The sequence below is a fragment of the Citrus sinensis genome, chromosome 8, assembly GCF_022201045.2.
Source record: "Citrus sinensis cultivar Valencia sweet orange chromosome 8, DVS_A1.0, whole genome shotgun sequence".
Taxonomy (NCBI): domain Eukaryota; kingdom Viridiplantae; phylum Streptophyta; class Magnoliopsida; order Sapindales; family Rutaceae; genus Citrus; species Citrus sinensis.
The window spans coordinates 18,974,338-19,118,516 of record NC_068563.1 but is presented as its reverse complement, the minus strand read 5'-3'; the positions used below and the strand labels follow the sequence as shown (position 1 = coordinate 19,118,516).

The following is a 144,179-nucleotide window of genomic DNA, read 5'->3' as shown; positions in this document are numbered from 1 at the left end:
TGCTTTATAAAATGGAATACCATATAAATGGTCATCCTACAAAAAACAAGAAGAGAGCGAGAGAGAAAAACTTGTCGAATATTTAAGTTTTTATGACAAGAACCTGCAAATTAAGTTATAATAGAAAAGATAAGTATATTTTAATGCAAATGTGAATTAGTGTTGGTTAACCATTTAACAATCATGTCACTAACCGGATAAATGAGTCAAGATATTAAACTCTAACCTAACATGAAGAAACCATATTGACCGTGACACGACCCATTTAATAATTGTATCAATTTTCATGACCCAAACCTATTTATTTATGTTGTGTAAGTCTTGGGTAAACATGTCATGTCAAATCTAGCCCGCTCTATCCGCAAAATGCAAAACCTAATATTAGAAACTAAATTTTTAATTCACTATAAAGAAGGAAATGATACTTTAGTTCCTTTCAAAAATTGTTTTTACACTTGAGACCTGATAAATTTTTAGTGTCCTATTTCATCTATGATATTAAAACAATGTCAAAATTTACCAGTGTAAAATATGATATTTTCACTAAGAAATTAATTATTTTTAATTTTAAAAGGTTTTAGATAATCAATCTCTTTTATAGTGTATTTTTTTGTTACTGTTTTAATACTGAGAATAAAATGAACAAAAATAAAATGGATATAATTTTTCAAACAAAAATAAGGTTTTGATTAAGGTGTCAATTCATGTTAAAGTGTCATGCCAAATTTAAGCAACATGGATACGATTCTTTAATAATCATATCAAAATCTTTGAATATGAATACGCCATCTAATAAATAGGTTAATATGACATGATAAATTAATATGTTAATTTTGGGTTTGACATGATTACATTACGATTACCCGATTGACATGGAAATATGAGTAACAAAATGGCAGGATAAATTGATAAATAGTCATGAACATGTAAACACATTGATATGACATGATTACACGAATATATATACGTAATTTATGTGAACTCAAACACAAAAAATCCGTCTCATATCCATGTTTTATAATCATGTTGTGATTCATATTTATAGAAGCTTATTGTTCTAACTTATTTCATGCAGTCATATTGTGACTTATATTTACAAAAACTAGTGGGTCTAACTCAGTACTCAAAAATTGAGGAATGCCTTAAAATTATATTTTTAGTATACTAAATATTCTTAGTAGATGTGATATAATATCTCAAACACTCTTATCATGTGCAACTCAATCTTTTTGCCTGATTTTTGTCATGTGGTAAGGTAATGTGTGTCTATTTATTGGTAAGTTTGGTTTTTGATAGCATATAAAAGTCCGCAAGCCTAACTCATACTCAAAAACTAGTTTAAGAGTTAAGAATTACCTTAAACTTATATTGCTAGCCTAATATCTATTCTCAGCCGTAATGTCCTAAATAATATTGCCACCTCTAGTTTTGATCATTTTTTCAATTAATTGACAACAACTATTTTGCTCAAAACTTTTATCAAGAAACATGCGATTGACCAGGGTGCTATCGAATCAGAGGGCTTTGCTAAAACACTCTCAAACTAATGCTATGTCATCAAAAGTGGAACCAATTAAAAAATTAAAAAATTAAAAAATTAAAAAAGAAAAAAAAGAAATCAACTCTACATCTTATTGTAGCGTTTAATTAAAGTGTGGTGTAATTGAAAGTTTGTAACCAAATTTAGTCAAGTTTTTAAGCAGTATAACCTGACTGTTCAAATATGGAACAATGGTTAATAAAGTTCTAAATTTTAACATGCAAAGTCGTGGTATATATAAATAATAGAGTTCATTTGTCCCAATAGAAATAATATAAGACTATTGATTAACCCTAGCAATTTTTTCATATAAAATCACAAACTCTTGTGAACTCAAAGCAGCAAAGAAATTTGATATTGGCTTTCTAGTCACTACTTTCATCATTACGCTGGATGATATTGGTTTTGATAATTTTGACGGTACAACAAGCTCGAATCCGCTATTTTGAGAGATAAATAAGCTCCTAAAGGTACGAATAATTTTTATTTGTGTTTTTCATTATCAATTTTCTTGATCTCTCTATGGTCTAGGTTATCCTTACATTGAATTTTGAATCTTATACGTTGAACTAGGTTTGATATTAGTAGTGTAAATCAGGTCTGTATATGGATTTGTTTCTCATAGATATTGGGGATATTTTATATATTTTATAAGAATCTAGACATATCATTCTTAGGCTTTTGTTTGAAAAAAAAAATTTATATTGACCTAAATAATTTATTTAATTATCATTATTTATTCATTTCTATAATTATTATTTTTGTTCACCCTTATAATTATTTTTATTTTTTAGAAGCGTTTTTTATTTAAATTATTGAAAAATAAAAAACCGACCGTCAGCCGCCACGATTTGTAACCGACCACCAGGATCTGTCAATCAACTATCATCGATAAGTCTCTATTGAGTTCACAAAAGGTAAACTTGACCTAGTTTATGTAATTATTACTATTGTCTCCTCTATCTGATATTGCGTTCACAAGAAAATGACGGCTAAAATTTCAGATGAAAGATAGCATCACCATCAAACAGCGGCGTTGAGTGGTGCACCAAAACCACCACTAAGTTGAGCTACCATCGATTACAAAATTATGGTGATGATACAAAATTATTAGACATGTGTTAATAGTATTTTAGAAACTCTTTCGTATTATAAAACACAATGTTTGCTCATCACCATTAAGTTTAGGAATTTATCAAATTCTTAATATTTAAGTGTATCGAGAAAATACACCTAATTAAGTTTAGCAAGTAACAAACGTCTAGTTGTTTGGACAACCTAATTTTTGTTTTAATAGAGTTTGGACAACCTAATTAGTTTATCATCTTATAGTGAAAATAAGAGATTAAGTGTCCAAGTTTTCCTTACCCTAGTATCTCACAAGTACTTATTTAAGTGTTTTGGAGAAAAATGAAAAGCATTCAAGGAATTTAATAGCACTAGCAGTGTTTATAAGGGTTGCATGAAGCATATATACTTAACCTAAGATTTATTTCTATATCGATCTAGGGATATTCTTAGCCACATGCTCTTTGTTTTAGGCTAGTCTAAGACACGAAAATTGCCTAGATTTCATAGTCTTCATGCTTTAGACTACTCCTAGGTCATCTTTTACATGAATAAATACTCTGTGTGTGTGTGTGTGTGTGTAAACACAAATCAAAGTATACAGTTCAATTCATTTCCTTATCTAATTCTCCAATCCAACATATAATGTTGTGATCAATAGGAGATAATGAATTTAAAGAGACAATGACTTTCTTATGACTATATCGTTGCCATTTTTCCATAATGAACACGGAAATCTAGACATTTATGACCATGAAAACACCAAAATTTATTGAATTTGAATTTGTGTAGTCATATAGTCGCCAATATTTTGCTTATGTTTTATCCGTTTATTAAATTATGTTTCCTTATATTCTAAGCTAGTACATACAATATATGTCATGATGACGACAATATTATATATATTGTCGCTTTCGAGCTTTAAATTGGCAGTGTTGTTTCCTCCTAGCTCTTTTGGTGAGCTTACAGAACTTTAAGGAAATAGCCCTTTTTAATCTTGTCGTTTATATTCCAAAGGCTTTTTCCCCAGTTGATTTTATGAACCGTATGGTACTAGATTTTGGAATAACATGAGCCTTCCAAGAAGTTTCCATTGCTTGGGCAATAACTTGACTCAATATTACCAGTATTTTATACATATATATACACCCGCACACATATGTATAGTCATTCTGTAGTGGGAACATCCTTACTTTGTCAGTAAAAAAAAAAACCATAAATTTTAATACATTAGAGACAACATTTTCTTGTCTGTTACTATATGTCTATATATAAAATAAAAGGGTGATGGGTTAAATCTGAATTAATCTACTTAAAAATCAATCGACCAGACTCGTTGGGATAATGTAATTAGTAAAAGTTCTGAAAACAGAGAATACCAAAAAAAAATAAAAAAATTGGAGGGGTGTTAGGTTTCTGAAAGAAAGATGGCCGTTGTTGAAATCTAACGTGTCGTCTTGTAGCTGAGCCATTCACCTTATTTTGCAAACAAATTGTTGTGTTGTCACTTAGTTGTTCGTTGTTTTGAATATGAGTTTTGACATTTAATTCTTTGTAACTGAAAGTTTTACTTTCTTCTTAATATTTAATGGCTATTTATTGTTATCATCATCATCATCATCATCAGTATATATAGTTTTCGGTTGACATTAGAAAATATGTAATGCTCATGTATTCAAGTATCCACATATATTATGCATATATAAGATGCCTTCATCAACTGCAGTTTTTAGTAGTTCTTTTTTTTCCCAGCAAATTGTTTCTCTATATTTGTTGTTTTCCAGAAAGGGTTGGATAAGATGTTGTGGATTTTAGTTTTAATTTCATCTTACTTAAGAAGTGTGATTTACTATTTCTTTTTCCTTCTTGGAAATTTTGTTTATAAAGCTTTACAAGTAATGGAGGAGGCCAATGAGGACAGGATTTTAGTATGACAGTCACAATTTTTTTTTTAATCCAAATGATACAATATACATTCTCAATATCGTTGTCTAGCAATTGTAGCTTAAAAAAAGAAGGTTATCAAGTATTTTTTGAACAATACTTGGAACTATAGGTTTGGTGACTTTACAGCCTAGGTTAGAGGTATTGTTTAACAATTTTATTCTTAGGATAAAGAATCCTAAATTAAGAGAAATTCTACTCTCATAATTATATAAAGAAACTTGAACTTTTCACCTTAAGGATATGATAAATAAGTATCAACCAGTCAAACACTGTGTGAAAAGGTAATTTATCAATTGATATTAAAATTAGTTGTGGTTTAACGTTAAAATTGTTACGAATATTGCATAGCTGTTAGTTTTATTGTTATGACCATAGCACTTCAAGAAAGTCATATCTCATAGTCTGAACGGATAACGATTCAATATTGAGTTGAGTTTTTACTGAATATTAAATTAAAGGTTGTTAGATAAGATAAATAAAAAATAAAATAATTAAAATAATTATAACAATTGATTAAGTGCTCAAGAAAAATTTAACTCAATAGTGAATTCTAATACAATATGAACAACATCAAATAATTAGATTATATAAATTTTATTAATTTTCTGATAATCTAACGGTACCTAAACTATAAGGTGTAATAACTTTTAAGAAACCATTGTTGTACCCAAAGTTTAGGGTTGAAGCATGAAATTTAGGAAAAGGGTTTAGTACAAAAAGTCAAAAAGATGTCAAAAACAATTCAACCTAGACATTGAAATCTAAACAATGCTTATCCAATATTCCAAATAGGAACTCCCAAAACTAAAAATCAAAATTTTTGACCCGTTCGAGGCCTTATGGTTTTGGTCTTTTAGATAATCGAGGAAGTCAGTTCAGCTGATCAGCTTCTAATATCATTCAAATGTCATCCACTCAAAATAATTACAGCATCATCAAAACTGTATAATTATAAAAATTTTACATGACAGTGAGATGCACGGTAACTGTTGAGCTGTCATTGTTTTGAGGAATGACAACTATGCATAGATGCTAGCAACCTTCTCCTTTCAGCAAATTTTAAAGTGTAGGCAAGGAATAAAAACTGTCAAATTAATCAAAATATATTAAATTTCTTTTTAGAAAAATTAAAAAATTGTCCCTATCAGAACATTTGAAATTTCACAAGCAAAATACATAAGATTTAACTTTATTGATATAATCTCCTTGACTACGTTCATACTCTATTAATTTATTATATCAACTTACTTTTATAACAATTTCTCATAGACTATATAGGATAAAAGATATTTGTATGTGTAATTAGTTTTATAAATACAATCAAGGGTCAAAATTAGGCAGTCGTGTAGTGATTTAGACAGGCCGGGGATGATAACAATTACACAAATTAGTGGACTCAAAAATTCAGTATGATATAATTTAATTATACCCAGTTGTTGGATTAGGTCTAGATTGTGATTTAATCGATAAAAACTTTTGGGCGAAATGACAAAAGAAGCCTTGATGCTGTGATGCCTTGATGCCTTGATGTGACTGCCATAGCCAAATTAGCCATTAGCCAGCATCCTTAATCTTCCCCTCCACTCAAACACAACCCCATGTAATAAACTAAATCCAATCTGATAGGTACAAAAAAACAAGTAGACTTGAACCTTTTTTTGCCCTTTGCATGTCAGTCCCCAAATGGCCTCTCTCTCAGACAACAGCAACAGTACTCTTATCTTTTAAGCAGAATTTTAGCCAACAGCTTCAACAAAGGCCATAGCCAATCAACTGTCAGGTGTTTGCCTTTTTCGACCGTATATATTTATACATAAACATGCATAACCAAATTTCACCGTAATTTCATTTCTTTTTAAATTTAATTATGTAATCATCTAAATTTTAATCTAATAAAAAATTTGACACTGTCACATAATACTATACTATTAATTTTGAAAATTTGATCCGCTAAAATATACGTATATATTTATTTAATTAATTGAGGTGTTTTCAGGGATAGATCTATGTTATGGCTTGGGGTCTTTAAGATTGTTATATATTTTTAGAAAAAAAATGGCTTTAATTAAAATTTGATTAATTTCTCTCCTTTAGCTTATATTTTTTTCTTGTTCTCATCTTCTTACGTAAATTTGTAGTTTCTTCATTCTAGCTGTAATTTAACTAACAATTCTATGTTCTGACATTGTGATATATATATATATAGATTTTGGTGTGACGTCTTCATGATTTTAATTAAAATATGCTCACCTATGATTGTTATATATTTTCAGGAAAAATAATGGTCTTATTAAAAAAATTTCCATTTCTCTCTTCAACTTATAGATTTTTCGTTCTAGTCTTCTTAAGTAAATTTATAGTTTATCCATTCTAGTTTCGATTGAACTAAAAATGTTATGTTATGATATTGAGTGTAAATGTCTACACTTTATAAAGTACAGATTCACCACCATTTACAGTGCTATAAAAATACTTCACACAATTTTAGAGTTTTTTACAATACTATATATATAGAAGCGAAATTACATTTTATAAAATGCAGACATCGGCACCTATTATTTTTATTTTATTTTTGAGAATCACATTCGCACCTTTGTTTGATTGTGAAAGAAAGTAGTCGTAGTAAAAATGATGGTTTAAAAAATAGTGAAGGGTTAGTTTGTTTACCGAGTGGCCCAGTGAGAGGGAGAGGGTGATGAAGGTGAGTTTGTCTGCAAGTGAGAAAGAAGATACGAAAACGAGAGAGAGAGAGAGAAAAGAGTGTATGTGTGTATATGTGTAGCTGTTCTGTTCATGCTGCCCTCACGCACCATCCTATGTCGTTATGTGGCTGCGGATTGGGTCCACCGACCTGTATCCCCCCTTACCTTCTCTCTCTCTCTCTCTCTCTCTCCCCTTTCATTTAATTTATTTTTTGCAATTTGTAGCTGAAATAATTGAGCAAAATCGGGGGAAAAAAAGGAATAATAATTCAATTTGTAAATCGAATAAATAAGAAGATAAGAAGAGTTTTTATTTTTATTTTTTGTATATGTATATGTGTTAGTGTATCTGCATGACACCAAATCAGTACAGCATCAGTTATTACAAAATCCTGGCATTCAAAAGAAGAGAAAATAATGGGTTAATAAGTTGATTGATTCCCTTTTCCTTTTCTCTCTACATCTGCTACTACTCTAAATTTTTTATTTTTTTTCTAATTTTATTTTTCCTCCCTTCTCATTATTCAATACTCATCATCAAAAGCCTCATCATCATCATCAGAAGCTTCAGATAAGATTTTCAAATAAACTCTGTTCTTTAATTTTAATGTGGGCTTGCTGGGTTTCAGTTTCAGATATTGGTTTGTAAAGAACTTAACACAAACTGACGAGCAGGGACTCCTGAAAGCAGCAGCAAAAGCTAGAGTTCTCATTTCATATGAATATGTCAGCTTCTTCATCAGCTCCTTTCTTTGAAATTAGAGAAGATCAGAATCAGATGAAGCAACAACATTCTTCAACACCAACTTCATCTTCAGCTCCACCTCCAGTTCCACCACCTCAGAAGAAAAAAAGAAACCAGCCCGGAACTCCAAGCAAGTATCATTCAATTTTGTTTCAGTTATTAATTTATTCATTATTAAGATCTACAACAGCTAATTAATTGATCAATTAATTCTCTCTTCATAATTTTCTTTCCTTCAATTTTTTTTCTCTCCGGCTGCTAGTAGCCAGCCAGCTAGCTAACCCTAATTTTTGAATTTAAAAAAAAAAAAAAAAAACAGATCCGGATGCGGAGGTGATAGCACTATCACCAAAGACTCTAATGGCAACAAACAGGTTCATATGTGAAGTATGTAATAAAGGGTTCCAAAGAGAGCAAAACCTACAGCTACACAGAAGAGGACACAATTTGCCTTGGAAGCTTAAGCAGAAGACTACAAAAGAAGTGAAGAGGAAGGTCTATCTTTGCCCTGAGCCCACATGCGTCCACCATGACCCTTCTAGAGCTCTTGGTGACCTTACTGGCATCAAAAAACACTACTCAAGAAAACATGGTGAGAAAAAATGGAAGTGTGAGAAGTGCTCCAAACGTTATGCTGTTCAATCTGATTGGAAAGCTCATTCTAAAACTTGTGGCACTAGAGAATATCGATGTGATTGTGGCACCCTTTTCTCCAGGTAATTTATTTGTTTTTTCATTCACTCCATACAAATTCTTCTTCCACTCTCTTTATCATCAATCAATCTTCCTTAATCGGCTGCTTTGGTATAGGGCTTATAGTAATTTTCAAATGACGAAGATAAAGTTTGATACCTTTTCCTCTTCTTCTCCTCCTCAATTCATAACTCTGCCCACGTGAATAACCTGTGAAAAACTGCCATACTCGTAGAAGGATTTTTTTTTTAATTTTAAATAAAAAAATAAAATTTTAAGGAAGGAAAAAAATACTATCTTTCTTTTCTTTTTCATTTTCTTGGGTCCTTGGAAACACCGCCCTTTTTTAGCGTTTGTTTACTTTTTCTTATTCACATTTTGTGAGATGAGAGAGTTGTTGTTGCTGCTGCTGCTGCTGCTGCTGTGTTGTTACCTTGTTTGTTCTCTTATGAGTTGGCTAGATGTGATCAGTTCTGTGCTCTCTCTGAAGCCCTTTTCATGATAACGTTAGCCCTCAGCCTTCTCTTCTCTCTCTCTTTCTTGGTTTCTTGTTTTGACGTTGCAAATTTTACAGTCTACAATTTTGCAGATTTATCCTTCAGTCTGTTATAGGCAGATTTTCCCTTTTTACTTTCATTTTTTTGGGTTTCTTTTTTAATTATTATCCTTTGCTCAGGCAAACACAATTCTCTCTACATCATCACATGAGTTTTGATCATACATATTAATTAAAACAAGTCCTGAAATGGGTTCTTGATACATTCTCTTATTGCATTTATTGAACACCCGCAGTTCTTGAAATGGGTATTTCACGTTCTATTGCTTAATCATTTCTAAGTTTTAGTGAATTCCTTTCACCTACCTTAATTAATAATTTTTTTTTCTTGTGGAATTTCAGTTACTTTACTTAATCATATACTAAGAAAATTAATAATTATAATAATAATAATAATCTTTAATTTGAGTACAATTTTAGGGTTTCAGAAGACTTAGGGCAACAATGGAGGTATTATTGAAGGTCATGTACGATGAGTCACATGGGTTTTAACATTCTGTCATCATCATGATTTCATTTGGACTTTCATTTCTATTTTGTTTTTCAAATTCTTTGCAGTGGGCCTTATTTAGTTACTATTTTTATGATACCTGGAAATGTGCCATTGTTTTTTATGTCATATGCATTTTCACAGTGATTCAGTTTTTCTATCCACATGTAATCATCAAAAAAATCTATAATTTGATGTGGTAGCAGTATAGCCAAAGGACATTTTGTATACAGCTAGCTTGTGGTTCAAATTTGTTTTCACTTCTCTTTTTTTATGTATTGTGTCCTTTTTATTATATCTATCAGAGGAGATCTAATGGTTTCTTCTTTTGCTAATAATTGCTGCAGGCGCGACAGTTTTATCACTCACAGGGCTTTCTGTGATGCACTCGCTCAAGAAAGTGCAAGACACCAACCAAGTTTGAGTGCCATTGGCAGCCATTTATATGCAAGTACCAACAACATGGCCTTAGGCTTATCTCAAGTGGGTCCCCAACTTTCCTCAATCAAAGACCACCACCAACCCAATCAATCCGGTGACATTTTATGCCTCGGCGGCAGTGGTTCCCGGTCGACGCCATTTGATCATCTGCTTTCACCTTCAATGGGGTCTTCATCGTCGTCGTTCCGACCACCGCAGAGTTTGGCGTCAACCCCATTTTTCATGCAAGAATCAAACCAGAACTACCATGAAGAGCAACAACAGCATCAACAAGGGTTGTTGCCAAATAAGCCGCCGCCGTTCCATGGACTAATGCAATTTGCTGATCTTCAAAACAACCCAAACAACAGTAACCCAGTTACAAACTCAGCAGCAGCAGCTAATAATCTCTTCAACCTTAGCTTCCTTTCAAATAGTAGCTCAACCAACAGCTTAAGTAACAGCAACAGCAACAACAACAATAACAATGCCAGCAACTTAATGTTATCTGCAGCAGGTGGTCATCATCATCACTTCAACAACAATGAACAAAATGGGACTGCTAGTACTGGCACCGGTGGAGTTGATCATCATCAAGGAACGAACAATAATCTCTTCACGAACAACTTAATCAGCGATCATCAAATCAGCTCCGGCGCTGTCCCCTCACTCTTCAGTACCTCATCAGTGCATCAAAATGAGACCATGGTCCCCCACATGTCAGCCACAGCACTTCTTCAAAAGGCTGCTCAAATGGGCTCAACTTCAAGCAACAACAACACTGCTTCGTTGCTAAGGAGTTTCGGCGGAAGCTCGTCCTCAAGTGGCTCAAAACCTAATAACAACAACAACAACTTTGGTGGTGTTGGTAACGTATTTGGTGGGCCCGGATCATCAGAAAATGATAACAGCAGCAGCATCCATGACCTAATGAACCCATTTGCAGCCACCAATTCATCGATTTTCGGAACTGGGTCAAATGATCAAGTCAATGCATTTAGCGGGCAAGATCAAAACCACCACCGCCGCCACCACCATCATCACCCTAATTATGAAGCAAAGCTGCACCATAATATGAACGCAGGCATGGGTGGATCAGATAGAATGACCAGAGACTTTCTTGGCGTTGGACAAATTGTGAGAAGCGTAAGTGGTGGGTTTCAGCAAAGAGAAAAACAACAGCAGCAACATGGCGGCGTCATCGATGTAAGCTCATTGGATTCAGAGAGAAACATCACTGCACCAACAAGCCAATCATTTGGAGGAGGAGGAGGAGGAGGAGGAGGAGGAGGGAGCTTTCACTGAAGAACAATAAGCAAGTACAGGTACGTTGATTATTTTAGCGACGTTAGTTTCAATAGTTATCTATGATTTTGGATTTTGTTGGTAAATGTGTCCTAAAGACTAAGTTTTTTTTTTTTTAAAAAAAAAATTACCGTTCTTTTTTTTTTTTTAAAAAAAAAAGGTTAAATTTCGCTGACACAATGTTTCGTTGCATGGGGCAGTCATGAGTTGGGAGTACATATGGGTTTTGTTTCTTTTCTTGTCCTTTTGTTTTTATTTTCTTTTTTCTTGTATTTTTCTTTCTTAATTTCTTTTTATTTCACATTGTGTGCTGGCAGAGAGTCACGAGTATGATGTACAGGATATGCTCAAACAAATGTCTTCTCTATTTATATAATTCATTTGCTAAATCATAATTATATTCCAATTCATGATTTATATTAGAATTTATAGTAGTATATTGTTAAGATTCGATTATTTATTATTTATTATTTATTTGATAACTACTAATTATAATATTATAAAAAGTGTAATTTAACACTGAATCTAAGTGCTTATATTGCTATATATATATATATATTATTACTTTTTTATCCGTGCAAATCAAAATTTCCCTCTTGCCTCTCTTATTTTCCACCTGTTTTTCTTTTGGTTTTTGACAAAAGAAAATTAGAAATCAAACTGATCAATAGAAGCTTTTTTTGTGCTTGATTTGACTGCTGTATTTACCATTCATGCAAGATTCGAAAGGTCATGTGCTTTCCCTACACACCACACAAATTAAATTGGGAAAAATGATGATATTATTATTTTTATTAATTTATCTGTTTATCATTTTTCTTCAAATAGTAGAACATGATGCTATCAATTTGAAAAGGCAGAGGCAATACTAAAAAACGACACTTTTTACTGCATTCATGTTGCATCTTTCGGCAAAAATGTTTACACATAAAATGACGTCCCAATATATTCTTCACTTCATGGATCTAGTCGTGGCTGCTTTGATAATATAACATCTATATTTCAAATGTGTTACAAAAGAAGCATATGCATTATAGTATGTACCAACTCTCTCTCTTCTCTCTCCCCCCCCCCCCCCCCCCTCTTTTCCACTCTTAAATTTCTTTTTTGCATTAGAGAGGTGACACAACGCTGACAGAAACACAGACAAACGATATCGTTTTGCAACTAAAAGGAAGAAAAAAGTCAGAAATTGCATCATTTTTTCTTTGTTTCTTCAGCACTCTGTCAACCCTATTTAGCATTATATATATATCAATTACTTCAATGGCGGTTTCTCTTTTGTTTGTGCTGCAACAAATAAATGTATTTGAATTTGAGGAAACTTGAATTTTTCTTTTCAAACAGAATCTCTCTCAATAATTAACTTTATTGTGTAGTTTGAAGGTGCATGCAACTTGCTTCATCAAAGGCTTTCTCCTCTTTCAGCTGGAGTCTGTGGGCATTCTCAGCATGCAGCATAAGTTTCCTCAAGTGTAACCAGGAGTTTGAAGAACCACTTCTCGTATTTTGGAGGGTGGCTGTGAGAGATATAGTAGAAATTAAGTTCATTCTGTTTGCTTCTTGTTAGTGTTATTTCATGCACTAAATAGGTACTAGTTTTCTAGACCATAAGGTGGGAGAGCTTTAAGCCTTTAACCTTACTCTTAAATCCATACAATGTGTCACATAATATGTTTAGAATTATTTATTATGGTATTTTGATGGGAAAAAAAATTAACATGCAAAACCACCTTGGAAAACAAGTCTCTTTGCTACCATATATATTTATTGGAAACAAAAGAAAGTCTTTAGTACTCCGAGTGTAACGACCATTTCTAATAAATTGCTGTCATGTGTGAATAGAGATATTCAAAATAATCTATCAAGACAAAGTAGATACACATGGTAACAATTTATCAAAAGAGTGCATTATACGCGAAATACTCAGGACTTTCTCTATCTTTTTTTTCTCTCTTTTTTTTTTAAATGAAGATCTCTTTTAATTTAAGAGCATTTTGAAATATTATGTCTATTTTTTTCCTTAATTTACTTTTTAAAAGATAGAAAAGTGAGTAAAACTAAAATTTACCTCCTTTAGGATTTGAACTCAAGTGACTAATTAAATAAATCTGCTCGAAAACTGCTCAACGAACCTCTGAGGGCATATTATGTCTAGTTCTACGCCCTAGAAATTAAAATGTCCTAAGTAAATGTTGCTATTTTTTAATTAATTTCTTCTTGTTTCATCAAGTTTACCAACAAATATATTATAATTTGTGATAATTTATTTTGATTAATCCAATAGATCCCATCAATAATCCTAATATTTGAGTCCTAAACAGATGTGACAGCTTACCTTATCTAAAAGGTGGCATATCAACTTAATTGTTATCTTAATATTTATCAAGGAGAGGTGAAATTGTAAATTAATAAGGGTGTAAGAATGAAATTTGTTAAACAAATAGTTGATTGAGGGTTAATAAATTACTTTTGAGGATATAACTCACCAAAGACAAATGTTGAACCTATATATATCATCACAAGACACACATCCCATGATTACCAAGTCATAAGCTAGAATTTTCAAAAAAAGCTTAACTGAGCATTCTATAAACAAACAAGCACTCTACACACAAAACTCGACACATGTAGCACTTTTGAATCCAAAATGGAAATGTATTGTGTGGTATGTGTGTGCTCTTGCTTTTATCTAATAGCGTACACTTGTTACCACTCCCCAGCCCACGTGCCAGTCTTGCTTTGCTTTCATGCTCGCCTTTAAGCATGTTTATATTGCTGCCAATGGCTTGGCACAAGGATATAAGTCAAGCCTTGGCATGCCTGTCATAGGCAAAGGTGGTGGCAAACCTTCCCCATTAGAATAGCCCAATGTCTTCTTCAGGTTGGAGACTATATATATCTTAACCTCCTTTTCAAATTGCTATATTGAAACTTCCTTCTCCTAGCTAGCAACCTATCACAGGATGAGTTTTGTTGCACAACATCCCATGCGACACTTAGACCACTTTTAACACAAAAGTTGCTAAGTAAGCCTAGAAAACTTCTTAAACTAGTCAAGCAAGAATGCTTGCGATAATGTTAGGGAGAAGAGAGAGTAATATGACCAAATATAATTTCATTACTCACAAAAAGAAAATACAAGAGAGCATTTTATAAGAGCTTGAGTGGCTGGTGTGTGTTGTGTGTGTGCTGGTGTGGTTGTGTTGTGCAAAATGGCAAGTGTCATGGGGTATTTATAGAGTTACTAGCCTAGTTCTAGAGCTCACCATGCAAGTTGGCAACTTGCCTAAAAATCTAACTAGGGACTAAAGTGCAAAAGACCATAAATTTCATGGTAATTTCCTAATTGTAGAGAATTCTAGAATTCGCTTTATCTCTTGCTGAGTGCACCGTGACTGGCTAGTTGTGTGAGGCGCCCCAGTGCTGAGTGCACCATGCTGCTAAGTGCACTCCGTTTCTGGACGAACTTTTATTGAGAGCACCTCTGCACACCAATTTACCCTCTGCTTTCGGTAAATTTGGGCAGCCCATAACAAACTGATTTACTGCCATTCTTCACTACGCTAGATTTTCTATTTTTTTAATCCTTTTTACTTTGCGTCATTGTTATGTGATCAAGGATTTTTTCCACTTTCTTATCATATTTTTTTCAGATCATCGGTAAAGCATGCTTGGTTTGTTGGCGCCCCTGATTATCTAAGTTTTCACTAAAAAGCTTAAGAAAGTTTACATGAAATGTAAGATGGATATTTGGTCGAGGAGGACTTGATTTATGCACATGGTGGGCGATTGTATATTCCTACAGAAGGGTACCTATATAATTTTTTGTTACAGAATATGCATGATCAATGGGCCAGACATCCGAGGGTAAAAAAGATGGCACTGCCGGAATGTTCATATTACTGGCCTAAAATGAAAGATGACGCACAATTATATGTTAAAACTTGCCTAAATGTGTCAGACTAGACAAGATAGAGAAGAGGAAACTGGCAAGACTTCTACAACCATTACCAAATCCTGAGAGTCCTTGTTATGGTTGATTAATTTTTGAAATACGTGATATTTATGCTCATGCTTAAACCCATGCTTGCCCAGCAAACATGGCTGCAGAGCTATACATTAAGCTTGTGGTTAAACACTTTTGTGTGTTAGAGGAATATTTACGACAATATGTGATAGTTGTTAATATATATATTTCCATAATATTGATTTTGATGATAACAAACAAGATTAAGAATTATTAATCTTTTAAGCTCAAATTATTTAATATTCTTTTTAAATAAATCATTATTTTTACATTATAAAGGTTTTATATTTAATGGAAAAATGATTTTATGAAATTGATTGTTTTTATTCTTTTTAAATAAGTCATTATTTTCACATTATAAATGTTTCATATTTAATGGAAAAATGATTTTATGAAATTGGTTCTTTTTCAAAGTTTATGGTTTAATTGAAAGAATTTTGAAAACTTTGAAATAAACAAGTATTGCTTGAAATTTTGGAGAAGGACTTATTTGAAAAGTGTCATAGCATTTTGCGCTATATTATAATTTTAGAAAGTTTTGGGATTAACAAAGCATTACTTAGAAATTCTAAAATTAGACTCATTTGCAAAGTTTCATAACATTTTGGGCCGTAATACAGTTTTGTAAAGTTTTGGGATCAAACTATAATTTTGAAAAATAGTGCACTGTGCAGGTTACTGTAGCATCCGGCTTATCGGATATAAAAACCAGAAAACCGGATACGGGGCAGTAAGCATCCGGAACGTAAATGGCTTACCGGATTTCGTAACCGGCAAGCCGAATAGGCAAAATTCAAATTTTTGCCTTAACGGTGACATCAATCCGGCTTACCGGATTCCATAAATGGCAAACCGGATACGCCCAGAATGTGCATAACGGCTAGTTTTTTAGTTCAAACTATATAAACTCAAAACCAATTCATTTTTGGGAAATCCAAGCAAGCAAGAACAAGTGCACACAACATATATTGAGCTTCAATTTCGTAACTCATCATTTATTAAATCATCTTTGTTCTTCAATTTGTATATCCACTCTTAAAGAGAGATTCATTGTTGTATTTTTCATTTCTCATCAAATTGTGAGTGTACAAGTGTGAGAAACACTTGGAGTGAAGAGATTGGAGAGATAATCTCTTATCGTAAAGGTTCATTGACACCTTGAAATTAATTGTAAACGTTTGAAGCCTTGGAAAGGCTTAGATAGTGAAATCCTCAAGCCCGGTGTGCTTGGAGGCGTGGACGTAGGCGGGGATTACCGAACCACGTAAAAATCCTTGAGTTTGCTTTCTCTTCCCTTGCTAATTTATTATTGTGCTTTCATTGAATTTATTGTTTTCGAATTTATTAAAGCATTATATTGGATTTGTGTGTGGTTTGCTTAACTTAATTTTAAAAATCTCAATTCATCCCCCCTCTTGGATTGCCTAGTTAGTATTTCAATAGTAAGCCAAAAAAATTAGGCGAACTTGCTGGATGCGGCTTGATTTTGTTATAACATTCATCGGTCTAATGCTAGTTATTATCAAGTTTTCTTCGAAGATATGGCAACCCGTATGATAGCACTCAGTCTTACTTAACTAGCCACTCAACAATGCCAAAGAAATGCCTTATGAGGCCCACAATAGAGGTTATTGTAAGAGTCTAACTCAACTAACAATTATAAATGAGAATATGGTAACAAAAACACACAATATTTTATGAAGGCTCCGTCCCAACTATTCTAGTATTCAACAATAGAGGAAAAAAAAACAACTTAACCCAAAGGTTTGTGTTCTCTTTGAGGCTACATTTAATACAAAGAATGAAAGAGCCAAAGGCTTAATACAAATACATTTAATACAATATGGGGAAAAAAACAAACAACTTAACCCAAATGTTTGTGTTCTCTTTAAGACTACACTTAATACACATACATTTAGTTTGCCAAAACTAAATGTTCTCTAAGCTTTTTGGTACCCTTATAACTTTTAGGTAGCTTTGGAGCTTTTGAGAGCACACAATATTTTACGGATGCTCCAACCCCTAACTTTTCTATTATTCAACAATAAAAAAGAAACAACCTAATTCAAAGATTTGTATGTTCTTTGAAACTACATTCTATACAAAGAATGAAAGAACTCTAGTTTGCTAAAGTTAAATGTTCTCTGAACTTTCAAGAAACCAAGGTCCTAAAAGTTCAAAAGCTACCTAAAAGCTAAAAGGCTACCAAAAAGCTTAGAGGACATTTAGTTTTGTCAAACTAGGGTTCTTCGATTCTCTGTATAGAGTGTAGTCTAAAAGAGAACAGAAGCCTTTAGGTTAGGCTGTTTCTTTTTTATTGTTGGAAAATAAAAAGTTAGGGTTCGAAATCTTTGTAAATTATTGTGTGTTCTTATTGTTGGATTCTCCTTCATTGTTGTTGATTTAGTCAGTCTCTTGCAGTAACCTTTATTATAATCCCTTGTGTGGCATTCCATTGGCATTGTTGAGTTAGGATATTAATTTAAAAATAAATAAAATATACAATTACCTTCTCTCATGAATTCAGTACATATCTTACCCAATAGAAAAAAGATTGGCCTAAAATGAACTATTATTAAATAAGTAGAAATTAATTTTGAAGTACATAACTGATGTAAGACTTTTTATTTGTATTTAGACAATTATATTTATAAAAATTATAAAATATGTTTATGTATATATATTTTATATATTACGAGTCGAGTTGGGTTAAAATTACAACCTAACCCAACAATCACATAGTACAATTTCAGACATTTCAACCTAATTGGATTGAATATAATTTACCAATCTGCACCAAATAGTGCAATCTGTACAGGTTGCTTAAGTTGGTTAGGTTTCTATGCACCCCTAGCTAATAGAAAGTAAATATGTGCACAAAATAATAAAATATTAGACTATAGATAAGTTTAATGCAAGATCATTGGCAATAGGCTTTCTTCAAATACTAGAATTTGACTTCACTAAAACTTACAGTTTAGTGGTTAAACCTTGCATAATCAAAATCATATTGAGCTTGGCAACCATTCTTGATTGACCGTTAAGATAAGTTGATGATGTCTTCTAAATGGTAATTTGATAGAAATGATCTCTATGGCCTAACTTTTACGGTTTTGAGGACCAAATTGACTAAATGATGTCTAAAACTAAAAAAGACTTGATATAAATTTAGACATGCGGCTATAGCATGGTTTGACTAACTCATTTAATCTTTAGTGTTTTAGGTTTTCACTTATTTAAAATCAAGCATCTCACTATTCATTAAAAGCGGGAGAACAAACATATTACTAATATTTGTTTATGTTGATGATATAGTAACAAAAAATATAGCGACTAGATTGAAGAAGATATACTAAGTTTAAGAGTACATTTGCCTTAAAAAATAAGGAAAACTTACACTACTTCCTTGGCATTAAAGTAAGTAGAGAGAATAATGTCCTCTATTTATCTCAAGTAAATATCTTAATGATTCACTTTATAGAGTTGATTTCAGAAGTTATAACGGCACATTAACACTACTCAACAAAAAAATTGTCTAAATTTAAAGGATGCACATTCTCAAACCCAATTTTATACTAAAGCATTATTAAAGCACTATAATATGTTACTCTAATATACTACTCTGACCATACCATAGATACAACTTTTGGTGTAAACAAGCTAAGCTAGTACATGTTAAATCTCATTTAGACACCTCACTGGCTTACTTGTAAGAGAGTGCTAAGGTATATCAAAGAAACTATCAATTGAAACTTAATTTCAACAAGTCAGATCACTTACACGTTATTATGTATACTAATTCTGATTGAGGAAGTGATTGAGATGATAGAATATCAATATATTATGTAGGTGGAAGCAATCTAATCTCATAAAGTTCAAAAAATAAAAAAGTTTTTGTAAGGACGAGTGTAGAGTCAAAATATAAAGCAATAATGCATGCTTACTAAAGTAAGTAAACTCAGTGCCCATAAGCTATTAATCATCTGGAGTGATAGCATTATTGTAGCAACAAATGTAGCCAATTATATGTATCACTTAAAGACAAAGCACATTAAAATCAACCTTCATTTGTCATGACAAAGCAGCCAATAGTGAGATTGACATCAGATTCATTCTAAGTAATGATTAAATGTCGGATGTCTTTGTAAAGCCATTATCATATAGCAATTTCAACTACCTTCATAGCAAACTCAATTGTGAAGGCACCTTAAGCTTAAAGAGGCTTGTAGAAAATAGTCTTCTTGACTGCATTTCATAGTAACCCATAATCCAATATAAGGGCCAAATTATAGAGGCCTTATACTACTATATTCCCACCCTTATTAAGGAAACTTTTAAGACTAGTTGCTTGTTGATGAAGAAAATACAAATAGCTCAATTTTTTAATAGAGGCTTTTGTTTGTATTTACAATACATAATACAATCAAACCATTTAGATGGCTAGATTTAGGGCATTATGAATCTTATCGTTTTCATTTTAGAAAAATCTCGGAAAAGTAAAGCGATTTATTAAAAATGAAAAGACAAGTACACGAAACCAAGCAAGTAGAACTCTCAAAGACCAAACAAGACAAGAGCCAACAAAATAGAGGATAACAAAAGAATTAACAGTAAAACAAAAATAATAACTAACCCAATAATAAAGGAATTGAATAGCATCCTTATGCAACAAAGAGCCAAAGGTCAAAGACAATGAGGCCACCAATCTAGCAAGGTGGATATCAACTGAAAATCTTAATCATGGATTAAGCATAGGCTTTCTAAAACTAGACTTAGCATATCCTCAAGTGAGATTAGAGTCCCTCTGTATCTTTCTCTTCTTACCTTTTGTTTTTTAAAACTTTATTTGTTAAGCTTAGTAATATCATGCTAAAAATTAGAATCTCTATTAGTATCATCATCATAACAACTTGCAAGATCCAAGTTTATATTATAAAAGTTTGAAAAGATTGCAAACATCTAACATTCTACGAAAATCCTCACAAGAAATGTAGTTACAAATACGGTTGTACATTTGCTCATACAATCCCAAACCACATTGAAATATCCCAATAACTAAAGGACAGTCAATATTATGCATGATGTTCTTAATATTTGTTAGGTCCATCTCATTTGGGTGGCCCAATCCCAAAGTTTAATAAGTTTGGACAATTGAGTAATTAAAGAAACAATTAGGTGTTAAGTGAAAATTTCTATGAAATTTGCCTTATAAAAGCAAGTGAAAGTTGCTGCCCTAGATAGTGTGTGCTTGCAGGAGAAGCGGCAAGAGAGAGATAAAAGCCGGTAGAGGTTTTTAATTTGGTGGCAAAATTTTTAATCTTTAATTGGGCGATCGGAAGGTGATTTTAACTTTGTTTTCTCCCAAATTTTAAAAGTAAGTTTTTGGCATCGCCCTTACAATTCTGCTGATCTTGATTTTTATTTTATCTTCTCGTTGGCTATTATTTGAGAACTCCCTTGTTAGAGAGCCAATTATTAGGCTGTTACTGTAAGCCAAGAATATTAAAATTCTTGATACTGGTAGCCTTTATTATTATCTATAGAAGAATTTGTTCTGTAATCCCATTAATATAGTGGAAGATTATATCGGACTACGGTCCCATGATTTTTCCTACTTGGGTTTCTACGTAAAAATTTGTGTCTTTTGTGGTTGATTTTTACTTTGAATTTTATTAGTTTATTTTTTTGCCTATTTATTTGTGGTACACATTCTATTTTAATCACACAAAGAGGAAAATTTTTTTGTTTCTGCTTAATTTACAGCTGCTTGTGATAGTCCATTTCCCAACCGAGTGATATCAGAGCTTCAAGTTTTGTTTTTTATCACTTGTATGGTTGAGATGGAGAAGTCCTCGGTGTGCATGATTAAATTAAAATCATAGAATTATGGAATTTGGAAGTCTATGATGGAAGATTTACTGTACATAAAAGATTTACATGAACCTATTGAAAGTGAAGAAGCTAGACCCGCCGATTTAGATGATAAGAAATGGAATGTTATAGGTACTATTAGATTATGGATTGATCAGAGTGTATCATCATTTCGCAAAAGAATCTAGGGTTGGTGTTCTTTAGAGAAAATTAGAGACGATTTATGAGTAGCTAACAGCACAGAATAAAGTTAATATGATGAAAAGGCTTGTTAACTTAAAATACAAGGAGAGACGCAATATAACTGAACACACTAGAGTTTCAGGGCTTGGTTGAGTAGTTGACTACTATGAAAATTATTTTAGATGGTAAGTTACAAGCATTGTTGTTGCTTAATTCTTTGCCTGACAGTTGAAAGACATTAGTGGTGTCGGTGAATAATTAAGTTAATTAAGTGTTGAACGAGAAATTAACATTAGATATGGTCATAGATAGGCTGCGGAATGAAGAATCTAGAAGAAAAAGTGTTGAAGCAGTTTCCTCTGAGGCAGATGCACTTGTTTTAGAAAAGTAAGAAAGGCGGATGAGAAACCAAAGCAGAAATTCCCGCCAACAAAACAATGATAACCCTAGAGGAAAATCTAAGTCCTAGAGGAGAAATATGAAGTGCTTTCATTGTCAGAAAATGGGTCACATTAAAAGGGAGTATAGATTGTGGAAAAGAGAACATGCAAAAGAAAAATGTGATGCTTAGAAAATTGACAAAGAGAACACTACAACCATAGTTGATGGTAATTTGAGTATTGTTTATGATGAGAGCTCAGTAAATCTCACTTGCCATATGAGTGATTGGGTGATTGATTTGGGTGCTTCATTTCATATTACTGCACATCATGATTACTTCACATCCTATGTTAATGGTGATTATGGCCATGTTCGGATGAGAAATGAGGGGGCATCTAAGATTGTGGGCATATGAGATATTTGCTTGGAAACCAGTATTGGTTGTAAGTTGTTGCTTAAAGATGTCACATATGTACTAGATATTCGCCTTAATTTGGTCTCTACAGGCAAGCTTGATGATGATGGTTATACTAACCAATTTGGTGATGAAAAATAGAAGCTCACCAAAGGCTCCCTAGTGTTAACTAAGGGGAGGAAAGTAAACATCTTCTATGTGTTAGAAACCAAGATCAAGAAAGAATATGTAAATGTGGCCATAAAAGATTCTGATATTGAGACATGGCATAAAAGGATAGGTCACATTGATGAGAAAGGGTTGGAAACTCTTGCTAGAAAATGATTTCTACTCAGCTTCGCATGTATGTTCCTTAAGACTTGTGTTCATTGCTTAGTTGGAAAGACACATAAAATAGTTTTTAAAAGTTTTTCTCCATCTAGAAAGTCACAAACACTTGATTTGATTCACACTGATGTTTGCATGATGGTATATCAATATGAGGTGTACTTTATTTTGTGACTTTTATTGATGATTGTTCTAGAAAAGTGTGGGCTTTTGCTTTGAAATCTAAAGACACGGTGCTTGATATATTTAAGTTATTCTATGCTTATATTGAGAGAGGGACAAGAAGAAAATTAAAATGTGTTAATAGAGATAATGGTGGTGAGTACAGAGGACCATTTGAGCAGTATTTGCAGATATCATTGAATAAGACTTGAGAAGATTGTACCAAAAACCCTGCGGCAACATGGTGTTGCAAAAAGGATGAACAGAACAATTGAAGAGAGGATTAGGAGTATACTTTCTAATGCTAAGCTTCCTAAATCTTTCTAGGTTGAGGCTATGCATATTGTAGTTGACTTGATTAACATTTCTCCTTCAACTCCATTAGATGGAAATGTACCTAAGAGAGTTTGGTCTGGGAAATATGTTTCTTATAAACACTTGAAAGTGGTTGGGTGCAGTGCATATGTTCACATCCCAAAAGATGAGACATTAAAGCTTGATGATAAAACTAAGGAATGCATTTTCTTAGGCTATGGGCATGAATAATTTAGGTACATATTTTGGGATTCAGTGGCAAGAAAATTGATCAGAAGTAGAAATGTTGTATTTTTTGAAAATCAGATAGTTGGTGATGTAAAGAAAAGTGAAGAGCCTTAGTCATCTCCAAGGATTCCTATTATTTCAAATTTAGTTTCTCCACCTGTAGTTCATAATGATCATGGGGGAGTTGGAGAGGATAATAATGATGGTCCAGCATAACTAATTGACCAGGCACTCCAAAACCAGTTGCACCACCAGTTGAGCTAGAATTAAATAGATTCACTATAGAACGGTGACCTTCCACTAGATATCCTCCACATGAGTATGTGATGCTTACAGATGAATGAGAGCCAGAATGTTTTAAAGAAGTAATGTCTCACTAATATAAAAGTGAATGGGTTAAAGTCATGCAAGAGGAGATGAAATCCTTGAATGAGAACCACACTTATGACTTAGTAAAGCATCCTAAAGGAAAAAGGGCATTGAAGAACAAATGGGTTTACAGGTTGAAGACTGAAAATAACTCACAACAACGATACAAAGCTAGATTGGTTGTGAAAGGTTTCGTTAGAAGAAAAGTGTTGATTTTGAAGAAATATTTTCTCTTGTAGTGAATATGTCTTATATCCGAATTGTTTTGGGATTAGTAGCTAGTTTGAATTGGGAGATTGAACAGTTTCATGTAAAGACATCTTTCTTGCACGGTGATTTAAAGGAAGAAATATACATGGAGCAACCTGAATGATTGAATGTCAAAGGTAAAGAAGAACTTGTGTGCAAGTTGAAAAAAAGTTTGTATAGGCTGAAACAAGCACCAAGGCAGTGGTACAAGAAGTTTGATTCTTTTATGGAGAATCATTGTTTCAACAAGATTATGTGCGATCATTGTGTTTTTGTGAAGAAATTTGGTGATAATGATTTCATCATTCTTTTGCTTTATGTGGATGACATATTGATTGTTGGCCAGGATGCTAGTAAAATTGATAATTTGAAGAGGGAGGAGCTTAGTAAGTCCTTTGTAATGAAAGACTTGAGACTAGTAAAACAAATTCTTGGCATGAAAATTTCCCGCGATAGAAAAGCTGGGAAGTTATGGTTATCTGAAGAAGTATATGTTGAAAGGGTTCTTAAAAGATTTAACATGAGTAAGGCAAAATATGTTTGTTCTCCACTTGCAAGTCATTTCAAGCTTACTTCTGAGCATTGTCCTATAAGTGAGAAAAAGAAGCAAAAGATGAGAGGAGTTCCTTATGCTTCAACAATTTGTAGTTTGATGTATGTCATGGTTTGTACAAGACCAGATATTGCTCATGCAGTTGGTGTAGTCAGTCGGTTTATCTCCAATCCGGGCAAAGAACATTGGACAATAGTGAAGTAGATTCTCATATATCTCAGAGGCACTTCCAATGCATGTTTCTATTTTGGTGGTGATGAACTTCTGGTACAAGTGTGCACGGATGCAAATATGGCAAGAGAATTAAATCCAAAAAACCCCTATCAGGATATTTGCTCACCTTTACAGGGGGAGCAGTCTCATAGCAGTCTAGACTTCAGCAATGTGTTGTTTTGTCTACCACTGAAGCAGAGTATATTGCAATCACTGAAGGTTGCAAAGAAATCTTGTGGATGAAGAATTTCTTACAAGAGTTGGGTGTGAAGCAAGACAACTTTATTGTGTACTGCAACAGTCAGAGTGCCATTCACTTGTCAAAGAATTCGACATATCATTCGAAATCCAAGCATATTGATGTGAGGTATCATTGGATACGAGATGTGCTTGAGAAGAAACAGTTACAGCTTGAGAAGATACACATAGCGGAGAATGATTCAGATATGATGACAAAGCCATTGCCTAAGAAGAAATTGAAAAGCTATACGCAGAAAGCAGGCTTGGCGGTGTCCCCATATGATCTAGAGGGGGAGATTTATTGGGTCCATCTCATTTGGGTGGCCCAATCCCAAAGTGTAATAAGTTTGGACAATTGAGTAATTAAAGAAACATTGAGGGGTTAAGTGAAAATTGCCATGAAATTTGCCTCATAAAAGCAAGTGAAAGTGGCTGCCCTAGATAGCATGTGCGTGCAGGAAAAGCGGCGAGAGATAGAGAAAAGCCAGTAGAGGTTTTTTAATTTGGGGGGCAAGATTTTTAATCTTTAATTAGGTGATCGGAAGACGAAATTAACTTCGTTTTCTCCCAAATTTTGAGAGTAAGTTCTTGGCATCGCCCCTGCAATCCTCTAGTCTTGATTTTTATTTTGTCCTCTCGTTGGCTATTATTTGAAATACTCACTTGTTAGATGGACAGTTATTAGGTTGTTACTGTAAGACAAGAATATTGAAATATTATCTATAGAAGAATTTGTGCTGTAATCCCATTAATATAGTGGAAGATTATATCGAACTACGATCCCGTGGTTTTTCCTGCTTTGGGTTTTCTACATAAAAATTTGTGTCTCTTGTGGTTGGCTTTTACTTTGGATTTTATTGGTTTATTTTTCTGCCTATTTATTTGTGGTACACATCCTATTTTAATCACACAAAGAGGAAAAAAGTTTTGTTTCTGCTTAATTTGTAGCCGCTTGTGGTAGTCCCCTTCCCAACAATCTTACTCTACAAAAAGTAACAGAAAAGGGTAAATTGCGGTTATAATATTCTTACTACCTTGGCAAACAAAAGATAAGGTCGCTTGTGAAGTAGAGCATGAGAATCCAATAGGTTGTAATATTTTATTATTTACTTAATGTTTTGCATGGTCCTATCGTTATAACCTATAAGATTGTGATCTGAACTATGTAAAAATTCTATGTGTACTTTACCTTCTGCGAATTACTTTTATCATATTACTTGTACTACAATTAATTAATCTAATTATTTAAGAGTAATTTTTAAATAATCTCCTTGATAAGATTTAAAAATCTTACTGAACAATTGGCCTTTACTAAGAGCAAAGAACAAAATAGTTCAAGTTGAAAAGAAGGGTTTACAATTTATTCCAACAAAAATAAATCATGCAAATGATCTCCTTGCGTTCTAAGGCTTTACGAGCTAATCCTATCGTTATTGCGCTCATCTAACTCGAATTTCGTAGCAATCTCGACATCAACTGAGGAAAGGGTTGGGTGGGGTAGGAAAGATGCCCAAAGCAAGAATGAAGAGTCGTCTAAAACCATATATGATGAGTTTAAATTTGCAACAGTTGACTTGCCATAATTTCCAAGTGCAATTCAACTCCAATGAAGCTGCGCGGTCATTAGCAATTTGATCGCCTCTATCACTCCTAATGTCTCACATCAGCTGAGAATAACTCTTAGATTAAAAATATAAAGTTTGAGCAACCCTCAATTTTGAGCTAGTTTTTTAGTATAAACTAGACACATATGCTTCTATTTGGTGTTAGAGCCAAACTCATATACAAATGAGCCTACAAAAAACAATATATACATGACTGGGGTTTTAGATACAATTTATCATGTCGGTTGATAATAAATCTTGAATTAATTACGTTGGGTTAAGTATAAAAGTGTTGAACAGTTTTAACTCTTAAACTAATTTTTATGTATGAATTAGCACCATGGAGTTCTATAGCCAATACTATTGAAATGTTACTGTAATTGCTTAACATTTCGTGCATACGTTGCAAGAGTGTAAAAAAGACCCTTTCCTTTGGATATCTACCGGAGAAGTACTCAAAATTTAGAAAGTAAATAGAAACTATCCTTTCTAGTCACGGACTCTTATTCCATACAGCAAAAGAAAAGACAACGATCACGACATTCTATAAAATCCTGCAGCACCACACGAGTTTCATTTTAATTGCTTTTTAACCAACAATATGCTGCCTGCCTTCTGTCTGCTGCCTCTGCAATTTGTTCTTTAAACACTCACAGTGCCCACCCACCATTTTGAGGCAATATTACAAATATATTATGTTTACATTTGTGCATTTATTTGGTATCCGATCTTTTTCAAATTAATTATTTTAATCTTTTGTGCAGAATAATATAGTGGTTTTAACATATACGGAGGGTAAAACTACGTTGCAACAACATGGGTTTGGTAACCTTTCTTTTGTCTTTTTTTAAGGTCAATTACAATGGGTTTGGTAACGTTTCTTTTGTCTTTTTTTAAGGTCAATTACAATGGAGTCTTATTATTTGTTATAAAAATAAAAAAAATTTTAAATTTTAAATTTTCACTCATTAGTCCTACACGTAAAATTTTTCAATTGCATTAATGCTTCTGGAAGCCACGATTTGTTTAGAATTCAAGCACCTATAAATTCAATCACTTACTCTCTTTATACACACAAACACCAGTCAATTATACCAATTGACTTATATTTTAATTATCCAATAAAAGCAATAGCTTTTATGCTTTCTTTTATACTTTGTAAAACATCCATATGTGCTGAATTGCCATCTCTATTGTTGTGCATGTGCGATATTAGCAAGAGAGAATAAAGAATAGAAAATACTTATTTTTTAGTTTATTTTTACTAAAGAAATGTTTAAATTATTTTCAAATAGAGTAATTGTTTAGATTTTTTTTTTTACCCTTCTCTTAGTTAAGTTAATGAAAGATCTCAACCGTATTGATGTGTGCTAATGACTATTTAAACTATTGGGGTGGAGTAACAAATATCAATTTATTTAAGTGTAAAATTAAATTTATTCTTTTTATTTAAGGACAAAAGCTCAACCAAAAATACAACTCATTGTTCAAACAAACAAAAATTATTTCACAAATTCAAAAACTAACACTTTATTATTATTAGTAAATTAACATACGTTTACTACATAATTAAATAATTGATAGTATGTTAAATAAATCTTATGTTACAAAAAAAAAAACATTAACTACATAGAAATATCAAATTAAATTTATTTTCATATTTTGTACATTACATTTACTTGAGATAGTAAAATCTCTTGTGTTGGAATAAAAAAGGTTATGGGGTTTGAACTTTGGTCACATGGGTGAGAGGAAATTGGTTGCCGACTTGCCGTTATGTTAAATTAAAAAAAAACCATATTTATATTTATCATTAATTATGGTTCGTAAATAATATATATAGTTTAAATATATAATAAATTAGTTAATTTGCTAATTAATAAGTAAATTTATTAATTTAAATAGATATTAATAGATGTAAGAATAAGATATTTAATTGGAAATCTAGTTCGATAAAAAAAAAAAAAAGAATATGATGGACTTACATGTCATAATTTTAAAACTTTTGATTCTTCTTATTTTGTATGAACGAGAGGAACTTTTAATGTTAATAACCTAAAATCACATCTCAGCCATTGTACTCCTCCCTTAAATCCAAAGGTGAATTTGAAAAAGACAAAAAATGGAACACCAAACCCTAGGGGTAACATAAATTAAGCCATTTTATTAATTAAATAAGTTTTCAAAAAGTTTTAATTGCAATGAACGTATGAGATAATTCTATGACTTTAACGTAAAAATTCCCCATATTGAATACGCATGCATGTTATCAAAAAATGATCCACAGAGGACAGATAAAATAAAATTTGACAGTAATATCAAAAAGAAGATCTGAGCATGGGATTTGTCAGCAGAATGTTAACAAACAAGAGTTCTGAATTGTAGCAATTTAATTAATTACATATATTTTGGCTTTTTAACTAATGCTAGCTACGATTAGGGTTAGGTATTATGTTAGGTGGACAAACGAATTCTTCCATAATTTTTTTTTTAAAAAAAATAGAGCATTATTCAAATCATATATAAAAAGCTGGAGAGCATTACTTTTTAAATTCAATATGGAATGTAGCAAATAGACAAAGGAGAAATAAAATTCTCTCTTTGTCGAATCTGTTGGAATTTAGTCAGCATGTGGAGATTCTAAGGAGCGGGTCAGTCTCTTTGTTTAATTTATCACATTTTCTGTCGGCGTGGTCTTTCAAAAAAGTCTCTTTGTTTAATTTATTACACTTTCTGTCGGCATGGTCTTTCAAAAAATGAAAAAAGAAAAAAAAAAAAAGAAATCAACATGGCTTACATCATGTTCTTCTTAGTATAACAAACCTGAAAGGCTCGAAAAATTGTAAAATATTATCACACGTTTTGAGGATTCTTTTTTTTCCCTTTTTTTTCTTTGTCCTTGTCATCAATTGTATATCTGTGTTGGATGGTCTTGGGCTTATCTTAACTCTTAAGGGTTAAATGGTCTTAAGCTTATGTTAACTCTAAGGGGTGAGACTTATAAAGTCACAGCCAGCATGCCTTCGCCTTCTCTCAATCCCAAGGGGTGAGGCATATCTTAACCCAAAGGGTGAGGCTTATAAAGTGACAACCAATCTGTCTTATGCTTCTCTCAACCCCAAAGGGTGAGGCATATAAAGTTACAACCAGCCCCTTCCACTCCAGCAATCTCTTCCACAACTGATGTCAGATAACCTCAACAATCTCTCTCCCACGCAATAGGTCTTGAGTTAGAAGCATAGACACTAAAAGCTAACTCAAATAGTGAGGCTTCTTCCCTCACTTATAAACCCCTTCCAAACCCGATGTGGAATAACCCCAACGATTTAGCATTAATATAGGGAAATGTCTTGTATTTAAATAAATAAATTTATCAAGACGGGTCAAGAGTTAACATCACACTAGAAGACAATTAAAAAATCTTGAATGGGATGATATTATTGTGTTTATTTCATAAAAGTATATATTTTAATTGATAATATCAATTTTATGCACAATTTCTTTGACCAATTTGGAGGCTCTAAAAAAAAAACCATTCTTTTTAATATTTTCATTTCTATCTCCTCTTGTTTTCTCTATTTTTCATCTCTTCAAGATCACTTTTTTCTCTCCCATTGCCTTTTCAACTCTCCTCTTGCTTAAAAAGTCCTTTTTTTTCTTTTTCCCAAAAGCTTTTCACCTCAATAATTATTCTATTACAACTACTAAAACTTTTCACCTACTATTTTAGCATGCGTTGAAATAATGTCATATCAACCCAACGGTGGGCTACCTTATTACATATCCCGTTGGTATGAGGGTGTACAAAGTCTAGTTAAGCCTTTAGTCATATACCTCTAGCGAAACCAATGTAGGACCAGCTGAGGTACTGACCAAATTGGCTTTGAAAAAATTTGAAGAGTAATTTTAAATCAATCTGTAATTATATTGAATTTGTGATAGTTTCTCAGCTTAGTATTAAAATTATCAATTGCCTAGACACTTTTTTAAAGAGTTTCAAACTTAACTCTCTTAAAAAATTTTTTTTGAAACTTATTAGTTATTTTGATTATATAAACATGAATTAGCCAAACCTAAATGAAAATACAAGAAATTTAACAAAATAAGAGAATAAGTAAAAAATGTAAAACTAATAGTTTCTCTATTTTTCCTCTTGTTTTCTTCTTCTTCTTTTTCCTCCTCTTCTTCTTCTTAGTTGTATGCATGCAAATGCTGTACACCATTGTATTGACAATGAAACCATCGTATATTGTTTCCAAAGCACAAAACCTTGCTAGGACAACAATAATTAGTAAAAATCTATCAATAAATAATAATATAGTACAATTGTAGTGTCATATATTCTTATCTAAATATTTTGAAATTTTTAATTTAAAAAAAAAAAGATAATAATTCTGGATAGGGATGTGAAATCTCGTCCACTAAATACCTTCACAATCAGTTAAGCTGCATTCATGATCTATATTAAAAGTTGAATGTAACCCAGCTGAAACAAGTTTATGGCTATGTCCTTGCCCCTCCCAAGTTCGAATTTAAATGGAGAGTTAAAAAAAGCTACTTTAAAACCCCTCGGCCAACTCCTCGGCCCATGCAATACAAGATCTTAAAATGTCACAAACATTGTAATTTTAAATTATTATTGCGGTCTTAGAGAAAAAAGAAAATTAAGATACTTTCAGATTTTGTATATCAGTTCGGTTTCGGGGCCAATACGAACCATGGACCTAACCTAATTAGATCTTTGAACTTCTAGGCCCCAAACTCAACCTGATTAGGCTGGGTTCCAATGGACTCCCGAACCCGTAGGTTTGTGCTATACCATATGTGTGATGGTACCACGAAGGGCTTTTGACTTCACTTCCGAAGGATTCAAGAGTGACAATGGACCCCACTTTTATCTCATAAGAGAGGCATTTTTCTAAAAGTACATACCATTCTAAGCATTAAAATTAACTAATTTTTTTTTTATATATATACTAGTAAATTCTAAATTTAATCTCTTTTCTGGTCATTTTCCATGGAACATAATATAAAGTAATAACAATGGGGTCTCATGAGATAAGAAGTGGGGTTCAAATAACTCCGATGCTCATGATTAAATTGTTCAACTCAACGGTTGGCATCCCTCCAAAATCCTCTTAAACTCTTTTTTCAATAATATTCTATTTAATGTCAAAAGTATCTTCTTCTTTTTTCTTCTTTTTTTAAATAAACCTCCTTTCAAACCATCTCTAGAAAAAATAAAAAATGATAACTTCTACAAAATAAAAATAAAAATATGAAAAAAGAAAGAAAAATAAATAAATATTAATATTTTAAGTTTGTGCAAATTAATTTTATAGATGAGACTAAAAAAAAAAAAAGGAAAAATAAAAGAAATAGAGAGAAGCAAATGTGATTCAATTGGTTTTGGGTTGTAAGGAAAGTTGAACGAAGCATTATTAGTTTATTCTCAAACCACAGGAAATGATTCAAACTTGGCATAGATTTCAAGTTTGTTTTAATCACTTGGTTGAAGACGTTTCAAGTATTAAAAGATGTTGTCTTTGAGTTTTGATAACACATGTAAATTTTATTTAATAAATACATACATACATGTGTGTGTATCACTTCCTTAATTGCAATGGCTGTTTCACTCTTCCAATAATTTAATTGCTTTGAAACTGAAAATAACATTTTTTTTTATCAACTTCTAAATCCTTCTTTTGTCAAAATTGTAGAATTTTAGGAAGAATTAACTCTGCTTGTGATGGATAAAATCAATGGCCATTTCATTTTTATTTGATATGCTTTGTACGGTAAATCAATTGAGGATCCATAATAACTTTTTTCTCCTTAGAATTGGAGCATTTAAAAAAAATTAACATGTCTATTTTCTACCAAAAATGGTTGTCCAATCACATAAAATTGGAAATTTTCAATTCTTAATCAATATGATCATACTGAAATATATAGGTTAAGGAGAGAAAAAAATTATGTGGAGTTAATTTTATTTGTATTTATCTTAAATATAATTATAATTGAATTGGAGTTTTAAAATGATTTTAGAGGGGTGCCAATATTCACACTCTAAATTGTTTGATCCTCATTATACTTGAACAAGAGCATGAGTAAATTGATTGTCTTTATTAAATATAAAGTGTAGTGGTGATATTTTAAACGCCCCCCCCTCCCCGGCATTTTATCTTATTAGCCTCCATTTTTGAATTAATATTACTTATTCTATCATTACTGAAAAAATAAATATTTTTTTCCTCTCTTATGCTCTCAATTGATCGAATTTATTATTTTTTTGTAATTGATCCACAATTTGGATTGAATATTAACTTCTAACCGAATCCAAATTAAAATTAAATAGAATCTTATATTATCACATAAAATCAAAACTAATATCATCAATAATAACAAAACCCACCACTTATTTATAAAATTTAACAACACATAATATTAAAACTCATCATATGTCAGTGGAGGTGATGGTTGATGGTAAAGAAAATCAATGATTGTGGTGGTAGTGATGAACCTGTTGTTGATGGAGATAGGTGGTAGGGGCAATAGTTATGCTAGGGAGAAAAACGGGATTCGAGAATAAAATAAAATATATAATAATAATTTTTTAATAAAATAAAATATATAATAATAATTTTTTAATAAAAATAATTCTAAAAAAAAAGAGATAAATTTCATAGTGAGGTCAAATATCAATATTCTATAAACTATGATGAGTGAGTGCAGTCCATCAAAGAAAGCCCAATATGGATTGAATCCAACAAGAACCCACCACACAAAAATATCACTCGCTTCATCGCCTTCCTTGCTCTGTTTCTTTCTCGATGATCTATCATCAGTCTTCAATTCAAAGAATTGACAAAACAACAAAAAGATGTCCATTTCACTTGAACTCCCCCTTTTCAAAACTTCCCACTCGGTGTCTCTGCTTCCTTATAATGCCACGTCGTCCTTTTCTTCTGGAAAAAAAATAAAATGTAAACGTAAATGGAAGCCGCCTTATTATTGTAGTAGTAATAGTAGTAGTAGTAGGATTAGAGTTACGATGAGTGAAAATGATGAAAGTTGCCCACCAAGTGTTTGTGAAAATGAAAATGATTCTAATAATAAATGTGTGCAAGTGATTGCCATTGGCAGTAGAAAGGATGCGCTTCTCGATTTTTGCTTGGATTCACCTCTTAATTCCTCCTCCTCGCTCCAATTTTGGTATTGCAAATTGCATTTCATTTACACTAATTGTTAATTTTTTTTCTTTTTTGCTAATTATTATTATTGCTATTGTTATTTTGTGCAGGAATATTGTCACTGATGGGTCACCGAATGTGCAATTACAACAGAGGTTTCTTGGAAAAAGTATTTTATCCGGTCTAGAGTCTTGAACAAAGGCTCTTTGTTTTTTTTTTTTTTTTTGGTAATATATGTAGAGCTAGTGTGTGATTATATGATGCTATTTCCATTTAATTTTTGCAGATTTAACTCCAAGAATTGTGGAAGCTCCATCGTTCATACAGACATGTTCGAAGGCTATTATCCTTGTTTGTACATTCCTTAACTGATCCACTTGTTGCATTTTGATTATGTACTTTTGTTATAAATAGTTCTGCTTGTTTGATTACGTAAATTGCCTTGCCACCATAAAACATGCAAACTTCATAGGAAACTTGAACCTTTTTGCAAAGGGCAAAGAAATTACAATCTTTCGTTGTCCAATCAAGTCACAGTCTTTAGTTCATTGTCAAATCACAATCTTTGGCTCTGGGGACTCTCAACCTTGCATGTGCTTATGTACTTATTAGAAAGAAGTTATTTTTACGAAATTAAGGCTCAATTAGCCTACTACATCTTCATTTCTTTTGCTAAACTCTTTATGCTTAGAACTGAGTTTTCTATCCACTTTTTTGTCCTTTAGCCTCTTGTATCCTGAAAGAAATAATCTGTGGTCTTAGTAAATGTAATTTTCAAAAAAATCTATTTATAACGACTAGAAGAAAGCCTGATCGGGCATATATTTTTTCAAACTTCAATTACATGTCGCTTTATTTTCTTACGGCTGTTTGCTGTCTGCTTGAAATTTAATGGCAACAATATCTACTCTGCTCTTTTTTTTCCCCCTGTAGTTGGCTAGTGCGGGTTATGGTTCGGATGACGCTGGGGCTATTGATATTCTCAAGACAGCAAAGTCTTTGGATTGTTTTGCCATTGCTATTATTATAAAGCCTTTTAGCTTTGAAGGACAAAGACGCCTTGATGAGGTATTGTTTTCTAGTGAATCATGACGAATACATGCTTTCTTGCCACAAGTAGAGAGAGTAAAAACTCTTATTAGAAAAGATCATCATTTAAATAACCTTTTTTTTAATAGTTTTACTTTGTGTGAAATTTCTAATAGATTAGTTTTAAACTTTTAGTCCTTGATCATTCATCTCCAAGGGGGCAACCCAATTGATTTCGCTTTTGCAGTGGAAGCAAGAGGTCAAGATTTTGAACCCTTTCACACCAACCTTCATGGGAAATTGATTCAGTTGGGGTGGGATGCATTATAAATTAATTTAAAACTAATCAAATACTTAGTTCGTAATTCAAATTTAATTATTTAGTATTTAAATAATATTTTATCTTTCCAGATATTTTGAAGTTATTATCTCTACCTTCATAATTTTCTTGTTACCTGAGTTGCAGGTAAAGGATTTGGCAGCAAAACTTCAAGATCATATAAACTTTTACATTGGTAGGTGTTTTGCTATATTTTCATTTTGAATAGGATAATTTTAAGAGTAGGTAAGATGGCAAGAGACCATATCAAAATGCACATTTCACTGGGTGTAGGGTCTTTTCATGGTCTTTGAATCAGCTGTCCAAAAGAAGATACAACTGAATTTTGATTAGTATCTAAATATCTCCAAAAAAGGAGCATGAAGGAGCTAAAGAATTGGAAGTTGAACCACAGAATAGTGTCATCAATTTTGGCTTTAATTCAGTCTGTACAATGATCCAACCTTGAAGATCTAGTACTTACATTTGTTTAACATGGACTCTAGAAGGCAAGGAATAAGAATTCTTCATATGGGTTGACCTTTCCCTTGGTGCCCTTACACCCCTTCAACTACCAACATGTGCAACACTATCTTGACCTCCAATAAATTCTGGAAAGAGGAAGCATATAAGCTTGGACCTCATTAGATAATTGAGTGCATTGGAAGATCACTTGTAATCTTCCCATCTTGTTACACATTCAGTTCTAAATGCGGGATCTTCTGGCTCAATTTATACATTCCCATTGGTTTGAACATTTACTGTTACATGTTTGGGGCAGTAACTGCCAAACAGAGATTTTGAAATAGAACTTTAGCGCACACGTGCATAATCAAAGAAGTCTTCGCCCAAATGCACTGGTCTTAGAGAAACTCTTATTAAATGATAAAGTCTTAATATAAATCAACTTTCCTAGAGAAAACTTTCATTATGAAAATTTCCTTACATCTCTTTCACTATCATCATCCCAGGTCAAAATTCTACCTCTTTTGGCATCTGAAGTTAAGTTTTTATTAGAGGGAGGTGGCTCTTTGGTACCGAATTTCTTACTTTGTATCTTAGTTCCTTCTAGTGTTAATTCGTAATATTGCTAATCCCTATTTTTTGGTGGGATAGGTTTTGTTTGAATCTTTTATGCTATCGGTTATTGCCGGAGGATTCTCTAGTACAGTAAATAGAGTTCATGGGTTATAGAATGTTAGCTATATCTAAGCTGAGCTTCAAATCGCTTTAGGCATGACAGACTTTTCATACAAAGTGATTAATCATCTCTCAGCAACGTTATAAATCATCATTTTCCTCTTTTTTTTCCTTGTGTACCCTCAAGATTAAATGTATATGACCCTTTTTTGTTTCTTTTAACTTTTGGTACTAATGGACTTAATAAGGCTGAACCAGAGTATTATGGTTTCTCTTTGTCATATACAGATATTGATACCGACAGACTACTTGAAAAGGACTCAGTTACACTAGACGAGGCTTTAAAAACTGCAAATAATGCTGTTTTCTTGGCTGTAAATGCCATCTCTACTCTATTATCTGTGAGTAAACCTTCTCCGTGATTTAATTGGCTTAAACATGTCATGCAATCCGCGCTATCAATTGTTAATATTTGGGTATTTACAGGACATGCATAGAAAACTTATTGACATAGTACATAGCAATGTGAAAGAACTCAAAGTTTCAGAAATTTTTAAAGTAAGTTTCCATTAACTCTCATTTTAGTGTAGATTAATATTGATTATCAATGCCTCTAAGGCTGCACTTTCATATTCACTTTTCTTCCAGTCCGTTCTTCATAATTTCCCTTATCAATTATTTTATTTGTTTCCTGTTGCATTCTGTTAGAAAAATACTCTGATTCAATTGATAGCACAAGACAAAAGTTGAATATTTCTATTTTCCCATTTATATGCTTGTTCTTTAAAGGCTAATGCAACAGTGTACAGATTTTGGGAAACTACAAAGAAGCAAAAATTGGATTTGGAGCTGGTTCCAACATTAAAACTTCAATTTTGCAAGCTATATACGACTGTCCTTTCATTGGTGCTGGTGTAAAGGTATTGATCAAAGTGAACATGGTTACAGTTCTTATATTGGTCTCATTTAGGCTGATTAAAAATTCCGTTGTTTTCTTTAGTAAGGGTTTAAAGATATGATGAACTTGAATCAGACTGCACAATTTACAAAGTTTTTGGGTGTCCCTTTTGTGTATATTTGTATGTGTTTGTCATTAGGTATCGCTTCTGTCCTGGAAGCGTTTTGAATTCTTTATATTGTTTTCACTTCTGTTACAAACCTTATCATGGTACAACTGTCCTCACTTTCTGTTGATCCAAATAAACTCTCCCTGTTTTGCAGTGTGCTTTTACAACTGTTCTAATGATTACTAGTTATTCTGTTTTTCTTTTTTACACAGGAACTGAATGGCATGGTCATATGTGTTGTTGCTACGTCAAATATTATTGGCAATAATGATTTGCAAAGCTTTTTGCATACTTTCCGTCAAATTACAGAATACACCGGGGAAACTATCGTATCTTTTGTTCATGAACCTAATTTGGAGCCTGACCTGCTTGTGACGACAGTTGTTACTTTAGGGTAAGTATCCATTCATTAATAATAGTAATGACAACTATGAGTTCTTGAATGTAAATTGGTTACTCATCTGTGAAGTTGGTATTTATCAACTGAAGGAGCTGGTTCCTTCCAAGTTTAATTTTGAGTGTTGTTCTTGTGCCAAATAATTTGAACCTTGAATTTAGTTTCATTATAAACATTAGAGAATCATGACTTACAAATAACAGACATTCCTTTGAAGCCATGCTCGGCAATAGTGATTTTTATGTAAATTATCAATATTGTTTTATGTCTTCAGTGATTAGTTGTTCTGTAGTCGTTTGCATTGTTGTTTTTTGCTATTCTTGTTGTGTCATGTTTCACTTTCTTCAAAATGCATGTGAATATATAGCTTTCCATTTTCAATTCCTGCATAAAAATAGCAGGAGTTTTGATATTTCTATATTTACAAGCATGTGCTCTTGATAGCCGTAATGTGAGGAGTTATATCTGCTTTCAAGCTACCTGCTGAACTTTAATTTTTATGATGTCACTTGCTGCAACAACTTTTTCCTTGTGCTAAATAACTATTGTAGCGCCTAGTTAGCGTCAGTAGTTTCAACTTGGGTCCATGCCCTATAGTAAGCAATTGCCCGAGCTGCAATCCTACTGCCTCTTTGAGGTCTTCGTGGATGCTTATCCTTATCCAGGTAATTTACCAGTGTTTATGGGATGGAAAGATTTTTACCTACTCAGGACAGTTGAGTAGGTAAAATCATGAATACTTAGGTAGCCAGAAATAATAAAATGAGGAAGAAAGAAATAATGAATAAAACAAAAAGTAGTCGGAGCTAGTTCTTCAGTGCTGGTTCATAAATTATTAGTTTTTTAGTTTTTTTTTTCCCCTCTTAAAGTCTAATTTAAATTTCATCCAATTACCAGATTGGTTGAACAGGCCTCTCGGAAAAGCAGCATTTTCTCTAGATTGGCTCATCATTTTCCCTTTGTTTTTAATCTACTGAGAAGAAATCATCAACAGTCAAATGATACTCAAGGAAACAGTGAATTTGATAATGCATGCGTTTCTGAAGTTATTGGTCCACCAGGCACCAGTGAAATAGAAAATAAAATCTCTGATGAGAGTGTTTCCGAAGGATTTTACAATTACTCTAATGATGCTCCGACACTATTGACCAATTACAACAACGATGCTTCGAGGTTATTTTGTTTTCTTAAATTATCTCATTTTTAATTAATTCACCTCAAAGTAGTTAATGTATATGTTATGTGACCTTTTAAGCTTCCTATCATGGTCATAGTGGGTCAGGACAAAGTGAGGCTGAATTTTATGAATCGAGGACTGAACCACCCAACTTATACGATCAAATTGCAGAAGGTAGTGCTATAAAACTGCTTACCATCATTAGATTTGATTTACTAATTTTCAGCTTGATGAGTCATATTATGTTAACTTTGGGATCCTGGACATTGATAAAACTTACTGATTTTTTTTTCCCCAATTTTGACACACCACAATTACAATTCCTTATTAGGAACTCCTTTCCAAAGGGAGCTACTCAATAGTTGGAACTTGGGACCTGGGTATCAGATTGCACAACAGTGGGCCAAAGAAAGATCAGCTGACTCTCGGGCTAGTACAATGATTGACAACCTCGGCATCTTCTGCCTTCCTATTGGTGTCAGAGCATCAGAGGAGTTGGATATTTTTTGTTCACAACAACAAGAGCCCAAGACTGAGAATGATGTCAAAGAACCACCTACTGGTGCAAGTTTTGATGTAATGAGGGATTTTTATAGCACTGCGGCTACTCTATTGAAGGGAAAAACTGCTGATGTTCGTAAGAAGCAAGGAGTGCTATCCACACGTGCAGCATCTATGCTGGTAATTTGCATTTAACAAAATGTACAATAGGGATGTTTTGATACAAATATTTTTGGATGCACAATAGAAAAGTTTTGACACAAAAATATTTTCTGATGCACAATAGGAAAGTTTGGATGCATGCTAATATTCTTACAGATCTATTGTTTCCTTAATTCAAGTTTTGTAGTTTGTTCTATCATCTATGAATCATTCTTCTGGGAGAAAAATTTAATTGGTCCTACTTAATTATATAATAATGAATTTATTTGCTTTAAACCAAGAGGTTGGATTAAGAGGTTAAAGTTTGGATTCAACAGAAGGAAAGGGTATCAGAACCCCTTAGAGCAACCTACCCAGGTTGTTTATATTCCACAAGTTTCCTAGTTGCCAAGATTGAGGGTCCTGCAGTAGTACCTAGTTTAGACTTTTACTCTTGTGTTTTTGGAATCATACATATGTTTAAAGGCACATTTTGAAGTTCCTCGCTAGCCCATTCCTAAATTTTTCTCTCTGCTGCACTTAGTGCATTGATATAGGTAATGCAAAAATATTGTATTTTTAACAACTGAAGATTTTCTTGAGCATTGTTATTTTAATCTTAATGGTGTACTATGCATGTGCCATGAGGTGAATAGAGGATTTGAATTTTATGTTCTTTGTTCACTGTTTTATGAACTCGAATGATAGCTCACGCATGGCCTAGATTAATAGTTGGTTCCAACCTCCTGATTTAACAGTTCAACTTTTGAAACTAAAACTTTATATTCTGTTATGTAGTTTTAGTACTTGGATTTTTGCTTGGGATGAAGAATTTTTCCATTTCATAGCATCTTAAGACAGGAGTTATAGTATTTTTCATGTACCTTTCTAATATTAAGTATCATTATATAGTGGTATGTGCTGTCTTTTGTTTGCTATCTTGGAGCTTTCAGGTTTTTTTTTTGTGTTTAGTTCATGTGTACTTTATTCTGATTGTGCAGTTCCCATGCAGGAAGCTGAACGAGATTCACCGAAAAAATGGACTCCTGTGGTGGAGATACAATACAGAGGAGGAATCTATAGGGGACGATGTCAAGGGGGTCTTCCTGAAGGAAAGGTATTTGAACTCCTTTTCTGAAGCAAACTTGTTTTGTCTTTAATACTTTAGGGGAAAAAGTTTTTTTAAAAAAAGGAATTTAATGTCATTTTTTGCACAATTTACACAGGGTCGTTTGATCCTTGAGGATGGAAGTATATATGAAGGAATGTGGCGTTATGGCAAGAGATCAGGTCTGGGTATATTTTACTTCAGTAATGGAGATGTGTTCCAGGGATCATGGAGAGATGATATGATGCATGGCAAGGTCTGATTATTTATTTATTTTTTTGATGAGAAACTATGAGTATTTGTATTAATAAGTAATGGACAAAGTACACTTTAGTAGTGGACCAGGTATCCACTTAAAATCAATCAAAGCTTATGAAAATGGGGATCAATCCCCAAAAGTCTGATTTAACTCAAAAGAGACTGCTTATCCCCATAAAAAAATGAGCGGAATACACTCTAAATCCTTAAACTCCCTCCAATTCCAATGAATGAAGAAAAGATGAAGTGTCCTGGAAATCCTTTAGTCACCGACACCCAAAGAGTATCCAAAAGGTGAACTCTTTACCACAAGCTATCATAACTGCCCCCTCATGACTCTCAAAAAATTCTACTGTTTCTTTCATTCCAAATCACCCAAAAGATAGCTGAAACTGCACTTCTCTAAAGAGTCTTAAATTTCCTCCTTTCCCAAGAGCATCAATGCTCTCCATTAACAAAGCTTCACAAGAGCACGGAACAGCCCAAGATAAATTTGCTTCTTTGCATAGTTTTCCCCACAATCTAAAAGCAATCTCACAATGAAGAAACAAATGATTAGTATTCTCTTCTTCTACACATCACAGGCCATGAAGGCGAGAGGCATATAGATGGATACTTTTTTTTAATCACTTCACTAGTGTTAATTTTTCTTTGAGCTAAAGCCCAAACAAAGAACTGAATTTTGGGTGGGGATTCTAGTTTTTTATATCAATCTGAATGCTTAAATGTTTTAATTTGAGAAAGAAAAGCAAGTAGATACTGCTCACTTGAGGGGATCTGATGGGTAAGTTCATTTTTGTCACCCTCGGCTTATTGACAATACTTTACATATACATGCCAGCAGGGTTTTAATTACTGATTTGCAGTTTCAGTTGTCTTTTCTCTCTGCCTATTGGCTTTTATCTTTTGAACTTTTGGGAACTCTCTACTTTGAACGTATTCTTTTCGAGGAAGCAAATGATACGTGAAGTTAAATTGATTAGTTGCTTCTCAATTATGATGAAAGGAATCAATTCACACATTATGTTTAAGGCAGAAAAGATGTGATACGATGTAGTAACTTAAGGATTTCAAAATTTTGTAGCATAGGAAAAGGGCCATTTGGTAGGAGATTTGGCTCGACTGTAGAAGAAGCTTATTTTTTATGTAAAATATAATAATTATGAAGTATCAGCCTAGAACATTAATAATTAACAGGATCTGTGAGGAGTAACCTGAGTTTGAGTTGTAATGGGTGGTAAAACATTGAAGTAAAAGGGCATCAGGAGAAACCTAGGAAAAGAATCTCTCTAAGATTACAAAAATGATCTAATATTTTTACAGAACAACACTCAGATCATTTTGAAGAATGTTAACATACTTATAGATTGGACATGTCTTCTTATGACCAACTTATTGCTAGGATTCCTACAGCCAAAAGATTGAGAAATCTTACATAACAAAGTTTAACCTAAATCAATTTAAAGACCAAATAAAATGTCTAATAACTGAAAGTAACCCTCACTACGTAACTAAATTTTCTCTCTTGTAGAAGTTGTAGAACTAAATTTTCGCTCTGTTGATAAAAATTTCCATAACTAGTAAATGATTCTCTGAATTAAATGTTGATTTAGTCCAGTATTAATGAGGCTGATCAAGTGTTACAGAAATCCTATTAATATAGGGTAAAATTCCAAAATAATAAAAATTACAAACAAAATCCTTTCCATGTGATAAAAGACTTTTTCATGAACAAATTTATTTTACATCATCAATTACTGTTTAGAATTTTCACTATTCCCAGGAAATTTGTCTGAGCTGTTGATTCAAATAGATACTTGAACGTATTTCCGCTGAGACGCTCCTAATTATCTGCTTATGTTATTTATCCTGTTCAGCATGGATGTTGCCTTTTCTACTCTACTCAGTACAGCTTTTGCTTATAACTAAAAAACATCTGGTATTTGGATCTTAGCAAGTTTTTGCCTCTGTATCTTTCTTTTGCTTTTTATTAATTGGAACTAAAATCTAGATCGACAATCAAGTAAATGCATTGAATCATTGCTTATCTTCAACTTCTGAAATCCAATTCACATCCTCTTTCTATGGGTGACGAAAATATTGTTCTTTTACTTGGTGGTAGGAAAAATCATATGTAATAGATACCTGAGAATATCCTTCTGGATTATTCTGAAAATGGTTTGATTTTCTGATCATGTAGGGTTGGTTTTATTTCCACACTGGGGATCGATGGTTTGCAAACTTTTGGAAGGGAAAGGCCAATGGTGAGGGCCGCTTCTATTCGAAGTTTGGTGACATCTTTTTTGGTCGTTTCCGAGATGGATGGCGGCATGGCGACTTCCTTTGCATTGATGTTGGTGGAAAAAGGTTTGTCTTATTTTTTTCATATAACATTTTGGTAATATTATATGAAACTCAATCAATTTATTACATGTGGCTATTGAGTTTGCTCCATTTTATCTTGATACAGCTTCCCTTTACCGGAAAAACAGGCATAAAATTAGGACTGTGATTATCAGCTTCAATAGTGTATGAAGATAGCATCATTGCTAAAACAAGTATTTATGCTTCACTTACATGTTTGTGGTTAGGATTTCGGAGTCTTTGCAAAGATGTTTATATGATTCTTCCTTCTGTGGGATGGGGATGCAGGTGCTAAATGAGAAGAAAAATCATTAATAGATTAGACTTCTACACCTAATATCAATGCTTTGTCTTAAAGTTTTCGATTTTTTGTGTTACTGTGTTATTGATATCACAATATTACTGCTACTTTTGGCCAAGTTTCACCTGTTCATACATGGTGGATCTTAACCTTTAAAAAATAGATTTTTTTGGTTGGATATTCAAACATGCTTCTTTTGCTTCATTTGTGTGTGCTAATATTATTTGCTATGAGAAATGGAAAGTGAAAAGGAATAACTTTTGTTTGAAAGGTCGGACCTTTTTCTTTGGGGCCCCTCTTGTTCTTTGGTCATTTATGTTCTCAAATCCTTTTTCTTTATCATAAACCAATCCCAGCCTTACTGTAATGTCATATTCCCTAAATAGCTTCTGGAGATATCTAATTGTTCAGATTAACTACCCTAATTCCCTGTTGTAACAGATACACTCGAATTATCATATTTGCAGGTGCATTGAGATTTGGGATGAGGGTGTTCTTGTAAGCCGTAAGCAGTTGAACTCAGATAGCGGTACCGAATAACTATTGTCCAGTGTTTGCATGTCTCTTTTCTTTCACTCTTAAAAATTAGTAGGTTGTCAGCAAACAATAGCAATTAGCAAGAGAATTTTCGGCGAGTGTCAAGAAAAATTGCTGACGGTCATATAAGAGTCGCATTTTCATTTTATTTTTTTCAAATTTTCACATGGATTTTGAATTGTATAGCTCCATATGTATGTTGCCTGATTTTTTTTTCCTTTTTTCAATATTCATTTACTCAAAAAGCTATCTGTATTTGGGGAATTCTGCATAATGAATTCTTATGTATGATGTCGGATTTGTTTCCAAAGGCTTGTTAGGTATTAGCATCAGCTCTTAAAAGAGTTTATTAGAAAGCAATTATATGATCTACAATATATCAAATAATATGCAACCATTCAATGTTTGCAGGCCTTATTCGAATATTTTAAGAGAATTCAAAATTCTTGTATAGGAAAACATATAATCACTTAAATAAAGCCGAAAGACTGAAAAAAAAAACAAATTGAAGAACAAAATATTACCTCACAACCAGTGAATAACCAATTTAAGCCTTTTATCCTAAAAGGATTTGACCAAAGGAACAATTCAAGTTAAGAAATAATTGAAAAATTAAAAAGATAAATCTATTTCGTGATGCCCGATGCACATTATGCAATGTGCATTCACCATATATGTAGGAGCAGGACTGTTGTGCTAAAATGAGCTGATCTTAGCACCGGATTCTTTTCCATGTACCAAATCTAGAGATGACCAAAAAGTCAGGCGGCATGGTTGGTACGAAATGTGTCTATACAACGTGACACGATATCAACATGCTTCGTTAAGATACACAATATGGCACAACATGCACTTGGGTTGGGTTGGACCTAAATTTTTAGGCGCACATGTTTTGAAGTACAATATGATTTCAGATGAGTCAAAGCACAGCACGTGAAAAAGTTTACAAAAAATATGGTTTTTTAATTGAATTTTATTTAAATTATAATCTCAAGTATTATTTAAGTAAATAAATTTGAATTGAACAACATTAGAAATAATAATATTTTGTTTTATTTTAATTGAATTGAAATTTTATTATTAATTAATGTTTTGTTATTTTAAATTATAAATTAAATTTAAGTCATTAACTGAATTTGTATTATCGTTTAATGTAATATCGTTTTGTTTTCTTATAATTGTTGGTTCTATGTTATGTAAATGTAATAAATTTTTTAATTGTATTTCTAATCAATTGTTAATGCAACTCTAAAATTTTTTTTTGAAGTATTATAATATATTTGATTAGTGTTGTATGATATAGTTTATAAATTTGGATGATTGATATTTCAAAAAAATATTTCAATTTATGTCTAAATGAAAGTGCTTTGGTTAAATGGTTGAAGGCTTAGAAATAAGTTTATAATGAGCTTGAGATTGAGTCTCATTATACTTAAAAGTTTAATTTTCTTTTTTAAGTAAAAGCAAAATAATTTTAAAAAAAGATAAGTGTGCTAGCACCGCCGGTATGCGGCGTTGGGCCAATCTTTCAAAATTTCTGCACGGTACAGCATATCAAGTTCGACGGGTTGTGCTCGGCACGACTTGTTCGTCATTTCTAACAAAATTTATTTTTTTATTTTGATTTATGCACCAAATCTAACCCCGCGACTAAGGCCTTAGTTTTCATTTTCAATTTAAAAAATGCTCCAAATCTTTATTTAATGACTAAGGCATTAGTCTATTGGTGAATTTGTTACCTCAACAATATCAAAGCCACGAGATTGAGTAGTATGAATTCAAAAATATTTTTTTTCTCACAAAGTGTGGATAGGGGTAAATATCTCCTCAAGTATTTGTGGAAGTAAATTTTCAAATTAGTTTGAGAATTTAAAAATATTTTTTTTTCTAAAAATGTGAGTGTCGTAGATATCTTTATATTTTCACAAATCTCCCATAAAGGTGAGATTATGGGAGAATTCAAAAATATTTTCTTTTAAAAAATGCACCAAATCTTACTCAGCGACTAAGGCCTTAGTTTTCATTTTCAATTTAAAAAATGCACCAAATTTTTACTCAATGACTAAGGGCGTTTGTCTATTGGTCAATTTGTTACCTGAAGAATATTGAAGTAACGAGATCGAGTCATATGAATTCAATTTTTTTTTTCTCACAAAAGTGTTGGTAGGGGTAAATATCTCCTCAAATATTTGTGGAATAAATTTTCGAATTAGTTTGAGAATTCAAAAAAAATTTCTTTTCTAAAAATGTGAGTGTAGTAGATATTTTCACAAATCTCCCATAAATGTAAGTAGATAGATATCTCCTTACAAATCTCTTATAAATGCAAGTAGCTAGATGTCACCACCTTAGGCCGGGTGGGCTGAATAACGTGGCTTGGCTTGTAGCCTTGTGCCAAGTCTTGGTGGCAACATGAGTGTGCTTGTGGTGAGCACGAAACCAAGGCAAGTATGATGCGTGAGTTGGGGCACGACAGTAAGTGTGCACTATGGGACAAATGCAGGGGGAGCGCAGCAACATCTCGCAAGTGCGAGAGGCGCAATGGGCTCGCAGACTCAAGGCACAATGGGCACGCGGACGCGAGGCGCAACAGCGCGCGAACGTAGTACAAAGGCATGCAAGCGTGGGGTGCTGCAATGAGTGAGGCAAGCGTGCTGGAAGAGTTTTGGACAGCAAGTAAGGTGGCGCGAAACTAAGCCAAAGGCTGCGAAATGGCCCCTAATAACAAGCATGAGTGGGTGGTTGCCGGCGCAACTAGTGGGAGACATGGCTTTGGAATGCATGGCTAGAAACGTGGGAACATGAGAAGTGGGCAGCGGCGGTTATGCCCCACAACTTCCTTGTTTCTAGGCTAATGGGCAATAATTGCCTTGTTCCTTAGGGGAGTGGAGATTTACTCCCTAGATCATGCTTAGTGGTGCCTACTTTTATAGGAAATATAGCAAATGGGAGTGTCATTTGCATTGTGTATATCTGGTAAAAGTGAGTCTGTGTTTTGGGATAGAGATTTGGGAGAAAGTGACATCCTCTAAGCACATATAGTCTTGCTAGGTTGGAACTTTTCTTATTGAAGGAAATGGAAAAGTTGGAAGTTGGTGCCTCCGTAAAAACAATCTCGTATATGTGCTGGTTTCTCCTTTGTTGAGTGGCTGGTCGAGCGAGGCTTGATGCCATCACGGGCTAGCCGCATCTTAAGAAAAGCCAAGTGGCAACTGGTATCAGAGCCCCAGGTTTAGGTTTGTGTTTTTCAACAAATGTTGAGGGAAACAACGAGGGATAGGTTGGCTAGATTGGAAGCTGCAGTCGGGAACTTACCGCTTAATTCGGATAATTTGGTGATCACGATGGAAGTTAACTCAGTCGAATTGGCAAATCTAAAATTTGCTTATGATGGGTAAGCAAGGACTATTGCTGAAAAGATTGGGTTGATTTTGGATAATGTTGCCACTTTGGCGAGGGAACTAAGGGGCAACATTAGGGCGCTAGAAAATTATTTGGGTTTGTTGAAGCGCGTGGTCAACAATGCATTATTACATTTAGAGGCAGGGCCTGCGAAGATCAATGTGCTCGAACCGAAGCCATTCGGTGCCATGCATAGTGCCAAAGAGTTGGAGAACTTCCTATGGGATGTAGAGCAGTACTTCAAGGCTGCTCAGGTACCCAAAGAGGAGTAAGTTTCAATTGCTACCATGTATCTAGTTGGTAGGCTTGGCAAAACCCCGGGTCCGGTCCGGGTTTGGTGCAACCCGGGACCGGACCGAATGCCAAAAATTAAAACCCGGACCCGGATAAAACCCAGTTTTTGTATGTCCGGTCCGGGCTTGAGCCCGGCGTGTCCTGGGTCCGGGTTTTGTCTTCCGGGCTTCTAAGCCCGCAAACAAATATTTCAAAAAAAAAATTCTTTCATTTTTATTAAGATGTAACAGATTGAAAATAAATTAAAAATAAACAATGGTTCCCTTTTAATCAGCAGAGTCATACAACTATCTTAAATTGAAAATAAATTTGATTAAAATGTAACAAATTGGTAGAAGTTATCCAATAATTGTCAAAGCGGCAGATGGTAAGTAGCATGCACCAAGCAACTTAATTAATTAAACAATAAGCTTAGTCCTCCGTTAATGTGTGTACATGTACATCTGCACTCTGCAGTAGGCACAACAACTTGTTATTGACTCGGAAACAACTTTATAATTCACTTGATAAGCTAATGCGGCTGCAGCCAAAATAAATATCACCAAATAAGTGATACAACAATACAACATGCATGCACATTTTTTGTGTATCATAATACAAGATAAATCTCAAACTTAAGTCAAAGAAAATTAGAGAAATAGTTAAATACAAACTTATAACATACTAACAATACAAATTTTGCACAAATAATGAATAAAAATGCATCTAACTTCTAACCTAAACTCATTCAATCTATATATAAAAAAAATTAAATTCAATAACACAATAAATCTAAACAACATCCAACATATCATAAGTTCATAATTATGACACCAATTATCAATACAACACATGAAAATCCTAAAATGTTCAACAACTCAAAAAATAGTTCATAAAAGAGTCAAAACACTCCCATGTAAAACAAATAAATAACAAGTTCATGTCTAATTCCAAATAAATAAATAAACGTTCATGTCATGCTACTTGTCGACGCTTGTAGCTCATCATCATCATCCGAAATTACCTCCTCCCCAGTAAAAATCTCATCCTCCGGAACTCCACCTTACGACAAAAATAACACATTAAAATTCAAAGCATTTTAAGCAAATAAATACTACTAAAATATGATTCAAATAACTTTATACCTCGAAAAGTAGAAGCCCAAATCCAATTTTGAGCACACATTAAGGCTTCTAAAGTGTCAGGAAGAAGTTTACTACGATGCGGACTCAAAAATCTGCCCCCGGCACTAAAAGCTGACTCAGAGGCAACGGTGGATACAGGAATGGCTAAGATATCCTTAGCTAACTCAGCCAAAATAGGATATTGGCTTGTGTGCATCTTCCAAAAAGCTAAAATATCAAAGTGCGGAATGGAATCCAACAATTCCTCATCTAAATACCTATCCAACTCCGACTTAGTTACCTTAGCACGTTTATTTTGGCTTCGAAATGTTTCAAACTCATCTACATCACACTACTTATTCGAATTCAAACAAGATTCAGAACGAGAAATTTCCAATCCAACATTCTGCCCACCACTCACACGCGTTGCCTTCGATTCATATTCTTTCACTAAATCATAACAAAGCTTATGTGCACGCTCAATAAGCTCATCTGCTGTATCACCATATATCTTTGGAAAATAAAAATGAATTAACATCATCTTATATCTTGGATCAAGCACAACAACCACAACTAACATTGGATGAATTTCATTCCAATATTTGTCAAATTTATCAGCCATTTTATCAGCCATAATCCTAATAGCAAGGTTATCAGCAGTGCGCCACCTATTAATTGACAATTTCATTTTACATATCAACGGAAAAAAACAAATTAGCAATTGGGTATTTTATACCCGAAAACATCTCCGTTAACATGTAAAATGATTTCAAATGCTCCACCATTATGACTGCCAAATCCCACTCCTTATCACTTGGAAAGCTCTTATACTGAGGGTCACGTTGTTGCAACCGAGAAAAAAACACTTCTATACATCAATGCTACTTCAAGCATGGCATAAGTAGAGTTCCAACGAGTAGGACAATCCAATTTCAATTTTTTTTTACAATTAATTTGTAATTGTCTAGCAGCTAACTCAAAAGTTTCATATCTTTTTGGTGTTTGTGTCCAATGACTCACACTCTCTCTAATCTTTCCAATCCCACTTTCTATAACTTTCAACCCATCCCGCACAACCAAGTTCAATATATGAGCAGTACATCTCATATGAAAAATTTACCACTAGAAATTAAGGTATCGGTATCAAACCTTAACAACAATTTCTCCACCATTGCGTCATTAGTGGTACAATTATCCAATGTCACTGAGGATAACTTTCTATCCACGTTCCAATCCAATAGGCATTGTACTAACTCATTACATAGGGCATCAGTAGTATGGGGACTTGGAACATAGATGAACCTATCAAATATTCAAAAGTCGGTATTAAATACACAAACTTAAAATATATTACAATTTAAACTTGCAAAAAAATCTAATATAAGTAATAATAAACTTAAAAGAAAAATTACGCAAATAAAAATTTATAGACAAATTACCTTAAGATTCGACTATGCAATTTCCAGGAATTATCAATGAAATGGGCCGTCACGACCATATACCCTTTTTCTGATTACTAGCTGTCCATAAATCCGTAGTAATGGCCACTCTACCATGATTTTTCCCCAATAAATGCAAAGTCTTAACCTTCTCGATTTGATATAACTTCAAGATTTCGCTCTTCAAAGTGTTTCTGCTCATTGGCTTAACCACGGGGTTAGCATGTGCCATCATTTCTCGGAAGCCTATATATTCCACGAATCTAAGTGGAAGCTCATGCATTATAACCATTCTTGCTATCAAACTCCGTAAAACATTTTGATCAAAACTACCATAACTAATGCCACAAGTTCCATCCTCTCTTTTAATCACTTTAAGGCTTCCTTGAAGTGCTGCTTCTATGTTTGGTTGATTCTGCTTAAAACACATTGCCACGTGTCTATTCAAAGTTGAAGTCCCAGATTGGTATTTTGCTTTTAAAATTGCACTACAATGCATGCACTTTGCCTTTTGTTCTCCATTTACCATTATTTTTGTAAAGTGCTCCCAAGCTTCGGAGACTTTCTTCTTTTTTCTAGTTTCTTCCTTACTTTTCTTATCATTCACGGTTGACACTGAAATTTCCTCAACCTCATTATCAATTTATCTTCGACATTACGAGATAAATCTGGAGCACTCGAAGAATTGATTTCTACGTTGTCCGACATTGCACTACTCTGTTGTTACAATAGCAAAGATATACTAAATTTCAGATTTTAGTGTGGAAACGAAAAAGTGAACAGAAAAGAGAGACAGGGACATAAAACTAACAGGCTCACAGCAAGTCAGCAACATAAAATTAAAAAAGGCAAAAGGATTTGGCTGAAAAAAAAGAGCAACAGTTACATTAATCACAGGCTCACAGCAAGTCAGCAACCATATACTTAACAATAAATATGAGAGTATGAACTGGAAGTAAAATGACTGAAACAGGGAAATGGCATACAAATTTGTATTATTTGATGATATCATTTTTGGATTCAACATAAAAATTAAAATATTGTCTGGTTTTGCTTTGTTGTCAAATCAAATCAAGCTGGGCAGAGAGGTTCACACAGCCAACAGAAGCAAAATCATACAAATAAGTGAATAACCAGTTGTAATATAACATTAAAAATCCACTTCAATAGTATAACCCAACAAATCTCGACACAAACCCCCTAGTTTCATCATACAATCATATGCTGTGTGCGTTTGCTGATGCATTTTAGGGCCAGATTATTCAGACTCTTGAAATTGAAGAGTGATGACTGCTTGACTGGTGATGGCTCAAATAAATTTTACACTATATACAAACCAGTGAACTTTATTACCTTATCTAGCTAGCTTTCATCCCGTGCAGCTAAAATGCAAAATGATAGATGTGTAGAGGTAGCGAGATGTTACTTGTCTATATTCACTATAGATTGGTTTTAGATGAAATGGAATTGGTCGGGATGGAGAAAAAAAGAAATGGAGAAATTAAAAAAATGCTGGACGTATACAAATCATAAAAATTAAGTATTACACGAGCAGACAATAAGGATCCCTCACAAAATTGGCCATATTTTCCTCATATTCTACAGTCAGAACCACTTAGCCTCACAGCAACAGCAAGTCAGCAACCATGCACAAAATTGACTGAAAATAAACACAAATAGCAACAACCAACACCAACAGAGAAACAATCGGCAAAAATGCAACTGGGAAGACAAAATATGGAAGGAAAAAAATCAATACCTGCGGCTGGTAGTGGTGGCTGTGATGGCAGAGTGATGGACTGATGGTGGATGAAAAAGTGGCAATGAAGAGTTGGAGACGGTGGCGCTGACGCTGACGGCGCCGGAGGGGGATGCACTGCGCTACTGCCGCTGCACGAACGACTCCCGTCACAGCCAAAAAAAGGACAACCGAGTCAGCAAATGCAAACGAGAAGAGATGATGCCGACTGCCGACTGCCGAGGGGCGACGGTGACGAACTGACGGTGGGTGCTAGCCGACGGTGACGGTGCCAGCGTCGCCGCTCAACTTATGCCTTTGGGTTGGGTGTTTTGCGATTTGGGGAATTAGGGATTTTCGGATTTGGTTTTACGATTTGGGTTTGAGTAAGGGTAACTAACTGGTTTTAGTTTTTTTTTTTGTTTTTTAATTGGGAAAACGGGTCCGGGTCCGGGTTTCAGGTTTTGGGTGCTGAACCCGGACCGCGCCCGGATATGTCCGGGTTTTAAATTTTGAAACCCGGATCCACTTTTTCTGTATATGAGGTCTGGGTTTTGCCTAGACCGGATTGGCCGGGTTCGGGCCGGATCCGGTCCGGGCGGGTTTTTTTGACACCCCTACTAGTTGGGGATGCAAAGTTTTGGTGATAGAGTAGGCTCTAGAAGGATGCTGAAGCATAGAGACAACATATCGAAAGTTGGGATTCACTCAAGCGAGAATTAAAAAGTCAATTCTTGCTAGGCAATGCGGGCTAAATTGCACGAGAGAGCTTGAAAAAGCTCAAGCAAACTGGTTCTGTCAAGGATTATGTCAAGGAGTTTAGTTCTTTGATGCTTGATATCAAAACATGTCCGATGAAGACAAGCTTTTCAATTTCATTTCAAGTATGCAACCACGAGTACAAACTAAATTATGAAGGCACGTGGTGCGAGACTTACCTTCAGCAATTGCCGCTGCGGATGATTTGGTGGATTTTAGGATTGCGAGCTCTTCTCCCTCATAACCTAAGAAAGGAAAAGATTCAAAGAAAACTAGCCCCTCTAAGTGTGATGGTAGGAGAAAAGAGGGCGCCTCAAAGAAATCCAAACTGGGAGATTTGTAAAAAAAGAAAAGCTTGGGGAGCTTTAATTTTTACGATCCACACAAGGCAAAGAATTACCCAAAACGTGACAAGATCAATGAATTGGTCAAAGAGACTTGGGTGGAACTTTCAGTGGCCGAAGCAAGTACTTTGCGGATGAACTTATTACAGTTAATGAATGCTCTAAAGGAGGAAGTTGTGCACAACAATACAAACCAAGGGTTGATGGTAACAACGGTATGGGTAAATGGACTTAAAGTGCAAGCTATGCTTGATACAAGAGCCACGACTAACTTCCTAGCATTGCACAAGGTGTTGTGCTTGGGTTTGGAAGTGACCGCAATGGGCAGTAAAGTGAAAGCTGTCAATGTTGCGAGTGTAGGTGTCTAAGGGGTAATTATTTGTTCCTTGAGGGTTAGAGCATGGGAAAAAAAGGTGAAACTCATTGTTATGCCTCTTGATGATTTTGACTTAATTCTTGGAATGAAGTTTTTTTATGTTGCTATGGTACATGTGATGTTTTATCGGAAGTGCATCATTATCATACGCTTGGAGACGTTGTGTGTTGTACAATGTCAGTTTCAGGTTCATGGCAGGTCAGAACCATCACTCTAATCTACAAAACAATTTACAAAATGGTTGAAGAATGATGAGTCATTCTTGGCTGCATTGATAGAGTTAAAACCTTATCAGTTTGCAGAGGTGCTTGATGAGTACGTAAAAGTGTTGGATGAGTTTGCAAATATAATGTTGTCGGAGCTCCCTCGAACCCTTCCACCTAGACAAGTTCTAGATCATCGAATTGATCTGGAACTTGATGCAAGACCCTCTGCATAGGTTCCTTACCAGATGGCACCTTCGGAGTTGGCAAAACTTCGAAAACAATTGGATGAGTTGTTGAATGTAGGGTTTATTCAACAATCTAAAGCACCTTATGGTGAGCCAGTACTGTTTCAAAAGAAGAAAGATGGCTCGATGCATATGTGTGTGAACTATTGTGCTCTAAATAAGGTGACGATAAAAAACAAGTATCCAGTCCCTAACATTGTGGATTTGTTTGATTGTTTAGGTAGAGCATCTTACTTTACGAAGCTAAACTTGAGGTCAAGATATTGGCAAGTACGAATTACGAAGGGGGACGAAGCAAAAACAACTTGCGTAACTCGGTATGAGTCATATAAGTTCTTGGTGATGTCTTTCAGTCTCATCAATGCACTTGCAACATTCTACAATTTGATTAACGATATTCTTTATGAGTACTTGAACTACTTTATGGTGGTGTATCTTGACGATATAGTCGTTCATAATGAGTCTTTGGCGGATCATTTTTATCATCTTAGGCTGGTGCTCTCATGGTTACGAGAACACAGATTGTTTTTCAAGAAGAAGAAACGCGAGTTTTGTCATTGGGAAGTGATGTTCTTGGGGCATTGGTTGAGCCAAGACAAGATTTGGATGAATGAGAGGAAGGTCGAGGCAATTTTTGACTGGCCTGCACTTACAAAGATGACCAAACTTTGATCATTTCTTGAGTTAGCTAACTACTATTGCAAGTTCATCGAAGGATACTTGAAAAAAGTGAATGCATTGACGGACTTGTTGAAGAAAGATTACAAGTGGAAATGGATAAAAACATGTCAGCAAGCGTTCGATAAACTCAAACAAGCAGTAGCTTCAGAGCCGGTGCTCAAGCTACCTAACTTCGGTTTTTCGTTTGAGGTATATACAGACTCATTGAATAGGACTATTTAGGGCGAGCTTGTTCAGGAGGGCCATCTGATTGCTTTTGAGAGTCAAAAGCTAAAGAATGCAAAGCAACAGTACTCGAAACATGAAAAGGAGATGACGGTAGTGGTGCGTCGCTTAGACTTATGGAAGCACTACTTATTGGAAATTGTTTTGTTTGTTGTTACTAATAATGTGACAAACATTTATTTTAAGACACTGAAAAAGCTTACACCAAATCAAGTAATATGGTAGCAGCTCCTAGTCTAATATGAATTCATATGGGTACATAGGCTTGGAAGACAGAACCATGTGGTAGATGCTCTCAATCGCAAAGAAGTTGAAGCATATGTAGTCACTTTGACTACCGTGACAATGGATTTTCTTGACAGACTTATGCAGTAAGTGAAGGCGAATCCTAACTACAGCCAACTGTTAACATAAATAATTCTTTATTATTGATTTTGATGATAACAAACTTGATTAAGATTGGTTAATCTTTTAAAATCTCAAAATAGTTTTCATATATTTTTAAATCATCATTTTCACTTTATAAAAGCTTTATATTCTATGAAAATATTTTTATAAAATTGGTTATTCTCATGTTAATGGTTTCAATTGAAAAAGATTTGAGAATTTTGATAAAATAACAAGTATTGCCTAAAATCCTGAAAATGGACATATTTGACAAGTTTTATAAAGTTTTGGGCCATAATATATTTTTATAAAGTTTTGGGGCCAAATTGTAATTTTATAAAATAGTTCACTGCAGCAGTCACTATAGAAATGACGATTCGACATCTCGATAATGCCAATCTGACATCGAACAAAATTAAAGAGTAGCATCTGGACACTAACGGCAATCCAACATCTAGAAAACGATGATCCGACAATTTGAAAATTGAGCCCAACGGTCATATTGACTAGTCAAACAGCGATCCAACATCTAGTTAACGGTGATCCGACAGTAAGCAGAAAGTCAATAACGGCTAGTTTTCAGCTTCAACTATAAATAAGCTTAATCAAATTCAAACAATAACGATTCCAACAATTATTATTGAGCAAAGTCTTGAGTATACAACATTCATTGAGCCTGAAATTCTTATATTCATCTCATTTACTCACACTTTGGATCTTCATTTGTAATCAAACACATTGTGTGAGAGAGATTTATTTTATAATATTCTTTAAAATCAAATTGAATGATTATAAGTGTTGGGATACACTTGGGTTAAGAGATTGTAGATAATCTCTTGTTGTAAAGGTTTATTGACACCTTAGAAGTCAAGTGCAAGCATTTGAAGCCTTTGAGGCTTGCTTAGTGGAATCCTCAAGGCCGAAAAGCCTGGAGGCGTGGACGTATGCGAGGTTGGCCGAACCACATAAAAATCTCTGTGTTTGAATCTCTCTTCCCTTATCTTTTTATATTGTATTTTTTATTACTTTAAATTCGTTTTAGATTTGCATTGAGTTTTGATTTAGAATTGAATAATTTTTAGAATCCCAATTCACCCCCTTTGGGTTGCATAACTAGAATTTCATTTGGTATAAGAGCATTGATCTCTTGTTAGGACTTAATCGTCTAGAATAAAAGATCCATGGTAACCCTAAATGACTCAACCTTTAAAGAAAGACAATCCATAACTAGACCACCGTTCCTTAACGGTAATGACTATGCATATTGGAAAACTAGGATGTGAATCTATTTGCAAGCTTTAGATTATTAAATTTGGAAAATTGTTTGTGATGGTTCATTCATGCCTATGATTACAAATGAAGTAGGAGATGATATTCTTAAACCATCAAGTCAATGGAGTGAGTTAGAAAAGAGAAAGATGTCCTTAAACTCCAAAGCAATGAATGCCTTGTTTTGTGCTCTTGATAAGAAAGAATTCCATAAAGTATCTAGTTGTGAGAGTGCACAAGAAATATGGAATAAACTTGAAGTTGTCTATGAAGGGACAAATCAAGTTAAAGAGTTTAAAATTAGTAGATATACTCGTCAATACGAATTGTTCTAAATGGAACAAAATGAAAATGTGTATTCTATATATACTAGATTTACAGACATAGTGAACACACTAGGAGCTTTGGGAAAAACTTTTTCAAATAGTGAGAAAGTAAAGAAAATCATTAGATCACTTCCTAAGGAATTGAGACCGAAGAGGGCTGCTATTCAAGAGGCCAAAAATTTAAATACTTTACCTCTTGATGATTTAATTGGCTTTCTTATTTCATATGAAGAAAACTTAGCATCCGAAAAAAGTGATGAGGAGAAAAAGAAAAGTATTACTCTCAAAACTTCAAAATTTAAGAGAGATGAGGAGAGTGAACCGGATGATGAGGAGTTTGCCATGCTAACAAGGAGGTTTAGAAAATTCTTCAAGAAAACTGTTGAACGAAAAAAATTTAGAAACTTCAAGAATCAAAGGAGAAGAAAGAGGCAATCATATGTTATGAATGCAAAAAGCTCGACCATATAAGATCGGAATGCACACTTCTCAACAAACTCAAGAAGAAAGCCATGGTTGCTACTTGGGATGATAGCGATGAAGATTCAAGTGATGAAGAGGAATTGCATGAAGTATCAAACCTAGTACTTATGCAATAGGAGATAATGATGATCTCAATGAGGTAAGTGATCCTACATATGATGAATTGTATGATGCTTTTAAAGAATTACATGATGAGTTGATGAAAATAGGTAAATATAATGTATGCTTTAAAAAGAAAATGCTAAAACTTAAAAATGAAAAGGATGCCCTGGAAAAATGTAATAATGAGAAGATAAAAGAATTAGAATTAGAAAATAAAATATTGCATGATAAAACTTTAGCTTTTAAAGGTAAACAAAGCACTTATGAACATGAAAAATTGCATGTAAATGAGTTAATGAAAAAGAATGAAGTGCTTAAGAAGAAAAACAATGAACTAAATGAAATTGTGCTAAAATTTACAAATGGACAAAAGATGTTGGAAAACATGTTCAATTCACAAAAATGTGTGTTTGACAAATGATGTATTGGGTATAAGCCAAATTTGAAACAAAAATATTATAAGAACTACTTTGCGAAGAGTACCTCTATTATAGGGATGACAATGGATTGGATCTGACCTAAGGTCTATGTATCGGATCGGATTTGGGTCGGTTTAAAATGAATTTGGATCATATTTGGATATTGATGTGCGGATCTAAAACGGATCTGAAGCATATTCGGATCTATCTTAATATCTAAATCCATATCCACCCATCTTTTAATTTTATTTTATTTTAAAAGTTTCTTAACAATTGTGGAATTATAATGATAATAAATTTTATTCATAGCATATTAGTGGTATTTACTATGCATTTAAACTCTTAAAACTTAAATGTTAATTTTGTAAATTTAAAGGTCAGCTAGCCCCAAAGTATGTACATGCAATATTCAAATTACAAGCCAAGTAATACAACCTGACAATTTATTTTACTATATTGTCCAAATAATTTTTGAGGAATTTAGTTATTCATATATTTAGTCAAATTTAACCATAATAAAAATAATAAAGTATTGAATATAAATCATATTTAATTTATATGTCATTATTTAATATTGTAGGAATGAGGGTGGATGTGTTGTGGATATTAAAATAATGAAAGAGACAATAAAATATTAAATTGATCTTACTCCTGCAATTACTTTTGAATGATATTTTATTATCTTTCTTATTTGTTGTTTTGGTATAAAAGTATAAGGTACAATATTTATATTTTTGAGAAAAATTATATAATTTATTTGTTATCAATATATTTTGGCCTTCAATTTTCATTCTAAAAAATTATTACTTTTTTATTGCTAAATTTTAGAATTCATCACGGATTTAGAGTAGATTTGGATTTTAATTTTTTTTCGAATTTGGAGCAGATATAGATATTTATTTATTTATTGGATCTGGATATGGAGCAACAAATATGGATTCATGACGGATCTGGAGTAGATACGGATCTAGATTTTTATTATGAATCTGGATCTGGAGCATAGTATATTCAACTCATATATGCCCCATTGCCATCCATACTCTATTAACAATCAAGTTATATGTCATTATTGTAATCAAGATGGACACATGAAAAATAGATGTCCAATAAAAAGAAACGCATATTATGGTGTGAAATGTATTTGGGTTCCAAAATGAACTATTGCTAACATATAAGGAACCAAGAAGTTTTGGGTACCTAAAACTTACAAAGTTTTTCTGTAGGGATCAAAGAAAAAGAAAAATTAGTGGTTCTTGGATAGTGGTTGCTCAAGGCACATGAACGGAAACTGTGCATAGTTTTCAAGTTTCACTAAAATCGAAAATGGTGGAGATGTTTCTTTTGGAGACAACTCAAAGGGAAAGATTCTCGGAGTTGGAAATGTCGATAAAATTTCATCAACTTTAATTGAAAATGTATGTTTAGTTGAAAACTTAAAACACAACTTGATTAGTATTAGTTAATTGTGTAACAAAGGTTATAAATTTTTTTTTTGATAAATCTAGATGTGTTATTGAGAATGCATGTGATAGCAAGATTTTATTTATTGGAAATAGATGTAGTAATGTTTATACCATTGACATAGAATGTGGATCCACTAATCATAAATGTTTTTCGGCATTGCATGATGATAGTTGGTTATGGCATAGAAGATTAGGACATGCAAGCATGGATTTAATTTCAAAGATTTTAAAAAATGATTTAGTTAAAGGTCTTCTAAAAATTGGTTTCAAAAAGATAAAATTTGTGAAGCATGCCAATTTGGTAAACCAATCAAAACCTCTTTTAAAAACAAAAATTATATTTCTACTTCAAAACCGCTTCAATTACTTCATATAGATTTATTTGGACCTTCAAGGTATACTAGTTTGAGTGGAAAATATTACACTTTTGTAATTGTTGATGATTTTTCAAGATACACATGGGTATTATTTTTAGCTAATAAGGATGATGCTCTTGATGCTTTTAAAGTACTTAGAAAGAAAATTCAAAATGCAAAAGGGTATGGTATTGCATGCATTGGAAGTGATCATGGAAGAGAGTTTAAAAACTATGCATTTGAAACCTTTTGCAATAATCTAGGCATTATGCATCAATTTTTATCACGTAGAACTCCACAACAAAATAGAATTGTTGAGAGAAAGAATAGGTCAATTCAAGAAATGACTAGGATTATGTTGAATGAAAATTCCTTGCCTAAGTATTTTTAGGCTGAGGCCGTCAACACTGCTTGTTATATTTTAAATCGTGTGTTGATTAAACTTAATCTTAATAAAACTCCATATGAGCTTTGGAAAGATAGAAAACCCAACATTGGTTATTTTAAAGTTTTTGGATGCAAATGTTTTATTTTGAACACAAAAGATAATCTTGGCAAATTTGATCTAAAATCCGATGTTGGTATTTTTCTTGAATATTCAAACTCAAGCAAATCATATAGAGTTTGTAACAAAAGAACTCTAGTTGTGGAAGAATCTATGCATGTTACATTTGATGAATCTAACCTCTCCTCTACAGAGAAAGTTGTTGTTGATAACGATGCAAATGAAGAATTATAAAAAGAGTCATAAAAGGATAACAAAAAAGATGCATCTCATGGGAATCAAGATAAGCAACATAAAGAAACGAATGTAGAACAAAATGAAGGTACTTCTCAATCACTCCCCAAGGAGTGGAGGTATGTTTCTTCTCATCCTAAGGATGTAATTTTAGGAGATCCTTCACGAGGTGTTACAACTAGATCATCACTTAGGAACACTTGTGAGCATAATGCATTTATTTCTCAAATTGAACCCAAATCCTTTGTGGATGTGGAAAATAATGAATATTGGATTATGGCAATGCAAGAGTAGTTAAATCAATTTGAGAGAAATAATGTGTAAGAATTAGTTCCTAAACTAGAACATCAATCCGTCATAGGTACTAAATGGGTATTTAGAAATAAGATGGATGAATCCGATGTGGTTGTAAGGAATAAAGCTAGATTAGTGGCTCAAGGTTACAACCAAGAAGAACAAATTGGTTTTGATGAAACATTTGCACTTGTAGCTAGACTAGAATCAATTAGGATATTGTTGGCATTTGCATGTCATAAAGATTTCATTTTATTTCAAATGGATGTGAAAAATGTTTTCTTAAATGGTTATATTATAGAAGACGTGTATGTAAAACAACCCCCTGGTTTTGAAAATGAAAAGTTTCCAAACTATGTTTATAAGTTGTTTAAAGCTTCGTATGGATTAAAACAAGCACCTAGAGCATGGTATAATAGGCTTAAGAATTTCTTGTTAGATAATGATTTTTCAATGGGTAAAATGGATACCACTCTCTTTGTTAAGCATAAGAATAAAGATATACTTGTTGTTCAAATTTATGTTGATGATATTATTTTTTGTTCTACTAATAAATAGTTGTGTAAAAAATTTTCATCTTGGATGAGTAATGAATTTGAAATGAGTATGATAGGAGAGTTGAAGTACTTTCTTAGGCTGCAAATAAAACAAAATGAGGAAGGAATTTTCATAAATCAAGACAAGTATGTGAAAGACCTACTCAAGCAATTTGGTATTGATGATTCAAATACCAAAAACACTCCAGTGAGCACAACAACTAAGCTTGACAAAGATGAAAAAGGTAAAAAAGTAGATATCAAAATGTATCAAGGTATGATCGGATCTTTACTTTACTTTACTTAATCGCAAGCAGACCCGATATCATATTTGGTGTATGTTTGTATCCAAGATTTCAATCATATCCCAAAAAATTCTCATTTACTTGTTGTAAAATGAATTTTCCGTTATTTAAGTAGAACTATAGATCTTGGCCTTTGGTATCCTAGAGGAACTCATATAGATTTAACATGCTATTCGGATGCGGATTTTGCCGGTTATAAAGTTGATAGGAAAGGCACTAGTGGAACTTGTCATATTATAGGTCACTCACTTGTTTCATGATTTAGTAAGAAACAAAATTCTGTTGCACTTTCAACTACTAAGGCTGAATATATAGCTACTGGAAGTTGTTGTGCACAAGCTCTTTGGATGAAACAAACACTTAGAGACTATGGCATTAACCTTGAACAAATTCCTATTAAGTGTGATAATACTAGTGTTATAGATCTTTCAAAGAATCTCATTCAACACTTTAGAACCAAGCATATAGAAATAAGACATCATTTCTTGAGAGATCATGCTAAAAAAGGAGATATTGCATTAGAGTTTATTTCTATGGAAAAACAACTTGCTGATATTTTTACCAAACCTTTTGGTGAAGAACAATTTTTAAAAATTCGGCATGAACTTGTGATTATGAAATTTTCGCATTAACATCTTTATTCATGTTATTGAGTTTATTAAAATTGATTGATTTATGATTTGATGATTTAATATCTATGGAATGCTTAATCATGATATACACGTGGAGTGTGTGTATTTTTTAATAGTTATGAATTAATTGTTGAAATATATATATATGCTCATGAATTATGCATTGAATTGGCACTTAAAACATTTTGGATCAATGAAATGATCATGAAATGTATTAATTATTGGCCAAATACTAAAATAAATATGCGAAATCATAAGTTGTAGAAAACGGATTGCCGTTATTTCAATAAACGGCTAACCGTTTTCGAGCAGAAAACTTGGCAAGCATTTTGGAAGCTGTCGGTTCACCGACATCACATTAACGGCTCGCCATTATCATGAGTTAAGTGCACAGTGACGCATCTTCTTCTCCAGTTTGTTTTTGCTCTTAACTCTCTCTCTCTCTCTCAAATCGCGACTGCAACTTCGTTTCTCTCTCAAATCCACTATTTTTCTTGCTCTTTTTCACCATATTAAAGCATTAAAAACAATTTTGTCCCCTTTAGAACCTTTTCAACCGATTAAAATCGGTTTTTACTTCAAAAATTAAAAAATCCCAAATTGAAAACCTAGAACCAGCCGCACTGATCTCGCCTAATTTGACCCAATTTTTTCCATTTTCTATCAAATTTCAACTTGTAATCACTCTCTCATCACTCAAACTTCCTTTCTACTGTTTTACCAAAATCATCAATTGCTTCACGACTGAGGTGTACCTGAACCAAGCAAGCAGCTCCATGCAATGTCAGTTCCTCTAGGCCTCTTTCTCAAGATTTTGACAGCTTGCATTTTCCAAATGGTAAATTGGCTCAATGATTTCATGAGAAATTCATGGGAAAAGCGATAACTACCTCTTTCTATATTGATATTGACGATTTCTCTGATATTACTATATGTGGTAGAACTTTGCCTCAAATGCTAAGATCATGAGATGAAGCTTTAGCCATTGAAGAACGAGTCTATGAAAATTTAGTTAGGGTGTTTTACTCTAATATGGAGATTTCGGTTAATCGAAAAGATAGGATTATAACACATATTAGAGGTGTGAGGATTGAGTTCGATATGTTTGAGCTTGATCGTATTCTTGGAATATCATGTGAGGGGTTAAACCTGTATACTTCTATAAAAGAGCTTCATTTTAGTCAGTTTACTCACTTTGAGGGTGTTAGGAATATCTGTAGACGTCGTAATCTCTCTGACGAGGTCTACTATTTGTCCTTTCGGTCTCAACTGTTGCCTTTCCAAGTCCGTATTCTTCATAGTATTCTCGAGCACATGATTACACCTAGGCAGGGACACATTGATGAAGTGACTAGATTAGATGTCGATTTACTTGACTCTCTCATTCAGGGAAGGCAAGTGCACCTTTCGTTTACTATTTTGCGTCATATGCTCTCTACCCCTGCTGTGTCTAACAGATCTCTTCCTTATGGTAGGATCATTACTAAGATTTTGAGGTATTTTCATGTACCTATTATTGAGCCTGTGTATGTCGAATCCCGCAACCTAGGAAGAGAGATTATTTCTGCGATTAGATACTTTAAGAAACGTGGAAAGTGGGTGAAGACTCAATCCTCCAAGAATGAAGACGCTTTGGTTGCTTTGGAGGATGATCACATGCTAAATGACGTTTATTCCGAGGATGAGTTACCCGACTTTCGCCTTGGAGCTAGACCATGTGTCCTTCGCCGAGTAGCAGCAGCAGCATCTACAGCAGCAGCCTCCTCTCAGGATGACGAGACAGCCGAGCCAGCCGAGCTAGTTGTGCCTCCTGCCGCATCGCCGTTACTGAGGATCACATTCAGCAACTTTTTGACAGAGTGGATGTCCTGTCCCAGCAGCAGCAGCAGCTTTAATATGACTTTATGACTTTTCGGCAACAGATATTAGATCAGCAAATGGAGTTATTTGCTGGACAACGCCGTATTCTTGGTCACCTTGGTTATGATCCTAACAGCTCCTCTTCACCGCCCCCATCTTAGTTTTCTACACCTTTGCATTTCGCACAAACATTACTCATCTCATGTAGTTGTCGTAGTACTATTTGGTTTTTTATTGTGCTTGTGATGCTTTTATGATATTTTTTTTTGGATATATGGACTTTGTTTATGATTGAGTTGATTTTGATGACATGTTTGGTTATTGCTTATGATTATGTTGATTTTGTTGGTATGGAGGTTGGTTGCTAAATTGGAGTTTATATGTGAGTATTTTAAATATTTTGTTTTTGAGAATATGTTCATTTTTAAGGGGAGATTCTGCTGAAATTTTTACGACATGGGTAATCTCTGAACTTCTCTTTCTAATCTTTTCGCGCTCATTTCTTTTTTATGATAAAAGGGGAGATAATTTATATATAATCTGTTGAAAATTTTTCTTTTTATTAAATTTCTTTTTATGAGGTTAAAAATTGATGGGCACATATTTAGGGGAGCAAAATTGCACAAGTATTTCTTGAAAAGTTTGTCATCATTAAAAATGGGAGATTGTTAACATAAATAATTCTTTATTATTGATTTTAATGATAACAAACTTGATTAAGATTGGTTAATCTTTTAAAAGCTCAAAATAGTTTTCATATATTTTTAAATCATCATTTTCACTTTTTAAATGCTTTTATATTCTATGAAAGCTTTTATAAAATTGGTTATTCTTATATTAATGGTTTCAATTGAAAAAGATTTGAGAATTTTGATAAAATAACAAGTATTGCCTAAAATCCTGAAAATGGACATATTTGACAAGTTTTATAAAATTTTGGGCCATAATATATTTTTATAAAGTTTTAGGGCTCTGTAGCAGTCAATGTAGAAAATGGCGATCCGACATCTCGATAACGGTGATCCGACATCGAACAGAATTGAAGAGTAGCCTCTGGATACTAACAGCAATCCGACATCTACAAAACGATGATCCGACAATTTGAAAATTCAGTCCAACGGTCATATTGACCAGTCAAACAGCGATCCGACATCTAGTTAACGGCGATCCGACAGTGAGCAAAAAGTCAATAATGGCTAGTTTTCAGCTTCAAGTATAAATAAGCTCAATCAAATTCAAATAATAACAATCCCAACAATTATTATTGAGCAAAGTCTTGAGCATACAATATTCATTGAGCCTTAAATTCTTGTATTCATCTCATTTACTCACACTTTGGATCTTCATTTGTAATCAAACACATTTTGTGAGAGAGATTTATTTTGTAATAATCTTTAAAATCAAATTGACTGATTGTAAGTGTTGGGATACACTTGGATTAAGAGATTGGGGATAATCTCTTGTTGTAAAGGTTTATTGATACATTCGAAGTCAAGTGCAAGCATTTAAAGCCTTGGAGGCTTGCTTAGTGGAATTCTCAAGCTCGGAAAGCTTGGAGGCGTGGTCGTAGGCGAGGTTGGCCGAACCACGTAAAATTCCCTGTGTTTGAATCTCTCCTCCCTTATCTTTTTATATTGTATTTGTTATTGCTATAAATTCATTTTAGATTTGCATTGAGTTTTGCTTTAGAATTAAATAATTTTTAGAATCCCAATTCACCCCCTCTTGGATTGCATAACTAAAATTTCACTAATTCCACGAGAAGATCAAATAAGGCTTGATGCAGAGATTTTGGATTGAGGAGGACCTGATTTATGCACAAGGTGGGCGAATGTATGTCTATGCGGGAGGGGACTGACGGAGGATTTTGTCACAATAGACACATGATCCTCAATGGGTCGGACATCCGAGGGTAGAAAGGATGATGGCGCTGCTGGAACGTTCATATTACTAGCCAAACATTTAAGATGATGTGCAGTTATACGTTGAAACTTGTCTAGTGTGCCAGCTAGACAAGACGGAGAAGAAGAAGTTGGCAGGGCTTCTATAGTTGTTACCAAATCTAGAGAAACCTTGGCAATTAATTTCTATGGATTTCATTTCGGAGATGGTTAAAGCGGAAGGGCAAAATCGATCCTTGTGGTAGTTGATCGATTTTTAAAATACGCAATATTTGTGTTTGCACCTCATGCTTGCCCAGCGGATAAGGCAGCATAACTGTTCTTTAAGCATATGGTGAAATATTTTGGTGTTTTAGAAGACATCATTAGTGATCGGGATGCTCAATTCACCAGCAGGTTTTGGACAGTGCTCTTCAATCTAATGGGGACAAATTTGAAGTTTTCTACTGTTAACTATCCCCAGGCGGATGGACAGACGGAGAGGATGAATGCACTGTTGGAAGAATATTTGCAGCACTATGTGATAGCAAATTAAAATAATTGGGTGGACTTGTTGGATGTGGCTCAATTTTGCTACAATATCTATCATTCTTCGGCGACGAGGATGAGCCCAGCGAAGCTGGTTATGGGGCAACAACCATTGATGCCTTACAAGGTGGCAAAACAGTATACAAGTTAGAAATGCCTTGCTAATTCACACGAGACAAGTAGGAAATGATCAAGGAGGCCCTTGATAGCTTGGCGAAGGCATCTAGCGAATAAAAAAGTATGTCGATGTTGGAAGGAGGCCATTGGAGTTCAATGTGGGTGACAAGGTGTTGCTTCAGTTAACGCCACTAATTTGAAAGAAAATCAGTAGCAAAACAGGACATCATGGACTGGTATCTAAATAAGAAGGGGCCATTTGAGGTGGTCAAGAGGGTGGGTCAGGTGGCATGTAGATTACGACTATCCGAGAGGTTGAAGATCCATTCTACATTTCATGTGGGTTTTCTTAAGCCTTTCAGTGAAGACTTGGCTGACAAGGGGAGCAACAGACCAAGCATGCTCCACTGGTAATTCAAAAACAATATGACAAGGAAGTGGAGAAAATTTTGAATCGTAGGACAATGGGGCAGAGTAAAAAGTATCGAAGAATAGAGTATCTGGTTCAACGGAAGGGCGACAACAAAACGAATGCTAGCTTGAAGAAAGAAACATCATTATAGCAGTTCGAAAATGAGGTTAAGACATACATGGACTCTATACTGACGAGGACATCGGGCTCTTCTCGTAGGGGAGGTTTGTCATCACCTTAGGCCGAGTGGGCCAGATGCCATGACTTGGCTTGTGGCCTTGTGCCAAGTCTTGGCAGTAACATGGGCGTGCTTATGGTGAGCACAAAAGCAAGGCAAGTCTAACGCGTGGGTTGGGGCATGGCAGTAAGCATGCGCTGTAGGACAAGTGCGAGGAGCGCAACAACAACACAACATCTTGCAATTACGTGAGGTGCAATGAGCACACGGACGTGAGATGCAATAGGTGCATGAGTGCAAGGAGCAGAGGGGCGCAAGCGCAAGGCACAGTGGCCCGCAAGCGGGCACGCGAGCGAGCGTGAGAGCACCGGGCCCAGCAGTGCTCGAGCGTGGCATAGGGGTACGCAAGCATGGGGCGCTCCAACGCGCAAGGCAGGAGTATAATTCCCTAAATATTTGTGGAAGTAGATTTTTGAGCTAGTCTAAATAGATTTTTGAGCTATAATATAAATGTATGTATTTAAATTTTAAATAGACTTCATCTTGTATGTATATATAGATTGTAAACAATTTAACAAAAGAAAAACTCACAATGGATAAATATCAACAAATTGTTGAGTCCACGAGTAAATTTGTCATCTCTATGCATATTATTGCTCAGTGTGGAGTAGATAAAAGATTTTCGAGAGCAAATAATTATCTTTTCATAATTCAATTACTATGTGAGTAGCCATCTATATATTGACTTAGGGTAGCAATTCTATTTTCTCATCATTTTGTACCTTAAACTTTTTATACAAGTCAAAGATATTTTACCAGATAAGTTAATTCGTACTATAGGTAATAACGAGTTAGGCATGCTGCAGGAATGTCAATACCCACATCCGTACCCTTAAAACAAAAGAAATCTCCTTCACCGACCCTTATCCATTATAGGCCTAAACGGATACGGGTCAGAGATTTCCCATAAAGAAATATAAATACTTATACATATCCCTTGTCCTCTATATCCCCATTTATTATTTTAATATCCTACACATTTTTTAAAAATTATAAATTTTAAACAATAGACGATAAATATCTTAATTTTAATATCTTATTTATTATTTACTTTGTTTGCTTTACAATAAAAATCAATTTTAACATTAAAAAAATAAAAATATGAAAAGTCAGTCAAGGTGTCTTATACCTGTACCTAACCTGTTCAATATAAAGGGTATAAATGGATACAAATTTTTTACCACTACTTAGTACCGGCAGGTCTGAAAAAACATCTAAAATAAGATTATACGAAACATTTTCTTTCAATAAAATTAAATTAGGCCCTATACCCGACCCAATGTAACGGCCCTTTTGAACCCAATACTCACGAGAATTGTTTGCACTCAATTTTATATTCTCAGTCATATTGCTATGGCATTGGTTTTGACTCATATCGGGCTTTGGGCAGTTTATGGGCACGATACCTACCTTCCCCAACATCACCCGTAAGAAGCGCACTTTTGTTATAAAACAAAATAAAAATGAAAAGTAAAATAGTGATGGTCGAAGTTTTATGGTATGTAAAGTGTTCGATCATTTTCCCAACTGAAATAATTAATTAAATTCATCTGGGTATTTCTATTTCAGCTTGATTGTGTGATTTTGAGAAGAATGGCGGTGTCGTATTCTCAGTGTGTTCAATCTCTGAAAGTTTCTTTGACTGGTAGTGATCGCTGCAGAGACAATGACATGAAGAGAAATTGTCTTGTGTTTGCCTCTTCTACGGAATCAAATTCTAATCCCGTCCTTCAATCAAAAGTAACTTTTGTAGCACTTACAATTATGCATTCTCATTTTCTTTTCGTTGATCAATTGCTTTATTTTTCTGTGTTGTGAAATCGAAAGCTAAAATTTGAATATATCTGATGATATCTCTTACCCTTCATATGATGATTGTTCGAGCTATATCGGATAGTTTTCAGATTAGAACCTTTTAAGATATCTCTGGCATCACTCGATGGCTTAGGGGAGTCTGTCAATGTGTTAAGGATGCACGCATACTGGCAGAAGTTTAAACTCAGAATCGTAGATGCCCACAGGAGTCACCGGTGCTCTAATGGATGGGCTTAATGTAGTTGAATGAGGAACTGAGGAGCCTTTACATAAGGCTGTCATTCACATACATAGGGTGGACAACCCCCTTGAACCCATAACCTTATGACAATGACTATAAGTCTCTCTTAGATATGTGCCCTTTGGTTGTTTTATAGCACGTGCACGTGCGTGTTCAACATTCTCTCTGTGTTTTAAGACTTTAGCATTACACTCCGGTAGTAAAGAGTCATTATACATATTAAAATATCACACAAGCTAGTTGTCACTCACAATTGTATGAGCCTACACATCCAAATTGCTCCTGCTGTCACTCATACTTGACCAATTCATCAAACTATAACACTTGTTGGCTCAACGATAAGTTGAAGGCTCCATAAGAACTTTGTGTATCTAGATCCCTCTTTGCCCTTACCCGATCCACTCAAATGTAAGCCAAACGCCTAAAGCCTATTTTGAGTGTTATTTGAAATAGAATTGTTGGGCAGGTTGTCATTCAGCTTGAATCCTCAATTTTTGCTTGGCTTTGCACTTTGGTGTTATTTTTTATGATGATATAAGAATAGGATTGGACCTTATGCAAGTTATCTTGAATCTCGTGAGTTCTATTTCAAGAGGCAGTTGTATTGCTCCACTTTATCAGTATCAAAACTTTATCAGTAGGGAAACAATAACTGTTTGCCGTCACCTGAATTCTTCTTCTCCGTGAATTTTTGTTGTTTCATCCTGTTTATTCTTTACTTGTACTCAGGTTTGAAAGCTTGCCTGTAAAATTGGAAACAGAATCTCTAACAGTCAAATTTTAGGTTGACAGGCTGCTAGACAGTGTAAAATGGGACAACAAAGGTTTGGCTGTGGCTATAGCTCAAAATGTCGACTCTGGAGCCATATTAATGCAAGGATTTGCAAACAGAGATGCTCTAGCTACAACCATTTCCTCTCGAAAGGCGACATTCTACAGTCGTTCAAGGTCAACATTGTGGACAAAGGGAGAGACTTCCCAGAATTTCATCAATGTTCAGGACATCTTTCTTGATTGTGATCGTGACTCTGTAAGATTTTTAAATGTAGTTGAAATCTTAAGCTTTTAGTGTGCTCCCAATGGATTTCACCTAATTATGAACTCGAATTTCATTTAATTATGAACTCTTCCTCAGATTATATACCTTGGAAAACCCGATGGGCCTACCTGCCACACAGGGTCAGAAACTTGCTACTACACATCTGTCCTTGATGCCCTGAAAGATCAGCCGGTTGGTAGCTTCATATCTTTAGCACACACTGCTGTACTATTTGGTATTCCTGAAGGTGAATTTGATTCCTCTGACAGGTTCAAGGAAATAATTTGGCAATGACAACGTTGTACTCGTTAGAGTCCACAATTTCCCAGAGAAAAGCAGCATCGGAAAATGGGAAACCTTCTTGGACTAAACGATTATTACTCGATAGCAAATTGCTGTGCTCAAAAATTCGGTACAATAATTAAAATATCCTATTGACATGGTCAATAATTGATTTTGAGTGCTTCATAGTTCATAACTTACTATTCTCTGAGCAGAATAGGAGAGATAGAAACAATAGAGGAACTTTTACATTTAAAACAAATCCACTGCTCCATCCTTTTCTTTTAAATATGTAGTATAAAAAATTTTCTTCTATTTTGAAGAATTAAATTCAGATGCTGAATATAGAACATCTTAAGTTTGGATCCTTATAAGTATGATATTTACTTGCAGTGAAGAAGCAGATGAATTATGCCGAACACTGGAGGAGAATGAGGATAATTCACGTACTGCCTCTGAAATGGCAGATGTGCTGTATCATGCCATGGTTTTGCTCGCGCTCAAAGATGTAAAAGCAGAAGAAGTACTGGAAGTTCTCCGAAAGAGGTTTTCACAGTCAGGTATTGAAGAAAAGAGAAGTCGTGTTTCAGAAAACTAGGCATGGACTTGTATCTTGTAAATTGGGAAATAAGATGAGAATTAATATATTTTCATGTGTTCCCAGCAAATTATGCTACATCAGATCCTTTTCACCAGTTGAGTTACTGTAGCTTAGTGCATTCATTCAGCCTCTTTGCATTGCTTTCTATTTTTATCTATGTTTTACAGAGACCGTATGTCTGATAACTTGGAGCAGTGTGAGCTTCTTTTAATACTTAATTTATGCCACCATATTTATCACATAGGATCTGTGAGTTGCAATAATTTACTTCCCGGACTTGGAAGTTCCTTTATTATCAAGTTTTAGGTCCTATTTAATCGAATTATATATCTACATTTTTTTTTCTTTTTTTGATAAAGAAAGTATCATGTTCATTCATTTAACAAAGAGAAAAGATTAACTATTTCTGCTTATATAGGGTCCTGCCATACATCAGTTCTATTGTTCATTAAAGCAAATTTGGCTAAAGCGTGAGCATGGACATTACACAATCTTGGGATGTGTTGAAATCTGAGATTCTGAAACAGCTTGCTCTGGTTTTGGAATTTGGAGCTTACCCAAAAAATTTCAGTTCTCCTTTTCTTGTTGTTGACCAAAACACCAACTTCTTGACAGTCAATCTCCACTATCAGATGTGTGACACAGCGTCTTCCTTGCTGCATCAACATTGACCTTGAAGGCATTTCTTGGTGGGGGATTTTCTCTCTCTTTGGGGTTTTCTCTGAAAACTGAAAAGATGAGAGTGAGCATGGAGTTGTCATGACTCGGTGAATCATTCCCAAGTGGGTGTTTACACTTTGTTTTCTAGTTTTTTTTCTAGTACGAGAATCTAATTTCTTGTTCAGTTCTTTACTTTGGGTGGCAACTTATAGCTACCAACTCATTGTTCTCATTGAGCCGTCTGGTGTGGGAGATGCTAAAAAGCAAGATTTTCAGTCGTGCATCATTTTGGGTCTATAACACAAAGTACCCATAATGTGTACGAAAAAGGAGACGGTAACATCTCTGTGAGAGTCAATCGACAAAGTAAACGAGATTGAAACTGATTCATCAGGGGAATGCATTAGGAAAATTTTGTTCTTAAAGCTGACACAAGAAGACATAGATAAACTAGAGTTGTGCATTAGACAGATGGTTGCTTTGGTGCCTTGTGTGATAATCCTTTCATGACTTCCAACATAATACTTCTAACATGTAGAAAGAGCAATCCACAAGATTTTAGCATCCCGTCAAGAAAACTGATCACAACATTTTCTGACCATTATTATGGCAAAGCTCATCAATCATGAAATTGTCTAGAGATTATCAAAATTTGTTCTTAAAGCTGACACAACATACATTATTTGGGTGGCAGTTCGAAACTTGGATATAACAGGGTTGTGTGATGTTTAAGGCTTCGATGCTTGTATATTAACATCTCAACAACTAATCTAATGAAGAATATGCAAAACCTAAGGACCAAAATATTCGGTAACATATCCAACACCCCCATTCTGCAGACATACATTTTCACGTCTGCATAGAACAGAAGCTATTAGTTGGTGTCAATCCTAACTAATCAAAAAGACTATGGCAAACAGGCTTTTGGCAATTGAAGCAAAAGACTGTACAAGGTAGTAATGACACGTTCTTCCTAGTCACTAACAAAATTGCAGTCTTTCAAAATAATTCATCCAATGATGCTGAAAGCCTTCATTCAAAAACTGCCGTCTCTCATCTCGGAATATAATTCTGAGAATGCCAACTTAACTTTGTGTCGACTGGTTTGGCAGGACTAAATTGCAAAGATTTGCCTTCAACTTTAAGAACCCCTGCACCAGCATGAACCTGATAGGCGACATAGAACAATCAAATTAGAGAAAAGCTTGTAGATCCAAAGAAAATATTTATTTTTTTTCATATAAAAGTGATTGTACGCAAAAGAAATGTAACATCCTTACAGATGTTATCCCCCTTATCTGAACTTCAACTTTGTTAGCATATTTGTCAAAACAAGTTGTAATTCTACTTGAGAATGAATAAATAAATGACATAGAAGATGCAGGAAAAGAGGCAACACAAAGTACTGGCAGCCCATCAGTAATCAATGGCTATATCACGGAGATGCCTCATAGCCAGAAACATTACCTTTTTCATTTTCCTTGTAAGGGAAAGAATCATGAACGCAGAAATAAATAAATTTAATCTTGAGATAATCTTCAAAGGCTCATCCTCGTGGAATTATAATGGAGTGAATCAAGACTGATATGTAGTTAACAGAGACAAAATCCAAGTTAGGGATTAGCACTGATAACGGCAACTAATAAATCATATCACAATTAGTAGAGTTTTTATGTTACCTGCAATTCTCTGGGACTGTCCAAGAAAACATTGCTGATTTTTTCAAAGTTAGAGGTAAAGATAAAAAATATTTCCAATCCTGAAGCATGATTCTGAGGTCGATAAGCTTGCTATTCAAACCATAGCAGCAATTAGCATGCATTGTACAAACTACATTAAAATCTTCGCTAGGTTCACAGAGCCCACCAAAGTAAGCGGTGTCCAAGAATTTTATCTTCAGTCCAATATCCATGATTGAAGGATCAAACTTTATAATGTTAAGAACATCCTGATCATGATATCCAGGATAAGTTTCACGTGAAGCGTACCAGAATCTGTAAAACTCTATTGATCGGTTATTGGACTTTACATGATTGAACCCTCCATTGGGTCTGTTCTGTACATCATCAGGGCTACCTAGAAAGTGATCGCATGCAACCTGGAAATCTGCATCTGGATAAAACCGTGGAAATGGATCCCTAAACCACATAATATCAGCGTCCTGGAGGAGGAAAAAATGAAAAAATTATTGAATATGATGTAAGTGTTTATTAAATTTGGTTAAGATATGTAACAAGACATACGTTCTTTTGAAGAACCACTATGTTCTAGTGCGTAAAGCTTATTGAGAACCGTAGCAAGTAGTAAAATGGCCCATGATCTCAATATACTGGAGGACGGTCCATAGTATTATCCAAAAGAACATATGTGCTCAACAGAAGAAAAGCAATTTGGGACTAAAGTTTCCTTTTGGTTGGAACTCTAAAAGTCAAAAGGATTTGTCCATATCATTATAAAACTAACAACTATCCTTGTGATAAATTTCATTGAAAGCCCCAATAACAGAGCGTAGTCATCAATCAGCTTGATGTTCTACAACATTTTAACAAAAGGGTTCAATCATTATTACTACTTTTTCCCCCCTAAATTTGTGCCCTTATTATTCGACTTTTTCTTTTCTTTTCTTTTCTTTTCTTGTTATGTCAACCAAACACCATATCTCTATAATGAAAAGATCAAAGTGCACCTGGAACAGCTGCATTTATGTTTGAGCTGGACAAAGTTCACGCACATGGACAACAGTTATAGATTTGCAATAACTTTGAAACAGAAAAGCTTTCATGCAATCACATAACAGTTCTTAAGGAATCTAAAAATCATCTCTATAGTAGGTGCGCATAGGTGTTATGGCACAAACTCACAAGACACACTTATACTTAAAGCTTAATGGCTTTGGTTATCAGATTCAATAATGAGAGGTCAAGAAATTTCAAGTTAGTTAAAATACAATAGAAAAGCAAATTGACTGGACTTTAGCTAATTTCATGGATATTAATATTCCGATGAACAAAAATCTTTTAACTGTTAAAATATGTCAATAGAGAGAGCTAACATCACTACCAATTACCAGCTTCAGAAGAACCAAAAATCCCTTTTATCAATGAAAAGAGAAAAAAAGGCCATCTGCTGTTTTAGTATTAATATTTGAGGTAATGCAAACCAAGACTATGTCCTGATTACTAGTTAACAAGTGGCTAAAATCTCTTATCTACGCCTCACACTACCTCAATGACAACTAAACCCTGAAAATTTTTGTCGATGGGTTTTCTCATGCAGTGTTGCTCAAATGTCAATTGACTGTCCCTAAGAGCATTGGTGTTGCGTTCAACTATCTATTTGATGATAGGTTGCTGCTAAAAGAATCAAATAATCACCATCTTAAAGAAAACGAACTCTATACTTCAAACATAAAATGAGGCGAATATTACTGTGAAAATAAAATTGTAACCCATCTCAAGAACTGTACGCAGGAAATCAATTCTTTTCCACATCATCTTCAAATACTGGGGGGTCATAAAGTAAGCCTCTTGATGAAAATCAACTCCGTCGGTAATGAGAGCAAAGCAATGTCTGTGCAAAGTTAAACATCGCTCAAAAGCCTTTTGATCCAAGGCAATTATGACCAAATGGTTTAAAAGCTTTCGGGTACCATCTCCAATCCTAAAGCTTTCAAGGAAAAGGTCGATAACTGAATCAGGAGCTGCCCATGCTTCATTCAAAGTTGTTAATATAACAGTCCGGTCTTGCATTGCAGCATTGTTCAAAACCGTTTCAAGCCTATTTTCCTCACTAACCTACAACAAATGAAAATGATATAACAAATTACACTGGGTTGGCTATGAATGAGCTTCACTCCTGCAATCACAAGATAAGGGGTAGGCAAAACCCAAATAAATTTTTTAAACCCCAACTTGTAAGATTCGAACTTGGATGACGAGCTAAATAAAATTGATTCAAAACCGCTCAGTCAAGCAATGGGCAGATCAGTAAACTAAACTAAAACTAAACAAACGAATAAGAAAAACCCAGTTGGGAAAGAAAGTGAAAGAACCTGAAGAGAGTCGTTGTCGAGAGCAGAGGAAGGGAAAATGGACGGAAACGAGGAGAAAGAATTGGAGAGTGGAAGGAAGCGGAGGGTATCAGCAACACCGTACACAAGTATACACGTTAACAAAATTGAGGCGACCGAGAAAAGTGCGCGCGGGCGAGCAGCGGACTCAGTGAGCACCTGATGCATCATATTCGCAAATCCAAAGCTATCTCTTCCTCTTCCTGCCGCTGCTGCTGTGACTGCTCTCTGCCTTCGACTCATCTACATTGAAGAATTACTCGCTCCAATTGAATTTCTTACATCTCTCTGTCGGTTTCCATCTTTCCTTCTCGTATTGCATCTATTCACTTCTCTCTTTTAAACTCCTTACTCAACTCGTGGGGCCCACCTTCTAGCCTAACTCAATCTTTCGGTCAACGTTTCAAAAAATAATAAGTAAGGCCCATGAACTAATCAAGGGCTTTGATTCACTATCATTTTAATTAGGGAAATTATCAGTCATATATTTTTAAATGACAACAATATCAAACATCCTATAATATTTTTTAAGTGTATCACTCGTATACCATAAGTTGACAAAACACTTCTGCCGTCCACCAATCCGTTAACTGCCGTTTGCGAGCGCTGACATCATAAGGGTAATCTAGTCCTTTTAAAAAAACGACATGTCATTCCATTTACTTAGTAAAAAACGACATGTCATATGATATATTTTGATAAAAATGACATGTCATCCCATTTATCGGATAATTATTAATAATTGCTAAAAAACGCTACTTTACAACCGAATCTACTCCTCCAAAATTTAACCTAAATTATTGAAGATCTACTCCTTCAAGCTCAAACTTGAATTTTTTATGGTATAATATATATAATTGTAAATAATATGTTGTTAATAATTTTTTATGGTATAAGATGAATATTTTTTATGGATAATTGTTAATAATGTGTACCATTAATAATTCATATTTTTTTAATAAAAAAATGTATTGTTAATAACAAAATAAAAAAAAATTGTGTATTGAAAATGTACATTAATTTTCAAGATAAATTTATTTTTTTACCTCATTTTGAGTTTAAAGGGTAAAATAGTCATTTTACTCAAATTCTGTTAAGTTCTTAATGGTAGTAAAAGGAAAGGTGGACGCCATAACTCTTTTGTCAACTTAGGGTATACGAGTGATATAAGCGAAAAGTGTTATAACACGTTTGATACTGGTGTCATTTAAGGGTATATGGCTGATAATTTTCCTTTTAATTATTACTAAAATGAAAATGAGGTTTCTAAAAATAATACTTCTATTTTACTATTTAATTAGTAATATATTAAAATTTATATTTTTAATTTTTTAACTTATCTCTAATTTTAATATAGTTGACACAACTTAAAAGTAAATTTTAACTCCCAAGTATAAGAGTGTCTTGTTGTATTATAACTCGGTGAGTCCGAGGTCGATCCACAGAGAAAAGATTTAATTAGTTTATTTTATTTTATCTAAAAATTGAAATTAAAACTTGAATATAAACAACTTAATTTAAATGAAACTATGGAATTGAACTAGTTAGGGTTATGGATCCACTCTTAGAAATAAATAAAACTTAATAAATTCTTTTTGCCAATTTGTTTTAGATTTATTACCCAAAAGATTAATTATACAAATTATTATTATTTTCCCTTTAATTTTATGATGGATTAAGTATTTATTGTGCCAAAATTTAATTTGTCTACAATAAGTCAAAATACCATTTCACCATGCCTTATATTAAGATCTTAAGAATTTATTGTGCCAAATTCATTTGTTTGTCTACAATAAATCAAATTTTCAAAATATAAAACATGTATAAAATTAAATAGAAAATAATTTAATTTATAAAATTAAACATAGAATTTGATTAAATCATATTTATTTCTTAAGAGTTTCACCTTTCCCTAACTAATATTATTTAGTTAAGCATAATTAAAATAAAAAGAAGTAGTAAAATTGAATTACTTATAATTAAAAGAAATAAAAACAACTAAAATTGGAAATAAAACTAATTTTATTAATGAAAATAATTATACAAAATATTAAAAACACACCTAGAAATCAAGATTACAAGGAGATGGAGAGAATTTGAGAAGAAGAGAGTTGTAGAGAGATGATTAAAACATAAAAATGAGGCTCTATTTATAGAAAAATAAATTCATAATCCAGTGCTTTGCGGTCCATTATAGGCTTCATGCATGTGCTCCTCACAACCCTTAGATCAAGATCCAATGGCTGGTCAAAGTTCAAAAGTAAACATCACACATGGCATCATTTGACTCGTCCGATTTACCCAAAGAACGGTTGAGATTTGGCGGGTTAATGGGTGGATCGGGTCGACCCAAATACAAAGATTCGGATCCTCCAACTTGCTTCACCAACCATTGCCACGTGGCACAATCATGGCCATTGAATCATGAACGGTTGAGATTTAGTCAAGATTGCCAGTTATCCCATGCACTCATATCTATTGTAAGCTCATTTCATCATCCAATCAGTGCTCGGTCAACAGGAAAAGTCAACTTTTTTTACACAAGCCCAATTTTAAGCCGATCTTGACTGATCTTAAGGTTTTCGGACCTCCGGAATCCAAATTTGACCTCTGTTTATTTGTTTGGAGCCTCGAAGTACGTGAAATTAATAATTTTCCTAATAAACACATAAAAATACACAAAATTAAATATATTTAAAACATAATTAATAATTCATAATATATTACATAAACACAAATATAAATTATAACATAAGCATAAAATAACATATTATCGCTTGATAATTAAACAATTTTTAATACTAATCACACCCCCCAACCAGCTTATTGCTAGCCCTCTAGCAATTAAAGCGTTATATTAAGATTTATAAAATTCACATGCAAGTTAATAGTTCATCTATTCTCTAAATTACCAAATAAATAAACTCTCTCAAATTCCTTTACCACATTGATGTTCACTCATTATCCAGAATATCATCAAACCTTCTTTTGTGCTCAAGTAATTAACACAATACTTATGGGGCTTCATTAAAAGAAAAACAACATTTTCATTCTAAAATTCATTAGAAATTATATCTTTAGGCAATAAATTATTCACACATTTTTTTTTTATATTACATTTCTAACCCGTGTAGCGAGTTTTAGGTCAATGACTCCCAGACCAGTTGGCCTTAAGGCACTAGGTGTTGAAGCACCCCTACGGACTTAATTACTCGGGTTTCTAATAAACAAACAATATATCTATTACCCATGTAGCGAGCTTTATGCTAGTGACTCCCAGACCAGTTGACCTTAGGGCACTAGGTGTTGAAACACCCCTACGGACTTAATTACTCGGGTTTCTAGATATAACAAAATTAAAAACATTTTTTCTTCTTCTTCTTTTTTTTGATTTTTTTTTTTTGGTTTTTTTTTGGTTTTTTTGTTTTTTTGTTTTTGGAAATATACACTTTCTACTACCTTAGATACTATTCCTAATAAATCAAAAGAACTAAATGCTGTAAAACTTTAACTTACAACCCACTAGTATGTGTCATAGTGTGTGTGTGAAGAATGATTCAATAATACCTGTTAAATGAGTAAACAATTAAATAACTTAATAACCAAGTGGAGAGTTCACAAATTTGAGTAATTCAAAGAAAAGGGAACAAAAACAACTTACTATGAATCTCAAAATCAAAATATAATACAACAAGACTATTAGGATGCGTCTCAAAAGTCGTGACTCTTTACACGGCCATCCTAGACAAAAAACAAATTTTTTTTTTTGGTTTTTTTTTAACAAAGAAAAGAAAAGAGAAAAGAGAAAAACAACACACATATTTAAAACATACGTCAATTATCCCTACCCCACAACCTAATCTAAACATTATCTTAACATTTTATAATTTTACAGATATGCAAAAAAATAAAAATAAAAATAAATAAAAATAAAAGAGAATAATAAAAGAAGAAGAAGAAGAGATCTCACCTGAACTTGATGTAGAAGCTTAAAAGCAAATAACAAAGATGAAGAAAAAGTCAATTTTTTTTTTTAACAACACCCTTAAGATTAAGAAGATGCGTTTCTAGAGAGACTATATTCTCTATATCCTGCCATCTTCGACTCAAATTTGTCCTAAGTTAGTCTTTACAGAAAAAAAAAATTTTTTTTTGTTTTTTTTTTTTTGTAAGCACATAACCAGGACTAAGACATTCCACAGTTATCAACTATTCCCTCCCCCCAACCTGAAAAAGACATTGTCCTCAATGTTTTAAAAGGAAAGAGAAAGAGTGTAGAAGACATCACATGAACACTACAACAGAAAATATTTACAAACGGAGAGTTAAATCTAAATCGCACTTCTTATTACTGCTACTGTTACCGTTACCGTCATTAGTCGACCAATTCAGTGCAACAGTCTGTGGATCTGGCTCTGGTGTATAAGCTTGCAAAAGATCAAGTAACTCATTATCAGTAGAAGCAGAGATAAAGAGTTTTTTTACAGAATGTGGAACAAAATGATTCTTTATTGCATGGTTAATAAAAGTTAGCAAGCCGTCATAAAAATTATTAACATTTAACAAACCGATGGGTTTTTAATGAATGTTCAAGTGGGCCCAAGATGCAAATGTAATTAGTGCCTCAAAAGTTGCAAGATCTCCTGGCAAGAAAATAAAAGCATCAGCATGATTCATCATTTCAGATATTCTCTCTTGCATACTTGATACCACTAATTCTTCTCCAATTGGTGGGCCAGACATGCACACTAGCGGTTTCATGGGTTTTGGGATAATGCCGAGTACTTGGCTTCCTCTGGTAAAAACAGCTTCTGAGACAAGTCTTGATAACCCTCGTTCACCTCCTCCATATACAAGATGCAGTTTCCTCTCTGCTATGACACGACCAAGATCTACAGCTGCCTGAACGAACTCTTTGTACTTTCCATAGTGAAACCCAGAAAGCACACAAATGTTTTTGAATTGTTTACTCGAAGATGATGCCATTGGACTAATTTTTCAAAAACAAGTTGTGAGTGTTTGAAAAATGAGCTCATATTTAAAGATCTTGGTAACATAAATAATGAGAAACAGCTGTAAATGGGTTGGCAATATTTGTCAAATGACGAGTAAAGCTCGTGGCTCAATAATTCAAAAACAAACAGTAAAAAGAAAGTAATGATTAGAAAAAGCAAACAGTAAAAGAAAACCAAATATTTATTAAATACAAAATCACATCGCTAATGCAATAATGCAAATGATAAAATAACAGTAAAGTAAAATAACAGTGAAGTGAAAGGATATTTACTGGTAGTTGTGATTGTGGCTCACATCTTCCTCTGGTTTTACGTCCAGTAACGGCTTGAACGCCCTCTATGGGTCGAGGATCGGCTTCCCATCCAGTTTTCTTATAAACTGGCAAACAGGGTCTTTTTGAGTCAGATTCCCAAGACTTAACTGTGCACTTTGTTTTTGGAATAGTATCCACAAATTGTAAATCTCACGTTGCACAATTCCGCTTCGATGCGTCTCAAGAGATCGTAAGATATCATCCAACGATTCTTTACTCATTCCATCTTTAACGAATTTAATTTTATCTTCACGAGTATCAGAAACCATTCCTAAAGATTTACAATCTGGTCGTTTGCAACCAAGTCTCACACAGTTATGACATTTTGAGCCAAGTCGTTTAGCTCTCCTTTTCTTAGCAAACGTACTTTTACCAAAACCAGGCATGTAAGAAACAAATTGACCAGAAAACTCACCTGCTAATCGGACCTTTGCTTCAATTAACCAACGAATGTAAGAAGGAATGCCATTGATCATTAACAAACGCAGTCGTTCACAACGAGCTTTGCAAATTTTCCTGAGGGCATTCTGAGGGAGAGAGGGAAAATGCTTATGGAGTTTATGTTGTATTTCTTCCATGTATGATTTTGGGGTTTCAGTTATTGTGGGAAACTGAAGATACCGACTTAAGAAGTCCCGGAGTACCGTTATCCGCCATTTATACGGGAAAATAAATCAAAACACACCAAAATCAAATCTGCAAAATCAAATCAAGCGTGAAAGCGAGCAAAAAGAAGCACACAATATAAAAGGAAAATGAACTTACATTCGTCCTCTCATTGAGTTAACCTCAAGCTCCATTTGAAATTTATATATGCCACTCTCTACTGTTCTGAGTTGTCCCTCTAGATCCTCAACATAGGACACGAATTCTGGTGGTTGCAGATCCCAAAGTGGATGTGATTTACAGCTTTGTATCAGGCCTCTTAAGTGAAATTTTATACGCCGAAATCTTTTAAGATGTGCGAACAGGTATTTTCTCATTGAGGTGCTCATGATGTAAAATGAAAATTGATGAGAGAATGTACAACTGTCAAACAAACACGCTTACACAAGAAAAACAATGTTAAAAAAAAACTATGTACAGTGCATTAATCTAAGGAAAAAAAAAGTCAAACAATGAAACGGTAAAATAATAGTAAAACAAAAAAAAATCATTAAAAACTTAATCAAGAACTGGTGGGTCATCCAAATTAATTTCGGTGTCCTCGTCACGTGGGTGATGTTCCAGATATGGTTTTAATCTTTGACCATTAACTTTAAATGTGACACCATTATTTGGATTCTCAATTTCTATGGCCCCATATGAATATACATTTTTTACAACAAATAGGCCACTCCATTTTGACTTTAACTTTCCTGGAAATAAATGAAAACGAGAATTATAAAGCAACACTTTTTGACCAATCTCAAATGTTTTTCGAAAAATTCTTTTATCATGAAATGCTTTTGTTCTTGCCTTAATAATTCTTGAATTTTCATATGCATCATTCCTTAATTCCTCAAGTTCATTCAATTGCAATTTTCGCACATTACCAGCATCAACCAAATTTGAATTAAAAGCTTTAATAGCCCAAAGTGATTTATGTTCAAGTTCAACAGGTAAATGACAAGGTTTACCATAAATTAACCGATAGGGTGACATTCCTAATGATGTTTTAAATGCAGTGCGGTAAGCCCAAAGTGCATCATTAAGTCTAAGAGACCAATCTTTTCGGTTTGGGTTAACCGTTTTTTCCAAAATTTGTTTTATCTCCCTATTTGCTAATTCAACTTGACCATTTGTTTGAGGATGATAAGGGGTAGCAATTTTATGTGTAATTACATATTTCTTCATTAAAGACTCAAATGACTTATTACAAAAATGCTTACCTCCATCACTGATAATGGCTCGAGGGATTCCAAATCGACTTAAAATGTTTTCTCTTAAAAATTTAATCACAGTTTTACTGTCATTATTTCGACAAGAAATTGCTTCAATCCATTTTGAGACATAATCAACTGCAACTAATATATACACAAATCCAAAAGATGATGGAAATGGACCCATGAAATCAATTCCCCAACAGTCAAATTTTTCAATTTCAAGTATGGGATTTAAGGGCATCATGTTTCTTTTTGTAATTGATCCCAATTTTTGACATTTTTCACAACTTTTGCAAAATTCATATGTGTCTTTAAACATGGTAGGCCAATAAAATCCACACTGTAAAATTTTAGCAGTAGTTTTTCTTGAAGAAAAGTGACCACCACATGCTTCAGAATGACAAAAATTAATGACACTACTTACCTCATTATCAGGAATACATCGCCGAAAAATTTGATCTGGGCAATATTTGAACAAATAAGGATCATCCCAATAAAATTTCTTTACTTCAACAAAAAATTTCTTCTTCTCTTGAGCATTCCATTGCAAAGGCATTTTACCTGTAACAAGAAAATTAACAATATTAGCATACCATGGCATTGAAGTAACAGAAAATAAAAATTCATCAGGGAAAGAATCATTTATGGGTGTTATATCATTGCAGAATTCGGATGTGAGTCTTGATAGATGATCAGCAACAACATTTTCAGCACCCTTTTTATCTTTGATGGTAAGGTCAAATTCTTGTAGTAACAAAATCCAACGAATTAGTCTCGGTTTGGCATCCTGTTTACTCATCAAATATCTCACAGCAGCATGGTCAGTAAACACAACAGATTTAGAGCCAAGCAAATATGAACGGAATTTGTTTAATGCAAATACCACAGCAAGTAATTCTTTTTCAGTTGTAGAATAATTCATTTGAGCACTATCCAAAGTCTTGCTTGCATAATAAATCACAAAAGGCTTATCATCCCTTCTTTGTCCTAAAACAGCACCAACAGCAAAATCACTTGCATCACACATTAATTCAAATGGCAAAGACCAATCAGGAGATTGCATAATAGGTGCAGATGTTAAAAGATAAATTATTTTTTCAAAAGATTTTTGGCAATCATCATTCCATTCAAACGGTGCATCTTTTAATAAGAGGTTACAAAGTGGTTTAGATATGGCACTAAAGTTTTTTATAAACCTCCTATAAAATCCTGCATCTCCTAAAAAGGATCGCACATCTCTAACTGTTTTTGGTTGTGGCAATTTAGATATGACTTCGATTTTTGCTTTGTCAACTTCAATTCCTTTAATAGAAACAACATGACCCAAAACAATTCCAGAAGTAACCATGTAGTGACATTTTTCCCAATTCAACACGAGTTCTTTTTCAACACATCTTTTTAAAACTTTCTCCAAATTATCAAGGCAATCATCAAAAGAATTCCCAAACACAGTCAAATCATCCATAAAGACCTCTAAACAATGTTCAACCATATCACAAAAAATGCTTAACATACATCTTTGAAATGTTGCAGGAGCATTACAAAGCCCGAATGACATTCTTTTAAATGCAAATGTTCCAAAAGGACATGTGAATGTGGTCTTTTCTTGGTCCTCAAGTGCTATAGGAATTTGATAATAACCTGAATATCCATCTAAAAAACAGTAGTAGGGATGTCCTGCTACTCTTTCTAAGATTTGGTCAAGGAATGGTAATGGAAAATGATCTTTTCTAGTGGCTTCATTTAATTTTCTATAATCAATGCACATGCGCCAACTAGATGTAATTCGTGTTAGAATTAATTCACCTTTTTCATTTTTAACAACAATGATTCCAGATTTTTTAGGCACTACTTGTGTAGGACTTACCCACTTACTATCAGAAATAGGGTAGATAATTCCCACATCAAGTAATTTAAGGACTTCTGTTTTGACTACCTCTTTCATGTGTGGGTTTAATCTTCTTTGAGGTTGTTGACATATTTTAGCATTTTCTTCCAAATTAATTCTATGTGTGCAGATTAAGGGATTAATGCCTTTAATGTCATTTAAAGTCCATCCTATTGCATTTTTATGCTTTTTAAGAACAGTTAGTAACTTACCTTCTTGGTCGCTTGTTAAAGTAGAAGAAATCACAACAGGATAAGTTTGTTCTTCTCCAAGAAAAGCATATTTCAATCCTTCAGGCAAAGGTTTCAATTCCATTTTAGGTGCTTCTTGTTGTTCTGTCTTTTCAATACTTCCAAGCTCCTCAAATTTTGGCTCGTCATCATAATTTTGCGAAGTCTGCATAGAATCAAGTAACAAATTTATATTAGAAATATCAAGTTCAAGTTGCTTATTTGACTCAATTGAATTAACTAAACAAACATTAGAAAGTTCAGAAAAATCCCCTTTTTGAATATTTTCCTCGATACAAGATTCAAACAATTCCTTTTGTTCATCAGTATCATCTTCATTCTCATTTTCTTCATTAGGTTGCCTGTAGGGGTGGGCATTTTACCCGACCCGACCCGATAAATTTCGGGTTCGGGTCGGATCGGGTCGGGATCGAAACCCGATCGGTTTGAAATTTACAAACCCGATCAGGTTGTGATCGGTTCGGGTCAAACCCGACCCGATCCGAATACCCGATCGGGTTCTTAAAAAAAAAAAAAAACGTACTGACCCGAATTGACCTGATTTCAACCGACCCGAACTGACCCGAATTGACCCGAACTGACCCGAATTGACCCGAACTGACCCAAATTGACCCGAACTCAATTCTACCCATTTTAAATCCAACCCGATCCAACCCGAACATAACCCGAATTAATGACCCGACCCGAACCGACCCGAACATAGTTCGGGTCGGGTCATTAATTCGGGTTATGTTCGGATTGTTCCTTGTCTAACCCGAACAACCCAAAACCCGATCGGGTTGACCCGAACCCGACCCGAACCCGATTTTGCCCACCCCTAGTTGCCTGCACATGTTGAAAACATTCAATTCCAAAGTCATATTCTCAAAGGATAAATTCATTAAATCATTCCTACAATTAATCAAAGCATTAGCAGTTGCTAAAAATGGTCGACCTAAAATTACAGGAATTGGTTTGTAATTATTCACAACAGGTTCAGTTTCCAAGACAATAAAATCCACAGGATAAATAAATTTATCAACTTGTACTAAAACATCTTCCACTATTCCTTTTGGTACTTTAACTGATCTATCGGCAAGCAAAAGTGTAGTTGAAGTTGATTTTAACTCACCAAGATTAAGTTGAAGATAAACTGAATATGGAAGCAAATTAACACTAGCACCAAGATCTAGTAAAGCATGCTCAATTCTGTGGTTACCAATAATACAAGAAATGGTAGGACAACCAGGATCTTTATATTTCAACTTATTATTAGTAGACAGAATTGTACTTACCTGTTCGGCCATGAAAGCACTCTTTCTTACCTTCAATTTCCTCTTAACAGTGCACAAGTCCTTTAAAAATTTGGCATATGAAGGAACCTGCTTGATTGCATCTAATAGAGGAATGTTAACTTTCACTTGCTTAAAGATTTCATAAATTTCAGAAGAGTGGTTTGATTTCTTTGGTTTATTCAATGCATGCGGAAATGGTGGTTCAGGTGGAACACTAGTTATTTCTTCACTAGGTGTAAGTTCATTTAATCCTTCCTTACCCTTTGAATTTTCATAATTTTCATAAGGTTCAGGCATAGGTCTATCAACAACCTTACCACTACGAAGAGTTATAACTGACTTGACTTGGTCTGTGGGTGGATTTTGTTGAATTTTAGGATTTGGTTGTGGTTGGGCTGGAAATTTTCCTTTTTCTTGAATGGTGAGTGCAGAAGCAATTTTAGCAAGAGTATCTTTCAAATCAGAAAAAGTTTGTGCATTTTGATTGTTAATAACATCTTGCTTTCTGATGAATGAATGCATTGTGTCCTCCAGATTTTTCCAAGGTGGTGGAACATATGGTGCATAAGGCTGAGGATTTTGAAAATTTTGTGGAGGTGGTGCTTGTGAAGATTGTGTATTATTATTATTCCTCCAACTGAAATTCGGATGATTTTTCCAACCAGGATTATAAGTCTGTGAATATGGGTTTGGTTTATTGAAAGTGTTAATGACATTAGCTTGATCATTTAGACATTCTTTAAGTGCAGGCAAAGTGGGACACTCTTGAGTGAAATGATCATTCGAATTACATATGTTACATGCAATTTCTTGAACAGATTTTACTTGATCACTCTTTTTATGCTCCAAAGCTTCAACTTTCCTAACTAGGGATGCAAATTTTGCTTGTAAATCATGATCTTCCCTAAGGTTATGGATTCCTCCACTAGATGGAGATGATTGTTGCTTATTTGTCAATTCAAAAGTTCCAACAGTATCCCAATGTTGTGCATTTTCAGCTAATTGGTCAAGGTAATCTAGTGCATCTTCAGGATTTTTATCCCTAAATTCACCATTACACATCATTTCAACAACCTGTCTACTTTGGGGTATTAAGCCTTCGTAGAAATAAGTGACCAATCGCCAAGTTTCAAAACCATGATGTGGGCATATGTTAAGCAACTCTTTAAACCTATCCCAACATTGGTATAATGTTTCTCCATTTTTTTCAGTGAAAGAAGTGATTTGCCTTTTAAAAGAATTTGTTCTATGAGGTGGAAAGAATTTTTTCAAAAACTGTTCTTACATGTTATTCCAAGTTCTTACTGATCCAGATCTAAGGTTTTGTAGCCAAGTTTTAGCTTTATCTTTTAATGAAAAAGGAAAAAGCTTTAATTTAATTATGTTCATGCTACAATTTTGGTCCGTGTATGTATTACAAACTTCCTCAAAATCTCTTAGATGCAAGTACGGATTCTCATATTCTAAACCATGAAATGTTGGTAAAAGTTGGATAATACCTGGTTTAAAATTGAATCGAGATGCTTCTGGAGGAAATACTATACACGACGGTGCTCCGGTTCTGGTTGGATTCATGTAGTCTCTCAGAGTCCTTGGTTGATTCTGATCATGCCCATGTTGAGATTGGTTGTCTCCCTGATCAATTTGAGGATTAAGTTCGCCCAAAACGTTTTCACCTTCATTCTCATTCATGATTGGTGGTGGAGATTGAGATCTACGAATTAACCTGCCACTTGAAGATCGAGACCAATGTCTCATGCAAGGGTTATGTTATAAAGATAATATTTACACAAATTGATAACAAAATAAAATAAAAATAAATAAATAAGCAAATAATATAAGTATACAAAAGAAAATTAAATAACAAAAATGGTGGTTGAACCCACCAATTAAAAAAATAAAAAATGCAAAATTAAATAAATACTGAAAATTAAATAACTGAAAATAAAAGTTAAGGGTTAGTAGTTGGTTTGGTGGTTAAACCCACCAATAAAGCAAAAAAAAAATAAATAAATACGAAATTAAATAAATGCAGAAAATTAAATAACTGAAATTAAATAAAAGTTAAGAGTTAGTAATTAGAGTTAGTAGTTAAAGTTAGTTTGGTCCAAAATAAGTCCAAATATGTCCAAATATGTCCAAAGTATGTCCAAATATGTCCAAGTCTTGATTATGTTGAGGAATTTCGTCTAGGGATTCTATTGCAAATTATTTTTAATTTTATGATCAAATTGTAATTTTTAGAAGTTTAGAATTAGCAATTTGGGATGAAAGTGAAACAGTTGAAAGATATCGGGGTCTGAACGTAATTACCAGAAGATTGGGCTGGAAACGGAAATTGTTGGGGTGAAACTAGAATTATGAAAGATATGGGGATAAAAGAGAATTTAAGAAAAGAAAAAGGCGGTAAACGAAATTTTACATATAAGAGAAAAATAAAAAACGGAAAAACAAACCAAATAAAAAAATTTTTCCCCGGCAACGGCGCCAAAAACTTGACACAACTTAAAAGTAAATTTTAACTCCCAAGTATAAGAGTGTCTTGTTGTATTATAACTCGGTGAGTCCGAGGTCGATCCACAGAGAAAAGATTTAATTAGTTTATTTTATTTTATCTAAAAATTGAAATTAAAACTTGAATATAAACAACTTAATTTAAATGAAACTATGGAATTGAACTAGTTAGGGTTATGGATCCACTCTTAGAAATAAATAAAACTTAATAAATTCTTTTTGCCAATTTGTTTTAGATTTATTACCCAAAAGATTAATTATACAAATTATTATTATTTTCCCTTTAATTTTATGATGGATTAAGTATTTATTGTGCCAAAATTTAATTTGTCTACAATAAGTCAAAATACCATTTCACCATGCCTTATATTAAGATCTTAAGAATTTATTGTGCCAAATTCATTTGTTTGTCTACAATAAATCAAATTTTCAAAATATAAAACATGTATAAAATTAAATAGAAAATAATTTAATTTATAAAATTAAACATAGAATTTGATTAAATCATATTTATTTCTTAAGAGTTTCACCTTCCCCTAACTAATATTATTTAGTTAAGCATAATTAAAATAAAAAGAAGTAGTAAAATTGAATTACTTATAATTAAAAGAAATAAAAACAACTAAAATTGGAAATAAAACTAATTTTATTAATGAAAATAATTATACAAAATATTAAAAACACACACCTGGAAATCAAGATTACAAGGAGATGGAGAGAATTTGAGAAGAAGAGAGTTGTAGAGAGATGATTAAAACATAAAAATGAGGCTCTATTTATAGAAAAATAAATTCATAATCCAGTGCTTTGCGGTCCATTATAGGCTTCATGCATGTGCTCCTCACAACCCTTAGATCAAGATCCAATGGCTGGTCAAAGTTCAAAAGTCAACATCACACATGGCATCATTTGACTCGTCCGATTTACCCAAAGAACGGTTGAGATTTGGTGGGTTAATGGGTGGATCGGGTCGACCCGAATACAAAGATTCGGATCCTCCAACTTGCTTCACCAACCATTGCCACGTGGCACAATCATGGCCATTGAATCATGAACGGTTGAGATTTAGTCAAGATTGCCAGTTATCCCATGCACTCATATCTATTGTAAGCTCATTTCATCATCCAATCAATGCTCGATCAACAGGAAAAGTCAACTTTTTTTACACAAGCCCAATTTTAAGCCGATCTTGACTGATCTTAAGGTTTTCGGACCTCCGGAATCCAAATTTGACCTCCGTTTATTTGTTTGGAGCCTCGAAGTACGTGAAATTAATAATTTTCCTAATAAACACATAAAAATACACAAAATTAAATATATTTAAAACATAATTAATAATTCATAATATATTACATAAACACAAATATAAATTATAACATAAGCATAAAATAACATATTATCGCTTGATAATTAAACAATTTTTAATACTAATCAATAGTGATTCTTAATTGGAATATATATATGTGTGTGTGTTGTATTCAATAATTTTTTGCTATAATAAAGTTAGGAATAAACTAAAAGTTAAGGAAACACAGATTTTAATGCAATATATGTAGTGTATTAAAATTTATATATTTTTTATTTTTTAAGTTTTAATAAAACTAGGGATCCCTGATTAAATATATATGTGTGTGTGTGTGTGTCCAAAAGAAATAAGAAAATATAATGGAGGATTTTATTACAAGAGGAAGATTATTACAAGAAGAGAAAAATATATAAGATTCGATGATCAACACGCTATTAGAGAGTCATTTTTTTTAATACTGTTATATATGACTGTTAGTGATATTATATCAGATATTACAACTAATTTTTACAAATAGATTATACAACTAGGGTCTCCTCTTAGCATGTATTCTTCTAATTCTTTAAACATTTTCTAATATTCGACAGGTGTTCATTCCACTCACATTTTGTGAGAGAGAGAGAGACCATCTCTACTCAATTATTTGAGGTCTGCCCAAATTCTTTAAATATTCTCTAATATTTGAGGGATGTGTACTCCACTCACATTTCGTAAAGGAGAGAGACTATCATCACTCAATTATTTAATAATTAAAAAATGACTGAAACTAACTCCTATAATGTTTTTATAGAGACTTAAACATTTACTCTCAACATTTTGAGTGTAAGGCTCTCCTACTAGGCCAAATGTCTATTGATTACTAGAGAATCTTTTGTATAAGTACCAAGAGAATCTTCTTTTATAACACACATCAATACATCTTATTATTAAGAAATCTTACTTTATAACTTACCACTACTTTTTGTTTCATCACATAATTCATCCTTATCACTAAGTAATCTACTTTACAATTAACCACATTCTTTATGTTACATCATACTATTCACACAAATGACTTATTAGACACTATATGTGGCTTCAAACACTAATCACTTATTTTTCAGTAACTATTCACCTTCGCTTCTGCTAGTAGGGTCCACTATGACTTACGCTTAGCTTGTGCTGCTTCCCTCATCGTCCCATGCAGGGTTCTTGTTGTGCACAGAGTCTTCTTCCCACTCTGTAAATTTCTGATAAATATTTCTTCGTCTTTGATAGATGCTGGAGGAGGAGCATCTTGTAATGGTTGAGGAGGATATATATATATAGGCTTAAGTGAGTGAAATTCAATGCAAGGACCGAGGATGTTGTTCCTGATAATGTTTCTTCAAATAACTTTTGATATCAACACTGCATTATTTTTCACTCTAGCCATGGCCCATGGATACATGATTCTTTATTAGCTGCCGATTACAACCAAAAAAAAAAAAAAAATTCCCTGGAGTTAAATTATATAATGACAAAATATAAAAACTAAAAGTTTATGGGTTAATAAATTTGTAGAGATTATTTTAATAGATTTAATATGACTAAATTAAATAATTAAAAAGTTACTTATATAGATTATTGTAGATTTTTATTTTTTAAATTAAAATGTGAGTTTTCATAATTCTTAAAATTAAAGTTGAGATTTTATGGGTTTATGGGGCTGTTTTTATAAATTTAATAGGTGTTAATTAGTGATTCAAGTAATTTTTTCTGTATTTTTTAAATTATTTTCTCCAATTAGGACTTAAGCCCTTATTGGTCGTGAGGTCGATCTGCCTATATTTTTCACTATTTTATGTGTGCCACAAGTCACCCATCATCATTCGTCGACTAATCTATGCTCATACTAATTGGCATTGGGAAGGTGTGATTCTGTCTTATTTATATATTTGGGATTAAAATTAAGATCAATTCTGAACGGTCCTCATCCCATTTCGATTGTACAAAATATCTGAATGTCCCACTCAATTAACATTTTAAATTTCATTAACTTATTTAATAACATTTATCTTAAAATTTTTATATATTAAAAAATCAATGTTTCCATTTACAATTGGCATTAAAATGAATATGCCTAGTACAATTAGAAAACAAAAAATATTATATATTGATAATTGCATAGTAGGCCGTTAAAAATATTAAAAGAAAAGTCAGTGTTAAATATAATGTCAGCTAAATTAATTGGGAGGATATCATGAGATAAAATCTCAATCTTGTTCGTAATTACCTATTGAAATCAATTTCAATTTCTTTGCCATCAAAGTCTAACAATCCATTCATAAAAGACCCTAATAATTTATCACTATTTAGCATCTATTTAGTATTTCCTATCTAATAGTCATAAGAGTTTATTTAATTTCATAATTTTTTTTTAAAATTTTTGTCATTGATTTTTTTTTCATTAAAACTTCTGGGGTTTAAATAAGTTTATTTACCTCTATCAACAAAAACTCAAATTTTGAACTTTTTAAAATAAAGGTTAGAGTGTTTTTTTTTAAGTTCGATTGTCTAAAATATTTATTATTTATTTTACATTCTTATAAAATAACTATAAAAAATTAATTATTAAAATATATAATTTTGAATAAATTTTTTTTTGATAACTAATCAACTAAAATTTTTTGATAACACTCTGCTAATAAAAACTATATTTACTTATTTTAGATAAGCTCAATTAAGAAAGCGTTAATATCTATATATATATATATATATATATATATATATATATATATATATATAAAACTGAGACTTGAGGAGGTGATGTGACATCACCGTTTCTCATCTTTGTATATTCTCTATTATCTAATAAATAGAGAAATTTTTTTTTAGATTTGGCTTTTCATCTTCTCATAATTAATTTGATTATTATTACACAATAACAATTATGTAAAGATTTTAATGAGACATATTCTTTGTAATGAACATCCAAGGGAGAGTGTTATAAATTTATTAAAATAAATGTGGATGTCCATAACATATATCTCTTAGTCTCCTCACTATCTCTCATTATCAACCTTTAGCTTCCCTATAACTCCCACTATCTCACAAGGAATTATAATCCATAATTTTTTATTAATTTTATGGAGTGATTATATAACTATAAAAGGAGAGCTCATCTGTTGTTTTGTATACATGCAATTGGAATGAATAAAATCACTCTATAATATATTCTTTCATTTTATTTTTTATCTTATGTTGCTTTTTTATTTGTATTGTTAGCTAATAGTTTTTTTTAATTTTTTATAAGGTTGCCTCATCTTTAAAAAAAATCCATTCATATTTTTTATCAGTTTCATCAAGTGTAAAGTAAGAAACCGCATAAAGTGCGGTTCTATTTTATAGTTTATTAATAATGAAAAACATTCATTTGTAGGAAATTACAGTTATCTCCCTCGCTCATGTGTAATTAACCGTAAATCACAGTCCCACAAAATATTAGGGTTTTTGGAGGGTAGAATTTGTGAGTGACAGTCTTTCGAAGAGTGAAGTAAAGACAATGACTGAAGAAAAAGAGGAAGAAGAATTGAAGCCATGGGAACAGCACTCTCGAGTGATAAGCATACCTCGTTTCGATTACAACTCACCTTCTTCTCTTCTTCAACGCTCTCATTCAGGCTTCCTCCTCACCTGCACCATCAAGAGGGAGAAAAGTGCTACTAAAGAAGCCATCTCAATTCTTCACAAGGTTTAACTTTTTTTAAAAAAATTTATTTTCATTTGTTCTGCAACTAAATCAAGTCATTTGATGGAATAATGATTAGGTGGTTGCTATAGTTATCAAATACTTCAGTTGCTGCGAAGAAAATGTTCATTTTTGTAGGTTCCAATCAAAGAAAATGTTGGTCTTTGTTGCATTCATTTAACTGCTGGCAATTCTGTTCTAAAAAATAATTTGTATGTTCGACTTCTTCGATGAAAGTAGGTAAGCTAACAAGGATGAGTAGAATTGCATCAAAGCATTGTTCTTGTGAACTTTTCATCTAAAATATAGCTATTTAGACATGATTGGCCCATGGTCCTGTGAAATTAATGCAGTATGTTGGACACAACAACATTGAGAACTCTCAGTGTTTGGAAAGCTCTAATACAGCTGGAGACTCCAAGAGAAGGAAAGTATGCACAGATGATACAGGTGGAGAATGTGCCGATGGTGCAGAAATCAACAGTATTGAAGAAGATTCAGCTGGTAATTTCTCTTCAAGAACGCTAGAAATTTTAATCTTGTTTAGAAAACGGATTCTGAAATTTCACTCCTGTAATGTGTTTGTTCTGATGGTAGGGGGACTTCAGAAAAATGAGTGTCACTCCAGTGTGAAGACAGATACAAATACAGAAACAGATTTTGACATGTCTCTAGTAAAGCTGACAAGGAATGGTTTGCTCCTGCTTACCTTCCCAAGAGAACATTCTCCCAACACTATTAACATTGTATCAAACATCTTTCAATCTCTGGGCTCTGGGAGTCTGAAGTCACCTGTGTGAGTTGTTTTTACCTGTAAGATTTTAACATCTTTACTGTTCAAAGCCGTTACGAGGCATTGTTTTCAATATGGTTAATAGTTTTGTTTCTTAATACTATTCTGCTTATGTGCATATACACATATGTCTGTATGCCCTAACTTTAATACATACATACATACATATATGTGTGTGTGTGTGCCCACGCGTGCGCGTGTAATGTCAAGTTATATATATATACAATGTCTGTATGCCTTTTAGATATAATTTTATATATACCCAAATGCCTTCAGGTTGATATCCTGTATGGTTCTGTTGATTCATATTTTTTAACTGGAACTTGTTTCTCAATGTAACTGTTGTGTGTTATTGAAACCCTGTGTTGTATTTGCAGCATGTTGCAACAATGTTAATCATATTTTCTATGAAACCTGAGGAGGACCTTCATCTTCTTTATATTTGATGTAGCATGTTTTTGAGATCCATCCATGATCCATTACTCTATAGTCTTGGTACAAAATTTACAGGAAGCATCCTTGTTTGGGGATGAATTCATTTCTTTTTCCCTCAGACAAATGAAGCATCATCGAGCTGTTTATTCTTGTCCTATTGTAATTAGTTGTGGTTATGAATTCATTGAAGCTTTTAGCATTGATTTTAGCTTTATTCTTCACCTACCCTGTAAAGTTTTCTCTCTCTCACTTTTTCGTAATTATTATTTTGAATTATTTGTTTATTTTTCTCGAATTCAAGTTACCGCTTGATGTTCAGTCATCCAGAGTTTAATATGATGCATTCAACCGATTCCCCTTTTTTGTAAGTTTTATTGTCATACATATTTTAGAAGTTGTGGTCTTCTTGATGTGAATTTGGCCAATTCTTTCTGCTTTTGGTTTAAATTCTTTTAGTTCTAGCAACTATATTTATGCAATAATTTTCAAGTTACATCCTTGCTGAGGAATCTGTTAGTTATGGTTTGTGTACTGGAGATTAAGATGTTATAACATGCAGTGAAATGGCACTTCTTTTGTGCAGATGGTGTCATCGAATTTTTCCTATCCAAGCTACTTGTGTTTTGAAGGAGAAAGAACTTCAAGCAACTGTGTCAAAGCTTGTTCTACAGTTTGTGAATGATGAACAAAACAAACTTTCACGGCCAGTTAAGGTATCTGTTTATAATGTAATTATTGTATAGCTTAGCAGAAATTGTTTAAAAATACACTGAAACATTAAGCTTTTGAAGATTTAGAAACTCACTGCTTTTGTTGGGATATTCTGAGAAAAATATTACTTTGCTCTCTCCATTTGTGATAGTTGAATAAAGAATTCATTGATTTATATTGTAACTTATGAAGCAACCTTTTGAGTACATGACATGCAAATGTGATATGTAATAACTACACAAATTTAGCTGAAATTTGGGGCTATCCTACTTTCTACTTCTGTTTTCAAATTCTGAATTATATGGGCTTTAAGGATGTCAGATATTTACTTGTGTCTGTGGGTGGATGCATCCCTGTGTTTAATTTGTAAAATATTCGAAGTTATTTGGTGGATGTGATTGCTTAATTAACCATACCTGGCATTGTAGTTTGCAGTGGGATATAACAGAAGAGGATTCGAAGAGAAACAGAATAAGATTCCAAAAGATACGAAGGATTCTGATGTTTCAGCTTTATTGGATCGAAACAAATGCTTCACCATAGTGGCCGCTGCAGTAAAAGAAGTTGTATCAGATTCAGCTGTGGACCTGAAATCTCCGGAGGTAAAAACTAGAAAGGCCTTTACTAGCCCCTTATTCAAAGCTTTTGATACATTTTGCCTGTCCTTGCATCTTTTTCTGACTATTATAGTGACCAATTTTACAGCTTTCTGTTCTTGTTGAGTTGCTACCCATTTCTGGACTGCCCAGTGAGTCACTAGTAGTTGGTGTTTCCGTACTTCCACAGAAGCTTGTTACTACAAAGCCACGACTCAGCATTAGGGCTCTGGTTTCCGGTACCAATGCAAAGAATGGTTAGGAGTTGGAGTGGTACGATGTTGCAAAAACATTTTACTCCACTAAAAATCATGGGATTGACAATGGGAAACAGAGGTCCTCCCATCTAGTGTTCTTCACTTCCATCTCCTCCCGTCAAGTGTTCTTCACTTTCAACAAGAGTGCTGGTCTTGTTAGATGGTATCCACAACAGGAATAGAATCACTTGCTTTTGGAGTAGAGGATCTTGGTGAGTTAAGCTGAGACACTAAATATCAGCTGGTTTTGGACGGGTTGGCTAGGCCTTGACGAGTATTATACTTGGTTTAAGTCCTCTAGTTAGATCTGTTTATATTGCTTTGCCTTCACTGTTTATTATATCTAGTCTAGAAAAACATGAACAAGGCTATTGACTTGGCTGAAGTCAAGTGCCATTAGCAGTTTAGCACAAGTCTTCTCATGTACATGCCTCATGATGCTTCGTCTGTTGCCTTGTGTCTTGATAGTTGAAAGTCATTTTGTATGTTTTAATGGCATTTTGAACCAAGGATTCCAGTTGCTTAAATTTTCTGAAATATTATAATATCACATCGATTGATATATTTTGTAGATTAAGTTCAAACAATTATTAACTGTTGAGTAAACTTTTGAAGATAGATTAGTTCATGAACTTTTTATACGATATCTAAGCCAAATCATATATGAGTGGAGCTTGCACTATTTTTCTTACATAGTTTGTGGCGGATTTAATTTCAACTTATTTTTTATACAAGCCAATGAATTAGGAGACACTTACTATTTATGTATTATTTATTTACCTAAATGCTTATCAGATCAAAGACAACAAAATCAAATCAAATCGCAAATGTCCATGCCCTGCACTTCCAACTCAAAGAACTATAATCAATAGGATAATTCCCCCAACAAAATTGATTATTTCAACACAATGAAAAGTAAACCAATATTTGCATTGAGAATTAACACTTAAAAGGGTGAGAAATTCATGTATCTGATTAGATTTAGTATCTGAACGTAACCATCTTCCCATTTTTCATAGTTTCATTATCGTCCTCTTCTTGTTGGCAACTGCCACGAGCTTTTCCTCTCGTTTCATCTTATCCCTCGCTGCCTTCACATTCTTTCTGATGTCATTATGGATCTGTAAAAAAACCTGGCTGTCTAATGTCTTACGCATACAGTCACATTCTTCTTGCACTAATTGCTTACAAATCATCCGAACAGCAGCAGCTTGTGGATGAGGAACATTGGATGAATGCAATAACAAAAAATATACTTTTTAGAACTTTTTACGAGAAATAAATGTTTGGTCTGTGACTCATAAATAGTCTAGTTGGCTTCATCAGGAAGAAAGCTCCTAATGACTTCTCGCTATATTCTCTGCAAGCCTCGGATACAGCAGTAAAATACAAGGCTATAAGGCGATTTGATCTGTTATGAATAGACCGAAAATGAGGCCAAAAAATAAAAAATGAAGAAACAGAATAAAACAATCAATAAAAGATTGGGAGCAAAAAGACAATAGCTCAAACTAACAGTAAGATCACATCCAAGATAGCAAGACGCCAATAAGAAACAGACAGAAATTTTGTATTAATAGGAGAAGATGTCTTACTAGCTTCATCCATTGAAAGCAGATGAAGTGCACCTATCAGTTCCATCAGCAGCCATGAGTTTGCTTGCACATCTATTATATGAGGATAGCATCTGATGATTCCCCAAAGCAGAGCGAACTTGGACTCGTTTCAATAGATGATCCCATGAGCAACATCATTATCACCCTGATCCAAGAGCAGATAGATTCCTGCAAGAAGCCTCGAAACCTCGAGACTTGTCCTTCCGATGTTCCATCTAAGAAGTCACTGCACTGAGTTTCCATTTTCAGTTTGTCAAAGAAGGAAAACAACAAACAAATAACTTTGTCCGGAAAATTTTCTATCATATCATTCATTGCTCTGAAAAAACAATAACAAAAGTGAAAAAAAGAATGTACCAAACAACAAACAGAAACAAAAGATATGACGTGCCAATATTACCTTAAAATATTCACTCTAGTATAGACTATGCATGGGTACTTCTGAATTAGCTTTCCAAGAAACTTCAACAAACTGAAATCCATGAACATATAAGTTAAGTAGGCAGTGAAAAAAAATTACTGAAGCTAAAATGAGTGACTCATAAATAGAACTCCTCAATTTGAGGCATTACCTTGAGTTCTTCAACTCAAATGCTGGAGCCTATTTTAACGAACAGTTGGTGATAGTTTTCTTATCGTTTGCTGCATGAAGCCCATCCAGAATGAGTGGCATTAGTTGCAGAAGCTTATCAACAACTTAAGATAATTGTAGGAAGCACTTATGATTCCAAGAAACATAGAGGAAGCACTTATGATTCCCAAGTGGAGAGAAGCTGTTTATGAAGAAATGAGAGCATTACAAAAGAATGACACATGGCAACTTATGAACCATCCACTTGGAAAGAAACCAGATGGATGTAAACAGGTCTTTACGATCAAACACAAAGATGATGGCACGGTGGAAAGATAGAAGGCAAGACACTAAGGAGCTTGCTCTAATGAAACTACTCACTCAGACTTGGACAGGGACTCAGGCCCGGTCGCGCTTGAACCTGCTGGTGAGCTTATCAGAACTCTCTTCCTAGAAAGAGAACTATCTTGCCGATTCCCTAACCCCCTGAAAATGAGATTTTCCACGAATTCACCACTTTAGCAACCTTGTGAGGTGAGGATTCTCCCCCCCCCCCCCCCAACCCCGTCAACAAGTTATGGCAAAAGGTTACTTAGGATGCGGACAGAGACCTAAATTCCCATTAGATTTCTTCTATTCTTAAGCTTGCTTTGTTGCAACAAGATGATCAGTCCGAAAGTGCTGGAGAGAAGAGAAAATGTCTTCAATCGAAATTTCGTACCTCTATTGGATCCTTCCTATCTCCTACAAAAGGATTCACACAGACTTATGGAATCGACTACCAGGAAACATTTGCACCAGTAACATAGATGAACTGAATCAGTCTTTATTTCCCTGACAGCTAATCTAGACTTGTACTTAGAACACTGTAAGGTTTGCTGGTGAATCAAACTCAAACTCATCAGCGCTAAACGGTGGTGTTTTGGCAAATATAAGAGCACTTGAAACTCACGGGAAAAGCACGTGTGTGGTCACTTATGTTTGGAGCTTGAAACGACAGTTCAATTGTGTCGTTTAGAGAAGGTTTTTAAGTGATGCACGTGACGATCGTGTGAAGCAACTTGATTCAGTTCGTTAAGTTTGTTATGCTACATGTAATCAGGCTATTCGATCTGGTTTTAGCTGGGTGGCTGCTCTGTTAGCTTTAAGAACATACTGGGGTAATAGTTGAGAGCCTAGCGTGTGTAACCGTGTTAAGAGAGAGAGAGATCGGGGATGTGTGAGAAGAGTTCTCTAATATCTTGTAGACAATCTCTATAAACTTGGGATCCTCTATTGTTGAGTAATAAGAACTCTGCAAAAAGATTCTCCCGTAAATGTAGGTTGTGCCAATTGGTGCAACTAAACCACGTAATTGATTATTGTGTTGTCTGTGTTTGTTTCTTTTCTTTTCTGCTCTCTTAGCTCTTGTGTTACATTGATTCTTTTCTGGATTCATTATTCAATTCGTGCATCTTGGATAGTTCTTTATCAAAGGTCATGGGAAGTGATTTTGTCTTGTATACTAAAACAACATATTTAATCACTACAATTGGTATCAGAGCCTGGTATATTTTGATCAAGATCAAGAATGGCCACACCGAAGATAGATCTAGAAAAGTTCAATGGCAAGAATGACTTTAACATGTGGAAAATCAAGATGGAAGCCTTGCTTATCACTTAAGGTTTGGGAGATGGAATCAAACCTATTTCCAAGAAGGAGGGAAAATAAGTCTCATCTTTCAAGACTCAAGAGGAAGCATCAGAAATAGACAAGAAGGCCAGAAGTATTATAATCATCAGTCTTGGAGATGCTGTTATCGGAGAGGTGGCTAAAGAGAAGACAGTTGTTGGATTATGGGCTAAATTAGAAAGTATCTACATGACCAAGTCACTGGCAAATCGTCTCTACATAAAAAAGAGGATGTTCACTCTGAAAATGGTGGAAGGGTCATCACTGGATCATCATATAAATGAATTTAATAAGGTTTGTGATACTTTAGAATCTATTGATGAGGGTCTAAATGATGAAGGTAAAGCACTTCTTTTAATAAGCTCCTTACCAAAATCATATGAGCATTTTGTGGATGTCTTAATGTATGGAAGGGAAACTTTGACTCTTGATGAAGTTAAGGGTGCCCTTAACACTAGAGAGCTACAAGGAAAACAAGATGCTGTCGAAAATGGTGTTGGTGAATGTTTGATAGCAATGGGCAAAATTGATAAAAATGATGAAAAGAAAAAGAAACAAAGGAAGCAGAAGAACAAACAAAAAAGTTGGAAATGTTTTCAGTGTCACAAAGAAGGGCATCTTAAAAAAGATTGCCTAGAAAAGAAGTTTAAACCAAAAGACTCGAAAAATCATAGTAGAGATGCAGCCATAGTGGAAGAGGAAGGATATGAGTCAGCAGGTGTGTGTGTAGCAACTGATTGTAGCCAAAAACGTAAATAGATCTTGGACTCTGGATACACTTTTCATATGAGCCCTTTTAAAGATTACTTTACTGAATACCATGAATTTGATGGGGGTAGAGTAATGATGGGGAATAATGCCATGTGTAGAGTCATTGGAATTGGTACTGTTAAGCTTAGGTTACAGGATAAAACTCTATTGATGATTAAACATGTAAGATATGTGCCTGACCTTAAAAGGAACCTTATCTCCTTGGGAATGTTTGATCAAATGGGGTATATCATTAGGCTTGAATCTGGTGACCTAAGCATAATGAATGGCGCTAAAATTGTCTTAAAGGGGAATAGAAATAATAGAGTGTATGTCATAGATGGTGAGGTTATAGCTGGTGAATCAGGTTTCTCTGAAAGTATCAAAACTGATAACACCAGGTTACGACACCTTAGGCTGGGTCATATCAGTAAGAAATGGTTAAATGAGTTAGAAAAGCAGGGTGTATTAGGCAAGGATAAAATTGGAAGTCTAGGTTTTTGTGAAGACTGTGTGTTTGGCAAATCTTCAAGAGCAAACTTTAAGAGATCAAACTAAAAGTCAGAAAATGTCCTAGACTATATACACTCAGACCTCTGGGGACCAGCCCAAGAGTTATCTCTAGGGGGGAACAAATACTTTGTGTCTTTCATTAATGATATTTCAAGAAAGGTCTGGACTTATGCCCTGAAACATAAGGATCGGGTGTTTGAAAAATTTAAAGAATGGAAGAGTCTGGTTGAGAATCAAACTAGTAAGAAAGTTAAGAAGCTGAGGACAGACAATGGGTTGGAATTCTACAATCAACAGTTTGGGAGTTATTGTGCAAATGAGGGCATAATGAGGCATATGACAGTAAATTTTACACCCCAACAAAATGGATTAGTTGAGAGGATGAATAGCACACTTCTGGAGAAAGTAAGATGCATGTTTATTCAGTTCAGGCTTCCCAAGTCCCTGTGGGCAGAGGTACCGATGGCAGTAAATTATTTGGTAAATCTCAGTCCTTCCTCAGCACTGGACTTCAAGACACCTTTTGAAATGTGGCATGGTAAACCAACAAGCTATGAAGGCCTCAGAGCATTTGGTTGTTCAGTCTATGCTCATGTAAGACAGGGAAAGTTTGCACTAAGGGCATTGAAAGAAGTCTTTGTGGGTTATCCAGAAGGGGTGAAGGGTTACAAGATCTGGTGCACTGATTTAAAACCCCCAAAGTGTATAATCAGTAAGGATGTAATCTTCAATGAAGATGAGTTGGTAAGAAAAACTCAACCAGCTGAAGTTACTAACTTAAACCCAAAGCCTCCTGAGATGTTGGAATTTGAGATGGGGCAGTCTGATCAGAGGAACACAGAAGAAGCAACATGTTTTGAAGATGTTGAAGATGATTCAGGAAAAGCACAAGCACCTCAGCAACAAGTGGAGACAGAATTAAATCCTCCGGAATCAGATTATCAATTTACCTGAGATAGGAAGAAAAGGCAAATCAAACCAACAAAAAAGTTTGGTTATGCAGACCTAATTGCCTTTGCTCTAGCTACAGCACATGATATAGCTGATAAATAACCAAAGACCTTTAAAGAGGCATTACAGAGCTCAAATAAAAAGGAATGGTTGGCATCAATGGATGATGAAATTGCTTCCTTGTACAAAAATAAAACTTGGGAATTGGTTAAGAAGCCAGTGAATAGAAGAGTGGTTGGATGCAAATGGATCTACAAGGTTAAGGAATGTTTAACTCAGGCAGAACCAAGGAGGTTTAAAGCAAGACTTGTAGCAAAGGGTATACTTAGAGGAAATGAGTTGACTTTAAGGAGGTATTATCTCCAGTGGTTAGACATGCTTCAATAAGGGTGATCTTAACCTTAACAGCAGTTGAAGACATGGAGCTTGATCAACTCGATGTTAAGACTGCATTCTTGCATGGGAGGCTATAAGAAGAGATATTCATGAGTCAACCTGAGGGGTATGAAGACTCTAAGAAAAATGATTTATTAGTCTAAAAGGCTACACATATTGTAATTTTGATGATAACAAACATGTGTCTTAAGTAAATTGAAGAAATATTGTATTTCACATTTTCACTAGCTTTTGAAGGATAATATTTATGCAAGTAAATCAAGTGAAATCAAGCTCAAGATACTCAACGGACAACGGCGAAATCAAGAATAAAGTTTAAAGCTCAACGGACAAATTATTGTGATAAATTCTTGTAAAGTCGGTATGATTTAATTGATGCATGATTTAGCATTTGAGAAGCCCAAGAGATTAATTTAATTAATTACTTTTCATAAACTAAAAGGTTTTATTTTTATAAGATAAAATATTTTGTGGTTTTGAGTATTTTGGACTTAAATAGAAAGTTTTGCAATCTTTGTTTTTTTAATAAGTATTATCTTGAATTCCGGAGTTGGACCTTTTTGCAAATATGTGAAATTTTTTAGGCCATACTATAATTTGTGAACATTGTGGACTAAAGTGAAAAATTGTGAGAACTTTGAAAAATGTGTATTATGTTAAATTTTGAAAAAGGACCTCTTTGAGAAATAATAATATATTTGGGACCATAGCATAATTTCAAAAAGTGTTGGAGAGACAATTATTATTGGAAAATTCTGAAATTGGATCTATTTGTAAAGTTTTATGACGTTTTGGTCTATAGTAGAATTATAAAAAGTTTTGGGCTAAAGTGTAATTTTAGTGAACAATATTACTGTAGCAAAATTCAAAAATAAAAGTAATATCACTGTTACAAGCGGGTAGCCGGATAAATCAAGCGGCTAACCACTTGGGCGCTGGAATTTGGCTATAACGGTTAATTTTCAGGCTATAAGTATAAAAACGCAACTCCAACTTCATTTTAAGAAAAAAATGCAAGCAAAAATAAGATCATATAACATATATTGAGCTTCCAAAATGCAAATCATCATAGATTGAATCATTGGTGAGCGATTATTTGTATTCTAGAAATCGTACCTTGAAAATCCGAGTTGGCTTTTTCCGCTGAAGTGATTTAGGTTCCTAGATCACGATCCGCCACCACTACTCCTGTTAGATCACGATCCGTCACCACCACCCATGTTAGATCACTAACTGTCACCAATGATCTTCTAGGTTATGACTCAGGTTCGATCTGCACTTGACGTGTGAGCGCCTTTATCACTACCAAAGCAACTAGCACGAGAAAATTTTTCTCTCAACAATAGAGAGAAAAATCTTATTCTCCGATCTGTATAAAGTAGCTGCTTTCTTTTTCTTTAGAGAAAAATAAGCATTTTATATCATCCTTTAGTGAAAACCCTAGGCTCCAAATAATCAAAAAATAAAACCCACGTTATTTGCTTTTTCAATAGGGGACCCACCTTGTAAAATAACATAAGGCCCCTTACACAAAAGTTAATTAAATGGAGCCTCCCACTAAATGATATATTTAGGCTTGTGACCCAAATACTTAGTTATCTTACTTATTAGTCCAGTAGTGGTGCAATCAATTAAATGAGCTAACCCGGGGATCATTTGGGAACATACAATAGTGGCTACAATAATTAGGTCTGTAATTAAACTAGCCCAATTATTTAATTCCAAATCTACTCCACTAAAAGATTGGAACTGACTTTCATAATTGTATGCTCGAATAATAATTCGTCCCAAGCCACATTGATTTCTTTACTGCACAATCCTTTGTACCACATCGTTAATTAAATTGATATCTCAACTGTCCAATCAATTTAATAACATCTTATTCCTTGATACTTACTGGTTTTCTCTAATGATCATTTTCAACATACTAAATATGTTGACACACTCTGGCCAGGGAATTCTATGATCAAGTGCCGAAAACCCATCAAGAGATGTGTTGTACAAATTCTATATTGTTAATCTATAACTCCAATACTCATAAATGCTCCCACCAAGATACTGGGTAATCTAGACTATAAGTATGTGTCATGCCCATTGGTAACTCGCATGGAATAACAATTATAATCATGAAATCATAATTAACTCAAGATTAAGATTACAGTAAAATCAATACATATGAGATTTAATAAGTCTGACAGTTATTACAAAGTTAATTAAATCTCATATGTGATCCTGTTCAATGTAGTCATACTATATCAATAAATTCATACATGATTAAGACAAATCATTCAATGAATTTATTATAGTCTATACCTAAATAAAGTGCCCAACTTTATTTATCAACTGCGAACAAAATTTATTTAATCATAAGATAACTTGTATTTATGTTTTCTGTGAATCCATATGGTGATCACATAAATACATATAATATGATTAAATGGACTTTAATAAAAATATTAATGCAATTAAGATATTTGAATAAAATACCTCATTAATTTTATTAATCAGAAAAAAATGTTTATTACAATTAAATAAACATATATGCTTTTAAAGAGCATATTTTCCCAACAATCTCCCACTAGCTCTCAAAGCATATCTGGCATATTGCACATGCTCTAGGGCTCTAAGTGCAGGTTATAAAGGTTTCCCACTAATGGCCATTGTAATAAGATCTTCCATTTAGCATCTAATGCTATTTAGGGTACTGTCATAGAACCTTTCTACACTATTCCCTTATAAGATGATACTTCTGGTCAGTATGTTTTGTTTCTTGTGGTTCCTTAGATTGAGCTACTGCACCACCATTATCACAAAATAGTTTAAGGGGTGTAGTTACAACAGGTACCACCTCAAGATTTTGTAGGAACTTGCGGAGCCTATATAGCTTCTTTTGCAGCTTCAGATGTAGCCACATATTCAGCTTCAGTTGTGGAGTCTGTGATACAAGATTGTTTCACACTCATCCAACTAATAACTCCACTTCCTAATGTAAACACGTAGCCGGAAGTTGATTTTCTAAAATCTTTATCTGACAAAAAATCAGAATTAGTATAACCCACTAGAATGAGTTCATCACCGGAATACACAAGCATATAATTTTCAATTCTTTTCAGATACTTCATTATATGCTTGACTGCAGTCCAGTATTGAGGTCCAGGATTAAATTGATATCTGCTAACCATCATTACCGCAAAACAGATGTCTGGCCTAGTGCAAAGCATGGCATACATGAGACTTCCCACAACTTCTGCATAGGGAACTCGTCTCATTCTCTCTATCTCTTCAGATGTTTTAGGTGATTGATCCTTAGAGAATGTAATTCCATGTCTGAATAGTAATAAACCAGTCTTGGAATTTTTCATGCTAAATCTAGCCAATATCTTATCGATATAGACCGCTTGAGACAAGGCCGAAATTTTATTCTTCTGGTCTCGTAGTAACTTGATACCAAGAATATAACTTATCTCTCCCAGGTCTTTCATATCAAATTGTTTTGCTAACCAAATCTTTATTGTAGTCAATACTCCTATATCGTTTCCAATCAGGAGAATATTGTCTACACAAAGAACTAGGAAGGCTATAAATTTTCCCTGAATTTTCTTGTACACATATGGTTAATCAATCTTCTGAATGAATCCAAGCGATTTAATCGCTTGATCAAATCTAATGTTCCATGACCGGGATACTTGCTTCAATCCATAAATGGATCTCTGCAACTTACATACCATGTGTTCTTGATCTTTTTTGTATAAATCCATTTGGTTGCTGCATGTAGATGTTTTCTTCAAGATGCCTGTTAAGAAAGGCAATCTTGACATCCATTTGCCAAATTTCATAATCTAGCACTGCAGTAATGGAGAGCAGAATCCTGATGGATTTAAGCATAGCAACCGGAGAAAATGTTTCCTCATAATTGATTCATTCTTTCTGAGTAAACCCTTCGGCTACTAATCTTGCTTTAAATGTTTCCACCCTTCCGTCTACTCCTCTTTTTCTCTTGTAGATCCACTTGTACCCTATACGTTTTACCCCATTTGGTGCCTCTACAAGTTCCCAAACTATATTGGAATACATAGATTCTATTTCTTGATTCATAGCCTTTTTCAAAATTCAACATCTCCATCTATTAGAGCTTCGTTGTAACTAGTGTGATCTTGTACTTGTTCATCTGAGATAGTCGTATAGGTTTCTCCCAAAAGCATGTATCTCGCAGGTAACCTAGTTACCCTCCCACTACGACGAGGTTCTAAAAGTGATGGTTGTTCAAGGATAATCATGTGCTGATCAGCTGGTTGTTGTTGTTTTTACTGTTCTATAACAGGTGTTGAAAGCTTAGCATCAACCTGATCTCTTTTATTTCTCTAGTTTTACCTTACTCTTAGGTTATAAGTCATTATATAGTCTTCCTCAAAGAAAGTAAAGAATATTTCTATAAATACATTCCTATCTTGAGGACTATAATTCAGACTTTCCCTTATTCCTTTAAAATACCTAAAACATGCAAGCTTCTGAACACGAATCCATCTTCTCTATATCTGATTCTAGTAGAAATACTAGTAAACTCCAAATACGAATGTGTCTCAAACCATGCTTGTGACTTTTTCATAATTTCTTGGAGTAGTAGACACCGAGATAGATGAAACTAAATTCAATAAACTTTGTAGTTTCAAATACTAGCATCTGGAATCAAAAAGGTAAATGATAAACCACTTAGTATATATCTTGTCTTATCCAAAAGAATCTTGTTTCTCCATTTAATTACACTATTGTATCACAGTGTTCATTGACAACCAAATTGTGCTTGAATTCTCCATAGAGATATTCTTTGTTTCAATTATATCGAAGTTCTTTTATGTTCCTATCTAATTGCTTCTGTCTTATCCACGTACTCTTTTGAATTTCAAAAGCAATGGAATCATGAGGCATTTAGACAAACATAAATAAAATGAATATTCATCAACAAGATTGATAGAATACTCATAACCTCTTATAATATGTAAACTGATTAATCCGTATACATTTGTATGCGCTAAATCATCAAATACAATGTTATGCTTTTAGCTCAAAAAGAGCATCCTTGTCATATTACTTTTCTAAATAAGATTTATAGAGTTACAATGATCAATCTTAATAGGCAAACAAGTCTATCATTAATCATTTTCTTAAAATCTTATTATAGTTTATATGACTTAAGCATAAATATCAGAGGTGATTTTTGGTTAGAAGAAACATTTCTTTTCTTAGATAAATGCATATACTTTTTATCATTATATCTTACTTTGAATAGATCAATGTACTTCTATGATATAAATTGTCTTTATAAATAACCAAAATAAGTAATAAACAGAGGATCCATAAATAACAGTGTACTCCTGTTTATTAAAACAAGCCACCGAAATTAAATTCCTCTAATATTTGAAAAAATAAAGACAAATATCAAAACTAAAGTATTATAAAATTGATCTAGTCTTTCAATTGATATAAACTAGCACGTCCTCAACTGCTGTTTGAAGCTTTCTTCACTTAATCTCTTGGTTTCCTGAAAACCAAATAAATGAATTACAAATAAGATTAGTTATCTCAGAATTCATTATTGTATGAATCAATAGAAATCTGAACTAATTAGGAAGCTTAAAGATTTCCTATACCTGATTTTAATAATCTTAGGACAATCTTTCTTCTAGTGACCCTTCTGTCCACATTTGTAACACTTGTCTTTTGGCTTGCCACTTCTTTTAGTGGACAGTTTGCCGATCCCAACTCTTGCTTGCTCATTCTTGTCTTTCGACTTAAGCCTTGAAGAGAATCCTTTTTCAGGAAGTTTTCCGCTATTATAAAATTCTTCTATAGCATGTAGTTCGGGCATTAATTCAATTAAGGTCATATCTTTATTGTTTAAGATATAACTGACCTTAAACTCTTTGAATGTATCAGGTAAAGATTCAATCACCATGTTAATCTTTTATTTATCATTGATTTGAACACCATGAATCTCTACCTCATTCAAATAGTCCATCATTTTAAGGACATGATCACGAACTTTTGTGCCCTCTTCCATCTTAGTATCCGTAATACGTTTTAATGCCGCTTCTCTGGCAAAATGAGTATTTTGCCCAAACATCTAATGAAGACTAGCCATTATTTCAGTGGTTGTTTCCATGCTCCGATGTTTCTTATGCAGTTCCACAGAAATCGAAGCCAATATATAGCGCTTAGCCATTTTGTTAGCTTCGTACCATTTCTCATAAGGCTCCCTCTGATTTCTATAATCGTATAACGATGGTTCAGGAGGGCAAGGCTGGGTCCACACATATTTGCTTCCCTTAGCAGTGAGAATATTAAATAGATTGCATTTCTAATCTAAATAATTTTCGCCAGTGAGTTCATTTTTAACAAGGATAATTAATAATGGGTTGATGGAAGACATTTTCTGAAAAAACAAAACAAAATAAACATGCATAAATACTTTGAAACAATATTCACAATAAATGACAAAAATGTAAAAAATCATAAATGCATTTTAATTTATTGTAACGATAATCTAATACCGCTTTGACAAGATATCCGTTGGGGAAGTCATGTCTACACTTACTAGTCCCAATTATCCATTAGATTATTTACTTTCATGTAGAGACATGATAAATAATTATCGTTATCCCTTTGGGCCTAAATTTGTTAACAGAGCTTCGTTGGGAAGGTTAATAACAAATTTTAGTTGAGTGTATAACCATTGTTTTAATCTACATATTTTTCATATCAATAGTCACCGTTGGGGCGAACAATCGATTGAAAAATATTTCAATTTTATCTTTGAAGAAGTTCATCAAATAAAATATCTAATATATATACCCTCCGTAGGGAGCATCACCGTATCATGAAGTCGGGGTATATATATAATTTTATTATTGAACTAACAATGGAGCCCGTGGGAAAAATTATCTTGAATTTTCCCTCTCCCACTCAATATTTTAAAATTGATTTTTCTTTTTAAAACATACATATTATTAATTGCATGCTTCCTATAATATTATCTAGATGATATCCAATATTATTAAGCATAGGCAAATTTCAAACAATATAATGAAATTCATTATTTAATTAATGACATGTATCATTATGCATAGAGTGACACTACCTATTCTATATGACATGTTATCATGGCATGTTATCATCCAAAACATAACATATAGAAAAACAATTAAATAATCTTAATTCATGGCTTTCCTAATAATGAAAAATACATTAACCCTAAGCCTAATCTTCATTGGGCTTCTTGTCAATGTCCATCTTCCATAAACTTGTCTTTGTTAATGGACTAGGGGAAATTGGGCTTTTAAATTTATAATTGGTCCAATTTTAATTTTTAAAGGAAATAAATAAATAATTAAAAAAATTTACTAAAATAAAACTTTTGGATCAAAAATAAATTTAATATATTCAATTTTATCTATGCATTTTAATCCATTAAGCCCAATTGAAATTGGGCCGAAAACTAGGATTGATTAAGCCCAAAACTATATTTGGACTTAAATGCAAAAAATTAAAATTTTCTGCCCACAAGAAAAAATATGAAACTATAGGGACCTCCATGATAAAAACCATGGAACCCTAAAATCACATTTTTCTTTTCCTCTTCTTCCCCAGCCGCCATCTCCACAAAGCAGTCACTGTTCATCCAAGTCCGACGCCGATTTAACCATTGCCGCCACGCCGGAAAGCCACCAATCGACGGAACCCGCGAGCTGCACGCCATTTATAATTACTTGCATCTTTGTGTAATTTTTAATTACTTTATTTTATTTTAGTTTTTTTTAATCTAAATTCACTTATTTGGTTATTTTAATAAATTAAGGTTAGAATAATTTTAGTAGTTAATAGGATATACAATCTCTGTATGACGATACTTTACTCTTCATTATATTATTTGTACCGACTAGTGAACTTGTAATTTTACACAATAGAGAAGATAACTCATTCCTTTTCCTTTTCCAATTGATTTCCTTGCAAATCCATTAAGTAACATGACTTATAAAAGTGGTTTAATCATAGAAAAAATTAGGGTTTCTTTGTAGAAGGTCTTACTAAGCTTTAGGCTAGAAATTACCATTGGATCAAACATATTGATCTTGCTGCAAACTTAACTATAAGTATTCTTATGGATCATTTATGTTTATAGGTTCTCTACCAACTCATTATACAAGGCATTTCCTTGTAGGCTAAGTGAAATACTAGTTATGCAACCCAAGAGGGGGGTGAATTGGAATTCTAAAAAATTATTCAATTTATAAGTAAAAACTCAATGCAAATATGAAACACATTCAAAGCAATAACAATTGAATTACCCACAACAAAAAGGATAAAGGAAGAGAGATTCAAACACTAAGATTTTTACGTGGTTCGGCCAACCTTGCTTACGTCCACGCCTCCAAGCTTTCCGAGCTTGAGGATTCCACTAAGTAAGCCTCCAAGGCTTCAAATGCTTACACTTGACTTCCAAGGTGTCAATAACCTTTACAACAAGAGATTATCCCAATCTCTTAACCCAAGTGTATCCCAACACTAACAATCACTCAAAGATAAAAAATTATAAACTAATTTTGCCTCTCACAATATTTAAGATTACAAAATAATACCCAATATGTGAATAGATGAAGCAAGAATGTATTTTAAAGCTCAATGAAGATTGTACTCTCAAGTGTAAGCTCAGTAGTTGTGTTGTGATCAAACTTCTTTGAATTTGAATGAGCTTATTTATATCTGGAGCTGAAAATCTAGCCATTACAAACTGTCGGTCCGAAAACGGTTCGCCGTTAACCATAAACGGTTAGCCGTTTAGGTTGGTCAAAAGTTACCGTTGGGCCAAATTTCAAATAAACGGTGTGCCGTTAAGGGTTATCCTTTTGCCGTTAAATTCCAGAGACCAGCAAGATGAATATCAGTTATCCGTTTAAAGTAAACGGTTAAGGATTTGCATGAAGTGACTTCTCTGGATATTATCGATTGACCGTTTGTAATAAATGGTTCGCCGTTTGTTTCCAGTAACCTGCAAAACAATTCAGCCTTATCCGGTTTTGTTAAATAGTGCCAGAGGAGTACAACCTTCAATTCTGGATGTTATCGGTTAATCGTTTCAATAAACGGTTCACCGTTAAATTCTAGTAGTCTTTCCATCTGTTGTGTTTTCTGTTTTTCATAAACGGTTAGAGCTTAGGCAATATGTTGCTCTCTAGTGTTAATCGGTTAACCGTTTAAATAAACGGTTCACTGTTTATATCCAGAATTATATTTTAAACCAGATTTTACAGAGAATCTTTTTCTAATTTGAAAGTCCATCTTTTATGGAAAAAATGAATGAAATGATTATTAAGGCATTCCTTTATTAAGGAATAGCTCCAACATTTTTATCAAAAAATCATTTAAAGTTTGTTATCATTAAAATCAATATTATTAACATATTCATGTTAACAATCTCCCCATTTTTTATGATGAAAAACTTCATTCAATATTTAGCTCCCCCTTAATATGTGCTCCCCCCCCCTAAATGTATGGCCAAATTAAGAAATGTCCAATAAAAAGATTTTTTGCTCAAGAAAATATTTTTAAATTCATTTTTAAATCTCCCTATTATCTCCCCCTTCATCATCAAAAAGAAAAGAGAGAAAGGAAAAACACAAATCCGTTAAAGAAGTTACCCGATTTTGGCGAGCGATCATTTTGGCAGAGTTTTCCCTTAAAAATGAGCAAAACCACTAATACAAAATGAGATTAAAACACTTCCAAAATAGATTAACACCAACTTCATCTTTCAACAACTCAACAACGCCATGAACAAACAAACCAGCACTTCAATATCCAATAAACCACAAATTTCATCAACCAATAACCAAGTTATCCAATCAGCAAGAACATCACAAACATATGTAATCAAAATCCAGAAAGAGCATATAGAGGGAACAATGTATATAAAAATATAAATGGCAACATGCAAACAACCAAAATATGAAATGTATGTGCGAAAACAGAACCCAGAAACTATGGAGGTGGAGAAGATGTGCTCGTCGGATCATAGCCGAAATAGCGGAGAAGAGTGAGCTATCCAGCGATAAGCTCAAGCTGCTGATCAATGCTCTGCTGCTTGAAGGTCTGAAAGTCAGAATGTAGCTGCTGCTGGTCACGGGAAACAATGTCCAACTGATCAAGAATCAGTTGTTGGCGCTCTAAAATCCAGTGAACATCAGTAATCAACTACTGCACAACGTCTGAAGCAGGGGACTGAACTGGAGCTGGAGGCGGCATAAAGGCAGATGGCTGCTCAGGAACAGTAGATGGCTCAGGAGCAGGAGGCGGCTCGGAAGAGGAGGGAATGTCAGCATTCATCGTACGCTCCTCAGAGTCAGAGTCAGCTGGAGGCCGAGGGACAAAACGGCGACGCGGAGGATGAGGATGAGCTCCTAATCTAAAGTTAGAAAGCTGATCGGGAGGATAGATATCATTGAACATCCGATCGTCCTCTGGAGCAATCAAGGTATCCCGGTTTTTGGAGTTGCTTGTCTTTATCCACTCTCCATTCTTCCTAGAAAAATCGATACTAGTCATGGCCTCGGGACCAATCCGTCTAGTCTCCATATGTCCAGTATCAAGAAGAGGCACTTCAAAGCGTCACAGTATCTTAGTAATGATACTGCTATAAGGAAGCAAGCGGTGATTGACCGCGGGAGTACTCAACATGTGCCGCACAATAACATATCCGAGGTTAATGGGACGGTCTGTAAGTAGGCTATCTAGTAGTCCAACGTCCAACCTCGTAACCTCATCCGAGTGACCCTTTTTAGGTGTCACAATGTGCTGTAAAATAGTGTGAAGAATGCGAACTTAGAGGGGTAAAAGTTGAGACCGAAAAGGAAGCAAACAAATCTCATCAGACAAGTCTCAACGACGACATATATTGCGGACGCCATCAGTATGACAAAAACTATCAAAGAAAATGGCTTTCCTAGAGGTGTATATATCATGCCCCTCACTAGAGATACCAAGAAAGTCAGCTAGATCTGCATCATCAAACTCTATTAGCACACGACTGACTTGAGTGACTATCCTATTTGGGCGAGTATCGGAGATTTCCATGTTTGAATAAAAGACTCGCACTAAATTTGGATAAACCCGGTCATCAAGGTTAATGGCAAGCTCCCAAGGCTGAAGCATATCCCGAATGCTTCTACCACATACAACTAAGTTACGAAAATCATCAATGTCAACAAAGAAGGAGTCAAGTACCTTTCGACCATTGAAGCGATCTTCGAACCGCTTGGCCAAGGAAGGTGTGGGGAAGTGAATGCTTGCAAATTCAGAGACTTCCCGTGGTGGTAAAGGATTCCTTGGAGGCACAGATTTACGCCTGAGATTTCTCTGAGGGGGTTCAGCCATGGAGAAACACAATGGAGTGTGAAAAATGCGGGAGAGATGTGATGAGAAGAAAATGAATCGATGATTTACTTAAGAATGAATAGAGGATGTGAGTTGGATGCTCAATTTGGTTGAAGAAGGGGAAGAATCGGATTAAAAACGAAGAAACCCGACCCGCGGTAGTTAGGGTTTAGATTTGGGATTTTTGAATTTTGGGCTTGATTTGAAGTTTTGAATCGGTGAAATCGTTCTAAAGGTGATAAGAAATGATGTTGAAGGTTTGATCTGGCAAGAAAAGCAAGAAAAATGAGGGTTTAAGGGCAGAGAAACCTTCGGCTGCGCAACAATGGTCGAAACGGTGAAAGGGTAACTAGAGAAGGAGAAGAAAAACCTTTAAACAGTTTTATAATCGCGAAAACGGTTAACCGTTTATTTAAATGGTTAAGGGGTAACTTCCAGAGGCTAAAGAAAGGGCAACGGTGAAAGCTTAAGCGCTTAACGGCTAAGGAGTAACTGTTAGAGGACTCTCTGTTTTCAAACGGTTCACCGATTGTAGCAAACGGTGAAAGAGTAAACGGATAGACACATAATCTCGTTTCTGGAATAAAACGGTTCACCATTTATTGGAAACGGTTATTCGTTTATTTTATCTGTAAATTTGCATATTTGATTTAATTTTTTGCCAGCAAATAATATATTCCAAGATCATTTAATTGATCTAAAAATATTTTATGAGCCATTTTAATGCATGATTCATGAACGTGTTTTAACCAATTTAATTCATATAATCAAGAATTAACAAGGCAAATTCATCATTTGACTATCAAGCTCAAGCATTTCATAAAAATTTGATCACAACTAAGTCAATCAATTCAGTACACTCAATAGCATGAATAAAGACGTTAATGCAAAAATTTCATCATCCCGCCGAATTTTTGAAAATTGTTCTTCGCAAAGTGGTTTTGTGAAAATATCGGCAAGTTGTTTTTCCGTAGAAATAAACTCTAATGCAATATCTCCATTTTGAACATGATCTCTCAAGAAATGATGTCTAATTTCTATATGCTTGGTTCTTGAGTGTTGAATGGAATTCTTTGAAAGATTTATAGCACTAGTATTATCACACTTAATAGGAATTTATTCAAGATTAATGCCATAATCTCTAAGTGTTTGTTTCATCCAAAGTGCTTATGCACAACAACTTCCGGCAACTATATATTCAGCCTTCGTAGTTGAAAGTGCAACAGAATTTTGTTTCTTACTAAACCATGAAACAAGTGAGTGTCCTAGAACATAGCAGGTTCCACTAGTGGTTTTCCTATCCACTTTATAACCGGCAAAGTCCACATCCGAATAACATGTTAAATCTATATGAGTTCCCCTAGGATACCAAAGGTCAATATCTATGGTTCCACTCAAATAACGGAAAATTCTTTTAACAGCAAGCAAATGGGATTCCTTGGGACATGATTGAAATCTTGCACACAAACATACATTAAACATGATATCGGGTCTACTTGCAGTCAAATGTAAAGATCTGATCATACCTCGATACATTTTGATATCCACTTCTTTGCCCTTTTCATCTTTGTCATGCTTGATGATAGTACTCATAGGAGTGCTTTTTGCCGTTCCATTATCATAGCCAAATCTTTTGAGTAGATCTTTCACGTACTTGGCTTGGTTTATGAAAATTCCTTCCTCGTTTTGTTTAATTTGAAGTCCAAAGAAGTACTTCAATTCTCCCATCATACTCATCTCAAATTCTTGGCTCATACATGATGAAAAATCCTTACACAACAACTCATTAGTAGAACCAAAAATAATATCAACATAAATTTGAACAATAAGTATGTCTTGGTTCTTATGCTTAACAAAAAGAGTTGTGTCCGCTTTTCCCATCGAAAAATCGTTATCCAACAAGAAGTTTTTAAGCCTATCATACCAAGCTCTAGGTGCTTGTTTTAAACTATACAAAGCCTTGGATAACTTATACACATGATCTGAAAATTTTTCATTTTCAAAACCAGGAGGTTGTTTCACATAAACTTCCTCCATAATATATCCATTTAAGAAAGCACTCTTGACATCCATTTGATATAAAATAAAATCCTTATGACATGCATATGCTAACAACATCCTAATGGATTCTAACCTTGCTGTGCAAAAGTTTCATCAAAATCAATTCCTTCTTCTTGGTTGTAACCTTGAGCCACTAATCTAGCTTTATTTCTTACAACCACCCCGGATTCATCCATCTTATTTCTAAATACCCATTTAGTGCCTATGGCAGATTGATGTTCCAGTTTAGGAACTAATTCCCACACATTGTTTCTTTCAAATTGATTTAACTCCTCTTGCATTGCCATAATCCAAGATTCATCATTTTCCGCATCCGCAAAGGATTTGGGTTCAATTTGAGAGATAAATGCATTATGCTCACAAGTATTCTTAAGAGATGATCTAGTTGTAACACCTCGTGAGGGATCTCCTAAAATTACATCTTTAGGATGAGAAGAGACATACCTCCACTCATTGGGGAGTGTTTGAGAAATACCTTTTTGTTGCTCCAGCTCCGTATTTGTTTGTTCTTTTTGTCTATCCTCTTGATTTTCTTGTGGTACGTTCTCTTGATTCTCTTTTGATGATTCTTCTTGTAGCTCTCCATCTGCATCATCATTAGCAACTCCTTTCTCCGCAGAGGAGGGGTTAGATTCATCAAACGTAACATGCATGGATTCTTCCACAACTAAAGTTCTTTTATTATAAACTCTATAAGCTTTGCTTGATTTTGAATATCCGAGAAAAATGCCAACATCGGATTTTGGATCAAATTTACCAAGATTATCTTTTGTGTTTAAAATAAAACATTTGCATCCAAAAACTTTGAAATACCTAATGTTGGATTTTCTATCTTTCCAAAGCTCATAGGGAGTTTTATTGAGATGAGGTCTAACCAACACCCGATTTAAAACATAGCAAGCGGTGTTGACGGCTTCGGCCCAAAAATATTTAGGTAATGCATTTTCATTTAACATGGTCCTAGCCATTTCTTGAATAGACCTATTCTTTCTCTTAACAACTCTTTTTTGTTGTGGAGTCCTAGGTGATGCAATGCCAAGATTATTGCAAAAAATCTCAAATGCATGATTTTCAAATTCTCCTCCATGATCACTTGTAATGCATATAATATCACGCCCTTTTTCATTTTGTAATTTCTTATAAAACACTTTAAAAGTGTTGAGTGTTAGAAAATGCATATTTATAAAGGAGAAAACCGTCATTTTACATTTCAAGTCTTACTAACAACCCTTACTTTTATGTATTTAACCTTCTTGTGATTTAATTACATGTGTTTTATTTTAATTAAGTATTTTATGTATTTTAGGGGCATTATAGTCATTTCACAATAAAGGAGAAATCAGACGGCAAAACGGACATCACTTTTGAACTCAGGACGGTCAAAAACCTTAGGAGGAGCATAAAAGGAAAAATGGCACTATTCACATGTACGGTACTATTCACGTGTACGGTACTGTATACGTTACTGTTCACGACACTGTTCACATAGACGGATGATGACGTGGCATTGACCGATGATGTGGCATTGACTGATGAGGTGTCACGATCCTGTTGGACTAAAATTCTTATGTACTGTTGATGGTGACGTGGCAGCATATCAGTGGACGAAAAATCTCTCGTACGGTGCATGCATCACACATGATTATTTTCAACCAAACCGCATTACTGTTCATCCGGGTCAAACCGTGTTACTGTTCATCCGCGTGGTCAAATCGTGGACTGTTGACTGATGACGTGGTGCAATCCTGAGCGTCCAAACTGTTTTTAATCCGATGGCCATGATTTACTCCATGTATCTATAAAAAGGGGGCCTCTCCCCCCTAATTTGATATCTCTGAATCCATTTTTTGGATCCATTTTCTGTAATTCCTTCTCCATCTTGTATTTTCTTCGTATTTTAATAAATTTCCATTTTGCCCCTAGTTCAATTATGAGTGGCTAATTTTCTTTCAAGCTTGGGTTGAAGGTGAAGTCTCAACATGTGTCATGGGCTTAATTTGGTAAATTTACTTTCTCTTCCCCTCTAATTTTTGTGGATGTTTTGACTTCTCGTCGACAAATAATACTAATCTTGTCTAGATACCGCCTTGGTTATACCGGCTCTCTAGTATAAGGTTATTATTATTTGGCACGATAAGCCCTTAGCACCATATTGATTAGAGCGTGGTTCATGAGGTGTGGATTCCCCCCTCATGATTTAATTGGCATTAATAAGGATTATTTAGCCCATGATGCATGTTGATACGGATCCAGATACCCAAGTACGTCATTTCAATAGAATTCTCTTCAATTTATTCTCACCATTTCAATACCAATTTTAGAATTTATTCTCGCCATTTTAATTTAAGTTTTAGATATTCCAAATCATTTCCACCACAAATCCAATCACCCATTTACAAAATTAATTCTACACACAATTAAAATCCACCTCCTCGTGGGATCGACACTCGTCACCATTGATCTATACTACAATAGATTCGTGCGCTTGCGAGTACATTAAAATTTGCACAACAAAAAGCATCAAGAGCATCATCCTTATTGGCTAAGAATAATACCCATGTATATCTAGAATAATCATCCACTATCACAAATGCATAATATTTTCCATTTAGACTAGCATATCTAGATTGTCCAAATAGATCAATGTGAAGGAGTTCAAGTGGTTTTGAAGTAGAGATATGATTTTTATTTTTGAAAGAGGTTTTGATTTGTTTTCCAAATTGACAAGCTTCACAAATCTTATCCTTTTGAAAACCAATTTTCCGAAGACCTTTAACTAAATCATTTTTCGAAATCAAATCCATACTTGCATGTCCTAATCTTCTATGCCATAGCCAACTATCATCATGTAATGCGGAAAAATATTTATCAAGAGTAGATGCACATTCTATGTCAATGATATAAACATTACCACATCTATTACCAACAAACAAGGTTTTGCCATCACATGAGTTCTTAATAACACAACTAAATTTATCAAAGATAATTTTATAACCTTTGTCACATAATTGACTAATGCTAATTAAGTTGTGTTTCAAGTTCTCAACCAAACATACATTCTCAATTAGAGTTGAAGAGACTTTACCAACATTTCCAATTTCAAGAATTTTTCCTTTTGAGTTGTCTCCAAAAGATACGTCTCCACCATTTTCATTTTTGGTGAAGCTTGAGAACCATGCATAGTTTTTGGTCATGTGCCTTGAACAACCGCTGTCCAAGAACCATTTATTTTTCTTCTTCTTTAAGCCCTACAAAGAAAATCTCAAGTTTTAGGTACCCAAAGCTTTTTGGGTCCTTGAGAGTTAGCAATGGTTCCTTTTGGAACCCAAATACATTTGACACCATAATATGCATTCCTTTTCACGGGACATCTATATTTCATGTGACCATTTTGATTACAATAATGACAGACAATCTTATGATCATTTGTGGAGGTAGCTTTAACAAAATAATTCTTATAATACTTTTGCTTCAAGTTAGGCTTATATCCAAGTCCTCCTTTATCAAGAACACATTTTTGTAAGTTAAGCATATTATCTAACATCTTTTGTCCATTTGTAAATTTCAAAACAATTTCATTCAACTCATTACTCTTTTTCTTGAGCGCTTCATTTTCATTTTTCAAATCATCTATGTGTGATTCTAAATGCTCATGTGAGATACTAGGTTTCTCGTTTGATAATGCAAGTTCATCATGCAATGTTTTGTTCTCTACTTCTAGACATGCAATTTTTGCATTTAAGGATTCATTTTCATTTTTAACTTTCATCATTTCCTTTTTAAGACATAGATTCTTTTTACCAATCTTCATCAACTCATTATGCAAATCTTTAAAAGCATCATACAATTCATCATAGGTGGGATCATTTACCTCATTGAGATTATCATCCTCTCCTATTGCCATAAGCGCTAGGTTTGATACTTCTTGCAATCCTTCTTCATCACTTGAATCTTCCTCGCTATCATCCCATGTTGCAACCATGGCTTTCTTCTTGAGTTTGTTGATAAGTGGGCACTCCGATCTTATATGGCCAGGCTTCTTACACTCATAGCATGTAATCACCTCTTTCTTCTCCCTTTGGTTCTTGAAGTTTATGAATTTTCTTCGCTCTCCAGTTTTCTTGAAAAACTTTCTGAACCTCCTTGCTAGCATGGCTAACTCTTCATCATCTGGTTCACTACCTCCATCACTCTCATATTTTGAAGCTTTGAGAGCAATGTTTTTCTTCTTCTCCTCATCTCTTTTTTCTGCTGCCAAGTCTTCTTCATATGAAATTAGAGAACCAATTAAATCATCAAGATGTAAAGTATTTAAATTTTTGGCCTCTTCAATGGCGGTTCTTTTAGGTCTCCATTCTTTTGGAAGTGACCTAATGATTTTCTTAACTTTCTTACTATTTGAGAAGGTCTTCCCTAAGGCACCTAGGGTGTTCACTATGTCTGTGAATCTAGTATACATAGAATACACATTTTCATTTTGTTTCATTTGGAACAACTCATATTGACGAGTGTATCTACTAATTTTAGACTCTTTAACTTGGTTTGTCCCTTCATAGACAACTTCAAGTTTATTCCATATTTCTTGTGCACTTTCACAACTAGATATTCTATGGAATTCTTTCTTATCAAGGGCACAAAACAAAGCATTCATAGCCTTGGAGTTTAGAGACATTTTTCTCTTTTCTAACTCACTCCATTGACTTGATGGTTTAGGAATATCATTTCCTACTTCATCTTTAAACATAGGCATGAAAGGACCATCACAAACAACTTCCCAAATTTCATAATCTAAGGCTTGCAAATAGATTCTCATTCTAGTTTTCCAATAAGCATAGTCATTACCATCAAAGAACGGTGGTCTAGTTGTAGATTGCCCTTCTCTAAAGGTTGAGTCATTTAGGGTTGCCATGGATCTTTTACTCTAGACGATTAAGTCCTAACAGGAGAACAAGGCTCTGATACCAAATGCAATACTAGTTATGCAACCCAAGAGGGGGGTGAATTGAAATTCTAAAAAATTATTCAATTTATAAGTAAAAACTCAATGCAAATATGAAACACATTCAAAGTAATAACAATTGAATGAACCACAACAAAAAGGATAAAGGAATATAGATTCAAACACTGAGATTTTTACGTGGTTCGGCCAACCTTGCCTACGTCCACGCCTCCAAGCTTTCTGCGCTTGAGGATTCCACTAAGCAAGCCTCCAAGGCTTCAAATGCTTACACTTGACTTCCAAGGTGTCAATAACCTTTACAACAAGAGATTATCCCAATCTCTTAAACCAAGTGTATCCCAACACTAACAATCACTCAAAGATAAAAGATTATAAACTAATTTTGCCTCTCACAATATTTAAGATTACAAAATAATACACAATATGTGAATAGATGAAGCAAGAATGTATTTTAAAGCTCAATGAAGATTGTACTCTCAAGTGTAAGCTCAGTAGTTGTGTTGTGATCAAACTTCTTTGAATTTGAATGAGCTTATTTATATCTGGAGCTGAAAATCTAGCTGTTACAAACTGTCGGTCCGAAAACGGTTCGCCGTTAACCATAAATGGTTAGCCGTTTAGGTTGGTCAAAAGTTACCGTTGGGCCAAATTTCAAATAAACGGTGTGCCGTTAAGGGTTATCCTTTCACCATTAAATTCCAGAGACCTGCAAAATGAATATCAGTTATCCGTTTAAAGTAAACGGTTAAGGATTTGCATAAAGTGACTTCTCTGGATATTATCGGTTGACCGTTTGTAATAAACGGTTCACCGTTTGTAATAAACGGTTCACCGTTTGTTTCCAGTAACCTGCAAAACAATTCAGCCTTATCCGGTTTCGTTAAATAGTGCCAGAGGAGTACAACCTTCAATTCTGGATGTTATCGGTTAACCGTTTCAATAAACGGTTCACCGTTAAATTCCAGTAGTCTTTCCATCTTTTGTGTTTTTCGTTTTTCATAAACGGTTAGAGCTTAGGCAATATGTTGCTCTCTAGTGTTAATCGGTTAACCGTTTAAATAAACGGTTCACCGTTTATATCCAGAATTATATTTTAAACCAGATTTTGCAGAGAATCTTTTTCTAATTTGAAAGTCCATCTTTTATGAAAAATGAATGGAATGATTATTAAGGCATTCGTTTATTAAGGAATAGCTCCAACATTTTTATCAAAAAACCATTTAAAGTTTGTTATCATCAAAATCAATATTATTAACATATTCATGTTAACACTAAGTACCCCTCAAATACACTTAGCCAAGGATTTAATGCACATTAGCCTTCCTTATACATATTTGTGCCTTCAAGATCACAACCCCCAGTTGATACCTTAGTAAAATGCCTTAGGTCCACATTAAAATACGTAACTTATGGTTTGGATTGGGCCTTTGGACCTAGTGTCTATTTTCGGTAGCAACATTAGCCCTTTTGATTTTAAACTAGTAAATCACATAACTAACTTTAGTTGCCTAAAAATTACATGCAATAAACATAGCTAACTCTAAACTAAATTGAAGTTAAGGCAATAGTGATACATATTACTATATTTCATTAGGCGTTGAATTGATGATACTACTATTGGTTGGTTTTTTTATGCTATAGTAAAGTGATCTAGGGTGTTAAAAGGATAGCTATTTTAGTAATAATTTCAACGCATCTAATTAACTTGATATGCATCCGACTTGATAATTGTTTATAGGCTTGTTGAGTGTTTTGAAAAGATGGTCCTTCATGGATTTGTATTTAATTTTGAGAAGCTTGTAAGATTTCATGGAGCCACACTATTTTATGTATGCAAACACAATTATACGTAATAGTTCTTCATAGAAATTAAGAATTTAAATACTGCAGGATCAATTTTGTCACATGTCTACTTTCTTCAACTTCTAGTAGTTGTTTGATGTTTTTGTGAGTTATACTGTCTAATTATGTCAGCACTCATTTACACAAGACAGTTGAAAGATTAGAAAGAGATATGAGTATGGGGACAATAATAGTATCCTCACAAAACTAGGGGTGGGCATCGGATCGAATTCAAATTTAGCTTCAAATTTTCTCAAATATAATTTTTATAATTCAATCAAATTTAATTCTGATAAAAACAAATTGGATTCAGGTCAATTCAAATAATATGACCAGATTGCATTACTAAAATTAAAAAAATGAAAGAGGAAAATCAAAAACCAATACCTAATTCCCAAATCACGAAACAATACACCATAGTCATGCGACCTTGATGAGCCAACCCACGATAAGCACACCACATCCACTGGCCACGACCTAGCAAGCCAGCCCACTACTATGCCGACAACGACACAAACTAAATGAACCCAGCTACCACGACATCTTCCAGACCCATGACAAGCAATTAACATCGAAAATGACGAGAGCCTCGTACTTTTTCATGGTAATCCACTAATCTGAAAACTCCCGACAATTTATGTTTGAAACTTTAATTTTTTTCACTTGTTTATACGATTTTTTTTTATCACCGCAAGTGATTTGGTTGCTTAAAATGTACCCCCACGTACTTTGATGTTTTTTTATTTCACTTAGTTTTCTTAGCAATCACAGATGGTTCATGAAATTCTTTATCCAGTACTATTCCCTTGTTTTCAATATATTAATAATTCTTGAGAGCATTAGGAAATTTGTTTTTTCATTCTTAGAATAATAGAATCTGTTCTAAGTGAAGTAATACATTTGATCCATAAAGTGTTTGATTGTTATGCTGGTATTAACTAGAAGTTACCCAAAAAGTAAAAAGTTGTCCAGTTTCTTTCTCTATGTTAATTTTTTCCCAGTTTTTAACCTACGATAGTGCAACGTTATTCAGGATTTTTTGAATGGTTAAGTCTTTAAGAAAAGGCAACTTACCATCCTTGTTCAGTTGTTTAGAATAGCTTCTCACTTTTATTTTTAATTTTTTGTGTAATTTCTCGAAGTAACAAGCCAGTAGTTTATTTTTGCCATCCTTGTTTATTTTTCAGTTGAAAATTCATAAATAGAGTAATGGTAATTGATATGGTTTTTGTATGTTCAGATGACTAGGCATTCAAGATCAAATTCCAATGATGATAATGAAGTTCAAACTGTACAAGTACCCACAGAAGAAGGAAATGCAAATACAAAGTAAAAAAAGCCAACTCAAAGACGATAAATGAAGAAAAAATTTGAAATATAAAGCCATTTCACTTTACTTGAGGACATCAGCATAAAGCAAAGTGCAACTACTATTGCAAAGTATATCAATGCCATTTAAAGTATGATGGGATTAGCAACATGAGAACATATCTAAAAGTATGTGAAGCATACTTAAAAGTGAATTTTGAAGAGTTTGATATGTATAAATAAGCAGAGGGTGTCTTGGAACTAACATATAGAATTTAGTTCACAACATGAGTTATATAGTGATCATAGCTCATTTTATTGATAATGATTGGTGTTTATAAAAAAAGGTTATTAGTTTCAGTGTAATTGAAGACCATAAAAGGAAAACAATTGGTAAAAAAATTGAGGTTTGTTTGCTTGAATGGGGAGTAGAGAGGGTGTGTGCAAAAATTATTGATAATGTGTCAAGCAATGATGTTGCTATTGATTATGTGAAGAACCAAATGCTTATGTGGAAGAATTCTGATGCATTTTTATTGCACGATAATTACATGCATGTGAATTGTTTTGCATAAATCTTAAATTTGATTGTCACTGAGGGGTTGAAAGAATTACACGCCTCAGTTGCTGGTATTCATAATGTTGTATAAGATGTGAGATCATCCACTTCGAGGTTGAAAACATTTAGTCAGTGTGTGTGGATCATGTGAAAAGCCCTAATAGAACTATAGTTTTGGATTATATTACTAGATGGAATTCTACCTATTTGATGTTGATAACTGCTTTGAAGTTTCATGTAGCGTTTGAGAGGATGGCAGAAGTGGATAAACCTTATGAAGCATACTTTAAAAAGGAAAAAAAATGAGAAAATAAGAGTGGGCCACCTGGACTTGAAGATTGGGAAAGTGCCAAATGAATTGTGAGGTTTTTAAAGATATTTTATGATGTTACATTGACTTTTTCAACCTCTTTAAGTATGACTTCTAATCTTTGTTACAATACAATTGGCATAGTTGAGAATTCATTAAATGCATTGGGAAAAAGCAAAGATAGTTAGTGAATTTGGTGGCTTCTAGTATAAGGGAAAAATATGACAAACATTGGGAGTGCACAGAAAAAATTAACAAAATCTTAATTATTGACTCAATACTTGATCCGCATTGAAAAATGAATTTTACTAAACATATTTTTAGTTTGATTTTTTCTAATGACAATGCGAAGATTGAAGAAATAGTTGCGGTGATGAAAGGCTTGTTGAATTCACTTTTTGATGCATATAGTGGATGGAACTCCTTATCACCATTGCACAGTGAGAGTTTTCCTAATTACAGTACTCGTAGTGGTGGTGTCAGTTCTAGTTTTTCTCCACATCTTATAGATTACACGGACTGGCAACAAGAGTTCATAATGGAACATAGTGATGATACCCTACGAGTCAGTCGCCCTTTCCTTGGATATGCTAAGAAAATTTCCATTCAAAACGAAGGCAAGCATGTGTCAACCGACGTGGAAAGATACTCACTTGACCCATTGAAGATCCTAGTAATGATTAACTCAATGTTTTGCTATGTTGGAAGGTGAACGAGTCAAAGTATCCAATATTGGAGAAAATAGCAAGGGATGTCCATGCAATTCTGATATCCACTATGGCGTCTATGTGTGTTTTAGCACTGGGTCGTATTATTGATTAATACAGGAGTTCTTTGACTCTTACTATGATTGAAGCATTGATTTGTATTGAAAATTAGTTGCAATCTAAACTTTTGCCCACTCCCATCTACGATCTTAAGTAAGAGTTGGAAGATCATATATATCAAATGGAGTTACAAGAAGGTAACATCTTTTTATATTACATTTTATATATAATACATTTCAAATTTATTATAATACATTTTTTATATTACTCATGTACTAATTATAAGTTATATTTTTTTTTCATTTTAAAGAGTATGTACACATACAAGCTTCAATGATTACAACAGTGGGCGCTAGTATTCGTCATGTTATTTGAATAGATAACTCTTAAATTTAATAGATGTTTTAGTTTCAAGTTATTATAATTATAATTGTTTTACTTTTGGTTTTAAGTTTTAAGTCAATTGTAACATGATATTTGTTTGCGATCTTATGTTAGGAAAGTTGAAGTTGGTAGTTGGAGAGCAAGAGTCAAGGACTTATCAAAGTATGTTGTAAGTTTAATTTGGTGTTGTTGTACTATAGTTTGAAGAACTTGTTGTCTAATTCCTAGTTCCTTAATGTTGTTGGATGATAATTTTTATTTTCATTTATTTTGTTGTCAGATGATAATATTTATCTTGTGTTGTTTATTTGGAGATTTAAAGTAATGTTTATTTTGTATTGTTTATTTGGAGACTTGGAGTAATATTTATTTTACGTTGTTTATTTGGAAACTTAAAAGTAATGTTTATTTTGTGTTGTTTATTTGGAGACTTGGAGTAATATTTATTTTATGTTGTTTATTTGGAAACTTAAAAGTAATGTTTATTTTGTGATGTTTATTATGAGACTTGGAATAATGTTTATTTTGTGTTGTTTATTTGGGGACTTGGAGTAATGTTTATTTTGTATTTTTTTTTAGAGACTTGGAGATTGGAGTAATGTTTATTTTATGTTATTTATTTGGAATTTAGAGAGTTGGAGTAATGTTTATTTTATGTTGTTTATTTGGAGCAATGTTTATGCGGCTAGCTTATAAGAGCATTACTAATTCAATGAAATGCTTTAATGGACCATTATTCCTAAATTATTAAAACATAAGCTTACGAAAGGAGTCTTTGTACAAAATGAATGCTACAAAAATATAAATGATCCATTAATTATAGATTTAATTACTTAGTGTTTTCATTTTGATGGCTTCATTACTCGTGAATGGAAACTTTGTACATAAATGGTCAGCTTGTTTTCTTTTCTTTTTTGATGTTTTACATTACTTCTGTTTTTTATTAATTATAGATTTCATAATTTTTTTGTGAGAATTGTCGAAAAGGCCCCAAATCTAAATTCAATCCAAATCTGAAATATAATCTTAACCTGAAATATAATCCGAAATTGGAACTCATCCCAATTCGATCCGAATATGGAATTATCCAAAATATTCATTCGATCCGTATCTGATCTGAATTAATTCGGATTAGATTTAAGGTTTGGATTGGATTCAGATGGATTTTTTTCCTAATCTAAACTATTTGAAATATAATCAGATTCATCCGAATTTAAAATTACCCACCCCCACACAAAACTACAGAGCCTAGACACTAATTCAAGAAGAATCATTTTAGAAGTTTTAATATTAGCAGGATATGCATATATTGTACCAAGACTGCTAATTTGGGCAACAAGTTTCTCTTTAAAAGCACATTTATTTAGGGGTGTTCAGAATCCAATCTGATCCGCTCAATCCGTCCGATCTGTTGAATCCGATCTGTGGATTGGTGGATTGGATATGGATTGAAAATTTAAAATCCGCAGTCGATTGATTGGATATGGATTTACTTCTGTAAATCCGCAGAAATCCGTAAATCTGCAAAAACAATATATATATATATATTATAAATTTAATTAAAAAAATTATAAATGTGACATTGCATAGTTACTAAGCACTATAACATATCTTAGCCATTACCCAATAATAATATAAAATAAAAAATAATTAAATAATCAAATATACAAATATAACTTGTAAAAATTGTAAAACAAAATAAAAGTAAAGTCACACGCACTAGCAAAAGTAAAGTAACATAACGCCAAGTCACCAACAATTTGCAAACAAAAAACCCTAAGCTTCCCCGCCATCACACACACTAGCAACACTCAATACTGGTTGGATACACTCTCGACACAGATTTAAAGGACACCGGCCGTGCGATTCTGGCCAGAGTAAGCCATCTTCTTTCCCAAGTCCATCGAGCCACTTCACATTCACTGGTTCCAGCTGAACAATTTTACTATCACAACCTTCAAGATCGCCACCCGTACGGCTTCTCCTGGTTCCCATCGTGGATGGCTCCGTAATCACCACTTTTCGACAGGCGCAACAGCCCTGGTGAAGGATCAAACTGTGTTTGGTTTCCGAAACTTCGTCATTTCAATTAATTGTGGCTTTATTTGAACAATTAATTTCGGTGTTATATTAACGTATTATTGTAACTTTAGTTGAACAATTAAGCTTGGTGTGTTATATTTTGAAACTTTGAACGTATTCTTATAGCTTTATTTGAATAATTAGTCTCGATGTGTTATATTTTGAAACTTTAAATGTATTATTTTAGCTTTATTTAAAAAATTAATTTATTTAAATTTTATTCAATTTTAAATTTAATTGGTAGCAAAATTATTTTTATATTAGATTTTTTTATTTCATTAGTTGGAGAGAACTAAAAATTTTTAATTCGAAAACTAATGCACAAAATGGTGGATTGCATATGGATTGAGTCAAATCCGCATCTGATCCGCAGACGTATGGATTGGATATGGATTGAGTCAAATCCGCATCCGATTCGCAGATGTATGGATTGGATTTGGATTTAATTTTATCAATCCGTGAATTGGATTGGATTGGATTGAAAAATTATAATCCGCAAAATCATGGATCGAATATGGATTGATGTTCAATCCGTAAAATCCGATCCGCGAACACCCCTACCTTTATTTACAAAACACTGATTCAGGATAGTAGTTATCCCATCATAGATCTCATCTAGTTAAGAACAAGCCTATATTCTTAATCAAATCCATTAAAACCAACAAATGATACCTTCTTTACCAAGTTAATATTAGCAGTATTCGCAATGTCGGCAACCAAATCTTTCTTGCATTACTATCCATTACTCAAAACTTGTCTAACAACTTATAATTGCACTTTTTTCAGTCACCAAACCATAGACACAAACCTTATAGTGAAGATTGCAATTAGAGTTTTCAATTATTTACTGTTGAATTTACCCTAAGATACCATCGTAAAGTTCTTCATTACTCATTATAAATTATTTACTCCCACACAACTATTCACAGGAGAGCCTTTTGTTCAACAACCTATTATCTGCTAGTCAATAGCCAAACTCAAGGTTGTAATAACAATTTATTAAGGCCACACTAACGCTTAAATAGACTCTTAGACCTTATTCTTTAGAACACACGTACAATAGAATCAAGCAGATTGCAAATCACTAGGCTTGAACTTTTGGTCTAGCCCAATCCTATCTTGACTAAAGGGGACCTCTTAGCCAATCTAGAGTGATAAGTGCCTTGATGAAATTTTCACCCAAACATTTGACAAAACAGCAAGCTTTGATTAGGATAGGATTAAGTAAGATCAGTTAAGTTCTTCAAGAATTGATTCAACCAATCCAGCCCAATCCTATCCTAGCCAAGCCTTGGTAATCTGATAAATATTGGGGTAGAAATTTTATTGGGTCAAGTTTCATGTTTGAATTAGCTAAAAGGTTCCCTCCGCCATATAGGATTGGGCCAAATTAAAATTTTGGGCTTGGCGGTCTATGGCCTACTTGATTTTGTTATGTGATTCGAGTAATAATGTCCAAGACAATATTTGAGCTTTGGTGTCACCTAAATAAAATCTTATTGCAGCTTTAACTTTGGCTATTGACTTGCAGAGATTGGGCTTTTGAATAAAATACAAATAGTATTGTGGGAGCAAAATAATGTAAAATGAATAACTAATATCCTTATGATGGTTTCTTAGGTTAATCTGACAGTAAACTAATGGAAAAAGTAGTGTTTGGCTTCCCAATTCCTTAGTCTTAATTTGAGTCTCAACTGATGTGACATTCATTCATTTGATGGCAGATAAATAATGTAAAAGTTATGAAATCCATCATCCAATAAATAAGGTGTAGCATTGGGACTCAAGTTGAAACTCAAATTTTGGGATCCCTAATATTATTGGTAATGAAAAACTCTAATTGTGATATTGATTGTAGAGAAAAGGTACAATTTTAAGGTTTTAGATGTGTGATAGGTAGTAGATAGTTATTTGGGAAAAGTTTGGTGGTCAACCTTACCAATGTTGCCTTAACTATAACTTGGTAACAAAGGTACCATTTGCAGGTTTCAATCAATTTAATTAAGAATAGAGTCATGTTCTTATTTAGAGAAGACTCTATGGTGGTGAAGGAATGGTAATGAATGCTCTTTCAGGGTTATTTGTGCCTTAATGTAAGGCTTCAATGTTGGTCCGGATCAAAAGAGAGATTTTCTCCTTAATTAATGGTGAATACAGGCTGCATGGTTATTATTTGTAGTTCAGAATTTTAGAGAACTGCAAATGCTAGGTTCTTAATTGTTGATGATCGTAGGTGGTGAAAAAAAACCTTATTTATAGGCATTGACTAGAAAACTATAATCCTACTAAGGTATGATACTACTAAGGTATTACTTTATTTATAGGTGGTGAATGTGATGGTTGATGATCGTATTACTAAGGTATGGTATATAGGTGGTGAAAAAGAACTTTATTTATAGGCATTGACTAGGAAATTGTAATCCTACTAAGGTATGGTACCAGACTCTTATAAGGTAGCTAAAATCCTTGTATGATAAGGCATAGGATATTGAATTTTTTCTCTTTATCAAAGAGAGATAATTCTTTCCTTATAAATAAGATTATAACTCGTTTGGAGATTATCTTTTTTATCTACCAAGTAACATGACTTAAGTTTAGGATGAAATTAGAGTCTCTAAAATGTTTAATGAGCCTAGGCCAGAAATTACCGTCAGATTGCTAATGCTAATATTGCTGTAAACTAAATTATGGGCCTACACATCAATGGGTTGTACCGGGCTCTCTACGGTCGTTCTATGATAATAGGTTGGACTGTACTGGACTCTCTACGGTCTTTTTATGATAATAGGTTCACCATTAGCTCGTTCCCTTCAAGTACGATTGACTAAGGATTCAATGTATATTGGGCCTTACTTATACACATTTGTGCCATGGTCCAATGTATTGGCTTAGGACTATGAGTGGAGCCATTGGCACCCCTACATTATTCTTACAAAACCCCACTTTAAATAAAATTATAATTAAGAACAATTAAAAATTAAATACATATAGATTTTTTTCAGCAAATTACTTAATTCATTATCAATCCTTTTTTAAAAAAAATCTATATGTTACTTCCTATTTAACTAAAATAAATTGTACAAATTTAGAATAATCTATTGTTCTCTTTTGATTTCTTATTGATTAAATATTTTTATACTTAAAATTGCTCTGAAATTATAATTTGAAATATGTGTTATTTCAGCCAATGATTAACACTAAAAAAGTTATCACCCATATAAATTTTTAATTTGTGTGTAGAGTAATATAAAATTGAAAATAATTAAAAAATAGCACAATAATACTTTTGAGTTTTAACAATAAAACAAATCAAATGAAAATTGAGAACTTAGAAAAGTGAATATAAGAAAAAGGGTATTTTCAAAAATAAAATGAATATAACTAAAAAGGAGATTTTATGAGGAGATCATATGGGTGCCAATAATCCAACTCTAGGACTATTATAGAATACGTAACTTATAATTTGAACCGTGTCTTAGGGCCTACCGAAAATTTTTTAGTAGCAACAAATTTATATTATTAATTATGTTGTTTTTAAATTTTCAAAAATTTACTAATCAATTTTGAAGTGAAATTGCTCCTAGTTTAATTTCCTTTTTTTACTTAATTATAATTAAATTACAACACAATTTATTCTTTTTAACAAAACTGAATTAATAACGTTAAATTCCAATTTCTCACATTTCAATAATGTTTTCAGTTGGAAATTTAATTAATTTTTTTGTAATTTGTGTAATTTTTATTTTAATGCAACTGATTCTACAAATTCTTTCGATGTAATTCATTCTATAACTTCAAATTCATGAACATTTTGTTACATTCCAAACAAAATTGAAATGTCCATTTCCAGTTAATGTCATGTAATAGCATCTATGACTTCCAAGTCTCTACATTAAGCCAAAATGTGTAGCTCATTAAACAAAGCTTAACATATATAATAGTGATAATTACGCAATGGCTACAAACTAAGAAAAATAAAATTAATAATAAAATAGAAGATACAAAAACAAGATGAACCTCCATCGCAGGGTGAAAAGATTAAAACCTTTTCTTTTTTTTTTCCTTTACATTGACACTAGGTACCACAGAGAGCAATAGACAGATCTAAGTTAATATTATATCTCCTAGAAGAACCAAAGCAATCTTTGGCATTAGACCTGGAATATAATGAGATTGCCTCGGCACCAATGTCACTTGTTGATGAAGCATTACTTCTCTGTGAAGAAGGATGAGGTAGTGAGAGCCCTAATGATAACTCAAAATCATCAGCTTCTTCATCTTCTGCTTGTCCCCTCAAAACATTGTTCTGATGCATATGAATAAGTTCATCCGAGTCATTTTTGTTAACCTGAAGAAACAAAGCATATTGGTTAGAGCTACAATATTTTAGCGCACAAATTTTATTGAAGCAAACAATGGTGGTTAATAATTACTTCAACTAGTAAGCTTTCATATGCCCTCATCAAAGTTCAATATGGGAATGATTTATATTATGTGCCATTTAAGGGGGGGGGGGGGGAAATAACAATTAAAAAGAAATCAAACTAAAAGTTAGTGAAGCCTCAATGCAGAATGAATAAATCATGAAAATGATTGAAATATTCCAACCCAAAAAACAATGACATTCTTGTGCAAAAACATATTAACCCTTAAGTCAAACTACAACGTCCATGAACTTGAAGTGCGTTCTAGGAAAGCAATTAATTGCAATCTAAAAATTCAAACTTGATTTTGAAAGAAACAACAAAAATGAGACAAAAGGGAAGGGGCTATTATTGAATAAAGGGGTAGTCCAACCACTGAAAACTATAATAAGACTGTTGGTTTTAGAGAACGTACTGCTTGTTCCTTCCATCGCAATAAAGGCTTATTTTGAATTTCCATTATTTGGACCTTCCTTAGGGGTCCCCCCTCATTAACATAATGAAAAGCCATACGGGACCACACTGAAACTTTGACTCAGGGTTTCAGAAAGCAACAGGAAAGATTACTAAATTAGACAAATAGAGAGTTCAAATATGCAAACTGATGTTCATTTTGTACATTTGAGAGGAATAAGTTACAGCCTGCTGTAACTGGCTGTAACTTAGTTGAATCTGTCGTGGCATCCCATAAAGATAAAATAAATCAAAGAATAAGAAGGTAGTGATATATTATTGATATTTAGTTAGTTTTACTGTTAGTCATAAGGGGTAAAAAGAAAAAAAAAGTAATTAGAAACAATCACCCTTTGTTCAAAGAAGATCAACAATGAAGAAGTGCTTTTTGCAAAAGCTTAAAAGTTGTGAAGTGAAAATACAGTACGGTGTGTAACAATGCAGCTGACAAAAGTTGACCTAAAAAGCATGGAGATTCCATGCATCCACTGGTCTGTGTCATAAGGCCAAGTTCATTACATTTGCTTTGTAACTATAAGTAAGAAACTTGTTACCAAAATATAACCAACATTACACTCAACCACATTTAAAAAGGCTGGCAAAAGAAAGAAAGACAAAGAAAGGAGAAATGAGTTTTGATAAATGTGTACCTTAAGGATATAGTCAGATTCTTCTACTGCCACTGCATATTTCAAAGTGTAAAGATGATCATCGTCATGTGGCTGAGAGAAGGGTGAGGATAGAGCATTAGAATGAGCCTGCTTGTATCTGAAAGCAGCCCCAGTGCCATAACCCTCCTTAGCCTTGTTATTCTGCTTCTGCTGCAAATAATCATCAAAAGGGTACGGATTTGAAACTGTCTCACATATTCCTTGGCTGCATTGCAGATTCTGATCAGATATTGAACAACCCCTTGTCTCAGTTCTAGCCTTGCTGAGAATTTAAGCAAAATCAAAACAGAAGATATAAGAAAAAGATAATGCACGGCAAAATCTTTTCTTGATTATTGTTTCCACAGATATTAGCTATCAACTTTTTGTGACATATTTTTGAGAAGTGTAAAAGCTAAACTGACCTTTTTGAAGGAAGAAAAGGGGTATTGATGTTGTTGTAGATACACTGAGCATCTGATTTTTTAATGGATTCTGAAGATGGGTAATCATGAAAACCCATATGATGATTATGATTGAGATCATTTACTTCATCAATACAACAGCCACGATCATGCTGTTCCGAAGATGATTGTCTTCTTTGCTGGGTCTTATCTGTAGTCACACACAAATTACCCAACAAAACAAATCACCGAAAAGAAAAAAGAAAGAAAAAGAAAAAGGGCAAATATTGGTAGCTGTGGGTGTTTTTAATTTCATGAGAAATATGCCAATATAAGATATGATCTGGAAGAAAGCCCGTTAACATTTGTTCTAATCTATTTTGGTAAAATCTATCAAAGTGGATATTATTTAATAAATAAAGAGAATTTTTACAATAAATGAAGTGTTGCTGCACATTTCCAGAACATTTGCAAGAAAATAACTGGATAAAAATCGATTCCAACTTTAGGATAAGAACCAATAGAGGAAACTCCAAACAATAATATCATACCTTAAATGCCATAATTTTTTTTTACAAACCAAAAGTAAAATAGAAAAAATGAAAAATGAAAAGGAGAAAAAATAATACCTTGTCTGCCCAAGTCACTTCTCATGCTCCTATACATCTGGTGAGAACCAAATAAAAAAGTGCACATATGAATATGAGAGAAATAGAATTAAAAAACAAAATAAAAATAAAAAAAGCAACCAGCAAACCTACCTGAAGATGGCTCTTAACATGAGATATAGTGAGTCCTTTCACATCCATCAACTGAAGCACAAGTTTAGGAGTAGCTTCTACGCACAAGCAAAATGAGTCATTTTTTTATAGGTTTCTTTAAATAACCCAAAAAAAAAAAACAAGGAAGAAGAAAGAAGAAAGTTACTTTGATGGCCACCAAGTCTGTCAATAGCATGAACAAAACAGCGATGAAGCTCAGGAGTCCATCTCAAACGAGGAACTTTTGATCTTATGTACTGCCTCACTGCTCCACTTCTCCCGCAACTTCCCATGGCTACCTTCACAAAATCTTCCAAAGGGCTGTGATTTTTATTTTTATTTGTTTTCCTTTTTGTTGGGTCTTCTTAATTTTTTCAAGCAACAAATATATACAAGTTCTTGCAGAAAGGAGGCAAGTGAAGGAAAGAGAAAGAGAAAGAGAAAGAGAGAAAGTGAGAGAGAGAGAGAGAGAGGGAAAAGATCACGAGAAAAGGAAGAGACGAAGCTGTAATTCCTTAAAGAAGACTGATAATACCTGCTGCTGCACAGCTGCAGAGCCAGAACCTAAAATAAAAAAAGAAAAAAAATGATTTAAAAGATCAAAAATTCTACCTCAAAGAAAATAGCACTCAGTACCCCTACACTACTCTAATATCATCAACAACCAAGTCCCCAAAACCCAACTGCCTTCCTTTGACCTTTGTTTCTTCTCTTTTTCCATGTTCTCAAATACGCCAACGTTGTCATCATTTTTCATCATTCACAATCAGAAATATAAAAAAAAAAAAACACAAAAGGGCTTACTGTATAGAGTCGGTTTCTGACTGTATCTCTAAGACAATTTTGCCATTGGTTGATTTTTAATAGGTCGTTTTTGCCCTTTTTCTTGTAATCCAAGACTTGTTCCGTTTAGGGTTAGAGAGTAGGGGTGCCAGAAAGACGACTAGAAACAGTGCAAAGACCTGCCAAAAGTTGTACAAAGGTTCCGTATTTTGACTATTTAACCTAATCCAGAAAATACAAGAATAATTGTAATATAATAATTTATTGGAGATAAATAAATAGCAAACACAAGGAGGATGGTACCTCGTATACCACTTCATTCCCTAAAACACTTGCCTTTCTTGGCACTTGCTTTTCGCCATTTCAACTCACGCACATGCCTTGGTCGTTTTTCCTTTTTGAATGTAAAAAATCATTAATTTATTTTTGGAATAATGATTTTTATAAATTATATATTTTTCTAAACCATTTCAAAGCCAAAATTATTTCACATGATGCAGGACAAGATTAGGAAGTCTTTTATTTTATAATGGTTTGGTTATTTTAGTTAATATTATGTAAATTAGTTTTATTATTTATATCACGTTAGAGCATAGCGGAGGATTCTTCTAAATTTCTTCTTTAAATTCGATTTGTTTACTCATGTCGCAAATAGAATTTTGAAAAAAGAAATCTTCTCCTAAAAGGTCATTCAAATAAAAATAAATTTATATTATTTTAATTATTTTTTATGAAATTAATAATAATAATAATATTTCTCTCGATTTAAAAATAATATATTATTAAATTAAAAAATCTAAAAGATTCTTTAAATAAATTAAAGAGAGAGGAACGCTGTCTCGTTTAAATTTTTTTTAGTAATAGTCTTATATTAATTTGATAATACATACTGTATTGTCATATAAATTAATTATGAAGCGGGGCTGCGTCATGGGAGTGTTGGTGCAACCCCTTTAATCCAATAGGATTTGGCTGTTTTTACTGAGTCGTATTGTCGCGTCATGTCATATTTACTCTTAATTATCCATAAATTTCACTACTAATTGGATTTTCTGGTGAAGGACTACGAGCCACGTGGCCTTGAAGGGTGCGCAGGATAAGCAACTTCTTAGAAAATCGAAAATCAAAATCTAGTCAAAACACGAGAACTTTTTGCATGTGGAAATTGCCGGGGATAATTATAAAACGGTAGCTCACGTCAAACTAAAAAGTCAACTACAAAAGGCCAACAAGACAAGTTATTTTTATTAAAATAATTAATTGAAAATTTAAATCAGCATCTAAGCCGTCCAATTTTTCCTGGCCGTGCAATGAGAATATATCATTGTGAAAAATCGACGGCGGAGAACATGAGGGAGAGGAACACGTCAAGAGGATGATGACGATTACGTATATGGAATTTTTGTGGACAGAGAAATTCATTGACGTTACAGTTATTTATTTGTATTTGTACACAATATCCTTCCTAGCATAGAGCTCTAGCTACAGCTAGCTGCCGACTCTTGAAAAATCCCCATAAAATTTATTGGTCTCGTTATTATTCACCTAATTTTGTTATAATATTTTCTCACTGTATTTTTTTTCAATTTATTCTACGTATTAGGTTTTTTTTGTATTTTTAATATATTATATGTATTTCTCATATCTCATAAGACTTTATATAGATTTATATAAAAGGTCGCAAGGGTGATAGAATTCAATCATAAGACTTTATAACTCTTAAAGTCCAATCAAACTACAAGATATATAAAACCCTATCTAAAGAAGTTTTCAGATGTTCTTTTCATTAGATCAATCCAGTCCATCAGGGCCATTAATTCCAACGGTATATTAGGAAGGAAAAAATATGCAAGTACTTGAAAAATCATCATATAATACTAGAATTAGTAATAATTTAGTATCTTCACATAACGATAGTAATTTTCTATTTGTTTTGATGAAAAAAATCTCTTTTGTGTTATAACTACTATTGTACCCTTAAATTATAATAAAATTAAAAATTAACTTTACATAAATTACTATATATGTTAGGTCTGGTTATATTGAAACCGCTCTAAGGTAGAGCACTATTTCATAACAACACGATCAAAATTATAATAAATTTTGTAATATTTATCACTTTGCGTGTGTGACTATAATTCATACTCTACCTTAGAGCAGCTTCAAGTTAACTATAACCATATGTTATACGAGTTGACACATATCGTTGTTGATGATCAAAAGTTGTGAGAGTCCGATAAGTCAGCATTAAGATTTGGGATATCAAATGCATTAGTCATATAATTGGACGCTATTTTTTTAGATCTAACTAATAGTAAGACTGCATTCACGAATATGAAACTAAAGGAGCAACATGCAGTATATCAACCACTAATAGGTTAAGAACTTAAGATATAGGGACCAGCACTTGATAAGGGAAATTCTAGAGTGGTTCTATTGTATTACATCAACTTTATGCATGTATAACATGTGTGTATTTATTTTGAAAAATCATCGTAGTCTCCAGCAGGAAAGCCTCCAGGACAAAAGGGCGATAGTTAACAACCCACTCTCGAGATTCATATTGATCAATCGATCTCCGTATCCTACCAGTTTGCTAAGTAGATTCACTTTAACAAGGGGCTCTAGAGGGGCTTGTTCTCAAATACTTACAAATAAGTCAAATTTAATTCATATATACGTGTCATACATGCATTGAATAGGTGTAGTATAATAGAGATACTCTAAAATCTTTCACTCGATCACCAGCAAACTCGACACCTGAACTAGTGGCTCTTCCAATTCTCCATTTGGGAAAGCAATCTCGTTATAGTATAAATCCCAAAAATTCATTCTCATGGTATAACCTTTTTTTAAAGTAAAAAACGAAGTAATTTTGATTTTTACTTGTTAGGACACACAAGTAGAACACTAAGTTCCAGCAAACTAGTGCTCGTTTTCTAAATGCCTTTGTTACAATGGTAATATGGCAACGTTAGAGCTGGTAAAATTTGGTACGACCAAATTATTTGATACAAACACGACACGACCAAACAGTTATGTGTCGTCATATTTGACACGATTATCAAATGGACTGAGTCCGGGTCGACACAATTTGTTTTTTCATATTGAGTTAGGGTTAAAGTTCTTGATCAATTTATCCAACCAATGGCACAATTATAGTTTCTATTTAAAATTAATTTATAAGTTCTTGTCATCAAAACTTAAATAGTATACAAAATTCTCTTTTTTTTTTAAGGATGAACACATACATAGTTCTTCATTTACAAAATTTTATATAAATTTAGAACTTTAATGGTTTAAATTTGTAAAATATTGGTAGATATATATTTTATAATATCGATATATATAATATTATTTATATATATGTAATTAAAACTTTAATAGTATAAACGTATAATATTTAAATAAATAGGTATATTTTATAATATCAATAAATTATATATATATATTATTAAATCTCAAGATATTAACTGAATTATTAAGTAACTCATTTATTTTTCATATTAGTTAGGATCTTATTATTTTAATTATATTATTGAATGAGTTATGTTTGAATCATCTTTAATTTAATATGATACAAAAGTACAAAACTAACACAAATACGATCTCCCTGCCCTAGGGCCTAGGCAAAGCAACTCAAATTGGCGTCTTTTTTTTTTTGGTATTTTTGTTCGTATTTTTCTCTCTCAAGTGAAAGGACAAAACGTATTTAAGTAGGCATGTACTGATCGCATTTGCAGGCGCATCATCTCTCCAAATCCCGAATATCCAAATATTTTTCTGACCCGCAAAGCAGAATCAAAGGAATTATCATCACACTTCGCCTTCATTTCCTCGGTGCACGCGCCACTTGTACGTACCTACTCTGCTCCACTTTCTCTCACGCGCATTCATTGTTGTTATTCTTGCTTTCTAAATGCTAACTGCTGCTTCCCAAAATAAAAATAAAAATAAAAACTGTTAATTGCTGCTGTCGTAAGTGATTCCTGCATCTATATTAAAACAAAGTAATTCATGCATCTGCCTTTACGCAACCCTACTCCCTAGCCTAGCGCGTGCACTAATAATAATAATAATAATAATAATACTTTTATTCGTTTTCAAGTAGAACTGAAATTTTCTATAAAAAAAAAAAGTAGAACTGAAATTTTAGCTTGGGATTTCTTGGAGATTAAAAATTAGCTAGCCTTAATGAAAATAATTTTCACTAGTGAAGGGATTCAAGTTTTCATGCGTAGTTGTGGACTTGTACAAGTGGTCTATCTATCTTCTTTCGCAATAAAATAGAATATATCAAGACAGGTTCGATAGACTTCTAATTTTATCAAAATGGAGTATATTTCTAATATCAGTAGAACTATTTTGTGATATTTAAAATGTATCAGATATTCAATATAATTGAATTGTAATATTTAAAATGGAGCATCTATATTTTTGAGCTAAGTACAAAGTTGGATTGTATATTAAAAATGAAGCAGATTTATGTATTGAGCTTCAAATTACAATATCAATGTAAATGTATTGTAATATTAAAAAAAAAAAAAAAGATAACCACTTACTACAATACTACTTCAATAATATAATGAAAAGATTTTTAAATAGAACATAATTTAACATTATACTTTATATATGAATAAAACATTATATCACAAACAAAAATCACTTTCCATGAACATGGTCATAGCCGTAGGGATTGACAAACTGGTGGCATCAAAATTCTGGCGTTTGGGCCAAAGGTCAAAAAACAGATTCCGATTGGCAAACAACAATGAATTAATAAGAGAGATAAATGGGGAGAAGAAGTACGGTCGAAAATCATAAATGAAAAATTAAATGAAAATTGAGCAGCAGTGAGCACTCTCGTACAACACAAAAAACAAATAATTTAAAACCCTATGTAATAAATAAATCGAGAAGAAATAATAACAAAATTTAATAATGATGTAGGTGGCAGGGGAAACTGCATGCAGGTTTTGGGGCCAATTTTTTTGTTTTTTTGTTTTTTCCCTGAAAATCTCTGAAGGTGGCATTATGATGACACTATTTTGCCTTTTTGCATGGACAAATGAAATAATAATGGGGGGGGCAAAGAGAATGATGGGAAATTCCTGCTGCCATGCTGCAACAAATGGAATGATTCATCTTCGCTAAAAAGCCAAAAAGAGTTGTCACAATAAAGTCCAAAAAGAACCCCAAAACCCTAACCCTAAATTTATTTCTTATCAGAAATCTGAAAATGAGAGCATTTTCTTGCCACACCTTTTTTGTTTCCGAGTTGGAAGTGAAGACACACCCAAGTTAAAACTCGTGCTGCTACCTCTGCCGTGTGTACAGTTCCCAATTTTTTTTTAATTTTTTTAAAAATTTTTGCCTCGATAATTGTGTAGGAAAATTTCACAAAAATCTGCATTGATTCTAATGAATGTTGATTGTTTGGATTGGCTGCCATTGGGACGGCCTTTTGACTACTGAGCGATGATGTGGAGAGGGAGAGAGGAACATAGAGGGAGAATTATTATTTACCGTTGAATTGTTTTGATTTGATCTGATTTGATTTTTGATATGATATTTAAATAAAATGAAATAACAAATAAATATTGATGATAAGTCTCGTCAAATCGCCGAGCTAGAGAACAAAGTGACGTAGACTACGTGTTTCTGTTTCAGTATCTCTCTCTATTCTTTTGGCTTGGCTGCTGTATCTATTCCACAGCCTAGCTATTTGATATATTGTGCCTCTATTTTATGACTCATCATCATCCTTTTGCACCCTTTCTTCTGTCACAAAACTCAACTGCAGCCATAAAAACAGCCCTTGTACAAATTTGACCCTACAATTAGAGTTCTTATGTTTTGACCACTATTAGTTCTCATTTCCTACTATATTAACCCCATAAGCTTTTCAATTAAAGGCTAATGGTGCCATTTACTTTCTATTTTGTTTGAAATTTAAATATATATGATTTAACTAAACTACAAGTACATCGATTTTGATGTAAACGTCTTAATAACATATTTATTTCTTTCTTAATATTTGAAAACGAGTCATATACTCATTCATGCTTTCTCTATCAAGACGTGAAAAAAAAGCGATTTACATATTATAAGACCCTTGAATGGTTTCACAGGCGGTGCCAACTCTTTAGTGCCTTACAAAATATATTTAAATTACTTTTGTTTAAACGATTCATTTATCATTAATTGTCCTAAAAGCCTCTTCTAAGTTTATGTAATTTATAATGCACAAAGGTTAGTGCATTCTTTATTCTTTTCTTCACTAAACAAATTAGGATTTATCATTTATATATTAAAATAATTTGTCTTATCTTCCTCTTATTTGTTAGTTTCCTTATCAAATATAAGACAATTGACAATATTTATCTCTCTTTTAATTAAAAACAATTTTATCACCATAACCAAATCCATCAACAAACTATATCTACAAGCTCATATTAGAACTAACATTAAAAGTCTTTGAGATTTTAAATACTAACATATTAATGTGTTTAATATACATCATAGGATAAATAATGAGACATTTGAAAAAAAAAACCTTAATCTACGGCCAAGTATCACTATTAATAGGTACCACTAAAAATTATAAGTGAGCATTAAGAAATTTAGTTAAAGACTAACAGTGACGTTTATTTTCTTTTGTGTCTTACATTTGAATAAGTATAATTTAACTAGAATCTTGAATATGTGGGTTTTAATGTGGATATCTGAATGATAAATTTATTTCTTTTTCAACATTTGAAAAAGAATCATATATTTATCTATACTATTAAATGTGAACCAATCATATGTTCATCTATAGTATCTCCATTCACATGTGAAAAAAAAAGTGATTTACATACCATGAGACCTTTGATTGGTTCCTTGGGCAGTGCCATATGGCGCCCACCATGGATTACAGCCCCTATTGACTTAAAAATAAAATTTAAATTACTTTAAAAAAAAAATCATCTATCATTAATTGCTTTAAAAGTCTCTTTTAAGTTATTATATTTATAAATTTACCCTATAGTTAAAGTTATTATGTTTTAATCCCATTAGTTTTCATTTACTACTATATTACCCCATACACTTTTTTTTAAAGATACCCCATACACTTTTTAATTAAAGCTAATAGTCACGTTTATTTTTTTTTTAACCTGAAATTTAAGTAAGTATAATTTAACTAAAATCTAAGTATACGGGTTTTAATGTAAACTTAATGACATATATATATATATATATTTAACATTTGAAAAAGAGCCATAAATTCATCCATACTTTATCTAACCACAGGTGAAAAAGAAAGAAAGTCAGATACTATAGGACCCTTGGCTGTTTCCATTGGCTATACCATATGGTGAGGAATGGGGATTGAATATTGAAGCCCTGGTGACTGACAAAACAAATTTAAATTGCTTTTGTTTAAATAATTTAATTGTCATTAATTGCCCCAAAAGCCCCTTCAAGTTACTATTTTTATAAATTTGCCTTGCAATTAGAGATATTATGTGTTGACCACTAGTTATCATTTACTACAATATTACCCCCATACACTTGTTAATAAAGGGCTAATGGTGGCGTTTATT

The 144,179-nt window shown here is 33.5% G+C and overlaps 7 protein-coding genes, 1 long non-coding RNA gene and 1 other non-coding gene across 14 annotated transcripts; 5 read left to right on the top strand and 4 right to left on the bottom strand.

Annotated features, from left to right (window-relative positions):
- The first annotated feature begins 7,467 nt into the window (after window positions 1-7,467).
- Window positions 7,468-13,262, top strand: LOC102609726 (protein indeterminate-domain 5, chloroplastic-like). The gene is made up of 4 exons (XM_006470815.4): window positions 7,468-8,132; window positions 8,322-8,718; window positions 10,089-11,486; window positions 12,846-13,262. Exons 1-3 carry the CDS (start codon window positions 7,976-7,978, stop codon window positions 11,464-11,466), a joined length of 1,932 nt encoding a protein of 643 aa, XP_006470878.2. The 5' UTR covers window positions 7,468-7,975; the 3' UTR covers window positions 11,467-11,486; window positions 12,846-13,262.
- Window positions 13,263-33,328: 20,066 nt separating this feature from the next.
- Window positions 33,329-44,429, top strand: LOC102608775 (protein ACCUMULATION AND REPLICATION OF CHLOROPLASTS 3, chloroplastic). 4 transcript variants are annotated; one of them, XM_006470812.4, is made up of 17 exons: window positions 33,332-33,821; window positions 33,910-33,968; window positions 34,086-34,150; window positions 34,733-34,867; window positions 35,295-35,343; window positions 36,576-36,688; window positions 36,774-36,845; window positions 37,097-37,207; window positions 37,567-37,748; window positions 38,649-38,924; window positions 39,026-39,102; window positions 39,260-39,609; window positions 40,583-40,687; window positions 40,797-40,934; window positions 43,137-43,303; window positions 43,528-43,588; window positions 44,069-44,212. In XM_006470812.4, the coding sequence occupies exons 1-17, from the start codon at window positions 33,490-33,492 to the stop codon at window positions 44,075-44,077; spliced, it is 2,301 nt and encodes a 766-aa protein (XP_006470875.2). In that variant the 5' UTR covers window positions 33,332-33,489; the 3' UTR covers window positions 44,078-44,212. The 4 variants fall into 4 exon arrangements, 3 of the variants coding, with proteins under 3 accessions (XP_006470875.2, XP_052288003.1, XP_006470874.2); XM_052432043.1 differs by lacking the exon at window positions 43,528-43,588 and adding an exon at window positions 43,407-43,465; XM_006470811.4 differs by lacking the exon at window positions 43,528-43,588 and having other exon boundaries at window positions 33,334-33,821; window positions 44,069-44,429.
- A 24,179-nt stretch (window positions 44,430-68,608) lies between these two features.
- On the top strand, window positions 68,609-71,538 carry LOC102608490 (histidine biosynthesis bifunctional protein hisIE, chloroplastic). Its single transcript, XM_006470810.4, has 6 exons — window positions 68,609-68,744; window positions 68,887-69,057; window positions 70,158-70,403; window positions 70,509-70,604; window positions 70,682-70,824; window positions 71,088-71,538. The coding sequence occupies exons 2-6, from the start codon at window positions 68,911-68,913 to the stop codon at window positions 71,290-71,292; spliced, it is 837 nt and encodes a 278-aa protein (XP_006470873.2). The 5' UTR covers window positions 68,609-68,744; window positions 68,887-68,910; the 3' UTR covers window positions 71,293-71,538.
- Window positions 71,539-72,556: 1,018 nt separating this feature from the next.
- LOC102608205 (uncharacterized protein At4g15970) lies at window positions 72,557-76,382 on the bottom strand. Its single transcript, XM_025096313.2, has 5 exons — window positions 76,007-76,382; window positions 75,384-75,749; window positions 73,635-74,116; window positions 73,423-73,536; window positions 72,557-73,122 (listed from the first exon to the last, which is right to left on the bottom strand). The coding sequence occupies exons 1-4, from the start codon at window positions 76,265-76,267 to the stop codon at window positions 73,494-73,496; spliced, it is 1,152 nt and encodes a 383-aa protein (XP_024952081.2). The 5' UTR covers window positions 76,268-76,382; the 3' UTR covers window positions 72,557-73,122; window positions 73,423-73,493.
- Window positions 76,383-78,638: 2,256 nt separating this feature from the next.
- On the bottom strand, window positions 78,639-88,323 carry LOC127899376 (uncharacterized). Its single transcript, XM_052432736.1, has 5 exons — window positions 88,082-88,323; window positions 86,112-87,832; window positions 85,920-85,981; window positions 82,611-85,700; window positions 78,639-81,880 (listed from the first exon to the last, which is right to left on the bottom strand). The coding sequence occupies exons 1-5, from the start codon at window positions 88,321-88,323 to the stop codon at window positions 81,377-81,379; spliced, it is 5,619 nt and encodes a 1,872-aa protein (XP_052288696.1). The 3' UTR covers window positions 78,639-81,376.
- LOC127899549 (small nucleolar RNA R71) lies at window positions 87,764-87,872 on the top strand. Its single transcript, XR_008051427.1, has one exon. It is a non-coding gene; the product is annotated as a small nucleolar RNA R71 (small nucleolar RNA).
- A 5,585-nt stretch (window positions 88,324-93,908) lies between the features above and the next one.
- LOC102607912 (uncharacterized) lies at window positions 93,909-97,523 on the top strand. 2 transcript variants are annotated; one of them, XM_015527895.3, is made up of 6 exons: window positions 93,909-94,163; window positions 94,547-94,664; window positions 94,758-94,956; window positions 95,972-96,101; window positions 96,528-96,701; window positions 96,805-97,523. In XM_015527895.3, exons 1-6 carry the CDS (start codon window positions 93,975-93,977, stop codon window positions 96,955-96,957), a joined length of 963 nt encoding a protein of 320 aa, XP_015383381.2. In that variant the 5' UTR covers window positions 93,909-93,974; the 3' UTR covers window positions 96,958-97,523. The 2 variants fall into 2 exon arrangements, with proteins under 2 accessions (XP_015383381.2, XP_006470871.2); XM_006470808.4 differs by having other exon boundaries at window positions 93,910-94,163; window positions 94,514-94,664.
- A 245-nt stretch (window positions 97,524-97,768) lies between these two features.
- On the bottom strand, window positions 97,769-100,025 carry LOC107175977 (uncharacterized). Of its 2 annotated transcripts, XR_008050857.1 has the most exons (5): window positions 99,521-100,025; window positions 99,141-99,341; window positions 98,969-99,040; window positions 98,548-98,799; window positions 97,769-98,363 (listed from the first exon to the last, which is right to left on the bottom strand). It is a non-coding gene; the product is annotated as an uncharacterized LOC107175977 (long non-coding RNA). The 2 variants fall into 2 exon arrangements; XR_008050856.1 differs by having other exon boundaries at window positions 99,141-100,025.
- Window positions 100,026-133,010: 32,985 nt separating this feature from the next.
- LOC102607614 (myb family transcription factor MOF1) lies at window positions 133,011-136,521 on the bottom strand. The gene is made up of 6 exons (XM_006470807.4): window positions 135,977-136,521; window positions 135,811-135,887; window positions 135,679-135,715; window positions 135,071-135,260; window positions 134,646-134,928; window positions 133,011-133,466 (listed from the first exon to the last, which is right to left on the bottom strand). Exons 1-6 carry the CDS (start codon window positions 136,101-136,103, stop codon window positions 133,194-133,196), a joined length of 987 nt encoding a protein of 328 aa, XP_006470870.2. The 5' UTR covers window positions 136,104-136,521; the 3' UTR covers window positions 133,011-133,193.
- Window positions 136,522-144,179: the final 7,658 nt, after the last annotated feature.

Bases quoted from the DNA above. Each gene is read 5' to 3' on its own strand.
- LOC102608490 (XM_006470810.4), top strand. From the start codon at position 68,911: ATGGCGGTGTCGTATTCTCAGTGTGTTCAATCTCTGAAAGTTTCTTTG. The intron at 69,058-70,157 runs GTAACTTTTGTA...GTCAAATTTTAG, and splicing joins ATCCCGTCCTTCAATCAAAA to GTTGACAGGCTGCTAGACAG. The intron at 70,605-70,681 runs GTTGGTAGCTTC...TTCCTCTGACAG, and splicing joins ATGCCCTGAAAGATCAGCCG to GTTCAAGGAAATAATTTGGC.
- LOC127899376 (XM_052432736.1), bottom strand. From the start codon at position 88,323: ATGAATGAGAATGAAGGTGAAAACGTTTTGGGCGAACTTAATCCTCAA. The intron at 85,982-86,111 runs GTTAGACAAGGA...TAAAATGGGTAG, and splicing joins TCGGGTTTTGGGTTGTTCGG to AATTGAGTTCGGGTCAATTT. The intron at 81,881-82,610 runs GTTAATGGTCAA...TCTCTCCCTCAG, and splicing joins ATAATGGTGTCACATTTAAA to AATGCCCTCAGGAAAATTTG.
- LOC102607614 (XM_006470807.4), bottom strand. From the start codon at position 136,103: ATGGGAAGTTGCGGGAGAAGTGGAGCAGTGAGGCAGTACATAAGATCA. The intron at 135,888-135,976 runs GTAACTTTCTTC...GCTTGTGCGTAG, and splicing joins CAGACTTGGTGGCCATCAAA to AAGCTACTCCTAAACTTGTG. The intron at 135,261-135,678 runs GTATTATTTTTT...GTGTGACTACAG, and splicing joins AAGTGACTTGGGCAGACAAG to ATAAGACCCAGCAAAGAAGA.
- LOC102609726 (XM_006470815.4), top strand. From the start codon at position 7,976: ATGAATATGTCAGCTTCTTCATCAGCTCCTTTCTTTGAAATTAGAGAA. The intron at 8,133-8,321 runs GCAAGTATCATT...AAAAAAAAACAG, and splicing joins AAACCAGCCCGGAACTCCAA to ATCCGGATGCGGAGGTGATA. The intron at 8,719-10,088 runs GTAATTTATTTG...TAATTGCTGCAG, and splicing joins TGTGGCACCCTTTTCTCCAG to GCGCGACAGTTTTATCACTC.
- LOC102607912 (XM_006470808.4), top strand. From the start codon at position 93,975: ATGACTGAAGAAAAAGAGGAAGAAGAATTGAAGCCATGGGAACAGCAC. The intron at 94,164-94,513 runs GTTTAACTTTTT...AAATTAATGCAG, and splicing joins CCATCTCAATTCTTCACAAG to TATGTTGGACACAACAACAT. The intron at 94,957-95,971 runs GTGAGTTGTTTT...TCTTTTGTGCAG, and splicing joins GGGAGTCTGAAGTCACCTGT to ATGGTGTCATCGAATTTTTC.
- LOC102608775 (XM_006470811.4), top strand. From the start codon at position 33,490: ATGTCCATTTCACTTGAACTCCCCCTTTTCAAAACTTCCCACTCGGTG. The intron at 36,689-36,773 runs GTGAGTAAACCT...GGGTATTTACAG, and splicing joins CCATCTCTACTCTATTATCT to GACATGCATAGAAAACTTAT. The intron at 39,610-40,582 runs GTAATTTGCATT...GTTCCCATGCAG, and splicing joins CACGTGCAGCATCTATGCTG to GAAGCTGAACGAGATTCACC.
- LOC102608205 (XM_025096313.2), bottom strand. From the start codon at position 76,267: ATGAGTCGAAGGCAGAGAGCAGTCACAGCAGCAGCGGCAGGAAGAGGA. The intron at 75,750-76,006 runs GTTCTTTCACTT...CATTTGTTGTAG, and splicing joins TCGACAACGACTCTCTTCAG to GTTAGTGAGGAAAATAGGCT. The intron at 73,537-73,634 runs GTAACATAAAAA...ACTACATATCAG, and splicing joins ACAGTCCCAGAGAATTGCAG to TCTTGATTCACTCCATTATA.